At 39.3% G+C, this 144,179-nt stretch overlaps 2 protein-coding genes, 2 long non-coding RNA genes and 2 pseudogenes across 6 annotated transcripts in view; 4 read left to right on the top strand and 2 right to left on the bottom strand.

Annotated features, from left to right (window-relative positions):
* Positions 1-3,137: 3,137 nt before the first annotated feature.
* LOC143680410 (olfactory receptor 10AG1-like) lies at positions 3,138-4,125 on the top strand (annotated as a pseudogene).
* A 24,318-nt stretch (positions 4,126-28,443) lies between these two features.
* LOC143681191 (synaptosomal-associated protein 23-like) lies at positions 28,444-68,392 on the top strand. 2 transcript variants are annotated; one of them, XM_077158007.1, is made up of 6 exons: positions 28,453-28,523; positions 34,676-34,770; positions 50,829-50,946; positions 63,864-64,022; positions 64,976-65,120; positions 66,398-68,390. In XM_077158007.1, exons 3-6 carry the CDS (start codon positions 50,855-50,857, stop codon positions 66,461-66,463), a joined length of 462 nt encoding a protein of 153 aa, XP_077014122.1. In that variant the 5' UTR covers positions 28,453-28,523; positions 34,676-34,770; positions 50,829-50,854; the 3' UTR covers positions 66,464-68,390. The 2 variants fall into 2 exon arrangements, with proteins under 2 accessions (XP_077014121.1, XP_077014122.1); XM_077158006.1 differs by lacking the exon at positions 34,676-34,770 and having other exon boundaries at positions 28,444-28,523; positions 66,398-68,392.
* A 4,923-nt stretch (positions 68,393-73,315) lies between these two features.
* Positions 73,316-78,383, bottom strand: LOC143681192 (leucine-rich repeat-containing protein 57-like; annotated as a pseudogene). The gene is made up of 7 exons (XR_013174453.1): positions 78,276-78,383; positions 78,089-78,197; positions 77,855-77,993; positions 77,019-77,286; positions 75,205-75,215; positions 74,636-74,810; positions 73,316-74,207 (listed from the first exon to the last, which is right to left on the bottom strand). The product of XR_013174453.1 is annotated as a leucine-rich repeat-containing protein 57-like (transcript).
* Positions 78,384-80,708: 2,325 nt separating this feature from the next.
* On the bottom strand, positions 80,709-103,678 carry LOC143681193 (uncharacterized). The gene is made up of 4 exons (XR_013174454.1): positions 103,561-103,678; positions 97,691-97,759; positions 80,924-80,979; positions 80,709-80,841 (listed from the first exon to the last, which is right to left on the bottom strand). It is a non-coding gene; the product is annotated as an uncharacterized LOC143681193 (long non-coding RNA).
* Positions 103,679-119,845: 16,167 nt separating this feature from the next.
* LOC143679190 (large ribosomal subunit protein eL22-like) lies at positions 119,846-124,825 on the top strand. The gene is made up of 3 exons (XM_077155811.1): positions 119,846-119,861; positions 123,691-123,891; positions 124,533-124,825. The coding sequence occupies exons 2-3, from the start codon at positions 123,715-123,717 to the stop codon at positions 124,752-124,754; spliced, it is 399 nt and encodes a 132-aa protein (XP_077011926.1). The 5' UTR covers positions 119,846-119,861; positions 123,691-123,714; the 3' UTR covers positions 124,755-124,825.
* Positions 124,826-143,957: 19,132 nt separating this feature from the next.
* Positions 143,958-144,179, top strand: part of LOC143681190 (uncharacterized) — an 8,867-nt gene continuing 8,645 nt past the window's right edge. The window contains exon 1 of the long non-coding RNA XR_013174452.1: positions 143,958-144,179. This exon is cut by the window's right edge and continues 2,998 nt beyond it. This is a non-coding gene — a long non-coding RNA (uncharacterized LOC143681190).

The following is a 144,179-nucleotide window of genomic DNA, read 5'->3' as shown; positions in this document are numbered from 1 at the left end:
AATAAGCCTGAACTTAGTACCAAATCTACTTTTATATGTAACTGTATTTTTAAGCATTAGCAGAGGACATCCAATTCTAGCAAATGAAAAATCAAATCCTCGAATTTTTAAAATTTCAAACACTGTTTCAGACATTGTTTGTACTTTTCTGAGGTCATTATTAGGAACAGATGAGAACAAAATATAAAACACTTTATAATATAAAGGGCTAGTACGTGAGAGATTGTCATCTTAATTGCTGAAATGTATTGAGTGATTTGACACATTAAACATGTGTTTAAGTGTTTCAAATGTATTAAATCAGTAGATTGTCTCTCATGAAAATCAAATTATATCTAACTAATGAGCATGATAGTGACTAGACATCATTGATAAGGTTGCATATATTACTAGTTTTAAAGAAAGTCCTCACCCATTAAGAATTAAGTTCCATGGCAAACAGATGTGAAAATATTGGAGTAATATTGATGTGTTTTTATTTTTATCTTTAGAAAATTCTTCTAATGAAAAAAGCAAACTTTCTCAGCTTCATTTGCTAATTTCTGAATATTCTTTTCTGCCTTTAAATTCATTTTTTCCAACCTTCTCTGAATATAAGCAGCATATAAATTGTCATAATGTTTTTGTAGCTGATAACATGGTCCTTATTTCAAGGAGAATCATTTTCTTTGAAATTGAAGAAAATCATTATTTCACCAGGGAGACTAGAAAAATAAATATGAAGTATTTGAATGATTTGAATGAATAAAGTTACCAACATTTAACTGAATCATCTAGTTGTTTTCATTCTGAGTTTTATTGAGTAGCTTCTAATGATTTCCAGCACTCAGCAGCTGTTAAGTTACATGACTGTGGAAAATTTGTTTGCTTATTTATCCATTGGAGGGGTGATGTTTAGAAAGGAAACACAATTTAGTTAGGATTAAAATATTTCCAATTTGCACCCATTTTCAAAATGATTGTTTCCTTGCAGAGAGGGAAAAAAATTGAGACAATAAAAGAGGCTAAATTACATACCTGATTGTAAGTTCTGCTGATGATGCCTTGATTTACTAATTGATTTTTATCATTTATTTTCAAATACATTGCCCTCCTTGGAAAGTGGAGAATAATGTTGAGAGGGTATCTAAGGATGGGACAGGAGCTATGGAAACAGCAGGCACAATTAGGAGGATAACAATTTTGACAGCTGTAGTTACATCATCAAAGGTGAGGTACATTATACAAACAAGTCTATAAAAATTTGGAAATTCATTCAACAATAGATTGTATTACATAAGTGACAAAACACATTTATAATTTTGTAGCATTGTGTTCTAAAAAGAATCATGACTTGTATAGTCTAAAACACTTGGAATCATATCGTATCTTTACTGATTATCTACTGAGTTCTGAGTTCTATCTTTGAGTTTATGTACTTACTTTTTAGCATTCCTTACAATCAAATTTTCATTGTAAAAGAGTATAAAATAATGATTGTGGAAGTTTAAATATCTTTGTTTTTTTTTCTTTTTGCATGGACAGACACTGGGAATTGAACCTGGGTCTCCTGCATGGCAGGTGAGAACTCTACCTGCTGAGCCATTGTGGCCTGCCCTTAAATATCTTTGGTACTTCAGTATTTACTCAGAAATATTGTAGATGATAAATGAAATTATTATTGAATTTCATTTTTTTCAGTCACAGAGAATCCTCAGGATGTCCCAGTTTTCTGTAGGCATTGCCCCTGCCCACACGTGTTTACTGTTTTTGCAACCAAGCTCTTAGCCATCATCAACCCTTAATGTCCTTGGCCCAGAATTTTGGGTGTGTCTCCTCTGTGCAGTGAATCTATGCATTTCAAATTAGTTAACACATAATATGATAGTAATCCATCATATCCTGAAAACAATGAGATAATATGCTTCTTTGGCAAAGGTGAATGTAAACAGTATAATTCCTGTACATACACACCACACATAGGCAAAATTAACTCACGCTTTTACTATTAAGGGAGAGAGTCTAAAGTTTGGGTTGAAATTGTTCCTTACGCTTTGAGAACTGTTCCAGAAAAACAAACAATTCAATTCATTTGTAATTTTTCCAAAAAATTGTGAATCAAATTTTATGGAATAAATATAATATCCATCGCATAAAAGTTAAAGAAAATGCTTTAAAAAACTTACACTCTAGATGGAGAAATAAGAATAGTTCAAGTTAAAGATTGATAATCACACCCCAACACAGCCATTTTGTGCACACATTCACAAGTGCTCAAGTTAAATATAGAATGGCAAAGATGAGATCATCAGATAAGTAGTAACTAATGAAGATGTGGATGCATTGGAGAACTCTAGGAGATGAGTTGTAATGGAATGCACTTTTTACATAATAGAAGTGTAATTCAGAATAAAGATTTCACATTCTGATAGAAATTGTTTGTTTCAGTATAGATGCTAAGTGAACCTAATTTTGATCTTTTGAGATTTCTTGGTCAGGATTGTAATCTTAAAAATCCTTTCTCTCCTGCAACAAAATCTGAATAAAATGTGTGACTTATGACTTCACATATCATCCATCCAAATGCAATGTTGTTTAAAAGATTAAATGGCATGCCATATTAATTTATGGTGAGCTCTTCTTTTTTTTATAATAAAATAGGCTAGAGATGCAAGATAATCAGATCTTTAGAGATAGTACATGAAAGCCAACATATTTTACTGCCTATATTTGGATGCTTCATCCATGAAATTATTTTAGATGATTTAGAAAAAATTTACCTGTGCAATAAAATTAATTTTAATTGATAATATCAGAAAACATAATGAAGAGGAGATAGGCATGCCAACTGAAATAATAGATAATTACTGGAACAGAACATAAATTCAAATTTTTAGATTTCAAGTGTTCAGATAGGAAGTGAAATTTAAAATCCCACATTTCATCATCAGAAACAAGGAAATATAACAACTAAAGGTTTTTTAATGGAACAAACATTTTTATTATGGCCATGTAGAGCCATTGGCAGTTATAATGTTTTTTGATAGTGTTGGAAAAAAATGGAAGACATACAATAATAAGATAATGCATGAGAAGACAAGAGCCAAGGAAAGTAAAGTAACTTGTACTTCTGATTAAATCATTCCTACAGATGAAACATGAAAAAAAATGCAGAAGACAATGTTTCCACAATGGAGCAAATTGTACTCCTGGGATTTTCTGAACTTCCAGATCTCCAAGGGTTCTCTTTGGAGTGTTCTCCCTGATTTACATAATTATTTTAGTGGGAAACAGTTTGATCATCATAATAACCAGGCTTGACCCTGCACTACAGGTACCCATGCATTTTTTTCTAGAAAATCTTTCTTCTTTGGAAATCTGTTATGTATCTATCACTCTACCCACAATTCTTGTAAACCTCTGCACTCAGAATAGAAGCATTTCTATATTGAACTGTGCCATTCAGATGTGTTTTCTCCTTATACTTGGAGCCACTGAGTGCTTCCTCCTAGCTGTGATTGGTGGCCTATGACTGTTATTTGGCTATCTGTAACCCTCTGCACTATCCTCTAGTCATCAACCAAAAGATGTGTATCCAGCTGGCAGTTGGTTCCTGGGTCAGTGGAATTCCTGTTCAGATAGGGCAAATATGTCAAATTTTTTCTTTGCATTTCTGTGATTCTAACCAAATTAACCACTTCTTCTGTGACATCCCCCCCCCAATCTCAAGCTGGCCTGTGGGGGTACTTCTGCACATGTGCTATCTGTCTATTTTCTAGCAATGGTGTTTGCTACAGTCCCCTTTATGTGGATAATTGCTTCCTACAGCAAATCATTTCCACCATTCTGAGATTGTCAACAGCCCAAGGTCAGACTAAAGCCTTCTCCCCATGTTCTTCCCACTTGCTAGTTGTTACTTTGTTTTTTGGATCTGCCGCAATCAACTATTTAAGACCTAAATCCAGTCATTCTGCAGGAACTGACACACAGATTTCTGTTTTCTATACCATTGTGACTTCAATGTTTAATCCCATGATATACAGTATTAAAAACAAGGATGTTATAGCAGCACTAAAAAATTATTATTTAAAAAATAGCATTGATAATCATAGTTGTTATTACTTTGTAACACAAAGAAATATTTAAATCTCTACATTACCACTTTGACAAGACAATCACTTCTGCCTTATAATGTACTTTTAGATTTATAGCTTGAAATTTACTGTGCTTTAATATATAATAGGAAAATTAACTTACTTTCAATGTCCCATGTCTAAGAGATAAACTTATTGCATATATAAAATATCAATTCACATCACACATTTAAATTAAAATCTATGATAGTGTCCAAGCTTTTAAGAAATTTGACTTTAATATAATGGCAAATATATAAGGTTAGTTGGCTTAATAACTGCTTAAACCTTCACATTTTATTAACTAGCATTCTTCTCTGATTATACAGCACAGAACGGCCACTAAGTGAATAATGAGCATTTTTGAGTGAATGATTAAGTGGCAGAATGGATAGATATTATCCATTTCAATCAATATCATTATTACCTTCAAACTCCTGCCAAAATCCAGAGATTTGAAAGCATTGTAAGTACTGGAAGCATATTTATTTTACTTATGTAGCCCCTATGTTGAATTACACAAGGTATATTCCCCCAAAAATCTTACTTAGCTTTCTCTTTTGTATGTTCCTGACAGAGCACATGATATAATAAAAAATTCCTACCTGACTCAGTCAATGTATTTTATGCATATTTCTATATTATTCTTAGTTATTGTAGTCTTAAAGTAATATGTTTTGGATTGCTTTGTCTCTTTTATTACTTCACTCCCAAGAGATACATTCACAATCCATTTTGGATTAATGCTGCTGTGTATAAAATATTGTCTCTTTGCTTCCCTTCTAAATGGCCAATTATACATTGTTTCATTTAATAATAGTAACATCTTTGAAATAATGTCACCCTAAAGAAAGTATATTTGAAAACACAGAATAGTTATACATGATACAGTGACAGCAATTAGAAATTGCAAAAGATCATTTCACCAGAAATGGTATGGCAATAGAAACATCATGAATATTGAGATAGAGAGTTCAACCTGAATTATCTGTGTGGGCCTAATCTAATCATAGGTGCCAGTGTCATTAAAGTAGGAAAAGGAAGAGGAAAAGGGAAAATGAGTATGTCAGAAAGGTACCACAACGGAAGAAAAATCAGAAGAGATGAGGCACAGTTCTTTTCCTATATATTTCTGTTTTCAAATCATTGATTCCTGCTTTAATTTTAATTATTTCCTTTCAACTGCTTGTCTCAGATTTACATTGCAATTATTTATCTAATTTCTGAAATTGGAAACCTATATTATTGAATTGAGAAATTCTTTTCAAATATACATATATATGTATCCAAATATACATATATGTATATATATTTCAAATATACATATATATGTATATGTATATATATATTTTATATATATGTCTGTAACAAGATTTTGATTTCTCTCACTCTTTGAAAGAATTGCAAGGGTAAGATTTGTATGGTAGCTTCTTGTTATTATCAGGGAACCATGCTCCAAACTACCTGTTCTGTTACCTCTGAATATGTCTTACATCCTTGAGCCACTCTAGGATTCAAGCTGGCTATTGGAGCTTCTAGACAGTAGGAATAATAAAAGACCTTCACTAAGGTTTTTCTCAACAGAGATAATGGCAAATTCACCTGTATTTGTAAAAATATCTTCAAATATTTTTCCAATTTTCTGATGGATTTCCTTATTTACTTTTGAGAGTTTTTGCAGTTCTAGATATAATCTAGATACTATTCATTCATTGTATATGTGGCTAACAACAGATTTCTCCTAGTTTGTAGCTTGTTTTTCATCCTCTTTCAGAAAGTAAGATATTTAATTTTTATGAGGCCCAACATATAAAAATATTCTTTTAAACTCTTTTCTTTTGTGTTAAATTTAAATATTTTTTCCCTAGTCCTAGACTCTAAATATTTTCCTTTTCTGAAAGTGTCACATTGGAATATTCCATTTAATACTGTGGTACATTTTGAATAAATTTTTGCAGAAGACATGAGATTTTAGTTTATATTGATTTTTCCTATACTTGCCCAACTGCTCCCACACTATTTATGGGAAAAAAACTACCCTTCCACTAACAAATTGATTTTCCAACTTGGTCAAAATAAATTGATTCATTCTTCTGTGGTAAACATGGTCATTTTCCAGAAAAACAATGACAATTTAGGTCACAAACTGTCAATAAAGTTGAATATATGAAATCATACAATGAATCTTCTACCACAATAGAATAAAGCTAGAAATCAATAAAATTGGGGATAATGGAAAATTCTGCAATATCTGCAAATTCATCAACACACTCCTGTAAATTCAATGAGTCAAATAAGAAATCAAAAGGTAAATTAAAAGGTCAGCCACAGTGGATCAGCAGGCAGAGTTCTCACCTGCCATGCCAGAGACCCAGGTTCGATTCCTGGTGCTTGCCCATGCAAAAGAGTAAAAAATGGTAAATTAAAAAATGATGTAAAAGAATATGAAACTGTAACATACTAAAAATTATGGGTACAGCAAGGTAGTACTGAGAGGAAAACCTATAACCTAAATCCTTGCATTACAAAAGAACACATACCTCAAACCGGTGTTGTAACATCACAACCAGTGGATCTAGGAAACTAAAAGCAAAATAAACCCATCAGCAGCAAAAGGAAGGAAATAACAAATATCACAGTAGATACAAATGATGGAATAATTAAAACAATAGAATCAACAAAAGCAAAAGTTGACTGTTTGAAAAAATGAATGAAATAGACAAACATTTAACTAGACACAATGTAAAAATATAAATGGTAGACAGGAAGAACCCTAAGCAGAAATGGAAAGAGGGGCAATAGCTACCAATTCAACATAAATAAAATGAATATAATATGGCTCTCCAGAGAAACAGAACTGTCAATACACACACACATACACATATTTATGCTATAAATAGATAAATAGATGATAAATATAAATTGATGGGTCACGCAAACCACAGGGATGGGCACATCCAAATTCCATATTACACTTCTATCCTTGCTGAAAGCAATTTCTGTTGTTGATTGTAGATGTAATCAACCATATATGCAATCAATTGATTGATTATTTAAATCCATGAAATACCCTGATAGTAACAATCAAGCCAGTGTTTTGTTTAATGAAAGCCAGTCATATTTACCTAGTAAAGTTGACACAGGAACTTAACCATTACAGTCCATCTCTTCTCAAATTTGTACCCATAAATATTTTCTTAAACTGCACTTCATCTCTAAATAAAAAAAATCACAGACATGCATTTGCCTTACATAATTCAACTATCCTTTTTTGCAACTATTAACACACTAACCCTCTCCCCTGAAGAAGGTGCAAATCCTTGGGTAGCATATTCTTAAGCTTAATATTCTGTAGCAAATACTATGACCCAAAATTAATAAAACATGATATATGATAAAGAGTTAAGATAAGGGGGAAAACAAATATATTTGCTTTATGTATCCATATGAACATATAACAAAACACCAAGAAATACCCATAACCATTATATCCCACATTTCTGCAATGAGTGCTCATAGATTGCATTTATAACTACATTCTTCCACTATATATCCCACATTCCCTTTAACCTTAGGAAGAATCACCACTGGCTGTGGTACTTTGCTTGTTGGTGTGACCAAAAACTTCATTCTTGACATTTCTGGGTCATTAGTGGTCCTTCCTGCTTTGGGTTGCTTTAATTTTTTTTTTTTTTCAGGTGCAGCTTCATTCAGTGTTCCAACCTAGTTACATTACACTTAGGTATTATTGTGCTGTCCATTTTTGAGTTTTTGTATCTAGTCCTGTTGCACAGTCTGTATCCCTTCAGCTCCAATTACCCATTATCTTACCCTGTTTCTAACTCCTGCTGGTCTCTGTTACCAATGATATATTCCAAGCTGATTCTCGAATGTAGGTTCACATCAGTGGGACCTTACAGTATTTGTCCTTTAGTTTTGGGCTAGACTCACTCAGCATAATGTTCTCTAGGTCCATCCATGTTATTACATGCTTCATAAGTCTAGTCTGTCTTAAAGCTGCATAATATTCCATCGTAGGTATACGCCACAGTTTGTTTAGCCACTCGTCTGTTGATGAACATTTTGGCTGTTTCCATCTCTTTGCAATTGTAGATAATGCTGCTATAAACACTGGTGTGCAAATGTCCGTCTGTGTCTTTGCCCTTAAGTCCCTTGAGTAGATACCTAACAGTGGTATTGCTGGGTCGTAATCCATTCTGCCATTCTATGTCTTTTGATTGGGAAATTCAGTCCATTAACTTTTAGTATTATTACTGTTTGGATAATATTTTCCTCTACCATTTTGGCTTTTGTATTATATATATCATATCTGATTTTCCTTCTTTCTACACTTTACTCCATACCTCTCTCTTCTGTCTTTTCGTATCTGACTCTAGTGCTCCCTTTAGTATTTCTTGCAGAGCTGGTCTCTTGGTCACAAATTCTCTCAGTGACTTTTTGTCTATAAATGTTTTAATTTCTCCTTCATTTTTGAAGGACAATTTTGCTGGATATAGAAGTCTTGGTTGGCAGTTTTTCTCTTTTAGTAATTTAAATATATCATCCCACTGTCTTCTAGCTTCCATGGTTTCTGCTGAGAAATCTACACATAGTCTTATTGGGTTTCCCTTGTATGTGACAGATTGTTTTTCTCTTGCTGCTTTCAAGATCCTCTCTTTCTCTTTGACCTCTGACATTCTAACTAGTAAGTGTCTTGGAGAACGCCTATTTGGGTCTATTCTCTTTGGGGTGCGCTGCACTTCTTGGATCTGCAAATTTAGGTCTTTCATAAGAGTTGGGAAATTTTCAGTGATAATTTCTTCCATTAGTTTTTCTCCTCCTTTTCCCTTCTCTTCTCCTTCTGGGACACCCACAACACGTATATTTGTGCACTTCATATTGTCATTCAGTTCCCTGATCCCCTGCTCAAGTTTTTCCATTCTTTTCCCTATAGTTTCTGTTTCTTTTTGGAATTCAGATGTTCCATCCTCCAGTTCACTAATTGTAGCTTCTGTCTCTTTAGATCTACCATTGTAGGTATCCATTGTTTTTTCCATTTTTTCTTCTTTGTCCTTCACTCCCATAAGTTCTGTGATTTGTTTTTTCAGATTTTCTATTTCTTCTTTTTGTTCAGCCCATGTCTTCTTCATGTCCTCCCTCAATTTATTGATTTGGTTTTTGAAGAGTTTTTCCATTTCTGTTCGTATATTCAGCATTAGTTGTCTCAGCTCCTGTATCTCATTTGAACTATTGGTTTGTTCCTTTGACTGGGCCATATCTTCAATTTTCCGAGCATCATCCATTATTTTCTGCTGGTGTCTGGGCATTTGATCAGATTTCCCTGGGTGTGGGACCCAGCTGGTTAAAAGCTTTTTCTGTGAAATCTCTGGGCTCTGTTTTTCTTTTCCTGCCCAGTAGGTGGCGCTCGTGGCGCTCATCTGTCTGCACGGCAGTCGGCCCGGGAAACCGCGCGTGGAGGCGGGGGTCGCTGGCCGCCGCAGCTTGGGAGAGTGCCAGTCCTAATTGCCCAGCTGGCCCGAAACGCCAAGCGTGACGGGAGGGCCCCGCTATCCAACATTCCCAGTCAGACCGGGGAGCCACGTGCGTGGAGGGGACCCCAGTCGCCAGCCGCCCCGGCCGGGAAAACGCGCGCCCCTGGGTATCTCACCGCAGCAGATTCTCCCTGCCCGTTCAGCTGTTCCAGAATGGGGTACGCTGTCTTTTTGGTCTCTGTCGTGACTCTGGGAGCTGTTTCGTATTGTTTCTGTTTCTTTAGTTGCTTTTCTGGAGGAGGAACTAAGACCCGCGCGTCTTACTAAGCCGCCATCTTCTCCGGAAGTCCGGGTTGCTTTAATTTTTATTGACGTTAATCAGAGGGCATGGTTGTACTAAGAGACACCCTAGGGGAACTCCTGTATTTCAGGCAAACCCTTCTTTACCCCCATTGTGTAGTAACATTTCTATTTCCGTTTGAGAGTCAGGATCATTAACTTCAGTCAGTAAAGTGATTTTCTTCTTTGTGTGTTGATTCAGAGGCATGAGGAGCCCTAGGTACTACTTGGGTCCCAGTATTAACTTCCAGTTCAATGGAATCACTATTGTTTATTTGGCTCAAAGCATTGTTTCTTTTGGAACTAAGCTATGTAGACTTGCAGAGCTTAAGATTGTTGGGAAAGAAAAACTCTTCTTGTGGGTCACAAGGGAAAATAGTAAATGATGACCCTCCCATTCCCATCCCTCAATTCCTGCACCCATGAATCCTGGCTATTGGAGTATAAGCACTATAAAGTAGATTCAAAATTGCAGCATATTTAGCCTTAGAAATGTCACCCCAGTCCTACAAGATATAGCCACTTAGCTAGTATTATAATTGAATTTTCAAAAGGTCATTCAAACTTTCTTTCATATGAGCAGTTTCAGGGTGATTGGAAATGTGGTAAGACTAGTGAATTTCATGATCATGTGTCCATTCCAAAACTTTGTTTATTGTGTAGTGGGTTCTGTGATCAGAGGGAATTCTGTGTGGATTGCCTGATAAATCCACAAATGGTAGTTTTGGTATTAACATTGTGTGCAGGAAATGCAAATTGGTATCATGAGTATTTGCCTTTTCCTGTAAGAACAAAACCTTGCCCCTTCTATGATGAAAGTTGTTCAATGTAATTAACCTTTCATCAGGCAGCAGGTTGATAAACTTCAAATGGTTTCATATCAGGGACTGAGTGTTCGTCTCTGCTCCTGGCAGATTTGGCACTCAGCAGTGGTTTAACCAGGTTGGCCTTGATGAATGTTGCTGAACCCATGCATTATCTGCCTCCCTGTGGCTGTGGCCTCTTTGGTCATGAGCCCTGTGAGCCATGACGGTACTTATAGTGGTTTCCAATAAGTTTTTCCTATCATAATCACCCTGATTCTACAAGTCCAGACACCAACATTGTGATTTTGTCATTTACTGATTTTTATTGCAATTATGCATTCCCAAACTGGGGAAATGATAAAATGGGTCTTAGTCTCACCAACCTACTGTGAGATAGATATCAGTTAAAGCTTAACTGATCCTCTGACTTCTAGAGGCCCTACTCTATCTGGCGGTCACACAGTAATGCTTGAGGCTCTTGGAATGAATATCATTTCAGAGCCAACATCAAATAATCCCTGAAATGTCAGATCATTTATTTATCCTTGATGCAAAATATCCTTGGTTAAAAACCATAAAACCTTTTGGGGAAACTTGGAGGAAATTTTACAGTATAAATGTGTATCCATGTAACCGGGTCCTTCTCTAAGTGTACTAACATTATACTCAGTTCTGTGTCTCAGGTCTTGGAATTGATTGAAGGCTGTGACTATCCATTTTTGTGATTCATATGTTAGGCTTGAATTAGAATACATTTGCATATATATATATATCCAGTAAAAATTTAGTATTCTGCCCATCTATGTCATCCCATGATCAACTAGTTTACACCATGAGTACCAGCAAGTCAGAATATTCTGATTACTGCTATGGCACTGCTGTTTGTTACAGGAGCCACACCTTCCTTGTTTCTGGTAATTGGTGTGCCACCTAGCTTTTGCCAAGCCAGAGTGTGGTCATCACAAATGTGTTTAAGAATCTAAGATCTGTGGCGGTAGTTCCACAGTAGTGTCAGACCTACAGAGAAAAGTGAACACAAAGTTCTTCAGACATAATGGAGCTGTTGTCACATATTCCTCACACTATACAGGTGAGATTTTTATCCTATATACATTCCTGGGAATTGTGAGTTGTACTTATATGATAAGTACTTATATGATAAATCCATTCTAATATTTCAATATCTCTAAGACTTTGTATCCTCCATATATATTATATTATAGAAGGCTTAGCATTTAAACTTCAGATGTAGGTCATCTTCTGTATATGCATCAGCCAACAGGTCAAAGAAACAGTTAGAGCTTTTTCTAACCAATCTATAACATTAAATCCAGAATCTGAGCTCAGGTGCCTATATAAATAAATTCAGCCACATTCAACTTTAACCTCCTTCCATCATTATACCACAAACTTAATATCCATTTCCACAAATATTCCCCTGATCTATTTCTGTGGAAATTGGAGAAATCATGGAGTGCTTTGGAATGTAGCACACATCCTCATGTTCACACCTGTCTATCCAGGGCCTATTGGAATTTCAGTCTAGTTACAGGCCTGGAAGAAAATAGGGCCAGTTGAAATGTATCATGAGAGGAATTAGTGTCTGTCAAGCCATCTACACAGGATACTCCATTAGAGTTTAACCTGGTGAAATGGGATTAATGTCTTCAGACTCAAATAGGAAAGCTATTTTTTCAGGTGAGGAACTTGCAGGTTTATCAGACATAGCAGTTTAAATCTCTTCAGTTGACAAAAGAAAAGGCACACCATTACAGGTTTATCTGGCAAGAACACTCAGAAAATTCTAGGATTTCAAGCTTCTACTCTCATAATTATCAACCCATATGTCTCCATTCTAATTTTCAGGATTCCAATCCTTCCCAACATATATCCTCAATTTAGAGCAGATACTCTGCAAGGTTGGGAATTCAATTTATATTTTAATTAAGAGTCTCACTTGAACAATGAAATTCTGGGTCTTCTTTTCAGAAAAATCAAGTGGTTCCCTAAAAGAAATAACAATTTATTTCAGGGCACACATAGAAAGTTTTAGGTCTTCACATGGCACTTGAACTGGGAATTGAAACATTTCTCTTATCCATTTACTTAACAGATGAATCCAACATATTTAGAAATGAATAATCAATATCATTACACTTTGTAATTCCACAAAAGGCCTTTAAAAAATCAAATACACTGTCTTTCAGTGGCTTGCCTCTTGCAAGCATTTGAGCATCAATATCAAATGATGGTATTTTGTGTATCTCTATTTCAATTCATTCCATGAAATAACAATATGATCTTGATCATTAGTGATGTAGTCATTAATGCATTTAGATTAGAAAACTGATTCCAAAAATTCTCAGAACCAACCCAAGAAACTCATGTAAGATTGTTTCTCAGGAACCACTCTTGGTGAAAATATAATTAACAGTCTGGGTTCTCTAGAGGAAAGGAACTCACTATAAATATATGTGAATATTAAGAAATTTATTATAGGTATTGCCTCATGAGACTACAATGATTGATAAATCGTTATTCCATAAGGCAGGTTATAAGATAGGAATTCCAGTGAATCTGTAGAATTTCCCAGGAGAAGGTGGCTGGCTTAAGAAATTCTCATTTCTGACAGATGAAATACTCAATCTCTCTTTACAACATCCAATTAATTTAATGAGACTCTCTCATTGCTTAGGGCAATCTGTTTGTTATATATGTAATCATTCATAGATGCAAGCAACTGAATAATTATGTTACATGAAACTCCTTCAGCATAACAATCAGGCAAGTGCTTGCTTTATCAATATTTGGACATCATAACCTAGTGAAAGTGGCATGTGAACTTAATAATAGTAAGAATATTACTAAGACCAAGTGTATGCCTACAAATTAGATAACTTAGATGCAAGGGTCCAATTCCTAGAAACTTATAAACTGCCTACATTGATTCAATAAGAAATTAAAAATCTTACAGCTTTACAACAATTGAAGTGATTGAATCAGTAAGCAAATGTCTCCTACCAAAAAAAAATCCCAGAACCAGATAACCAGATAGACTTCACTAGTGAATATTATTAAATACTAAAAGAAATAATACCAATCTTGCTTAAAACCCTTCAAAAATTGCAAAGAAGGTAAGATTTCTCATTTTTTCTATGTACCACCATCACTCTAATACAAAGCCAAGTAAAGGCATTATAAGAAAAGAAAATTACAGACCAATATCCATTATGAACATACATGCAGATATCACCAACAAAATACTAACAAGCTGAATAGAAGAGTAAATCAAAAGAGTTATGTACCATGATCAATGTAATTTATATCAAGTATGCAAGAATGGTTAATCTTACAAAATAAATTAATGTAATACACCACACCAATAAAATGAAGGAAAAGAAATACATGATCACATTAATTGGTGCAGAGAATACATTTGACAAGCTGCAACACCTCTTATTGGTAAAACCACTTAGAAACCAAGGAATTGAAGGAAACTTCCTCAACATGATAAAGAGTATACATGGAAGGTTCACAGTTCATATCATTGTCAGTGGTGAAAGGCTGAATGTTTTCCCTCTAAGATCAATAACAGTACACATATGTCCACCTACACCACTGTTTTAATGCTGTACTAGAAGGTCTAGACAAAGCATTTAGGCAAGAAAAAAAGGTAAAGCATTCAAATTGGAAAGGAAGAAGCAAAACTATTCTTAGTTATGAACTACATATCATCTTGAAAAAGACAAGGAAAAGTTATTAGTGCAAATAAATATATTCAGAAAATTGATGATATACATAAGAAAGATGCAAAATTCATTAGTGTTTCTACACACTAGTAGTGAATTATCTGAAGGGGAATCATAAATTAATTCCATCTATGATAACAACTAAAATAATGAGATATCTTAGAATACATTTAACCTCAGATGTATTGGACTTATACATGGAAACATACCAGATTTTATTTTAAAATTGATAAAGACCTAAAGACCTAAAAATGGAAGATATCTCATGTTTATGAATTTAAAGACTAAGTATTGTTTTATGTCATTTCTGCCTAATGTGGTTTACATATTCAATGTAATCTAAATGAAAATTCCAAGAGCATACTTTGCAGAAATTGAAAAGTCCATCATCAAATGTAAGAGAACTCCAAAAACCAAAATATGTTGTAAAAGAAGTACACATTTGGAAGAGTCACACTTCTTATTTCATAAATTATTAAATGCTAAAGTGGTCAAAACAAGATAACACTGGACTAGGGAAGACATAGATGATTGGAAGGGATTTGAGAGATCATAGAAATAAACTCCAAGGTCTATGGCAAATTGAATTTTGAGTGGTACATTCACTTAATGGAGGCAGAAATTTCTTCATCAAATGGTGCTGGGAAATCAGGATATCATATTCAAAAGAATGAAGTTGGGCTCCTAGCTCACACCATATACAAAAAATAATTCAAAATCAATTAAAGTCCTAAAAATAAGAACCCAAACTATAAAAGTCTCAAGATACTTTGGGGCCAGCTTGGGAGCCCCTCTTTTCTCAGAAAGTCTCCTTAAATAGTAAAGATTTTATACCTTCATGGGATGTGCATGGCATAATTAATATCACTATCTGATTAAATTTTGGGGAACTAGGAAATCCATCCTGGTTCTGTTGAGTGACCCCAACAGGATGGATAATTTGGAGTGCAGCAAGACAAGAACCCAGAATGTACGGCTGAGAGCCATGGAAAGCATTCCAAGGCCTTGAAACCTGAGAACATTCTTGACTGGATTTCAGATTTGCTAAGGAGCAGTGACTCTTTTGTACCTCTACTTGAATAGGTCATTCTAGAAGACACTTCCTCTTGCTGGATTTGATGAAGAAGCTCATGATTAATTTCTATTATGGGTAACAAAAAGCTTTTTTCAACAAAATATGTTTAGATTTCCTGAAATGTATATCAAGTAGACTGATAAAAATAGATTGTTTTTGTGTACAGAACAAATACATGTGCTTTCCCAAGTGTTTGGTCATAAATCTATCATATTTGTTTTCAGAGAACCAAAGCCAACTTATGCACCATTAAACCAGTCTCATAACCACAAAAGCTACTTACTGAGAAAGGAGTCATTTCCTATATCCTACATGAATAATTTCACCAATAAGCCAAGTTTGTTTCATGCACTCTCATGATTTGGGAGAGATAATAATTGAAGGATGTCAAATGTAACAATTTCTAAAGGAACATTAGTGAATACTTAGCAGTTATTGACAATATGTATGCATTTCTCTCAAATAAGTTATGCATAATTATAAAAGAAATACTGTTAGGGATAATTCATCCAGAAAATCTCAGTTTTAAAAATATTGTAGTAATACTCACTGACACCTAGATGCTTAAAAAGAATGCTTTCAGTGATGATTATTTACAAATAGTTCAAATATTTAAAAATATAACCATTAAAATTAAAATTATTGGAAACCTTATAGAAGTTCAAAATATGTTAACAGTTATTGTTAATACTGGATATTTTTAAATAATTAAATAAATTGGAATTTCACAAAATGCCTTATGAAAATACCTATTTCTTTTCCCTAATTCGTCACTTCAGAGAGTCAACTGATAAATTTAACATTCAGATATATGATCAATTCATTAGAATCTGTGGGCAGAGACCCAACATCTGAGACTTTTTATGAGTCCTTTCTCTTGAGCAATAGTAGCTTTGTCTCTGCAGAAAAATAATTGTAATTTATCCTCACTTCCTGGGATTTTGTACCACTACTAATTGTGATCCTAAAATTTCCCTGACATTTTATCAAAGAGATAGAGGATAAGAAATCATTAAGGCAAGTGGAAGCCAAGCAGTCTGGAAAAGTCTACTTGGTGGGCATTGTGTAGAGACTTAAGTTTTAACATGAGATCTGATGGTATATAGTAAGCATGATATCATTTCCAGGTTTACCTTTGAGTTTTCAAAGAAGATCCTTTAGATAATATTGTTATGCTACATCTACCTCTATGTTTCTTTATGTCAAAAAATGAAAGAGATCAGCTTTGGCTTTTCAGGCAAATGTTTAGGTTTTCTCCTTGTTTAGAAATGACAGACACATAAATTACATTCCAAGATTCTTTGAGTTCTTTGCCTCATTAATTCTTACTGCTGTTTCTTCCAATTATGTACTATTGTATCTTGATCCTTACCAATCCTCATAAAACATTTACTTTGATAGAACTTTCTTAAATCAAACTTTCTACCCTTAATCAATTTTGACCTTGCCTTCCTTGGTCTAAAATACTTCCAAAGTTTTGTGAATTGATGATCTTTATTACAAAAGGAATCAATAAACTCAGCATCATTTTGTCAACTGGTTGTGTTGATTATACTAGAGGGGTCAGCTTTCACATCATATTTTAAAAATATGGGCTAGGTGGAGCAATTCAAAAGAGGGTATAACTATTTACAGATAATAAATATATTACAGATAATAAATATATATTTATATTTATTATATATATAATAAGCTCTGTATATATATAATAAATAAAAATAATATTTATTATTATAAATAATAAAATATATTTATAATAAATACATATATATATTTATTATATATATATATATATACACCAGCTTTGAAGGTATATATATATATACCTTCAGAGCTGAAAATCTGAAGGTATCCCTGGAGGCACTCACCAAGTGCAATTGTGGATAAGAATCTGAGAATACTGGCTTCACCAAAATTTAGGCTGTGACTCAGTACTACACTGCCAAAACCAGAGAAAGGTAGGACCTCAAACAAATCACAGATTTCCTCTGAAAGACATTTTCTAACTTCCAAAGCCCTAGCATGCAATAATCTAATGGCATTAAAAACCCTGGAAAGGCAACATGTAATTGATTCCAATCACCTATGCTAAGGATATAAAAACCTGGTATTGATTTGGATTCTGACAATGAGAGAGGAGTAGAAAACCCTGGAAAGGACAGCTATTTGACACAGAAAATCTATAATTAATTTTCCTTGAGAATAATTGCTGATCTGGGCACATATAGTACCTAAGGACATAGGTATCACCCCAAGGAATGGGCTGGAGCTGGGCACAGGAAAACTAGCACAACTTTTGGTGATTATACAGAACTAGAGCTCTTCCTATTGTCAAGAAAGCAGCCAGGAACATTCTTGTAGGCATCTGCTTAGTGAGAGTAGATACTGACAAACAGTTTTCCCAAGAGGTTGAATCAGTTTTCACTCCCACTAACAATGTGTAGAAAAAAATAAAGCTCAACCTCTACCTCGTGCCATATACAGAAAACCAATTTGAGATACATCGTAGACCTAACTATGAAAATAAAGCAATAGAACTTATAGAAAAAAAAGCATAAGAGGTCTACATGATAGGACAGGAAAGAACTTAAACAGGACACAAAAGGCATTGCCCATAAAGAAAAAAAATTGATAAATTGGACTTCTTTAGATTGAGAACTTTGCTCTTCAAAACATGCTAAGAGAGTGACAAGGCAAGCCCATCTGCAATAGATATATGCACTGCATATATCCAACAAAGGGCTCTTACCCAGACTAAAAAGACTACTAATCACTAAGAAAATGACATGCAATTCAATTTTAAAAAGTGGTTGAAAGGCTCAAAAAGGAACTCCAGGAAAGAGAGTATTCAAGTGACCTATTAACATATGAAAAAAGGGTCCCCATCCCTACATGCCAGAGGGGGTACAAAATAAAACCACGATGATGAGATTCCCACTACATAAAACCACCCAGAGGGCTAATATATATATATATATAATTTATTTATATATTTATATAAATATATATATTTATTTATTTTGCAGGCATGGGCAGGCTCCGGGAATTGAACCCAGATCTCTAGCTTGGCAAGCAAGAATTCTTGCCACTGAGCCACCATTGCACTACCCTAATATATATATATATATATATTTTTAAAGCTGACTTAACCAGGTGTTGGTGAAGATATAGAGCAAGGCCAACTCTCATGCATTGCTTGGGGGAGTGCAAATTGGTACAATAATTTTGGAAACTGTTGGGCTGAACATATATATGCACACCCCAGATCCACACTCTTACTCCTGGGAATATGCCCAATGATGCATACCTATGTGCACCAGAAGACATCTACAGAGCTTGTTGCCACACTATTTGAACAAGTCCCAAACTCAAATGTCCAACAATAGTAAAATAGATTTCAAAAAAGTGCAGCATATCCATACAATGGAATATATTCAGCAACATTGATGAACCTCATGAAACACTGTCATGCAAAAGAAGCAAGACCCAGCAAAGTACACGCTGGACCATTATGTGTATGTAAAATCTGCAACAGGCAAGACTAGTGCAGGATGATAGAGGTCAGGACAAGTGTTGACGACTATGGGGAAGGGGTTGTATGCCTTGACCTGGGCCCGAGCGGTAGTTATCCAGTTGTGCTCACTATGCAGAAACCCTTGGAACTATCTGTTCACATGTGTACTCTTTTGGATGTATGCTGTTATGGGTTGAATTGGGTCCCCAGAAAAGACATGTTCAAGCCCTAACCCCCAATACCCCAGAATGTGATCATATTTGGAATTAGGGTCATTACAGATGGAATTAGTTACATTAAGATGAGGTCATACTGGAGGAGGGTGGACTCCCTAGGGAGGACTGATGTTCTACTAAGAAAGGGAGAGACACACCCAGAGTAGAGAAGACCACATGACGGTGGAGGCAGAGATTGACGCGCTCTTGACTGCAAGCCAAGGAGCTCCAAGTACTGCCGGCAACCATGGGAAGCTAGGAAGCACACAAAGTAAGGGGAGGCAGGGAGGCAGAGGGAGGGGCCAGCCTTGGGAAAGTACCCCTAGGGGTGAGGCCCCAGCACCTGAAGACCCAGCATGTGGAGGGCAAGGCAGCTCTTCCTACATTCCAGACATTGTTCTAAGCACTTTACAGATATCCTTTAATCCTGACAACAGCTCTCTGAGGTGTTCCGCTTTGTAGATGAGGAAACCAAGGTACTGGGTATTTTGCTCAAGGTCATACAACTAAGAGCAGAGCTGCTAGCTTATGAGTCCAGGTAGACTGGCTTTGAGCCCATAGTCCTAACCACCAGACTATGCTGTCTTTCTGTTTACCCACCTGGGGGGCTTTGGAAAATAGAGCTAGAAGCAGCTTCTTGGCAGGTCTGCACCTGGGAGCCCAGGAGATGGAGGGCCCTGCCTGGGAGAAAGGTGATCTAGTCTGTACAAGTACTGGAGACCCTTTAGAAAGACCAGAGGGCCCCTGTGGACAGGTCTCAGTCTCCTCAAAAACATAGGAACAGGAGTGCCAGGCTGCAATGCTCAGCCCCTACACACATCATTCATTCATTTCTTCACTCAACAATCCCTTCCCTGAGCACTTACTGTCTACCAGCCTTGCAGACGCCAGGGGCATATCACTTAGCAGTGGTACTGGTGAGAAGGAGGAAAGCATTAAATATACACATAGGTTAATTACAAATTGTGATAAGAACCCTTAAGGAGAAAAGCAGAAGGACATGAGAACATTTGGCAGTAAGGATGACCTAGTCTTCCCCTGGAATAAGATGCCTTCCACCTGAGGTTTTCAAACAGAGGTCCATAGAACCCTGGGGCTCTATGGGAGTTGTTTCTGGAATTTTCTAAGCCTTTGAGTTAAATTTGATTAAAATATATAGGTATGTATGCATAAACTATGTTTTTTAAAATAGTAACATAAAAGCACACTTTTTCAAATGTTCTATATGCAACATTGGAGATGGCTCGCTCATTCAAGTACTGACAAATAACCTCATTGTTGTTTTCTGTCTGTTTGTTGGTTGGTTTGCTTTTTGATGAGAACCTTGGCATCAAGTTCTCCAGTCATTGCTATGCATTTATTGGAGTTTATTATAAATGTGTCATTAATCAAGGAGGATGCCCAACATTATTCTTATGTCATTTTATTTTTTAAAATTCAGGTGTGCACATGTTGGGCAACATTGGTCAGTGCCACTTATTTTTATGAATCAAGATTTTCCTGCTTCTTGGACTGAATATAAAAGCTCAGAAGTGGACAGCACAATACTACCTAACTGTAATACAATTATGTTAAAACACTGAATGAAGCTGAATGTGAGAATGATAGAGGGAGGAGGGCTGGGGGCATAAATGAAATCAGAAAGAAAGATAGATGATAAGGATTGAGATGGTATAATCTAGGAATGCCTAGAGTGTATAATGATAGTGACCAAATGTACAAATTTTAAAAATGTTTTTGCATGAGGAAGAACAAAGAATGTCATTACTGCAGGATGCTGAAAGTAGATGGTAATTAATACTTTAAAATTTCAATTTATGTGTGAGACTGAAGCAAAAAATGTTTATTTGGTACAAAGTTTATATTTTGACTAGTGCATTTCCTAATATAACTTACATAGATAGCTTGATTGAACACTATAAGTACTTGGAACCTTGGGTAGGACATCAGATTTTGTTGGTTTGTCCAGAGTGATGCCCTGATGAATACCAGAGTGATTTGATCAGTGAGTGGAAAAGTATTTGCAAAGTCCCCCTTGGGGAATGGTGAGAACGAGAAGAAATTCAACTTTCCCAAGTTGAATTCTTGATATTCTCACAAGCAGTGTGTACAACCAAAGCTATAGGCTGAGCCCCCAGTCTTGGGGTTTGTTCATATGAAACTTAACCCCACAAAGGATAGGTCGAGCCTACCTAAAATTAGGCCGAAGAGTCACCCCCAAGAGAACCTCTTTTGTTGCTCAGATGTGGCCTCTCTCTCCAGCCAACACAATAAGCAAACTCGCCACCCTCCCCTGTCTATGTGGGACATGACTCCCAGGGCTGTGGACCTTCCTGGCAACATGGGACAGCAATCCGAGAATGAGCTGAGACTCAGTATCAAGGGATTGAGAAAACCTTCTTGACCAAAAGGGAGAAGAGTGAAATGAGACAAGTGTCAATGGCTGAGAGATTCCAAACAGAGTCCACAGGTTATCCTGGAGGTTATTCTTATGTATTAAATAGATATCAAGTTATTTAAGACATAACGGAGAGTCTGGAGGGAACTGCCTGAAAATGTAGGGCTGTGTTCCAGTAGCCATGTTTCTTGATGATGATTGTATAATGATATAGCTTTCACAACGTGACTGTGTGATTGTGAAAATCTTGTGCCTGATGCTCCTTTTATCTACCTTATCGACAGATGAGTAGAACATATGGAATAAAAATAAATAATAGGGGGAAAAATGTTAAAATAAATTTAGTTTGAAATGCTAGTGATCAATGAAAGGGAGGGGTAAGGAGTATGGTATGTATAAATTTTTTTTCTGTTTTCTTTTTATTTCTTTTTCTGAATAGATGCAAATGTTCCAAGAAATGATCATGATGATGAATATGCAACTGTGATGATATTGTGAATTACTGATTATATATGTAGAACAGAATGATCAAAATGGGAATTTTGCATTTTCCTTGTGTTTTTTGGTATTTAAAAAATTTTCAAAAAAATTAAAATATATATATATTCCTGCTTCTCTGTGGCCAAAACAAAACACAGAGGTGTACTGAATGTGGAGAACAAGGCTAGACTTCAAGAGTCATCCATGTCTCCAGTCATTGTTTTTATTGTCTCTTTATTGTAAGTACATATTTCATAGGTGAACTTGCTCATTATCTGCTCTATATGTATTTTAAATACAGATATTCTGGGAGGAATTCAATTAAAGAAAAAACCAAATTTGAAGATGCCTTTCTTGGAAGTGTTGGAGACCTGAGCCGGTCTCCTGGCTGCTGCTTCCCCAGCCCAATCTCAGATCCCCCAACTCCTGCCCCACACTCCCATGGGCTCTCATTCCCTCATGGCCTCTGCCAGAGCCTTGTGTTTTTTTGGGGGGGGTATGTTGTATGGTAGGGGTCACATTTCATTCTTTTTCCATGTGAGTATCCCGTTATTGCAGCACCATTAGTTGAATTTTTGTTGTTTGTTTGTTTTGCTGGGTTTTGGGAAGTGCATGGGGCAGGATTTGAACCCAGGTCTCCTGCATGGCAGGTGAGAATTCTACCACTGAAGTAGGGGGCCTAGAATGTTTGACAGACAACCCAGCCCTCCTGGGGACAGCATGGCCTGAACAGAACTGGGGCTGAGGCAGGTCTCCAAACCAGGCGGAAAAGGCACCAAGGCCCAGGGGTCTTGGCAGCAAACCCAGCACACTCACCCTTCTTGGTGGCTTCGAAGCTGTCATGGAAGTGAATTCTCTGAATGTCATAAATTAAGGTTGTGTTGGGCAGAAGAGTCCTGTTCCGGTTGGTGATGTTGGCAGAAAATCGAAAGGCATGTTCCTCGGCGCTCATGATCTGTACATTGGGGCCGTCCACGTACTCGAAGATTCCACCTGCCAGAGAAGGTGTAATTGTGGGGGGGAGGGGAGGGAGAGCTCCAACAAAGATACTTGGCTCACAAGGTTTTTTGGGCAAGATTCCCCCCACCCCAATGTTCAATAACACCCTTGATGATTTCCATGCACAGATATTGTGCTGAAACATAGGAAATAAGAAAATTCTCCTAGCTCATTTCACTCAACTAGCAAATTCCTGATCACAGAGCCTGAGAGAGATGTTTTCCCCAAAACAAAATTACTAACTTATTAATATAGCTGTGAAAATTCTTGATAGAGTGCTGACAAATAGAATCTAGCAGAATATCACAAGGATAACATACCATGACCACACAGCATTCTATTCCAGGAATGTAAGGGTAGTTCAATACAAAAAAATCTATCACTATCATTCTGTCAATAGTTCACAGGAGAGAAAACATAAGACCAACTCACAAAATGCAAAAAGGCATTTGATAAAATCCAATATCTGCTGCTATTATGAATGCTTAACAAAGTAATAACAGAAAAGATGCTTCCTCGAAGCATGTTTGGCTCAGTTTCTAATATCACACTCTTGGGCAAACACCAGAGGCATTCCCACTAAAGAATGCAAATCGAGAAGGGTAAAGATTCACACTCACACCATTAACCACTGAAATAAGAAAGAAAAAGAATTGAGAGTCATGACAATTGGAAAGACAAAATTCTTATTTGCAAATCATATAAATACTTCCTTATGATCCCTTAAGAAAGTCCTCTAAACATGAAAACTGGTGAGAGCTAGTGGGAACGAGTCAAACTAAATGACCAGTTAACATGAATTGATATTTCTTTATATCATGCATACAATGTTTCTTTAGATCAGCAACAACCAGCAAGAAAACTTAATGGCAAAAGGAACCCCCTTTCATGATCAGCAAAAAAAAAAAATGTTAAATAACTAACAATGAACACAATAAGTAACGTGCACTTCCAGTGATTAAAAAAATGTCAAAAGGGGAAATGCCTTTAGTGAGAGACATCACAGTGAACTAAAATAAAATGGTGTGGCAGTTCCTAGATTGTGAGGTTCGAGGGTAGGGTGTCAATTTTTTCCAAATTAATTTTTCAGCTGAATGCAATTCTGATCAGAGTCACAGAGGGATTTTTCTTTTATTTGACAAAATGTCTTTAAAATGTTTCTGGAAGACTAAACAAGAGATAACAGTCAAGACATGCTTTTAAAAGAATGATTAGAGGTGATTAGTACTGCCAGATTTTAAAATACATCATAAAGCTGAAATAATTAAATGTTGTAATGATGTTTGAAAACACAGACAGATCAATGGAACAAGATAAAAGGCTCTCAGAAAGAGACTCAAGAAGAGATAAGTATTTAATACATGATAAAGGTGGATATTTCCATGCAACTGGTTAGACATAAATTTATTCCTCAATTTTGCTGAGTCAATTATCCAATGGGGGGATGAATTTAAGTTAGATTTCCCTCTTAATTCATATATCAAAATAAATTCTAGATGGATGAAAGATTAAATATCATGAAAAGTAAGAGGAGGAAGGAAAACCCTATGAAAGTGCCCAAAGAGAAAATATAGGTGAATAGTATGCCATATTTGGGCTGTGGAGGCTTTTCTAAGTATTTCAATAGAGACAGAAACCATAAGAGAAAGATTGATTAACCTCATAGAAATAAAATAAAACTTCTATGTCATAACTACCACAAACAAAATTAAATTGCAGACAACAAGCTTAGGAAAAAATATTGGTAAAATACAGGGCGGTATAAACGTTGACATTCTTATTTCCAAAAATGCACTTAAAACCGAACAAGAACAAAGATAAATACACCATCAGAAAAACATGCAAAAGGCAAGTTTGGATGTTTCACACAAGAAACAAATAATACAAATGAGCTAGTAACATATGCAGAAATGTCTAACCTCACTAAAAAGCAAATAAATGCAACTTAAACCAACAGTGAGATACCATTATTTTTGCCCACCCAACTGGCAAATATATAAAATAAATCATAACACCCAGCTTTGGAGAGGGTGTTCACAAACAGATACTTGCTTAACTGTTGGTGGAAGAGAAATTGGTGCAACCAAGCTCTCATGATGGCAATTAGAAATGTATCAAGAGCTTTAAAACTGCTCATGTCTTTTAGTCAATACTTAGGTTTTCTAGAAATTGAATCCATCAGCAACAATGGGTACACATCATATGCTGCAATCACGTTATTTATAAAAGGGTGGGGATGGGTGACTAGTGAGACCTTAAATGTCCATCAGAAGGAAAACTGGCAGCTGCTAAAGAAGACGTCGTAGGAGGGAATTTAATGACGGGGGAAATATTTGTGATAAATTTTTAAGTGAAAAATGAAGCCTACAAAGCAGGAGGCGCAGTTTGACCCTACCCTAGACAAGGATGAAGAGGGCATGGAATTTATATGCATTGATATAAGAATAGAAGGATACATTTCAAAGCAACGCAAGTGAATAATCCTAGGTGGTGGACTGTGAGTCATTTCTATATGGTTCTTCATGTTTTTCTATATTTCCCAAATTTTCTAAATAAGGTTCTACTCTTTTTTTTTTCACATGGGCAGGCATTGGGAATCGAACCCAGGTCTCCGGCATGGCAGGCAAGAACTCTGCTTGCTGAGCCACCGTGGCCCGCCTGCCTCTATTCTTTTTTAAAAAGCCAGTTTACTGAGTATTATTTAGATGCCAGGAAATTCACCATTTTTAAGTTGGGCAACAACTTTTAGTAAATTTGCTGAGTTGAGTGACCATCGTCACAGGTCAACTTTTGAACATGTCCATCACCCAATCAGATCCCACATGTCTGCTTACGATTATTCACCATTTTCACCTCCTGGTTCCAGGCAACCACTGATTTCCTTCATGTCTCTAGGGGTTTGACTTTTCTGAAATGTCATAAAAAAAGGAATCATGCAACTGTGCTCTTCTGCGTTTGGCTTCTTTCAGGTCATATAATGTTCTGAGGTTTATCCATGTTGTAACATGTATCTGTAGACCACTTCTTTTTATTGTTGAATTGTATTACTTTGTATGGGTGCACCACATATTATTTATCCAGGCTGGTGATGAGTATTGGGGTTGTTTTAATCTTTTTGAAATTAAAAAGAAATACTGAATTTTTTTAAAGCAACAAATAAATCTGCCCCTCCCCAGTGTGAGACAGAAGGCTTACAATTGCACAGCATTAGTGTGTTTGCACACCAGGCTGAGTGCACGTGCGTGAACAGGCTGAGCATATGCAGGAAAACAAGATGGGAAGAACGCACGGCAAAACTTGAGTGGTTGTCTCTGAGTGGTAGGATTACGGGAGACTTCGATTTCCTCCTTTTTGCTTTTCTGTATTTTCAAAACATTCCGCAGTGAACATGTGCTATATTTCTAATCAGAAACTCATGGGATTGTGTGTATGTGTTTAAAGGAAAATAAATGATCAAAATGCAAAATGACCCAGTAATTCCATTCTAGGATTATAAATTTAGAAAAAAAAAAGGAAGTATATAAAGACACATGTACAAGGATATTCGTTTCATAATATTGGGGAAAAAATAGAAACAACCTAATATCCCAAAGCGAGTTATGCTATATATTAAAACTCACCCACATGGTGGCACAAACTGCAAGCTTTGACAATCAAGGTACAGGATGACATGCTACGGTGTCCCGGGATTTGCATGGAAATCATGCGGGAGGGGCGGGGATATGGAGAAGATGGAGAAAGATAGGTCCTGGGGTGATGTTTTCTGGGGCCCGGTAATGGAAACATGGCTGGGTCATTATACTGTTCTTTTCTACATGTGTATTATTATTATTCTCCATAATAAAATATTCTTGAGTATATGGTATAACTAAAACTAATAGATCATAGATTGCCAGCAGAAAAGAGGTATTATTGATACAATATGCATATGCTTATTATTGTTCCCTTAAAAACTCAAGAGAATCGGGTGACAACCTAGGATAAACTAAACCAAGAACTCATTGAGGGGCCAGCATAAAACAGAAAGACATATGGCCTTCCTCCACAGCAGCAATAAAGACTTAAGAATTTTAATGAGGAAAAAAGAAGAGACCTTGTCACAAAAGCAACAAAAAAAAATTAAAAACTTTACAATAAATGTGCAATTCCTCTACCAAGAAAACTACAAAACTTTACTAGGGGACAAAAAAGAAGACTTGAATAAATGGAGAGACATAACTTTCTCTTGGAAGGGAAGGCTCAAAACTGTAAAGATGTCAGTTCTCCTCAAATTAATTTAGAAATTTAATGCAATTCCAATTAAAATCAAAAAGGACATACCAGAAGGACATACACCAAAATGTTAACAGAGATTCTCTCTGCAAAGTAAAAAGATAATGGACTGCTTTGGCTTAGCGATTTTCTATTTTCCAAGTTCTGTGCAATGAGCAAGAGATGGTAATAAGAAAAAGTTAAAAAAAAAAAGCTCTTAAAGAACACTTAATGATGTAGGAAATGCTCAGTCTCCCCTCTTCAGAAAAAGGCCACAGAACAGTCTTATAGTATGATACCAAGTTATCAAACCAACAAAATTCCACCTATTTATATTTACAGAAACCAGACCGGAAGGATTTGTACTAAATGTTAGCAGTGAATATCTTTGGATGGAGGGGGTTTGGGGATGATTTTTATCTTGTTCTTTGTGTTTTCCTGATTTATCCAAATTCTTTACCATAGATATGTATAATTTTCTAATTCTAAAATGTTGAAATTTAAGATCTATATTTGAATATATATATATTCAGGCACCATCCATGACCTAGTGCAAACCCTGGCTCTACCAACTGCAGGAAGTCACTCCATCTCTCTGGGACTCAGTTTCTCCATCTCCATGAAATGGGGTACATCCTTCAAAGGGATGATTGTTGGAAGGAAGAAATAGAAGTGTGGCTGAATGATTGACACATGGTGCTTTCTTAATAAGTGGTAGTTAATAGAGGAAAAGGAACACGATATCATACAGAAAACCAAAATGACTTTTGAGCATCCACATTTTAGGGCAGAGGTCGAGAAACATTTTCTACAAAGTACCAGATAGTATTTTTGACTTTTCAGGCCAGAGAGTCTCTGCTGCCAACTCTTCTACTTTTGTGGCATGAGATCAGCCAGTCAATATGTAAATGAATGGGCACAGCTGTGGTCCAATGAAACTTTATTTACACAACAGGGGTGATAGTTTGCTGAGCCCTGCTCTAGGGAAAGGGCAGCCTTTATCTCAGAGGTGGGTGATTCTTTCCCTAAGAAAAGCACTGGAGGGCTTGGATGGGAGAAAATACTATAACAACTAAATGGCTGTGCAAAAGAGGTAAAGAGGGGATGCTGAATGTTTGACTGGGGAGAATGGGAGCAGAAGGGTAAAGGGTCTAGTGGAAGGAGAAGCGATAGGAAGTGAGCCCAGAAAGGAGGAGGAGGAGGAGGAGACTAATCGAGGTCCCCAAGTTGGGCAAGGTCAGCAAGGTGGTGGCCAGGGAATGGTAACACAGCAGTGCCTGATCATTAGTTTTAAGTTGAGCCTGTGCAGTGCTGCACTCTTCTTTCCTTACAGGAGGCTAATGGCTTAGCAAGGTCTGCTGCCCAAAAATGACAGCAGCTGGTGCTTCTATGAGGGAGTACAGGAAAGTGGACAGTGTTCAGCACAGGAGGAATCAGGGCAGAAAGGGGACAGGAGGTGGGGTGAAGAGAAGCAGCAAGAGGAAGTTGAAGCAACTAGGAGAAATGGAAGCCCTAGAACATACTCAGAGATACTGGGGGATAGGCTGTCACCCCAAACATAGCACAAGGGTGGGAGTCATTCTACTTGAACATGTAAGGGCAAGGGGACACAAAAGTTGTGTGTGTCCTGGGACACGGAGGCAGCAGATATTTAGGTTCTGCACTGAGGTTAAGAGAGTGGGTTCTGGGCACAGGCAGACCTGAGTTTGAATATCAGTTCCACCACTTACTGACTCTGCAGCTTTGATCAACTCACATGACCCCTGTTTGCCTTAGTTTCCAGAATGATAAATAGGCATAATAATATCTGCGCTTATCAGCTTGGGTACTATTGACATCTGGGGCCAAATAATTCTTTGTTGGAGGGGGATGTCTAGGGCATGGTACGATGTCAGCAGCATCTCCGGCCTCCACCCACTAGATGCCAGTAGCACTCCTCATCCAGCTGTCACAACCCACACTGTCTCCATGCATTGCCAAATGTCCGCTGGGGGGTAAAATTGCTCCCAGTTTAGAACCACTAAAATGAGATGGCACAGGCAGAAAATCATACCATGCCAGACACATGGTAAGCATTCAATTATTATCATGTTTAATTTTTTTAAATTTCTGTTTATTTTTAATTTTTATTCTCACAATTAGACTAAGAGGTGAGGAGGATGCATGGGTTGCTTCTAATTGAGAGATGTTGGTTGGTCAGCATCAGGGTGACCTGGGGAAATTTGGCTCTTCTGCCCTAATCTTTTTGGAACTTTTCTTTTCTGAAAGACAAATGACTCACTGTGGTAGAGAAATAGCTGCCCATCAAGTCTGTGCCCCCACCTCTCACTCCATAACACAAAGTTTTTACTGGAAAGATGTTTCCCAGCCCTCCCTGCACCTCTTTTGAGCCAACCGACTGGTTCTTGACAATGAATTGTGAGTGGAAGTGCTGTGCATATTGCTTCTGGGCCAAGGCATGTAAGAAGTGAGTCATCCCTGTCTGTGCTGCTTGCTGGGTACAGAATGCTAGGAGGGTGTAGAGGTAGGCAAAGCCACACGACGGGGGGTGCCTGGGTCCCTGCCTGCCTACCAGGAACATCTGCATTGCACTCTGTGATAAGCAAGGAATGGATTCCATTATGTTAGGCCACCGAAATTTTGGATTCTATTTGTTAGAGCAGTCAGCATTACCCTAATTTATTATCCCTTCCCTTTCTGTCTCTCCCTCCTCTCCCATAGGTGGCAGCCCCTTCTTCCTTCTTCTTTTCTGCCAAACTCTGCTCTCAAGAGAAGAGCCTGAAATGTTCTGTCACCCACAAAGTGTTTACAGGGAATGAGGCAAAGCCTTAACTAAAATGAATACCTCCCAAGTAGCAGAAGCACAGGCCTCAGCAAAAGGATTCTGGGTTCTTGGGGCAACTGAGGATTCTGAGGTTACATCACACCATGGTCAAAGCCCTCAAGAAGTTTTGTCACCTTATGCTCTACAGAGGGCCAGGTTGAAAAAGAAGAGTCCCACCTGACAGGAGATGAGTGGTCTAGGAGGAAGCAGTGGGTTGAACCCAAGGAGAAAGAACTTAGAGCTTTTCTCCAGATCCTGCATCTTGTTTGCAGGGCTCAAGTGCTCTGGGGGTATCAGGGACCATTCTTGCCTGTTCAAGCTGCTGCTACTTTCGTTGGAGGTTATGATCACCTTATGCTTTCCAGTGACCCTCAAGGTTTATTTAGGGGGATGTGGGAGACTGAGCTACTAGGAAAGGGAATCAGCACCATCCAGTGCCACTCAGTGTGAAGGGCTGTGAGGCCACAATCAGACAGTGGTCTGCCCTCACATGGAGCAAAGGAGACTAATAGCTACCCCCCAAGAGCTGTGTGCCCTCTCTTCCAGTTATTGTTACCTGAACATATAGCTTCACAGAATAAAGATGACATTTTCCAGCCTCCCTTGCAGCTAGGTCTAACTAAATTTTGGCTTTGAGATATGAACAAAGTCTTGTTTAGCAGCTACTGTGAAGCTTTCTTAGCAGACAGCTGGCCTGTACTCTTTGCCCTTTTCTTCTTCTTCCCTTCCTCTATCCTGCTTCCTGGAATGAGGATGCAATAGCTGGAGCTTTGGTGGCCACATTGGACTATGAGGACATGGGATATAACCTGAAAATATCAAAGCAGTTAGCTTGAGGGCTTCAAGGACCAGAACCTCCATATCAGCTCTGCACTTCTTGCCTCCTAACTCTAATTTTATGTCAGAGAGAACTAAACTTTTAATCTATTTAAGCTACTCTTTTGGGGGAATTTGCTACTCATATTGAACATAATCCTAACTAACAGTCATGTGTAGGTGCCACATACCTTCTACACAGCTTTTCCCAGAGAAGAGGCCATTCCTAGTAGTTCTGTCCCTGGTCCTGGCTCATGAAACCCAGCGTACTCTGATCCTCTCCTGTAGACCGTGGGTCAGAAGCACAGATGGAGAATTACCCTTCACAGTCTCCACTGGGATGCTAGGTAGAGGGGCTGCCCAAAACCATTTCTTGAATGATTAGCCCCAGAAGGAGGGGGCACCAGATGTGAAATGTGCCTCCAAAGCTTAATTCTTGAGCTTTGGTAGAGTCTTAAGATTGCTGAGGCCTCTGCAGCCCTGGGCTCTTGGTTCTATGTCTAGTCATTTGCAACCATCAGAGGAATGCTGGTGATACTGGAGTACAGGCTTTTGGGGCATCCATCTTCCTAGAATATACTCTTGTGTAATAGACACGGCAGGAGTGGTGGCATAGTGGGAAAAGCTGACTTCCTGCCTCATAGCTCAATGCAAGAAGACAGAGTTTCCTTGGGATCCTCCTGGACAAAAGGAGGAGGCCATGGAAAACATAACTTATCTGGAGGCAGACAGACTGCATCTCTTGGGTCATAGGGTCATTTTGTTGGAAAGAAATTTCAGGACATCTATCAAACTATTAGGGCATACTGCTCTGCCTCCCTAGCAGGTGCAGGAGAATGGTGTTTCCATCTCTTTAATTCACTGTAGTTGGAAGTTAAAAGGTCTGGCACTCCCTCCTGTGCTCTAATCAATAGAACTGACCAGAAAGCCATCAGCCAAATGGACCTCAAAGTATCATCTTCCTTATTGCTGGGCATCATCTTCCAACACAGGACTCTCTAGTTCCAACTGCATTGGAGAGAGTGAGGTGGTACCTGGGCATGAATGGGTCTCCTCCCTGCCCCCAGTCTAGTCTTTTGGAGCCATTTGCTTCCTGGGTCTGTGGAAGAGCTGTGACAATTCAGCATGAAGCCACTTACCTGACAGGCTTCCCCTCCCAACCTTGCAGGGGGGTGTGGGGGTTGACCAGGTAAGCTTATAGTATGGAGGTGGGAGGCATGAGGACCATGTTACCTGGTCCCACAGGTGCAGGAGCATGATGCTGGGCTCCCCATGCTCAGAGCCCTTTTTTACCACATCTGCACCTACTAGGACAGTGGGTACTGGATTCCAGTCCATGAGGAAGGGATGCATGCACAGCAGAGAGAGGGAAGAAAGGGAAATCTCCTACTTCAAAGAGACATGGAAAGAGGAGACTCAGAAATGTCCACCCCCATAACATGTAAAAGTAAACCTGGGCAAGCAGTGGGTACAGCAGGCGCTGCTGGTGCCTCATCAGATGCCCTTTATCAGGTCCACACACTCTGTCACATATTTTTTTTAGAGAATTGTCCTCAGATGGAGAGAGCAGCTTTGCCCAAGTGGTTATGCCACCCACACTGTTTTGGGGGTAGCTTGCAGCTAATGACTGACTAGTACTGTGGTTCAAGAAGGGAACCCCCTTGCCTTAAGGTAGGAACAACTCCCTGTGTTCCAGAGGCCCCTCCCTGCCCTCCACCATGCATCAGGCAAAGGAACAGCTTTGCCCAACCCTGGAACCTTCCCTAGCCCACTTTGCTCATGTCTCTGCAGGATATTTCTGAAGAGCACTCTGCCCCTCATTAAACCCCAAGAACCCAAATCCTTGCTTCAGTCTCTGCATCTAGGGAACCTAACCTAAGAGGGGTGACATTACTCAGGGGAGGGGCTGTCAATTCTATTTACATTGTAGTACTTTTGGAGGGGGGGAAGGAGATACTGATCCACATCAGCTGATGAATTATTCCCTCTAGACTCCTACTTCCTGGTCTTCTTGCCCCTTTTTCCTATCCTGTAGGCAGCATCTACAGAGCTGAGAGCTCTGATTCAGGCATGGGCTGAATGGGGCTCTAATCAAACTCTGCTTCCTGGAAGAAAGGCTGCTTGGGGTCTGAGCTTCTGGAGCCAGCTCCCCACTCTGCTAGGAGGCAGTTCCCCCTTTCCCTAACTGGCTCCCTCTTCATTTTCTCCCTTCCCATACATTCCTCATGATCATTATTTAAAGAGGCTAATAAGTAGGTTGGCACCATTGATTAATGCATAATCTTAATCATGATTGTGTAGTGTAATTGGCATTAATTTGAAGAGCCAGTTCATTATGAAAATAATTGTCACTGCTTTCAACTTTAATAAAATGGAGCAGAGATGCCAGGGCTGCCGAAGAAATGGGTGGTGGTGGTGGTGGTGGTGTGTGCACGTATGTGTGCATGCACACACGGGTGTGTGATGGGTCCCAGAGAATGTGAGCATGGATGTAGCAGGGATGTGGCTGGAACACTGTCTTCAAACAAAACCTTGTGTGGAAGCCAATGGGTAAAACAAATAACAATAGTAGTAATAATCATAGCAGCAGTTGATTAGGAGTCAGGGACGATGCTGAATTCTTTCCCTCCATTTCATTTAATACTCACAAAAACCCCATTCCCTATCATTACCCCATTTTAGACAAGAGAAAACTGAGTCTGGAAAGGTCAAGGATGTTGCTGAAACTACTAAATGGCGAATTCTTTTCTGCAACCAGAGCCAGTGACGTGTAGGACTGGCTAGTAACAGCTTGCAAGAGATAACTGTTAAATTTTTAGGAATTTTGAAAGCCAATTATTAAACTGTTGGCAGCTTGAAATTGGCCATAGTGGGAGTATTTACACAACAGGAACCAGCAAATGCTACGTATTAGAATTGCTTTTTTTTTCTTTGAGAACTGCTTTACCAGCTCCCCACTGCCCAAGTCTGTCTCCATCCTCTGGGCACCACTTCTCCATGCCACAGCCCCTGCCACAGCTCCACAACCCCCCAGAACTCCACAAAGCACAGAATGAAAGTAACTTGTCAACTTTAACTCATCATCTATAGATGGTGAAACAGAGCCAAGCAGAGGGGAGAACTATGGGTCAACTGGAGCCCACTCCTGCTTGCTCCATCCACTATGATATGCTTGCTATGTTGCTAGAAACATTTTAAATATTCTAAGCACAAATGCCCAGATTTTTGAGACTGCTTTTCGTACCTCTGGAAGTGTGCCCAATGGTGGCATCCCTCTGCTTCCTAGGTGGGGATGCTCAAACTGAGACTCTAAAAAGTTCCCTGCACTAGGTTTGCCTTCCCGAAACCTATACTTCCTGGAGGGTTCTTAGGTCAGATAAATCCTGAAACCCAGAGGGATCAGCCTCTCCAAGATTATCAGTTAATTATACCCCCTTATCGTTTAGTGTCAACACCCCTTCTCAACATGAAAAAATCAGAACTGGCATTGCTCAAAGATCCCTATAGACTAGGTAAAGGAATAAAGAAGAAGGAGGTATAACAGAGAAAATAGGATTTTCCAAATGAGTATGACTGCCAAATCATTATATTTATATTCCTTCTAGCTTCCAGTGTTTTGGAGCAGCTAAAAGAAAAAATCTGAGATGGTGGAATGGTAGCCCATGACAAAACTCTGGGATCTGTTCCGTAATTTATTGAAGTAAGCTTTGAAAATTGTTTTTTTCTTTCTTTGTTTTGTATATATGTTGCATTTTACAATTAAAAAAATGTTAAAAAGAAAAAAAATCAGGGGGAAGAAATTCAAATCAGGGGGAAGGACTGCTGCCCTGCCATGCCTCATCAACAATGGCAAGGGTCTTGGAGGTGGCTCCCCCCACCCCACAGGTTCCCACTGAGCCCTAGAGACCCCCCAAGACACAGGATTTCAATAGGGCAGATGGGGGCAGAGGGCTGTGTTCCTTAAGCCACTGACCTAACCGCTGTCCAAGGATGGTCTGAGTCTGTTGAGATTTTCCTTTCTCTTGAACATCTTTACTCTCTTGTACTTGGTCCTTGCAAGACCAGACCGGCCAGCCCAGACCTGGATGCAGGGAGCATGGCAGCTCAGGCAGGGCCTGCAGTGTGCTGCTGTCCACCCTGCAGCCTGGTCCCCCGAGGCACTCATGTTCCCAGCAGGAGGCCCCAGCATAGTCTGTCTTCCAGGACCTGAGCCATCTGCTCCTTTTTTCTAGTCTGCTTTGTTCTTTTTCTGAAGTTTCCAATGTGTTGTGGAGATTAATTGAGATGCTAATGAGTGAGATTGAGGCTAACAGCCTCTTCCTGGGCCCCACCTCCTTATCTGTTCTGATCAGGGCTCTCTCTTCTCCCTGCCAGGGCCCCTAAGGCTCTGCACAGTCCGTGGGTGGGAAGAGCCAGGGCTCTGCTCTCTTGCACCTTAGCTAGCCCTCCAGGGGTCCAGGTGGAGCCCTTGAGCTTGTGTCTCGGCTTTCTCTGTGCCCCCATCTCAGCAGGAAGAGGAGTCAGGGCTCCGGGAGAGAAGCTGGCTGGCTTTTCCTGCTGGACACAGTATATGTGAAGGGTAAGCAATGCCTGGCAGAAAAGGCTCAGGGATGGTCTTCTGAGGTTCTGGGCAAGGAAGCAGGGACAAAGAGCATGTGTGTCTCCCTCTCATTCATTCATGCACCCACACATTCTACAAGCAGTTACCATCTATAACTACAAACAAAGTACCATGCCGGGCACTGGATGAGTCAGACACAAAGCCCAGCTCTTCAGGAACTCACATCCAGGGATGAGAGATGAAAGGAGGGACACAAATAACACTCTCCATGGGATAAGGACAGGAAGATGACTGGGGAGATTCAGGAGAGAGCATGATGGAGGGCTTCATGGAGGAGGCAATACTTGATTCGCTGAGCTGTAAGCAGGGCCACAGCAGCCAGTGGCAGGGACCTGGCCTTGGGTGGATCATCACGGTGACAAAGGCTTGTGTTGCAGAGGGCCACTGGGGATGGGGATGAAGGGAGGGGACTGGGTAGAAGGGGAGCTGCAGAGCTGGTTTTCCAGAGTCAATGACAAGATGAGGAAGGGGTGTGGGGACTGGGAAACAGCAGCATCAAGGTGACCCCAAAGTCTAAGGGAGGGTGGAGGTCTGACTAAGCAAATGGAGTGTGGGGCCAGGCTGCCTGGGTGTGAATTCTGACTCCACCACTCCCTACTTGGGCAAAGCCCCTAACTGCTCTGTGGCTCAGTTTCTCATCTGAAAATAGGGATACTAATAGTACTCACAACATAGGGATATTTTGAGGGTTAAATGGCATAAATCATCTCAACAGATTCCTTGGCGTATTGCTAGCCCTCGATAACTAAAGTTATTGCTTCCCACCCATGGGAGTTGGGGGCGGAGTGTCTTTAACTGGGACAGGGGCATCCAGAGAAGGAGCGAATTTGAGGAGAGGCTGTGCGCTCCCAGGCACCTCCCTGGGGAAGGGCTCCTGATTGTGTTCTGGGGTCTGGTGGCAGTTGATTTAATTGATCTAGTGATATGCCGGGTTTTGTCTGTTCAACTCAGGGACATGTGAGCCAAATATGGCAGAATCGACTGTGTTGGGAGGATAGCTGGAGGCTCTCTCACTGTCCAGAGACCCTGATGAGGGATGGGCTGTCATTAGGCAGGATGAGCAAAAGCTGGGCTGCGGGTGGGGACGGTGAAGGAAGCTGCAGAGGGGAGGGGGCGAGTGGGCATCCTTGCCGGAGGAGTGAAGGCATGGAAGCCTGGAATCAGCACAGAGGTCTCTCCAAGCAGCCCACCCTCACACGCGCCCACCCATGAGCAGCAGGAAAGCTAAGCCCCTTCACCTACATACTGGGGTGAATGGTGTCCCTCCAAATTCATGCCAACTTGGAGCCTCAGAATATGCCCTTATTTAGAAATAAGATCTTAGCCAACATAACTAGTTAAAATGAGGTCATATAAGATTAGGATGGGCTCTAAATCCAATGACTAGTGTCCTTATAAGAAGAGAGGACACAGAGACACATAGACGAGAAGGCCAAGTACACAGAGAGGCAGAAATATCCTGCCAAGGAGAGCTGGAAACCACCAGAAGCAAGGAAGGACTCTCCCTTAGAGCCTTCATTCAGAGAGAGTGCAGCTATGCTAACCCCTTGACTTTAGCCTTCTGGTCTCCAAAACTGTGAGAGAACAGATCTGCTGGTTTAGCCTATCCACTTGCTGGTCCTTCATTAATGGCAGCCCTAGCAAGCCTTCTAAGCCCTTCCCAGCTCAACCTGACCTCTCTCTCCAGCCTTAATTCCTCTCTACAACCCAAACTCCATCCACATTGCATTTCTCACTATTCCCTTCATGCCTCTCTGTCCCTCCACTCTTGCAGTTCCTCTGCCTGGCTTGCCTTTCCTTCTTTATGTGAAAAACTCCTATTCATTCTTCAAAACCCAGCTTAATTGTTTCTATCTTGAGACTTCCATAGCAGACAAAGTCCTTAGCCCCTTAGCCCCTTAGCCTAGCCCAGAGGCACCCTGCTGTCCTTTCCTCTATACATCTTTAACTTGCTGTGTCTCTGCCTGAAGACCCTCTTTGGCTGATGGAGCAGGTTTAACCAGCATTGGGACAGGCCACATGAGACCAGGGAGTTAACAGTGCAGGAGCAGCTTCAAACAAGGAGGGATGGGAGCTGGGGGATAAATGCTCCAGCTTCTTTGCCCCTCAGAGGCACAATTTCCAGGCATGTCCCATGTCATCTCAAAGGACCCCAGCAGGACTGAACTCCAGTTACCCACGGTGAAACCCACCCCCCACCATTGCCATACCTTTTGTTGGCTTTCTTCTCTTCCCTCCATCCTCACTGTGCTTCTTGGTTCACCTCCCAAATAAATGGCTGGCACCCTAACGCTTGTTATTGGCCTGCTTCTGGGAGTCCCTGACAAAAGCATCCTCCCTGGGCTCCAAGTCCTTCCTCCTCTGCTGTCTGACACGTGGTGTGATGCATCCTCAGTGGCACTGCTAAGCAGGCTGCAGGGTGATGGACCGTGTGTCCCCTCACTCCCCCAGAGGCTGCGGTCTCCTGAGGGGGGGGAGGTTCACCTTAGACATCTTGGCATTTCTTTCTCTCCCCCAGTACCTAACACACTATCTAATGCAGATGGAATGTCAAGATATATTTGTTAAATAAATGCATATACACATGCATATGCTTGCAAGTGAGTGTGCATCCATGCACACATTTGTTTTAAGAAGCTAATTCCAGTTCAGAACTTTGCTATTTAAGTAACAATGCAGAAGCCCTATGCATATCCTTCAGACCATCTTCAAAGAACATGCACCTGCTGAATTTTCATAGCCCTCGCTTGCACTAATTGGCTGTTCTTAGACAAGGAAACTGAGGCTGAAGCCCCCTCAGTTAGCACCCTTCCAGATCCATTGCACGGATAGCTAGACCACTGTCTGCCTGATGGTGTGGGCTGGGCAGCTGTAGAGAGAGGACCTGTATGGTTCTCCCCTGGCTATGGACAGATCTTAACATCAGCCCTAACTGGAGACCATCTCCCGACCCTGGGGTGTCTGCTCCACAGTGGTGCCAGCAGCAGAAAGACAGCCCGGCCCTCACCAGTCCCTCTGTCCCAGCCTGTCTGCCCAGGGACCTTCCCTGAGAGCACCAGGGGCCTGATCTGAGGCCACTCTGGAAATGAGAGTGGGCAGAGGCAAGCATTCAGGAGAGCAGAACCTGGGAACATTAGTGGAGGAGAAGGGAGCCCACTCTGCATTATTGCTCCCATCCTTGTCTGTTTTAAATATCAATTGCTATGCAGGTTAAACACTTATTCAGATGCCTCTTAGCTTAAAAGCAAGCTAATTGATCTCTGGAGATTGTGAGTGAATAGTGAAGGAACTGCACTAATTATAGAATCAACTTCCACTTCTCTATTTTGTTTTGTTTCTTCCTCTCTGACAATACTGCTTGAGTGTCAGGAAGAGACCTGACAGAGCAAAAACACATATTTTTATTAGGTGGCAACAACAAAAGTTTCCCCACATGTTCCGAATGTGCCCTGTGACTGTCTGTCCTGCTCTCTGAGGGGGATCGCTCTGATATACTTCTTCCAAAGAGGAATTGCTAAAGGCAAGCTTTTTAAAGAACCTTTCACTGTGGGCTTAAAATCCACCAAAGCTGTCTGCTCTCAGCCCACCCACCCAGCAGGCCCTACACGTGCACAGAAGCTAACACACCTGCCCCAAAGTGGCTCCAGGTCTGCTCCCTGCTCACCTACTCTGACCTCCTCTGGGGTCTCAACCTCTGACTTGGCTTCTGAAAGGACCCTTGGCCCTGGCCCCCTGCTGTTAGATGGACCAGCCCAGCTTTGGCCTTTGCATTCCTCTGTCTTTGTTCACCAAGAAGCTCCCCCCCACCCCCACAGCCCCATGCTGGCAGGACCCCTCTGCCTGGGTTTTCCCCTCTAGTCATAGTAGCATGGAGCCATACCCTCCGCTCACTCTCTCTTGGGGAGATATGTCACTTCACTTTCCTCTATCATCTCTGTCCAGCTTCTGTCTCCATCTATGATCTTGCCTGGGGTAGAACAGCCCCTCTGGCTTGATTGCAGGGAAAATTATATTATTGCCCTATCAGTGATATGGGAAAAATGCATCAGTGTGCAGGGCAGCTGAAGTCTCCCTATAAGTTTGGGAAACCAGAAGTTAACCAGGGTTGATCAAGGGCCTTATTTTATCCTGCTGGACTTCTCTGAACATTTACCCTTCTTGTAGGCATGGTGAGCCTCCTGGAGGTGGGGAGAGTAAGCACCATTCACGAACTTATGCAACAGCCATGGAAACCTTTTCTGGCCAAGCATCTCACTGGAAACATACTTTGGGAGTCACTAAGTTATAACAATTTGGGAAAATTCCTTTCTTTGTGAGACCAGAGGGCCCGGGCAAGACCTTCCATTTCTCAGTCTGGCCCTCATACCCAGTCCCCAGCTCTGCGCATTCGAGGTACCTGATAAAGGATGAAGGAAGTTCAGTTGGCAAAAGCATTCAATCTACAGAACCCCCAGGAGCCGAGTGTGACAGATTTTGCTTTTCACTGGATTGATTCCTGGGCATCAGTGACAGGCTGTTTTAACAGAGCCTTAGAGGTGTGATTACTTTGCTAAGCTCTCATTACTGTGTGTGTGTGAAAGCACCTGGGCAGGTGTGGGCACACATCTCACCATGGGTGGGGACACAGCAGGGAGGGAAATACGGGGATCCAACTCATCAGCCCCGCTGTTTCTTGCCTCTCTCCCCAAGGCGCTTGGTTGAAATAAGAGATTCTGACTTAATTACGATCATTAGCAAATGAGGCTGCTTGCATCTTCACAAGCTCGAGGCTCAGACAAAGGAATTGGAGTCACCGGGTCCTTCAAGGAATTGGATGTTGACGCTTATAGCCTCAGCCCTTCCTTCCCTCAACAAACTCGCAGGGGGCACCCTGTAGAAGCCAAGAGTTTAAAGCAAGACCTACAGAATTTGTTGCAAGCTGCTGGCCTCGGGATGGCAGCGGTAAACTGTGGAGATTGTTATGTAGAGCAGTCTGGGAGGAAGAGAATGTTTACCCAAAACAGTTATGTTAAGTATGAAGAACACTGTGAGATAAGAATCTTGCTCCCTCAGGAAATGCCTGCATATCTATTGACATCCTGTGGTATATATCAAGGATCTGGTTGAGAATAAAGTTGTCTGAAGTCTGTCTGAAGTTAACTCAAGCTTCAGACCCCCTGAGCCCATCTGTGTCTTTCTTTCTTTCTTCCTTTCTTTTTTTCTCATCATTCCTTAATATCCTTCGAGCTCCGTTTCAATAGGAAGCAACAGCACCCACCATGTGTTGGGCCCTGGGCTTACAGCAGAGAATCAGTGGTGGAGAACCCTGCCCCTGGGACAGCTGTTTACTTCCCCAAAGCTTTTAATGAAGACTGAAATCATCTCAGATATCTATGTGTCATCCAGTTGGTTGTCTTCTGCCCTCACCACTAAGACATAAGCTATTTGAACATAGGGATCTGTTGTCTATTGGGCACCATCTTATTCCCAGAGCCTGGCACATCATAGACTCTCCATGAATTCTCAAATATAAATGAGTGTGTAGGAAACAATCAAAGGCAAACAAGCATGAAATGGCCAAAGAACTAGACTCTGGGGAGGTGAAAAATGGACAACTGTCTTTAATCAGAGCTGCTGCCTTGGAGTATTGGGAAGGGGACAGCACAAGAAACAAGAAATTCATGCAGGACTTTTAAATGGCAAAAGACTCCTTATAGGAGCACCCAGATCAGAAGGTTGATCTTTTCTTGTCAAAAGCTAGAAAAATTCATAAATCCCCTCTGGTCACAGCCACTCAGAAAGCCAAGGAAGTTTATAACAGGAAAGACAGCAGGTGCATTTCCAGAACTGGAGAAGAATTGCAGTCCGAAAATGCACATGTGCTATCAGCAGCAATGGAGAAAAGTAGAGTGAATTTTTAAAAATACAAGTTTAAAGACACTGTCCCCTAAACTCTGAACTTTGAACAAATGCAAAGGCAGAATTTTCTGAAGAACCATCTAGTGGTTTAGCGAGGGGACCAAAAGCAGTTCAAGAGTCCTAAGAACAGTGATAAGACAAGCTAGCATCTATTGGACCTGGATTCCAAGCCTTATCTGCAACTCATCTCATTTAATTCTCATAATAACACTCCAAGGTGAATTCTACAATCCCTTTAGTTTTACTGAGGAGGAAATCAAAGTTCAGATAAGTTGGTGGTTTGTCCAAGATCACTCAGCATCTGTGGATCCACGCCATGGTCTGTCCAGCTCAGGAGCCTGAGATGGTGAACAGCCACATGGGGCGATTGTAAGAATTCGAGAGTTTTGCCATGCAAAGGAGGACTCCAAGAGACATTCCTCATGTAACACACAAGGGGTTTATTTACCACACATGCGTGGGGCTCACTGAACACGCAGGAACAGAGAGCCCCTAGCCTGGGTTTGGGGAAGCTTTTTAAGGGGGAGGAGGAGGGGGGTGGGGGGTTGAGCATGGGTCACAGGTGTTGCTTCATGCAAGAAGCAGGTAACGATCATTTTCACAACAAGCATTTCTGGTGCAAGGAGTCATGGGGGTTGGGAGAGGCAGATAACCACCCCGGAAGGTCCAGAGTTGTTTTCTTAGCCTGATGGGGCCCATAACTCTTTCCTTTACAATCCTTAACTCACACCAAATGCATAGTAGTGAATATAAAATGACACAAATCCTTTTGCTAGATATTTCTATCATTCAGAAGCTAAAATACATGTAAATAGCTAAATTAGGCAAGAAAAGTTAGCTACTGCTAAGTTTAATAAAATCCTTCTTTACATAAGAAAAGCTAGCTACTGTTAAGCTTTATAAAATCCTTCTTTACCTAAGAAAAGTTAGCTACTGTTAAGCTTTATAAAATCCTTCTTTACATAAGAAAAGTTAGCTACTGTTAAGCTTTATAAAATCCTTCTTTACCTAAGAAAAGTTAGCTACTGTTAAGCTTTATAAAATCCTTCTTTACATTCCCCACTCCTTTTTGTACATATCTCTAATCTTAGAGATTTTCTGGGTTATTTAATCTGAGTACTGTTGTCTGATGAGCATTAATTTGACATTTCCAATCTGCCTTTGTAAAAACTGTATAATTCTATTTAGAATATGTGGTCCTATAGTTATTATTAAAAGTAACACAATTAAAGGCCCAGCGAGAGCAGATAATAGCGTTGTCAACCAGGGGGACTTAGTAAACCAAGATTCAAACCACACCTGTTGCGCCTCTCATTCTTTTTGTCTTTCACGAAGGCGCTCTCTGAGTTTTGTCATGGACTCTTTAACAACACCAGAGTGATCTGCATAGAAACAGCACTGTTCTTTTAAAGCTGCACATAGTCCCCCCTCTTTAAGGAAAAGTAAGTCAAGTCCTCACCTATTTTGCAGAACTACTTCTGAAAGGGAGGTTAGAGAGTTATGAAGGGCTGAGACAGATCTTTCTATTTTGTTTAAGTCTTGATCTATCGCGGCCTGTAATTGACTGGTTTGTTGATTGCTATGTACAATGGCAGCAGTCCCTGTGTCTATACCGGCAACGGCGGTTACCCCCATAAGAACTGCCAGGGTTATTGAGATTGGTTCCCTTCTGTATCTGGTTAGGCTTAATAGTGTAGTTTCTAATTCTGTCCCTGAATGATAGAGAATTCGGGGGTATATAAAAACCAACACACAATAGTTGACAGAGTTGTTAAAAACCTTTGTAGATACACAAGGGGTAATTCCAGTGTTACATGCCCACTTTAAACCTGGGGGAGGTTGAAGGAATTTATCATTATCTTGGGTTTGATTAATGGTGGCACATAAGATTTTAACGTGGGGAGGAGGGTTACCTATACAAGTTCCTTGTCCTGTAACCTCAGACAGGGTGAGTTTATGGTCGCTGTCCCAGTTGCAAGACGTGCCATTAGGGAGGATGGTATATGACTTATTTATAGCTATTCCTTCATAATAGGGCAGCGAAGCCGACAGGCAAAGCCAGCATGACTGGGTGAGATTAGCTCGGGAGTGATTGAGGGCAGAAAAGGCTCCTAGAATTAGGTTGTATAATCGGTCACCAGGAGTCTCTGGATTGTAGGGAGAAGTACTACTGGGAGTCGGAAGGGGGGAAGAAGTGGGAATTAGGGAGCTATTGCTAGGCCTTCCTGGGGCCTAGGCTTTGCACGAGGCCCTGGGTTTTTCATAGTCAGAACAGGGATGGGGCCTACCCTGATAGCTTTTTGGGGAATTTCTTCCTTTTTAATTAGTATTAGCCTCCCCCTGTCTGTGCCAGTTTCGTATAATCTGGCTCCCCAGGTTTTTCCAGTTATCCAACTATTATCTGAGGGGTTAGTGATATTAAGCCAAATTTTAGCGCAAGGGTTTTGTGAGAAATCTGTTGTAGGCCTACCGCCGGTCATGAGTGTTCCATGGTGGGCCCCGGGCCATCCATCAGACCCACAGCTTCCAGGATTAGAACAGGTTTTCTGGTACCCTATTTTGAGGAAGGGGTCGCCTAAGGTTGTCCATTTTGAAGCTAAAGTCTCACAGCCCCAGTAGGCACAATAATAGTGTCCTGGGCTGTTACAGTAACTTTTTCCCTGGTTGGATGCGGGACATAGGTAGATGGGGGTCAGGTCGCAACAGGGCTCGTTCCCCAGAGTGGTAAGATTACAAGGGGTCACTAGAAAAGAAGGCTCCCCTGCTCCCTCCCAAGTTTTTATAGTCTTCCCATCATCCCTTCTGGTTATTGTCCATTTCCAAGGCTTATGCGGGTTGGAATTGGGTTCCCCTAGGGGAAGGAGGAGAAGGAGTAGTAACCCTACGAACTCGCAGCTTGAGAGGATTGTCAGTCCTTTCCAGTTTCCACTGGGACTCAGAGGGCGAAGGCGCAGGTTTGAGATGAGACGCATGGATCCAGGATGCGATGCCGTCGACCTTGACTGTGGTGGGGGTGGTCAAGAGTACCTGATACGGTCCTTTCCAGCGAGGTTCAAGAGTCTGTACCTGGTGGTGGCAGACATAGACGAAGTCTCCCACCTGATATTGATGTGGAGTTCTGTTGTCTCCTGGCTGGTAGGAGGTGGAGAGCTGCCGCCACAGGAACCGCTGGGTTTTTTCCAAGGCTCGCAGCCTGTCAAGCAAGGGGGTATGGAGGGAATTATTAATCTCTAGAATGGAGGACATGTATTTGACTGGAGGTGGTGCTCCATACAAGATTTCATAAGGGGTTAGATTACACATGAGAGCAGAAGGGGTATTTCGGGCCCTGAACAGGGCATAAGGCAGGAGCATGGTCGAATCCTTCAAGCCAGTCTCTATAGCTAATTTGGTTAGGGTCTCTTTAATTGTCCTGTTCATTCTTTCTACCTGTCCTGAACTTTGGGGTCTGTATGCGCAATGCAATTTCCAATCAATCCCCAATATCCTGGCCACACCCTGACTTACCTGGGCTACAAATGTGGGTCCATTATCTGACCCTATTACCTTTGGTAGACCGAACCAGGGAAAAATTCCTTCCATAATCTTCTTGACTACGACCTGGGCCGTTTCTCTCTTAGTTGGGTAGGCTTCAACCCATCCTGAAAAGGTGTCTATAAAAACTAGTAAGTATTTAAGTCCATATTTTGCAGGTTTAATTTCAGTAAAGTCAACTTCCCAGAACTGCCCAGGTTGAGTTCCCCTTAGTCTTTTTCTGTTAGGAGCTTTGGTGGGGTAGGCGTTCACAATTTGACACACCTGACATTCTCTAGCTACGCGATCTGACAGTTCTCTTCTTTTTGAGGCTGCCAGAGTGTACAATTCCCTCTGGTCTTGCAGGAGCTGCTGTAGTTTCCCTGTCCCCAGGTGAGTGAGCTGGTGGACCTGCTGTATGTAAGCTAGGGCTTCCGATTCTCCTTGGGGTGTAACCTCAGATAGTGTTTCAGGGGGTTGCTGGTTTTCTTTGGTTATTAGGACCAAGTTTACAGGGTCCCTTAATGCTGCCGCTTTTGCTTCTTCATATGCTCGCTTATTACCCATGGTTATTGGGTCCGAGCCTTTTTGGTGGCTAGCACAGTGGACAATGGCTAGTTCTTTGGGAAACATGACTGCTGCCAGGAGTTTAAGAATTTCCTCTTTGTGTTTGATTTCTTTACCAGCTGAGGTTAATAACCCTCTTTGTTGGTAAATTGCCCCATGTACGTGGGCAGTAGCAAAGGCATAACAGCTATCTGTATAGACAGTCGCTCGTTTTTCTTTTGCTAATTCTAGAGCTTTTGTGAGGGCAATTAGTTCAGCTTTTTGGGCAGATGTTCCCTCCGGGAGGCTAGAAGACCAAATAATTTTTGTCCCACTGACTACCCCTGCTCCCGCTCGCCTCTTACCGTGTTGGAGAAAACTGCTTCCTTCTGAAAACCAGGTTACCTCCGAGTTAGGTAATGGTTGGTCTTTTAAGTCTCTGCAGATTCCGGTCTCTTCAGCTAATATCTCTTGGCAAGTGTGCAGCACAGGTCCCGTGGTCTCGTCCGGGAGCAGGGTAGCTGGGTTGAAAGCTGACGGGGCCCTGAAAGTCACCCTGTCTTTGTCTAGGAGGATGCTCTGATAGTGGGTAATTCTGGCATTTGACATCCATCTATCTGAAGGCTGGCAGATTATGCTCTCCAGGGCGTGAGGAGCTATTATGGTCAGCTTCTGACCTAGAGTGAGTTTGTCTGCATCTTTTGCCAGGAGGGCAGCTGCCGCGATGGCCTTGAGACAGCGTGGCCATCCGCTGGCAACTGAGTCTAATCGTTTGGACAGATAGGCCACCGGTTTCTTCCAGGGGCCTAAAGCCTGTGTTAGGACCCCTCTAGCCATGCCTCTCCTTTCCTCTATGTAGAGCGTGAAAGGTTTATTCACGTCTGGGAGGGTTAAAACTGGAGCTGACAGGAGCGCTTTCTTAATGCTGTTGAAGGCCTCCTGCTGTTCTATTCCCCACTGGAAATCAGCGCTCCCTTTGAGCAAGGGGAATAATGGGGCAGCAAGGGCTGCAAACCCTGGGATCCACAGCCGGCAGAATCCCGCTGTCCCTAAGAACTCTCGTAGCTGCTTTCAGGTCGTGTGCGGGGGATATCTGTGTTACAGTTTTCTTTCTAGCCTCGGTGAGCCATCGCTTTCCATTCTTAAGAGTATATCCTAGGAAGATTACTTCCCTTTTACAGATTTGGGCCTTTTTGGCTGAGGCTCAGTACCCCAGTGTGGCTAGCTCACTTAACAGTTTTCGGGTTCCATACTCACAGTCCTCCTTAGTGTCTGCTGCCAACAGTAAGTCGTCCACATATTGTAGCAAGGTGACTCTGGGATGCTGAATTCTGAAGGAGCTTAAGTCTTTATGAAGAGCTTCATCAAAAATGGTGGGGGAGTTTTTGAACCCCTGGGGCAAGCGTGTCCAAGTCAGTTGGTTCGAGGATCCCGTCTCTAGATCGATCCACTCGAAAGCGAACAAGGGTTGACTGTCCTTATGCAAGGGCAGGCAGAAGAAAGCATCTTTTAGATCAAGCGCAGTATACCAAGTCTTTTCAGGAAGGAGAGTGCTGAGTAGGTTATAGGGATTTGGCACCGTAGGATGTATATCCTGCACTCTGCTATTTACTTCCCGTAAGTCTTGCACCAGTCTATAGTCTCTAGTCCCTGGCTTTTTGACTGGCAATAAGGGAGTGTTCCAGGCTGATTGACAGGGCTTAAGTACTCCCAAGCCAAGGAATTTCTCTATATGGGGCTTGATTCCTTCCCGGGCTTCCTTGCTTAAGTAGTATTGTTTTACCCGAATTGGAGAGCTGGTGGCCTTTAGGGTCACTACTACTGGGGGCTGATTGACTGCCAACCCTAATCCGGCAACTTCTGCCCAGGAATTAGGGAATTCTTCAAGCCAGGCCTGAGGAATAGAACTGTAGAGCTGTTCTGGTTTTACATACAGCTGATATTCTTCTTCGACTGGCAAGGTGAGGGCAGTTATTACAGGTTGGCTTACTGGCGGGTTTAAAAATTCCACCTTTGGCCCCTTAGGATTGAAGGTGATTCTCGCCCTTAGTTTAGTTAACAAGTCTCTTCCCATAAGCGGGGCAGGGCACTCAGGGATAACTAGGAAGGAGTGTTGAACCTTCCCCTTCCCCAGGTCCATGGTTCTTTTGGTAGTCCAGGCGCGGTAGCGACTGCCATTTGCTCCCCGCACTAAGGACCTTTTTGTAGAGAGCGGGCCTATAGGTTCTTGGAGGGCCGACACTACTGCTCCTGTGTTGACTTCAAAATTAATTGGTACCCCCTCCACATTAAATTTTACCCTGAGCTCAGGGAGGGGTGCCGAGCCCTGACTCCCCTAGTCTTCACTTTCTAGAGCCAACATGGCCGGTTGTTGCCAATTTGGGGGCCTAGTACCCCTCCGTTTTTTCGGACAGTTTTTGGCCCAGTGCCCAGTTTCTTTGCAGTAGGCGCGTTGGTCTGGACTAAGAGGGGTATGATAACGCCGGCCCGAGGGATTTTCTCCAGCTCGTCCTCTACCTTCAGTGTTTCTTTCAACTACTGTTGCCAGGATCTTTGTTAATTCTTTCGTTCTCCTTTTCTCTCTTACCAACTCTTTTTCCTCTCTCTCTCTCTCTCTCTCCTTTGTTCTTTTTCCTCCTCTGTTTCTCTCTTATAAAACACTTTTTCAGCTTCTTTGACTAAATCTCGCAAGGCTAGTTCCTGCAGCCCCTCTAAGTGCTGCAGCTTGCGTCTAATATCTGGAGCTGATTGGCCGATAAAGGCCATGGCCACTGAGGCTCTTTGATCCTCTGATTGAGGGTCAAAGGGAGTATACCTACGGTATGCTTCCATTAGTTTTTCTAAAAAGACTGAGGGCGATTCGTCCACTCCCTGAATAACCCCTCTTATCTTGGCCAAATTGGTGGGCCGGTGTGCGGCTGCTCAGAGACCCACTACTACAGTCTGGCGATAGATGGACAGATGCTCCCTACCTTCAGGGGTGTTCGGGTCCCAATTAGGGTGGTGCAGCGGGAACCAATCATCAATGACATGCTGGAGTTGGGTGGGTCTCCCGTCTTGTCCAGGAACTTGCTTCCTGGCTTCCAGTAGGATCCGATCTCGCTCCTCCATGGTGAAGAGAGTCCCCAGGAGTTGTTGACAATCATCCCAAGTGGGCTGGTGAGAGAACATAAGGGACTCCACCAATCCAGTCAGCCTAGTGGGAGCCTCGGAAAAAGGAGGGTTATTATTTTTCCAGTTATATAAGTCAGAGGAGGAAAAGGGCCAGTATTGTAGAGCGGGCATTTCTCCCCCATGTCCATCATCCACTGGAGGCCCGTACGGTCTGAGGGGGAGAGTGACTGCCACATCAGATGGGCTTAGTGCTCATCTGCTTCTTGTACTATGTGCCGGTCCTGCTTCATCTGGGATCGTCTGTTGGTGAACCTGCGGAGAGGAAATGGAAGAGGGCAGAGAGAGAGAAATAGAGAAGGGAGAAGGTGAGCTAAGAGAAGGGGGGTCCTGTACCAGAGCTGAAGGGTAGGGAGGAGGAGAAGAAGGACCTGCGTCGAAGAGGAGTAGATCCAAGTGGGATTCTGGTAGGACTGCAGGAGGCAAAGAAGGATAGAGTTTCGGAGCTTGAGAAGGACCCGGCACCTTGATTGGGAGTACAGAGGGAGAGTCATGTTGACCAAGAGGAGTAAGAAACGGCTTTACCCATGGAGGTGGGTTTTCACACAGGTCCTGCCACACCATGATGTAGGGCTGCTGGTCCAAGTGGCCATACGGGTCAGGGCGGAAGATGACTGACTTGACGGCCCGAATCAAGGGTAGATGAAAAGCTCCTTCACGAGGCCATTCCACATTAAAGGAGGGCCACTCGGCCGAGCAGAAGGTCTGCCATTTGCCTTTCTTTACAATAAGAGATAGATTCTTACCTCTTTCCCTGACCTCCGACCAGTGTCTTAAGGTCAGAGAAAGTGGAGTCGACATTCCCTGACCCATCTTCTGTAAAACAAAAACAATTCCCAACACACAAATACAGACAGACACACACAGAGCCGGCACACCACGTTTACACGGTTTCAGAGACACAACTTCGACTGGCCTGATGACTGTGATCGAGTCTCCCCCCGTCAGAAGGGAAACAGAATCAGAGTCGGCCCTGTAGGAAGCCTCCAGGCATCCCTGGAGGCCCCCCAATCCCGAGGCGTCCCTCAGGAGAGTGACCTGCAACCCCTGGACACGTCTGTCGGTTGCGGTCAGGGAGTGCTCACGCGACTCTCCGACAGTCACTGCCAGTCTGACAGATTAAGCGATCGCACCTCAGACAAAAAGGCCTTACTTACCCCGAGAGAGAGGGCTGTTGGAGCCTTCCCTTATGAAGAGCCAATTTCAGTGGGACCTCCAAATGTAAGAATTTGAGAGTTTTGCCACTCAAAGGAGGACTCCAAGAGACGTTCTCTCATGCAACATGCAAGGGGTTTATTTACCACACATGTGTGGGGCTCACTGAACACGCAGGAACAGAGAGCCCCTAGCCTGGGTTTGGGGAAGCTTTTTAAGGGGGAGGGGGGGCTGGGGGTCGAGCATGGGTCACAGGTGTTGCTTCATGCAAGAAGCAGATAGTGATCATTTTCACAACAAGCATTTCTGGTGCAAGGAGTCATGGGGGTTGCGAGAGGCAGATAACCACCCCGGAAGGTCCAGAGTTGTTTTTCTTAGCCTGATGGGGCCCATAACTCTTTCCTTTACAATCCTTAACTCACACCAAATGCATAGCAGTGAATCTAAAATGGCACAAATGCTTTTGCTAGATATTTCTATCATTCAGAAGCTAAAATACATGTAAATAGCTAAATTAGGCAAGAAAAGTTAGCTAATGCTAAGTTTTATAAAATCCTTCTTTACATAAGAAAAGTTAGCTACTGTTAAGTTTTATAAAATCCTTCTTTACATAAGAAAAGTTAGCTACTGTTAAGCTTTATAAAATCCTTCTTTACATAAGAAAAGTTAGCTACTGTTAAGCTTTATAAAATCCTTCTTTACAGGACAGCATGTAATATATTCTGGTGCTGATATATTCTCTATAGTAGGTCATTGGTAAATTCTAGGTTGAACTTTGCTGCTCCATAATAATGTCATTTTATGGTTGACACCATGAATATAACACAAATATAACATCCACGCCTTATTTGTAGAACAATTAAACCACATTGAAGAAGGTATGGACCAAATAAATAAAGACATGAGAGAAGCAGAAAAGACTTTAACGGAACTCAACAAATGCTGTGGACTTTGTGTCTGCCCATGTAATAGGTAAGTTGACAAATCAAGACCTTTTTAAAATTAATTTAAAGTGAAAGCATCTCCTCTCTCCCCCACCCTTAAATAAAGTCAGAAGTGTGATTGGGCCTAAATAAGGAACTTTGTTAAGTAGACTTAAGCTACTTCTCCTTTAGACACACTGAGCTTTTCATGTGTAAATAGGCACGTCCACTGTAAACCATGGCTGAAATTTGACAAATACTTGGGTGAAGTCCCAATTTCATTTTCTAATAATAATATATGAAAAGATTGGAAAATATACATCTGGGTGACAGGCAGAATGGAGTTACTGTCTTTTCCTTCCAGTGAGGAATATTAACAAAATATATATTCTGTACTATGCATATGCAGGATCACCAGAGAGTAACAGAATTGGACTCTGTCTTCAAAAGGCTTCCTGTGTAGTTGGATATATGAGAAAGAATAGCAAAGAATAAAAGATGGTATGTAATCTAGTACTAAATCATTGATAGTGACTAAGCCTGAGGGTACAGAACTAACAAAAGCTTGGGTTGGAGAATATCTAAAAGAAGAGCTAGAACTTGAGTTGGGCTTCTTTGAATGATTAAAAGGATTGAGAGAACATGAAGAACATAGGGCATTTCCTATGGAAGATCAGCATAAACAAAGATTAAGAAGGAGTGTGATATAACTGAACTGCATAATTTATATAGAATGAGAAGTGGAAAATAAGATATAGGTAGGTGTATTAGTTAGGGTTCTCTAGAGAAACAGAATCAACAGGGAACACTTGCAAATATAAAATTTATGAAAGTGTCTCACGTGACCGTAGGAATGCAGAGTCCAAAATCCACAGGGCAGGCTGCAAAGCCGATGACTCCAATGGATGGCCTGGATGAACTCCACAGAGAGGCTCACCAGCCAAAGCAGGAATGCAACCTGTCTCCTCTGAGTCCTCCTTAAAAGGCTTCCCATGATTGCATTTAGCATCACTAATTGCAGAAGACACTCCCCTTTGGCTGATTACAAATGGAATCAGCTGTGGATGTAGCTGACGTGATCATGACCTAATCCTATGAAATGTCCTCATTGCAACAGACAGGACAGCGCTTGCCCAATCAGATGAACAGGTACCACAACTTGGCCAAGTTGACACCTGTCCCTAACCATGACAGTCCACCCCTTGTCAACTTGGCACACACACACACACACACATATATATATATCACCTTAGACCATACTTAATTTCCAAATGAAAACAAATAAGCACACATTTTTTCTTTTACCTGACAATACTCAACTGTCCTGCATATAACTGGAAACACATTAAATCTCTCCAGAATAGCGTGCAAATCCTTGGGCAACATTCATTCTTAAACTTGATATCTTACAACTTAAATGGTATAACACAAACAAAACAGAATTACAGTCCTCGTTTCTGTAACTGATCACGTGGTCGAAGTTCATATTTATCACTGCCTTCTTCCACCACCCATTCCATGTTTCCTTTCCCCTCAGCAAGCACTTCAGCTGGCCGTGGTTCTTTGCCTGGTGGGATGACCCAAACCTTCATTCCTGAAGTCTCAGAGCCATTAGTGGTCCTGCCTGGATTGTGTTGTTGCAGTTTCCATTGATTTTAATCACAGGGCATGGTAGTACTAATAGACGCCCCAGGGGATCTCCTATATTCCAAGAAAACTCTTCTTTACCTCCATTATGTAGTTGCAGTCCTACTTCCTTCTGATAGTCAGGGTCAGTTACCCCAGACAATAATGTAATCCCCTTCTTGGTGTGTTGATCCAGAGGCATAAGTAGCCCAAAGTGGCCAGGTGGCAATCTTAACTTCCAGTTCAGTGGTATCACTGTTGTTTCTCCTGGAGAAAGCACACCCTGTTTTGGAACTAAAACCTGTAGACCAGCAGAACTCAGGGTAGCAGGGACAGGAAGCAAAAATTTTCCTAGTGGATCACTAGGAGTAATAGTGAGTGGTACCACACCCATTTCCACCCCTTGGTTCCTGGACCCATGGATCCTGGCTATGGGAGAAACAGCACCATACAGCGGACGCTGATTCAGAGCATACACAGCTTCCTGGAGAACATTACCCCAGCCTTTCAAGTTTTTGCCACCGTAATTGAGTTTTCAAAAGGCCATTCCACCGTTCTATCAATCCAGCTGCTTCTGGATGATGGGGAACATGGAAAGACCAGAGAATTCCATGAGCATATGCCCATTCCCGCACTTCATTTGCTGTGAAGTGTGTTCCTTGATCCGAAGCAATGCTATGTGGAATACCATGATGATGGATAAGGCATTCTGTAAGCCCATGGATAGTAGTTTTGGCAGAAGCATTGCGTGCAGGGAAAGCAAACCCATATCCAGAGTATGTGTCTATTCCAGTTAGAACAAATCGCTGCCCTTCCATGAAGGGAGTGGTCCAATGTAATCAACCTGCCACCATGTAGCTGGCTGGTAACCTCGGGGAATGGTGCCATATTGGGGGCTGAGTATGGGTCTCTGCTGCTGGCAGATTGGGCACTCAGCAGTGGCTGTAGCCAGGTCAGCCTTGATGAGTGGAAGCCCATGTTGCTGAGCCCATGCATAACCTCCATCCCTACCACCATGACCACTTTGTTCATGAGCCCATTGGGCAATAACAGGAGTTGCTGGGGAAAGAGGCTGACTGGTATCCATAGAACGGGTCATCTTATCCACTTGATTATTAAAATCTTACTCTACTGAAGTCACCCTCTGGTGTGCATTCACATGGGACACAAATATCTTCATGTTTTTAGCCCACTCAGAAAGGCCTATCTACATACTTCTTCCCCAGACCTCTTTGCCACCAATTTTCCAATTATGGTCTTTCCAAGTCCCTGACCATCCAGCCAAACCATTAGCAACAGCCCATGAGTCAGTATACAAACGCACCTCTGGCCAGTTTTCCTTCCAAGCAAAATGAACAACCAGGTGCACTGCTCAAAGTTCTGCCCACTGGGAGGATTTCCCCTCACCACTGTCCTTCAAGGACACCCCAGAAAGGGGTTGTAATGCTGCAGCTGTCCACTTTTGGGTGGTACCTGCATATCGTGCTGAACCATCTGTAAACCAGGCCTGAGTCTTCTCTTCCTCAGTCAATTCACTGTAAGGAACTCCCCAAGAGGCCATAGCTCTGGTCTGGGAAAGAGAAGGTAATGTGGCAGCAGGAGTGGAAACCATGGGCATTTGTGTCACTTCTTCATGTAACTTGCTTGTGCCTTCAGGACCTGCTCTGGCTCTATCTCGTATATACCATTTCCACTTTACAATAGAGTGCTGCTGTGCATGCCCAACTTTATGGCTTGGTGGGCCAGACAACACCCAACTCATGATAGGCAACTCAGGTCTCATGGTAAATTGGTGGCCCATGGTTAAGCGTTCAGTCTCCACTAAAGCCCAGTAGCAGGCCCAAAGCTGTTTCTCAACAGGAGAATAGTTATCTGCAGCAGATGTTAAGGCTTTGCTCCAAAATCCTAAGGGTCTGCATTGTGATTCTCCTATAGGGGCCTGCCAAAGGCTCCAGACAGCATCTCTATTTGCCACTGACACTTCCAGCACCATTGGATCTGCTGGATCATATGGCCCAAGTGGCAGAGCAGCTTGCACAACAGTCTGGACCTGTCGCAGAGCCTCCTCTTGTTCAGGTCCCCACTCAAAATTAGCAGCTTTTCTGGTCACTCGATAAATGGGCCGGAGTAGCACACCCAAATGAGGAATATGTTGTCGCCAAAATCCAAAAAGACCAACTAGGCGTTCTGCCTCTTTTTTGGATGTGGGAGGGGCCAGATGCAGCAATTTATCCTTCACTTTAGAAGGACTATCTCGACATGCCCCACACCACTGGACACCTAGAAATTTTACTGAGGTGGAAGTCCCCTGTATTTTTGTTGGATTTATCTCCCATCCTCTGACACGCAAATGCCTTACCAGTAAATCTAGAGTAGTTGCTACTTCTTCCTCACTAGGTCCAATAAACATGATATCATCAATATAATGGACCAGTGTGATGTCTTGTGGGAGGGAGAAACGATCAAGGTCTCTGCGAACAACATTATGACATAGGGCTGGAGAGTTGATATACCCCTGAGGTAGGACAGTGAAAGTACATTGCTGACCTTGCCAGCTGAAAGCAAACTGTTTCTGGTGGTCCTTACTAATAGCTATTGAGAAAAAAGCATTTGCCAGATCAATAGCTGCATACCAGGTACCAGGGGATGTATTGATTTGCTCAAGAAATGATACTACATCTGGAACAGCAGCTGCAATTGGAGTTACCACCTGGTTGAGTTTACGATAATCCACTGTCATTCCCCAAGACCCATCTGTTTTCTGCACAGGCCAAATAGGAGAGTTGAACGGGGATGTGGTGGGAATCACCACCCCTACATCTTTCAAGTCCTTAAGAGTGGCAGTAATCTCTGCAATCCCTCCAGGAATATGGTATTGCTTTTGGTATACTATTTTGCTTGGTAGGGGAAGTTCTAGTGGCTCCCACTTGGCCTTTCCCACCATAATAGCCCTCACTGCACAAGTTAGAGAACTAACGTGGGGATTCTGCCAGTTGCTCAGTATGCCTATGCCAATTATACATTCCGGAACTGGGGAAATAAGTACAGGATGGGTCTGGGGGCCCACTGGACCCACTGTGAGACGGACCTGAGCTAAAACTCCATTGATCACCTGGCCTCCATAAGCCCCCACTCTGACTGGTGGTCCAGAGTGACGTTTTGGGTCCCCTGGAATTAATGTCACTTCTGAATCAGTGTCTAATAATCCCCGAAATATCTGATCATTTCCTTTTCCCCAATGCAAAGTTACCCTGGTAAAAGGCCGTCGGTCTCCTTGGGGAAGACTTAGAGGAAGGTCAACAGCATAAATTTGTGGCAGTGTAACTGGTTTCTTCCCCATAGAGACCTGGCCTCCCCTTCATTCAAGGAGCTCAGGGTCTGTAAACTGTTTCAAATCTGGAAATTGATTAAGGGGCCGTGACTCTGTGTTTTTGTAATTCAGGTTAGACTTCTGTTCCCTTGACCTAGAACTCTTTTGTTTATACAGCTGCAACAAGAATTTAGTAGACTGCCCTTCTATTGTATTTCTAGGCACCCCATGATTTACTAGCCAATGCCACAAATCTCTGCGTGTCAATAATTTTGATGTCTCCTTTGAGTTTGTTGTCTATTATAATACCCGCGTCTACCCTGTCTTCGGTGATTAAGTGCTGCCACCTGGCTTCTGCCAACTCGGGATCCTGTCATCCCCATTGTGTTTAAGGTTTCCAGCTCAGTGACAGCAGTTCCTACAGTAATATCTGACCTACAGAGAAGTGCAACCACAGAGCTCTTGAGGGATGATGGTGCTAGTCTCACAAACTTATTTCTCACTGTTCTGGTAAAAGGTGCATCCTCTGGACATTCCTGGGGTATAAGAGCAGGCTTTGCATGATAAATCCACTCTAACATCCCAATCTCTCTAAGCCTCTGGATCCCCTCATCTACATTATACCAGGACAGTTCTGGCATTTCAACCTCAGGTAATGTTGGCCACCTTTTGATCCATGTTTCAACCAACCACCCAAACAAGCTGTTAACACCTTTTCTAACTGCTCTAGCTATAACATTGAATGTAGAATCTCTGCTTAGTGGGCCCATATCAATAAATTCAGCCTGATCCAGCCTTATATTCCTCCCACCATTATCCGACACTCTTAAAATCCATTGCCACACATATTCCCCTGATTTCTGTCTATATAAATTGGAAAACTCACACAGTTCTTTTGGGGTATAACGTACCTCCTCATGTGTGATAATTTGTACCTCACCTTTAGGGGCCTGTTGGGACTTTAGTCTAGTTATAGGTGTAGAAGAAATGAGGTCATCTGATTGGGCAAGTGCTGTCCTGTCTGTTGCAATGAGGACATTTCATAGGATTAGGTCATGATCACGTCAGCTACATCCACAGCTGATTCCATTTGTGATCAGCCAAAGGGGAGTGTCTTCTGCAATTAGTGATGCTAAATCCAATCATGGGAAGCCTTTTAAGGAGGACTCAGAGGAGACAGGTTGCATTCCTGCTTTGGCTGGTGAGCCTCTCCTGTGGAGTTCATCCAGGCCTTCCATTGGAGTCATCAGCTTTGCAGCCTGCCCTGTGGATTTTGGACTCTGCATTCCTACGGTCACGTGAGACACTTTCATAAATTTTATATTTGCAAGTGTTCCCTGTTGATTCTGTTTCTCTAGAGAACCCTAACTAATATATCTTGGTACCAGGAGTGGGGTGCTGCTGCAGTTTGCAAATACCAGATATGTTGGAACAGTTTTTGGATGGCTAAAGGGAAGACTTTGGAGGCACCGTGGAGAGAATGATGGAGAAGTCCTGGAGGGCTTGCAGAGACTGTTGGTGTAGATGAAACCACCGCCAATCTTGACAAAGGAGGACACAAAAGGGAGAGATTGGAGTTTGCAGAGTGAGTACCATGGAAGTTCGGGTCTGAAGCCAAGAAACCTCGGCAAGGAGAGTGGACCCACCCATATACATGGAGAGGGTGAGTTTACCCTGAAGGGCGAGGATGAGTCCCCCTCTCATTGCAGTGGAAGAGTTGTGCAGCCTTGGGCCTTGGAAAAGGCATAGCACGCTCCTTGGGGGACTGGGGGAACCTGGCTGCCACCATGTGGAGGTGTTGAGCGTGTTCCCCAGAAATGGCAGAGAGCCCAGGGGTGGCCCTGATGCCTGGAGAGAGTGGAGCCCAGAGGTGGTCTCCTTGATGTTCCCCAAGGTTGATTTGGAAAGAGGCCGGCCACTGCATAGGCCCTTGGAAGGGGTGGGACTGCCACTTTCTACAGCTGAAGGATGAATGACTTTCAGACTGTGAAATCCCACGGCGCTTGCCCTGCAGGTTTTACATCTGTGTTTCTTCCAATTTCTCCCTATGGGAATGAAAATTTGTATCCTTTGACTATCCTCCTTTGCACATTGGCACCGGACTTATTTTGAGATTCACAGGTCCACAGCTAGAAGAGAATATTTTGCACCTGTTTAAGGTGATGTGAGTAGCTGCCAAGTTGACAAGGGGTGGACATGTGGTAGTTAGATTCAGTTGTCAACTTGGCCAGGTGAAAGCACCTAGTTCTGTTGCTGTGGACATGAGCCAATGGTAGGTGAATCTCATCTGTTGCTAATTACATCCACAGTCGGCTAGGAGGCATGTCTGCTGCAATGAGTGACGTTTAACTTAATTGGCTTGTGCTTAAATGAGAGAACGCAATGCAGCACAGTCTAAGCAGCTTGGCATTCCTCATCTCAGCACTTGCAGCTCAGCCCAGGCAGGCCCTTGGCGATGGAGAAAGAAATCACCCCGGGGAAAGTTGTTGGAACCCAGGGGCCTGGAGAGAAGACCAGCAGAGACCATCTTGTGCCTTCCACGTAAGAAAGAACCTCAGTGGAAAGTTAGCTGCCTTTCCTCTGAAGAACCAACAAAATAAATCCCCTTTTATTAAAAGCCAATCCGTCTCTGGTATGTTGCATTCCGGCAGCTAGCAAACTAGAACAGTAGGTGATAGACGACTTTCAATGCCAAACTAAGGAGTTGATGGATTGGAGTGGAGTATATAATTGCACAACAGGAGCTAATTAAGAACCTTTTGTAATCTACATTGTGAGGTAGGATTTTATCAGTGAGAGTGGAGAAAAAAGAGTAAGTCAAAGAGAATTCATGTAAAATCAACTGACTGAATATCAGACACAAAGAAGGAAGAATCAACAAATACTGAAGATGTTGCATTCTCTAATACTAGAAGATGAAGGGTATCCCAGTAACAAAAATAGTAGGGTTGAAAAGGAAGGGGAAGGTAAGATTTGAAGAGCGAAAATAATTGGATTGGTAAAGAGGGTTACTTTAAATATAGCATATTATGTAGTATATTCTACAAACTATTTGTGAATAGTGTGTGAGATTATGCTTGACACAAATGAATTCATTCTAGTTGGTGACTCCATTGTGACTATTTAAATTCTCTACTTCTCTATGGGTGACCCAGACTTGAAGATGTTGAAAAATATTATATATGTTCATATTACCATGAGGTTTGGACTAAGGCATACAAAGATTTACAGACTGTTAGAGCAGTCCCCTGGTTCCTGTTGACCTATTAATATGTTTGTGGACTATCTGAAAATCCATATTTCAATAACTATAACTTGTCAGTCTGGCTCTAGGAGATTAATTATAGAGGTTATAAATGGTACAGATTACTAGATTCAAATTTTTAGCTATGTTTTGGAAACTTGTTGTACCTTTCTCCTCTGTTCATGTTTCTTAGAAGAGAAAGAGAAAGTAGATGAATTTCCTTGAAATCAGATCTAGGAGAAGAACAAGAAGGAAGATAGAATCAGGGAAGCTGCTATAATAAAACAATTCTCTGATGAGAGTAGAGTAATATCCCTGGTTAAGTTGTCTGATTTTAATTGCCTTCCTCCATCTCACTCTTCTTTATACTGTAAAGACCTTGGTCTCTATAATACATCTTTCCTCAGTTCTTCCTCTTATCAATGCTGCCAGTAGGTTGATCTTTCTAATATCGTCTGCTAATCTGTGTTTCAGTTAGACTGTTCACATAAATAGCCATAACATGAGTTTCTCAATGGCAGACCTAGAGTCAATTCTCTTTGATAAGGCTAATACTAGTAGCAACAATTCAACTCAGTTCAGAAATCTAAAAAGCTCATCTCTGAAATCCAAAGGTTTTGCATTTTTTTACTCCATAATTTGTTACCACAGTACATTAGGCTGCAAATTGTGACTTGAACTGTAGCTATTTATGATCTTTACCACACTTAGTGTGTAAGTATTAAGTTGTTCCACTGAAGTATTTTTTAGTGTTTTTGATGTTTTGTTCCAAGGGTTTTTTTTTTTTTTTTGGATGAGGTTTGCTGGCCTGTATAATAATTTAAGCTCTTATAATCTAAGCACTCTAAATTTAGCCCTCACAATAACCTTAATATATGATATTCTCTTATTATCACCATTTTACATATAGAGAAACGAGACACAGGGAGGCTACATAGCAAGTGAGAAAGCTGAGATTAAAAAACAGGCAGATTGCCTCCAGAGCCCCTGCTTTTAGTAATATACTTCATTAATATGCTACATTGCTGACTTTGGCAAGGAGAGAATGTACCCTTTTGTTATTATATTATTGCTGTTTAGAAAATGTTTTGATTAGATTTGTTCTTTGAGATTTCTTTTGTTCAGTAAAATTAAAGAACCTGGTTAGCAGATCTTTTTTTTAATGAGACATGGAAATAGCTTTACTTAACATAACCCTGTATAGAAGGAAACTTTATTTCTGAAGGACTACTGAAATTTACTAAGAGACTACTGAGATTAAACTTTAAAATTGTAAATAAATGTCATTTTGTTAGCTGCTATTTGAATTCTCAAAGCAAGATAACATATCCTTTAACAAAAAATCCTACATCTTTGACAGTAAAATTTGATAAGCTATAATTTTAATTAATAAGAGTTTTAAATGAGACAGGTTTAAAATGGGAAAGTCTTAAAATTAGTAAACAGCCTGAAGCCTCAGTTTAACCATTCTTAGACAAGGTTTTCCTCTGACTTAACTTGCCTCTCTTCAGACTATGCTTATAACATGTAACACTGCTACATAGTTTGAAGGCAAATTTGTATTTCTGAAACACTAGAGAAGCTCAAAACAGTTACTATGGGGTTTTTATTATTCCAGTCTCATGAGATACTGAAGTATAAAAATTCAGCTCTGAAGGTTTGAAATAAATATAAATTATATTTCAGCCAACATTTGAATGCTCCATCCTACTTACAGGGCATACGAAGATGAATAAGACATAGCTCTGGCCCTGTTGTATTTATCATTGCTTTTTTTTTTTCTTTTTTGCTTCATGATATCTGATTCACAGTAGGGGCTTAGAAGCTTGTTGGGTGGTAGGAGAGTTAGACATGTAAACAGATATTTTTAAAATCATAAGGCAGATAAAATGCATAATAGAAGAAATTAAGAGAAATCTTTAATTACCAAAGTAGAAGTAACTGGCTAGGAAATGAAGAAGCTTTACTACCTCTCCATTAGTATTTACATTCCCTTCATATTAATTTAGAAAGAGTATTATAACACTATCATTCTTAGGAAAAATGAAATGTGCCCTGATTTGAAAACTTGTTGTTTTTTCTCCTTCAATATAGAATCTCAGAAATGTGATTGCTTCTGTGAAACCAGGAAAAAATTTAAATGTATTATGTTTTAAAAACTCTAAAACCTGCTTCTTTCCTGTTTTACTGGCATTTACTATTTTCTGCATTTCATTCTCTCACCTAATCTTTTCCTTTCTAACCTGCTTACTAAAAATGAAGATTTAACATCAGAAGCCGGGCTCAAAGGGGAACATTAAGATGCAGTCTTGTGGCGCAGTTTGGGCTGTTAAGCAGCTATATAAAGGTGATGCTTCAAATGGTATTTCTATGCATGTGCATGAATTTTGTGGATGGTGGAGATTGTCTTAACTGTGCTGTGGTGTGTAATGTAAAGTGAATTTGTTCTTGATGATTGATATATGCCAAAAAATGAACTTAACTAAAGAATCTTAACATATAATATCACCCATTGTCTAATGGCCCTGGTAACTAAGCTTTTACTAAATACCATTTCAGATTTCCAAAATAAAAACATCCCTTCAGTTCCCTAAGAAGTTTTTAGTAGGTTGATCTTCCTAGAGTGTTGCTGTAGTCTAGTCCTGATCAAAAGTAAAGGAAATCTGGCTAACTGAATCTCTCTTCACAGGACTTACTTTCATTTCAGCAAACTGTCTTCTATTAAGTTTCTCTACTCTATTCCAACTCCAGAGTCAGGATTTCCTCGATTAAAATGTTGCTTCTAGTGATTTGAATTCATATAACTTAGTCTACTACCGATCTAGGAATTAAATGCCTGGCATGTCACCTTAAATCCCATTTCAACAAGGTGGAATATAATTCAAAATATTACCCTATCTGATATCTTGTTTTTTTAAATAAGGGTTCCCCTCTCTATGTATGTTACAATTTGTTTCAAAATTCCTACTATGTCATGTGTTACCATTAATTTCATTTCAGATTTACATGGAGCTAGCTAATCTTTGAGGTGTATGTTAGAATTATGAGGCATATAATTGAATATTAGAAAATTGTCTTTGATTTCTACCCTTTGTTTCCTGCCTCACTTTTTCTTCTTTCCTATAGACTGACCTTCCAGAACACCCACACAGGAACACACACATGCACATGTACGCACATTACAATTGGTATTTGTTTTGATTGATATTTTTTCTCTTCGAAGAAAGAATAATAGTTGATACTTGGCTTGCTTCTTATTGTTTTTATTCAATTATTATTAATCTTGACAATCAGAATTGGAAAAAAATTGTTAAAAGTTTTTGTGTTCATATCTTGGTCCTTGTTTTTTTCTACTGTTGTAATAGCAGCTTCATAACAAATTGATTCTGGTATGTTTCAAATTCTTATTCCACACATTTTATTTTTGAATGAGAGACATTTATAGAAAAAAGAGAAGGCAGTGCAATAAAAAGAATATTTGGTTACAGATTATTAGATTTCTCAAGAATGAAAGAGATAAATCAACTTTCTATAAGGAGTTCTTAATCTCATCAAAATCAGAAGGATGATTTCTTCTCAGAAGGGTGGTAAATTTTATTATGCACAAAGTTCTGTCTCAGATCAAAACCGTCTCTTTCTCACTGTAGACTGAAACAGCCTGAGGTTAGATGTGGCTATATTCTTATAGTACAACTGTATCCAACTAGATCTCAAAGTTAGTGAGTGTTAATGGGCCAAGCATACTAGTAAACATACCAGTAGGTGATTACTGCATTAACAAGGCATGAGCTGTTAACTGAAGGATCAGCTTGAAGTTGAAGTCAGTGAATCAGAGCATTTATATGATGTTTTATATTCATTATTGAAAGAACTGTTTTATGCTGTGAGATATTAAATATTGTTATTATGCTAATATACATATAATGAAAAGAATGCTCAGAGTTTGATGTTTACTTAAGGTTCTGCAGCCACTGAGGAATAGGTCTAGGATTGGGATTTAGGTCATTTTATACCAATCATGTGTCCTTTTTTTTTTTAATCTCAGTGTCTCCCTTTGCTTCCTCCAGATTAACAGTTCTTAGCCTATAGAAATACTAAGTTAAACTACTGCCAGAGTAGCCTGAAATATTCTTTCTACAGCTGGCTGGAAGTTTCCAAACTGTCCAGTTTGGAAGTAATTACCCTCGATATCTGGGCCTTTTTTTTTTTTTTTTTTTTGCATGGTCAGGCTCTAAGAATCAAACCCAGGTCTCTGGCATGGTAGGCAAAAATTCTGCCACTGAGCCACCGTTGCACTGCCCCCCTATTTTTTTTTTCTTATTTCACAGTTTTAGTTGATCCTTTGTTTCCCACACTTTAACCCACTCAGTCTTCTTTCTCTTCCTTCCCTTATCAACCACTGAGTTACCTCCAAGGATCCTCTTACAGCATTCCAGAAAACATTTCCTAGAGGATTTTTTGTCTAATGTCCATTAACCTCTTTTCTGGAGAGTATCAGAGGCTAAAAGAACCTGGAGAATCAATAATTGTGGTTTTCTGCTTTACAGCTTGGTGAAGATTTGATAAAACGTGTATTTGAGCCTTTAAAAAAATGTTCAGTGGGTTTATGTAATTTATCTTTCTCCTATATCTTATTGCCATCGGTAATAATATAGAAATCTAGATCTAACTGTATGCAGTTTTTCTGCTAAGGGTACTAGAGTCATCTTCAAGGTATAAGCACTAATAATTACAACTATCCCTTCCTTTTCGCTATTTCCTTACACTCCTGTCTCATCTCATGTAGGACAAAGAACTTTGAGTCAGGTAAGGCCTATAAGGCAACATGGGGCGATAGTGGAGACAACTCATCTAGCAATGTAATATCTAAGCAGCCAGGCCGGGTGACAAATGGCCAACCTCAGCAAGCAGCCACAGGAGCAGCCATGGGTGGATACATTAAACGGTATACTAGCTTTTCCTGATATATATATTTTTCTAAATAAATGCCTCACTCAGAAGGCTGGGTCCACACATGAACTTTTAACTCTTTAAGTAGAAATAACATTTCTTTCATTAAAAAAATATGTTTTAAAATCTGTCTTGTGACAGAATGTTGATAATTGTTGTTACCCGTGGATAATAGGATTAATGTTTCTTTATACATTTATTAGTGCTTTCTAAATTACTAAAGTAAGCATGTTTTACCTTGGTAAACAGTAAAAATATATTTAAAATGTATCATCTAGCGCAGGGATCGGCTCACTTTTTCTATAAAGGACCAGGTGGGAAATATTTCAGACTTTGCACATCATATAATCTGTCCTAACTACTCAACTCTTGTAAGGCAAAAGCAGCCATAGATAAAATGTAAATGATGAGTGTGCTGTGCTCTGATAAAACTTGATTTACAAAAATGGTAGCAGGTCAGATTTGGCCCTCAGGCCTTAGTTTTCCAACCCCCGTTTTTAGAATAGAGGTTCTCAAATATAAGTGTGCATCAAAATCACCTGGAGGGCTTATTTTTAAAAAACACAAATTGCTGCACTCCACCTCCAGCTACTGATTCAGTAATCTGGAGTAAAGCATGAGAATTAGCATATCTGACAAGTTCCCAGGTGATTCTTGGAACCACACTTTTAAAACCACTGTTCTAAAATGGTTTTTTAACCTCCTTTTTACCTATCTTTAAGACATTGTGTTCTCCTTGGTAAATTTTTCCATTTTTACTATAGAATGTTCCCAACAATAGTAACCTACATTCCATTGGTCTTAACACTTAACATAAAATATAATTGATGTTGAAAAGTGCTGAGAGCATTTGAAAATCTGGTTACTTACTTTTGTAAAAACTAAATCCAGACTTAGTCCTTTTATAACTCATCAAAAAGTACTGAATTAACTATCTTTTTTTAATAGTGTAACTAATGATGCCAGGGAAGATGAAATGGAGGAGAACCTGACTCAGGTGGGCAGTATCCTGGGAAATCTAAAAGCTATGGCCTTGGATATGGGCAATGAAATTGAGGCTCAAAATCAACAAATACATCGGATCACAGAAAAGGTAAAAGCTTCTTATTGCCTTGCCACAAGGGAATAAGATATCCAATATAAAGTTTTAGTAATGGGCATCTGTGCTAGATACTTTGGGGTGAAACAATAGAAAGATAAAATTCTGTCCTCAAAGGTTTGGTGAGGTGGCAAATCTAACATTGAAAACAATAATCAAGGCCTTCCATCTCTTGCTCAGTTGGTTCATTTTAAAACCACAACTGTGGAATAAAGTAATTTTGCTTAAACCTTCACACATAAAGCTTAGAATCTACTCTGACCTTGGAGTGCACTATCTCTTATTTTCCCAGAACACAGCAAGTTAGCTTTTTGATTTTTATTTTGTTAATACCAAATTAGGGGCAGGCCACAGTGGCTCAGCAAGGCAGAGTTCTCGCTTGCCATGCCAGAGACCCGGGTTCTATTCCCGGTGCCTGCCCATGCAGAAAAAAAAAAAATTAGGTTTCAGAATCCTCATTTCATGAAAGTTAATATGTAAAAATCAGTTATGCAGTTATACAGAGTGGTTCTTATGGTGTCGACATACAAAATAGAGTCCTGAGTAAGGGAAAAGTATAATACCTATTTTTTTTTATTTCACATAATAAAAAAGAGACTTAAAATGAAATTGTTTTTAGTATTTGGGTATGTCACTTCTGAAAGGTATTCTTTATTGCTATTTCATTAAAATCTCAGTGTACTTTAAAGGAGGGGGTGAGTTTTTGAGTTTTGTTCTCTGTTGAATCACTTTCAATAAATTTCATTGAGCAAACTGTGGTTCATAAGCTGTTTTCAATGCTGTAACCTGGGTCTAGGCTACTTACGGCCCATCATTTTAATTCAGATATTGGTATAAGTGTTACCACATTTGTTCCAGAGATCTCTGGGAAAGTTAGATCTTGTATAGTTCCAGATAACATTCTATGATTTAGTTTTAGAGGACTTCCACAAGGTCCAGATCTGTAGCAGAGAAAAACATTATTATATTTCATTGGGTCTGAAATGCCATAGATAATAAGAAGCATCCCAATTTTGGAGATGTTAATCTATGAAAAAATATGTTTTAGGATTGGTGAAATACTGTCAAGTTCCTCTGTTGTGCCTTTCTCATATTTATACACCAACGCTTTTCAAAATGAATTTCATATTGCCACATTTTGCCCAAGATGAGTTTTGTAATGTAACTTTTGAATTTTCTCAGTGTGTCATTACTCCAAGGGTATAAAATATATCTTTTATCACAGTGACTAACCTTGTGAATTAATGCTGATGTCTTTTCCTTTTTTTCAGGCTGACACCAACAAAGATCGTATTGATGTTGCCAATGCCAGAGCAAAGAAACTCATTGACAGCTAAAGCTACTGCTGTTCTTCTTTATCATTTATTCATTTCCCTAGCTCCTCCTTCAAAGTTACTACCTTTTTAGAGTTTGAGATTTTTGTCCCACACTCTTATAATCAGGAGATAATGTGGAAGAAGGGCCAAAACAGCCCCCCTACTTTTTTAGTTTCTCTTTTTCTCTTGAGTAGACTGTACTGCTTCCTTCTGGTATGTTCTTTCTCAGTTCAACTTCTTAGATTGATTTTCATACATACCCATAGTGTTGTTTTCCATTCTAATTTACTTTAGAAGGCTGTCTTGCTTTCAGGATTTGGAAGAATTGCCAAAAGCAGTCATTAAGTAGGAAGTTAGTTTTTTTGGTGGGGGCTGGGGGGCATTGGAGACAGAGGCAGGCAGAGCTAAGGGGCTGTTACCTCAATAAAAACCTGCAGGCCTGGAAGCAAAAGTTGCAGAGTCACAGGAAATGTTTAAGTGCATTTAATTTTTAATTTAAGTTGCAGTTATTCCCAATTTAGGCTCATGTTTGGTTTTGGAAATTTTATATGCATTATTTTTGTTGTACATCACAATTTTGCAATGTCTGCTCCAAAATGAGGAAAAGAATGAGTTTTCTTGAAGTGAGCTTAATTTCTGAACTCTTAAGTGATTAATGTATATACCCAGATTCTTTGATCCCATTTCATATTGTATACAGAAACACTTTGTATAAATGAATGGCTTTTTATTTTCACATTATTAGTAGTATCATGTTCCCATTACAAGTCTACAACCTCATAAATTTGTCATTAGTCTTGAAGAAAAACATGTAAATATATAGGTGTAACATGAGAGATTCTTTCTTGAGTAGATCTTAAAAATTTTTGGAGAAGTTTGACAAATTTTATCAAGTGAATTCAGATTTACCTCAGTGTTTCTAAATAAAGAATTATGTTTAGATAGGAAAAAAGAAACTTAATTTTATCTCAGGTAGAAAAATAGATTGCTTTAAACTTTACATATCTTTAGGTTTGTTTTTTTAAAGCTAGACTTTATTGTTTAACTAAAAGTGATTTGAAAAAGAATGCCTTTGGTTTAATTATTGATGATTGCACTGTCATTCTCTTAGCTTTATATATAGAATTATGTCCCAATCACATTTATTTAGATCCTGAACAATGTTATGGGAATCTGATCAGTATTTGTCGCCTTAATTTAGAAATCAACATCTGCACATTTCATAGCTATTTGTGTGAACTGGTTTGACCAATAACCATTGCTTGATCCTTACAATTAAATTTTGTAATTAACCAATGAAATTATTCTTTGAAATAATTAACATATTCCTGTGACTATTATTTTGGGGGCAACAATTTTATCAGCCCTTGTTTAACAACTTGAATAATGCCTGGCAAATTGAATAAAGTGAAAGTCTGTAAGTCAAGAAGCATTCCAGTAGAAAGAGCTACATTTAACACATTTCCAATTTTTATTGAAATTGACAGATTTTCTTTTTGATTTCTCATGAGGCTTGTTAAAACCATAAGTAGTCCTTTATTCACTTGGTCTTAAATACCCTAGAGACTGAAAGGAACATGTTTATAAGTGAGAATTATAACCCTCTTCCTGGAGGAGAAATAGTTAACATGGGAACTTTCAAAGACTGAAGAGGAAAGTACTTTTTAAAGTGAGACTCAGGTTCTCTGTGATAGAAATGCTCCATGCCAGAACAAGTAGTTTCATCCTTAGGATTAAAAGGCTAACTTAATTTTTTTCTTTTGCTTATGTGTGTCTAATTTTCTTAACCTATTACAAGTATTTTCTGAGTATCCTATCTGGAATAGTAGGCACACATTCAAAGACTTGGTCAGGTTCTGAAATTCAAATTCTTTCAGGGGTCAGGCAGGTGATGGTAAATGTGTAAAGTAAGAAGGTGTATAACAATGGGAATTATGCTATACCAAATCCCTTTTCTGAAACATTAAAAAAAATTTTTAATACTTACCTGGCTGAAGGAAATATTCCTGAGGATATCAGTATTCTGCCCCCACAATTAATTTATTGGTTAGAAGCTTTAAAGTACCCAGTCATCTAGATATACTTCAGCTCTACCACTTGCTGGTTAATAGTAAACCCATTTCTGTGCCCCACTTTCTTGTCTGTAAAGTAGAGATTAATAATCTCTGCCTCATAGAGATTTTGCAAATACTCAATATGGGAACACATATTAAAGCAATTAAAACACAGCCTGGCAAACATAAGAGCTTAATGAATAATAGCTACTGTTCTCTCTAGAATGAAGACTTTTTTTTTAAACTTTTTTTATTAATTAAAAAAAATTAACAAACAAAACATTTAGATATCATTCCATAGAATGAAGACTTTTTGGTTCAAGGTTCCCTCTGTGATTTTGATGGAAGATAACACAGCCTCTCTTCCCAAAGAAATTAGGCCTGCAAACGTGAATCATGCACAAATGACAATCATGTAAACCCAGCCATGGATACCAAAGTTACAAACTTTTCCAAAGTTTCTGCTACTGGGAAAGAAGAGGGGTAAGGATATTAAAAAGGCCCTTATAAAAAGTGGGTGTATTAGGCCAATAGTGCCCTAGGAATAGAAGCTGTTGATTTAAAACCTTTCTGATTTCTTCTATGACATTATCTGGAAGCTTGTTTGCAATACTTTTAAATGATCGTAACTCAGGTAGTTAAGAATACAAGCTCTGGAGTCAGACCATCTGGGTTCAGATTTTTGTTCAGTCATTTACTAGCTGAGCATAATACTGACTTTTCTGAGCTAGTTTCTTTGTTTCTCCAATGGTGGGGGGTCTAGTGGGGGTGAAATACCTACTTAACAGAGTGGTTGGATTATATAACAAAGTACACTTAAATTGGTATTTAGGACTTAGTAATGATCATTAAGTGAAATATTAACTTTTATTGTTATTGTTATTTTGAAATAGCTAGTTGGTATAAAGTATCTTAAAGTCTAATTCATTCTTTTTGGCTTAATATTTAGAACATCTTCCTTTCTGCCAAGTGTTACAATCATCAGAATCGCAGGATAAGATCTAATTGTGAATGAAGAAGTATAAAGGCCAGAGAAATTATAGTAATTAAAAGCTAGGAATCTATTCTCCTAGTTATAACTTACATTGGATCATTCCAGAACATTGCTGGTGTTGATTACTTTTTCTGAGACATGTTCCAGGGCTGTTTAAATGTTCTGTTTAGGGTGTATATAGGAGTGGATCCAGACAGCTTGAGTATGTGACTAAAAGATATACAAAGATATCCTTGTGTATCTTTGCTGATAACCTACCTCCTTTCTTTAAAGAAAGTAATCATTCAGCTTAATCCTCCTAATTTTTTTGTATTGTGAAAAATAACATATACACAAAAAAAGCAATGAATTTCCAAGTATATTTTAACAAGTAATTATACAACAGATTTTAAAGTTTGGTATGGGTTATGGTTCCACGAGTTTTCATTTTTTTCTTTTAGCTGCTCCAAGATACTGGAGACCAAAAGAAATATCAATATATTAACTCAGCAGTCACATTCATTTGTTAAATCCTATCTTCTCTACTATATTCTTTTTGTGTGTGAAAAATAACATATATACAAAAAAGCAATAAATTTCAAAGTACATTGTAGCAATTAGTTGTAGAACAGATTTCAGAGTTGGGTACGGGTTACAGTTCCAAAATTTTAGGTTTTTATTTGTAGCTGCCCCAAGGTTCTGGAGACTAAAAGAAATATCAATAAAATAACTGATTTAGGACTCATACTCATTTGTTAAACCTGAACAACTCTCTGTATAATTCTATCATCACCTTTTTTAAAAATTTTTTTATTGATACAACAATGTACAAGCACATATATTCTTAACATACAAACATTCCATACATGGTGTACAATCAGTGGCTTACAATATCATCATATAGCTGTGTATTCATCACCATCCACCATCACCTTTGATCTTTCTCTCATTCTTTAGGGGGATTTGGGCTCTGCCCATTCTAAATTTTTCTCATTGGAAGGGGCTGTCAATAATATGGAATAGGGGGATGAAAGTAGTTGATATTCTGGAAAAGCTGGCTCCTCTGTATTTCATGGCTTATCTGGTCTAGGGACCCATCTGAAGGTTGTAGGTTTCTGGAAAGTTACCCTATTACATGGAACCTTTGTAGAATCTTATATAATGTCCTAGGTATTCTTTAGGATTGGCAGGAATGGTTTTGGTTGGTGTTTGGCAAGTTATACAGTAACAATATCTAACTGAAGCTTGTGTAAGAGTGACCTCCAGTGTAGCCTCTCAACTCGATTTGAACTCTCAGCCAGTGATTCCTTATTGGTTACACTTCTTTTCCCCCTTTTGGTCAGGATGGCATTGTTGATCCCATGGTGTCAGGGCCAGGCTCATCCCTGGGAGTCATCTCCCAGGCTGCCAGAGACTTTCATCCCTGGATATCATGTCCCACATATGGGGGGAGTGCAGTGGTTTCACTTGCAGAGCTGGGCTTAGAGAATGAGGCCACATCTGAGCAACAAAAGAGGTCCTCTGGAGGTGACTCTTAGGCATACCTATAGGTAGGCTAAGCTTCTTTACTCTATATATAAGCTTTACAATTAATCCTCTAATTTTAATATCCTTGTTAATGGTATAGAAAAATTACAAATCAAGTCAGTCATTCCAGGTTTGGCTCTAATTAATAGATGTTTACAAATAAATGGTTATTGCAAGCTGTCATTCATAGCTGTTTGGAGCCACTCAGAAACCTATGATTAAGAAATTATACAGTATTCCCCTCCCCTACTGTATTTTTTTTTTAACAGTGATCCCCTTTCAGGGTCCAGTCTTATAATAATAATCTTTATTCCTATATTGGTCCTATTTTTTTTCACATTTTAATTTATCCTTTGTTTTTATACTCAAACTCTAGATCTTTCCATGTCACACGTGGATTATGAATCTCCCCTTAAACTCCTGCTTCCTAGCCATTCTATGTTCAATTGCAATTGGTTTCTTTAAATTGTTTTCTTTAGGTCATTCTTTACTAAAATTTTAGGTTGCCCCAATTACATTACTAATTAGATTCGTATTTCTGAGATTATCAGGTTACTTTACTTCTGGTCATTTGTTTATCATTCTTTTTTATGTAGTGTGTACCCTAAACCTTCTGTTTATTTCTGTACAACTTGCTAAATTTACTTTCATGTCTCATAGATATAAAAAATGGTACCATTTATTTACTGCCTGCTCTGTGCTAGGCACTCTGCTTAGTGCTTTTATGAACCTTGTCACCACATCCTTATAACATACCTGAGAGGTATAAGAGGTATCCCCCATATTATAGCTGAGAGAAAATAATATAAATTAATAAAGCTATTAAATTTATAGTTGATAAAACTTTGAATACAAACCTAGATCTTTGACCCCAGGAGCCATGATCTTACTCAGTGTACTAAACTGACTTCTAAATCAAACTCTGAAGAATTTAGGAAACTTAGGGCTTGTGGCCAAAGTAGAATCTAGGTCTCTAAATGATGATGATAATTATGAAGATGATGGTGATGTTAGCTCATATTTAGGTCTAAATATTTGTGCATTATAACTTTAGGCTTATTATTTTACATAGCCTCTGCCCTTAAGGGCTCTGTCTAGCAAAACACAGATAAAGAATGTGAAAACTGCTACAGTAACAGTTGGGGGAAGCAATTAATTTGGCTTAGACATAGGGACATGGATGCAGAGGAGGAGCATGTTAGTGAGAGAGAACATTCCTAAGTGAACAAGGTAAAAGTAGTTAAAGGAGAGAGACAATTGAGTGAAAAAAGTATACCTGGAAATAAGGCTGGGTCCAAGTTTGACAGGTAATAGTCACTGATTATCATAGGGGTCGGGGTAGATTTTTAAAATTTCAGTGAATAAATGTCTGAGGACATTTAAAGTGTTAAGTGTGTAAGTTCTGGTTTATTATGCAAAGTACTGATGAAATATTTAGAGCAATTTTAATTGTTCAGTGGACTGATGAGATTAATAAATTAAGCATTAAAGTTTATAGTAAACAAAACTACTCAACTGATACCAATAAACTAGCATCCTTTTTTTTTTTTTTTTAAAGGAAAGACAGAGAGAAGGAAGGAAGGATAGAAGGAAGGAAGGAAGGAAGAAAGGGAAACATTTTTAAACATTTTCTTGTTTTATTGTATTCTGTTTCTCCGTTTTTGTTACATGGGCTGGGGCCGGGAATCGAACCGAGGTCCTCCGGCATAGCAGGCAAGCACTTTGCCCGCTGAGCCACCGCGGCCCGCCCAAACTAGCATCCTTTATCCCTCCCTAGTCTGAGAATCAGAAATAATATATAGGAAAAAAATGCCTATATATTTTTTATATACATTATGATATATATATGTATTATATATATAAAATATAAAAATATTAAAAAACATATTTTTACTCTACATTATGGTTAGAGAGACCTCCTCACATAGATTAAATAAAAGGCTCTAGTGCTTATTCAACCTAATGGTTCAACCAGGTTTGTAAAATGAGAATTACAGTTAATTATGGCTCCATGGCTAGAATAAAACTTCAGGAAATAACAAAACTGATAGCTTTCAAAACGGTTGTCAGTGATGATCTGATGATCTGAAATCATCTATCATTGTACCTTCAAATTCTCTTAATAAGCATGGTTCATGTACTGCAGAATGTTTATCATCGGTCACATGAAAGCTTTTCACCATACAACTTGATCAAAGAGCATGAAATTTTCTTCCTTATCAGTTTATTTTCAAACTTAAAAGATCAAAGAACTACTTACAGGATAAAGTTCTCCTGTCTTCTTCCTTTTAAATGATTAACCTCATTTCCAGCCAAAAGTTCATTAAAAATTCTTTATTTAGTATATTCTCTTAGCCAGAGAAAAAGCTTGATAAACATAAGTTGTTTTAAAATATTGTAGCAATGGTTTCTTGGTAGATAATCTAATCAGTAGCATTATAAATATAAAATGGGAAAAGGGTTACCAGAAATAAGACATTATTTGTAACAAAGCTTCAGGAAAATCTTGATTATTAAAATTCCTTTTATCTTACAAGTGTTGCATATACAGTTTTACTCTTCAGAGACTTCTACCAGTAAGCTCCTGCAATAATTGCTACTGCAGCCCTAGTGTTGTTTTGGTGCTTCTCTCACAAAGCACAGTTTTAATCAAGACACAGTCATATACATCCAATTGAATTGATGGACTGGAATAAAATAAATCCTTAGATTAACCATAGCAGCCTCTCACAAAGTTTGAATTTCATAAAAAATAAAAATATGAAGTATAAACACAGAGGTGGAATGGCAGTTGACTTTATGGATGTACACACATTGAAACTAAACAAATTGAAAGCTGTAGTGGAACTATTTTTAACAGGCAACAATCCCTCACAATATAAAGAACAACTAACTGGTTTCTTAAAGCCAAACTAATGATGGTTTTAAAGATCAACATTGTCCAGTGCTCTCTCCATGGCTCAAAATGGAGGACTCTTCCTATACCTTTTCTTTTAGCTTATTTGAGGTGAGCCCTGAAAAGGAAAAAGATCATTGAGTGAAATATCTCCTGGAGTATAGCCTCCTTATTTCCAATATCCTTGACAATGACAGGAACCTTTGATTTCACCACATTCCAACAGAGGATCCAAGTTGGTGTCTTATAAGGCTCCCATACTCCTGGAGAACATCATGCAAACTTCTTCTTGGTGGCTGTAAACCTCTCCATGTACTAAAATCATGAAAGAAGAACACATATATATGGTATTTTGGCATTGGCAAAAATAAGTCAAATAGTTGTTACTTAGTTGTTATATGATTTTTTTTTCATTGTGGTTTTTATTGGATATAGCCATTTCCTACAAAATCCTATTCTTGGTTTCCTATTTCTTACAGAAACTTAAAATTGAAAATATATGGTTTTTGTTTGCTTTTTTTTAATAGGAAACCTATAAAAAGACAAAGATGCTTTACAATAAGCCCTCAAGGAAAAAAGTCATCTTGTTCAGTACCCTCACATTCAGCTGATTCTTAGAACCAACTTCCAAAATAGGAAAGTACAAATCCAGTTGACTTTAGCCATGAACATTCATGTGGATTATTTCACCATTCTTTTCTCTGGGGCAGTGATTGGAAATACTGACATGCACTAATACATACCTTATCATAGCCTTCCAGTTCTCGAAGGTTCTTTATCTCAAAAAGATTGCCTTCCATAGCAAGCAGACAGATCTGGGAATCACTGAGGATACTCCGTGGAAACATACTGAGCTCAAGACAGTTTTCTTCCAGGCGAAGAACTTTTAGGTGAGGACAACAAGATATCTTCACTGATCTGAGATATCTGTTGAACGAAGAAAGAATAGAAAAAAATATAAACACAATAAAGGCTACTTTTTACTGAATTTTAAAAGCACAACAACCCTTACTTGACTCACTATTTGTCCTAGTTCTCATTTTCTTTTACCGCCTCCATTTTCTCACTACCCACTCACTCCAGAAGTCTCTGGTTATCAGACTTCTGTCACTACTCCTCCACTAAAACTACTTTTTTGAAGGTCACCAAAGCTTTGGAACAAAGTTTTCTAAGAATAAAAACAAGTTTGTTTTTTTTTAATTACCTGTAATCCCAGTACCTAAAAATAACTACCATAAACATTTTAACACATTTACTGCCAATCATTTATGTGTAAATACACGCTGACTGGCCACTTTACTGCTAATTCTGCATTTGACTGTACTATCCCTTCCTTGAAACTTCCTATTCTTGTGCCTAAGTACTTGGCTTTTTTCCTACCTTTCGAATTATTCATGTTTGCTTTTTTTTGGCTTCCTTTCTTGCTCCTATGGGCATTTTTCAAGCAGCAGTCCCTCATACTTCATATCTGATCTTTGCAAGCTTTCTCAAAGAAAAGCTCATTTTTTAAAAGCTGTCACTTCTGTTATGATCACAAAATCTGTATCTACATGTCTGCTCACTGCTATTTCACTCCTGTCTCCCATCTTTCAGTAAAACATTTCTTTTTGATAACTCACCACAATCAATGTGTCCATTCTCAACAGCACAGCCGTTCTTTTAGGCTCTCAAGCTCAATATCAAGCAGTCTTCTTTGACTCATTAACCTTTTTTGCCCTCTAAATGCTGCAAATCACTCTTCTATTGACTATTTAGCATCATCTCAGTCTAGGGTCAGTGGTTTTCAAAGTGTTGTCCCATGCCAGTACCTGGGAAATTGTTACAAAGGCAAATTCCCAGATCCAAAGCCATACCTACTGAATCAGAAATTATGAAGGTGGGGGCCTAGCAATCTGTTTTAACAAGTCCTTCTGGTTATTCTAAAGTCAGAACTATTGACTAAAGGCATCAACAGAGCCAAATGTGGAAATGCTCAATAATTACGCATTAACTGACTGGCATTTTTCCCTGCAAAAAGCTGAAGAACATACAATAATGTTCACTTTGATTTAGAAAAAAGGTGGATCTCCTCAAAGACTGAATTTCATCATAATATAAGGTCACTTGTTTTCAGGAATGAAAGTTGGCATGCTTCCCTTTTCTCAAACTAGAATCATATAAAGACTAACATTTCATGGAAACTAACATTACTTACAGAAAAATCTGTACATGCATTTTATAGAAACATTACTTAGAAAAATCTGTACATGGCACGGTTTGGGCATGCAAAAATGCCTAATACACTGCTTTAGAGTTTATAACATGCCTCCATCTAAAGTAGACGTGAACATAAAACTGAAAAGCTATAATCGCCATTTTCTAAAGTTTCCCATAATGTACTCACAGTCATCTCATTCAATCTAGAAGTGTTGTCCAATAAAACTTTTTGCAATGACACAAATGTTCTGTATCTGTGCTCTACAACACAGTAGCCACTAGCCACATGTGACAGAGCCCTTGAAATACATGGCTAGTGCAATCAAGGAACTGAATTTTTTTATTTTATTTAATTTTAATTACATTCAATTTCAATAGCTCACATGTAGCTAGTGGCTACTATATTGGACTGTACAGATCTAGAAATAAAACTCTAGAAAAATAAAAGGCCACTAAGTCTCGCTGTGCTTCATGTTTTATCATTCATACTTTATTCCTAGACCAAGATTTTTAACAAAAGCAGGATACTCACTTGATAAAGAGAGCAAAGAAAATAACTGAATTACCTCTGATGTCTGTGAATGTAAGTCTCTTTCCATTCTTTATCTTCCTGACATAAACTCCTTGCTAAATTACTAGGGGCATATTTGAGGAAGATCTAAAGAACTCTTCAAGATTTGTGAGATAGTAGCTTTAACTGTTACAGTCATCTCATTTGTTATCCCACCCTCCAAAAAATACCTACAAAACACATACCCAGTGTCCCAACTAACTCCATGGCACTTTGTACTTTGACATTAGTCTAGCCCATAGAGTACTCACTAGCCTTTGACACCTACCTCTCCATGATTACAGTTTAGGGAATGAGGGCTTATTCAGGAAACCATAAACCCACACATATGCTTTATATAAAAATCTTAAGCTCTAGACCTGGTTCTGATTGAGGTTGAGTTCGATGACCTGCAGGTCTCCCACTATGTCAGGTATACTCCAAATCTGGTTCTTGGAGAGATCCACAACATCCAGGTGCCGTAGAATACAAAGTTGGGGTGGTAGTGCCCGGAGCTGGTTCCCAGAGAGGCTCAGGGTCTTCAGGGCAGAGAGTTGCCCAAAGGTAGATGGCAACTCCAGTAGGTGATTGTGTTTAGGCTTAGCATATCTAGTTTTTTCAGATTGCATAATTCATCAGGCAGAGCAGCTGGCAAAGAAAATTTTTAAAACACCTGAATTGGACACAGCTGAAAAGCAACTTGATGAAGTTTCTAAAGACTGTGGTAACCTGATTCATCTCTTGGAAATATATGCAGAATTCCTACATGTTGTGCCATTTATAAGTATTGCATTTTACCAATGTAGTCTTCAGAAGGTGAGCGTGTCATCAAAATGCAGGACAGCATTATGTATATAATGGGCTCCTGTGCAAAGGAGCGGGGGTTGGCACAATTTGACAGCAATTTTGTGGGATTCAGAAGGTCCTCCCCTTCCCATTCCACCCCCCTCCCAAATTAGATGGCTCTGTTGTCATTACATCTCAGAGAAAATTCTTGCCTTTCAAATCCAACTTGACCCAGAACCAATCATTATGCCACCCGAGGAGACTGTGTCTGAAATTACAAGAGGGAGAAAGCTTCAAGGACTTCCACATTCTCCTGTGTCTTGAACTCTCTGAACGGTCTCATAACAACAACAAAATCAGCTTGTAAGAGAAAACCACCCTTCTTAACAGCTGATCACTAGCAAAAGCTTCCCAGGTGCAGAAGCCATACTCAGTTTGTTGTTGTTCAGGGAGAGGCTCTTCAGCAGAGTGAACTTTCCTATCAGCATAGGCGGTAGGCTCTCGATCTTGTTGTTGGACAAGTCGATGGTCCTGAGATTGATCGTCAGCTTCTGCAACTCTGAAGGGAACTGAAGAAGGGTTCCCAATGTGAACCGATTAACTTCATCGCCCCCCAACGTCTCTCACCCTGTAAGTTCCCTGGTCGGATCCCTCACAGTCTCACCTCGGTCAGCCCACGGTCCTTGAGCTGAAAGACACCCGTTTTCTGCGCGGTTTCTACATGAGCGCGAAGGGCACTGTTTCCCATCCTAGCGCCGCGGCGGCTCAGGTCCCTGCGGGAAGGAAGCCCAGCTGTCACCACCTGCTTCAGCATCCGGCCACCCCATCGGCCTCCCGGATGGGTCTCATACCCCAGATGCCACCCCCGCTGATGTCTGGATCTTGGGGCCAGCCCAAAAGTGGCAAGGAAAGGAAGGACAGACAGCCCGGTCACCAGGCCCTGTTGTTTTTGCAGCTCTTCCGAGGCCAGGCGCCGCTGGGAGGCTAAGAGGATCAGGGAGTCCTGGACTCTCCTTACTTCCCTTCAGTTCACAAACAGCTCGGCAGAAGACGCGTACCCGCGCTGGCCAGGGATGCGCTCCCCGAGCTTCCGCCCGGGAGAAAACGCCCTGTGATGTCATCGGGCAGCGCCGCGCATTCGCCTTGCGTATTGCTCGCTCTCGGCGCCACCAAGAGAAATCCGTTGGTGCCATGGCTTCCGCGAACCCTTGGGACCCCGCATCGGCGCCAAACGCTGCCGGACTACTGCTGGGCCGTTTCCTAGCTTCGGGTCTGGTTACTCAGGTGCGTGCGGGCAGCGATGACGTTACCAAGGGGTTGCCCACGGTGGTGATAGAAGACGGCTAGGAAGTTGTGATGCTGTCTGCCGGAGGGGGTGTGAGGGATGCAGGCTGGAGGCGGTATTATAGTTGAGGATTGACCCCTTCCAGGCAACTGCTGTGACCGTGGTGCGACTTTTTTCGAACGCGACTCTCTGGAGTAGATGGTGTTTCGAAGAGCCGGTGTTTCAAATAACCGCAGGCCAGTTATCCCTGCCCAGTTTGTGGGAGATAAAAGAGACAACTATTTCCCCGCCTTTTTTTCACGATACCACATCTAGATTGCAGTGGGCGACGGGATTGGGAAGTACAGGTAGATAGTTTAAAGAGGCTTTCCCAAACAACTCTCTTTGTGGAAAGTATTGAAGCGTGTTTGGGGCGGGAGGCACAGCGCACAGGAGAGCGTCGGAGGAAGGAAACATCTTTTAAAGACAAAAAAAAAAAGTATTGGCAAAAAGGACTTGAAAGACCTTGGAAAGTGAATGGAAGAAGGGATTACATTTGAGGTGGAGAAGAGAAAGACTAGTCCAAGGAGAGGCAGTTTTAATTTGTTCAGGAAGAGCATGCTCACAGTCCGAAGGGAAAAAGCCAGTAGAGGGAGAAATTGAAGATGTGAGGAAATAATGGAATACAAGTGGTAGACGTGACAAAAGGGAATGGGGACAATGAGATTAAGGGCACCGAGAATGAGTGAAAGAAGGGGGAAAATTTTTGAGATAAAGAGGAAGTTGAGGAATTCCACTAAAGTGGAATCTGAGAAAAGTTAAAAGTTAAAATCATCTGCAGATATTAGCAGTACCAGCATGATGGAAAATATACATTTGTTTATACTTAGAAGAACTGTTATTTGGGGTGTTGGCTTTTTGAAAGGCAGTATTCCTAGTGTCTCTCAACACTAATTAGACAGTAAAATCTGGCACTCCTAACTCCTTATGATCCTCTTGGAATTTTACTGAACAGCAAGACCCAATGAGGAAGCTATTTACAGATTTTGTAGTTGATCCTACTTTATGCAAACTTTACATATGAAAACCTATTTTTTTATTAGAGGAATTTAGCATCTATTCTTTGAAAATGATTTGTTACATGATCCCTATAAACTGTTCATCACTTTAGTGAATATCATCCCACATGCATTAAAAATGAAGAGTATGTTTCAGTGGTAGAATGCTCACCTTTCATGCGGGAGACCGGGGTTCCATTCCTGGACCATGCATTCAAAAAAAAAGTAGGAGAATAATGCCTAAGATTGAATTTCATACAACTTTACAGAAAATATAGCTTATCTGGGCTTTGTTCTGATTTGATCTCTTATCCATTAGAGAGTGATTGGAGGAGAAAAAAAAGTAGGGCTAATTTTCCATAGAATAATGGGGTATTTTCTTTGGTTTGTGACCCTTAGTGACCTTAATATCCTAGATATTTTTCCAGCAAGCCTGAGTGAATCATGAATTCTGATCAAGCCTCCCACTAGTGGTAATTCATAAGATGAATATCTGAACCTACGGAAGACTCAGGAAATTCTCAATCTATGTCCTGTCATTCTCTGTGCCAGCTCCCCAACTTCAGAGCCTCTGCTGCTAGCTTCTCTGATAAACTGCCTCCCTTTTAAAGTCCCTCAGCTAGAATTCAGTATGAAGAAAGGATGTCCATAGATTGCAAGTTTATATGCAGATGCACACACACACACACACACAAACATACAGTGTTACCAGAATTTTTATATTAAACATTAAGGTTCTGAATTTCAGCTTCTTACTGTGCATAGCGACAGAGTAAGCAGAATCCTTTTTCTCAGGATCCTTTCATTAGCAGTTGCCCCAGTGGCATGTAAAATATTTAATAGATAATGACAATAGCCAAAGATAAAATCTTTTCTGTTTTCCCTAATTTCACCTTTTTTTTAAGGTGTAGGACTACTCACAAACTTCAAATACATAGAATTTTTATTTACTAGTTGCTCTTTATTTTTTTTTCAAAATTTTACAAAATTTTAATTTTGGTTGCACTTTCTGTCCTCTTCCCTTTTTGACTCAGCTTGTTGAACATTCTTTTCCCTCTGGTTTCTCTTGCATATTCTTGGCTAAGCTCCATTACCCTGTTGTTGAACCCAACAGTTTACAAGTTTACCAAATATACCAGTAAGATTAGAGTAAACATATGGAGGCTTAAAGACATACCAGAGAGTGGGTGGGTTACACTGTGAGATGGGAGATGTTTTGCTGTCATTTACTTTCTATGGAAGACAGAGCAAAAAGAAAAGCAAAAGAGTCAGGCTGATATTATAAAAAAGCAATGAAGTAGATATATTCTTATTTCTGTCCTGACACATGTTAGCTGTGACAAAGTTGTACTAATACTTAACCTCCCTGGTCCTCAGTTTTGCCAGCAGTAAGTAAAATATTTCATGTTATCTACCTCAGTGAATGACATAACTGTTCACCCAATCACCTAAAGCAGAATCCTTGGAGTCAATGTTGACTCAACTTTATCCCTTACTCCCCATATCAACTAGGACTTGTCAATTCCATCTTCACAGGGACTCATATTTCTACCTTCCTTTTCTCCATCTCTCCCCCCAACTTTTTACTTTGAAATATTTTCAAACTTAGAGGGCAATTAAAAATATAATGCAGATGGAATCCAAGATGGCGTCTTAGTAAGGTACATGCGTCTTAGTTCCTCCGACTCCAAATCAACTAATAGGTGAACAGAAACAGTACAGAACAGCTCCCGGGGCTACAGCAGGGAATGGACACACAGCGTAACCCAGTCTGGGCTGGTTAGTCTGACTGCGAAACTTGGCTGCGGTGAGTGAGATCCCCGAGTGGCGGGCGATTTCCTGAGCAGCCGCAGCAGCGGCGGTCCGAGCTAATCCCTCCCTCCTTCCCGGGCTGGCTGAGGGACGCGGAGAGACAAGCTTCCCAGCCAAGGCGGCCGGCGCCACACTTTTGCGGGCAGCTTCGAGTCTCGGCTTCGAGTCCGCGACTACGAGTCTCGCATCAGAGGGCTATCCAAAGTCTGGGCTGGCAAGTCTGACTGCGAGACTTGGCTGCGGCGAGACCCCCGAGCGGCCGCAGCTGCGGCGGTCCGAGCTAATCCCTCCCTCCTTCCCAGGCCGGCTGGGAGATGCGGAGAGACAAGCTTCCCAGCCAAGGTGGCCGGCGCCACACTTTTGCGGGCAGCTTCGAGTCTCGGCTTCGAGTCCGCGACTACGAGTCTCGCATCAGAGGGCTATCCAAAATCTGGGCTGGCAAGTCTGACTGCGAGACTTGGCTGCGGCGAGACCCCCGAGCGGCCGCAGCTGCGGCGGTCCGAGCTAATCCCTCCCTCCTTCCCGGGCCGGCTGGGAGATGCGGAGAGACAAGATTCCCAGCCAAGGCGGCCGGCGCCACACTTTTGCGGGCGGCTTTGAGTCTCGGCTTCGAGTCCGCGGCTACGAATCTCAGATCAGAGGGCTATCCAAAGTCTGGGCTGGCTAGTCTGACTGCGAAACTCGGCTGCGGTGAGACCCCCGAGCGGCGCGTGATTTCCCGATCAGCGGCAGCTGCGGTGGTCCGAGCTACTCCCTCCCTCCTTTCCGGGCCGGCTGAGGGTATTGGAGAAGCAAGTTTCCCAAGCCGAGGCAGGCGGCACCCCTCTTTTGCGGGCGGCTTCGAGTCTCTGCTTCAAGTCTGCGGATACGAGTTTCGGATAGGAGGGCTATCCAAGCCGCGGTAGCCCCCCCCCCACGGGAGGCTTCCTGGTCCGGTGGGGAATCCCCCAGGCCCGCTGCGGCCCGCAACCAGCCACAGGGTCCCCTCAAGCCGCGGCAGCTGACGCCTCCACCACGCGCGGCCCCTGAACCAACGGAGAGAATTGGATCCGAAATCCCCAGGCCATGGAGATCGGTGACTGGGGGAGACCCATTCCAAACACTTGAGACAAACGTGCGCCACGTGCGCCACATACTGGGCAAGATAAGAAAAACAGATCCCAGAGATTTCACAGAAAAATCTTACAACCTTGCTGGGTCCAACACCAAGAGAAATCTAAATAAATGCCCAGACGCCAGCAGCAGAAGATAACTGTCCACGCTCAAAAGATTGAGAATATGGCTCAGTCAAAGGAACAAACCAATAGCTCAAATGAGACACAAGAGTTGAGACAACTAATGCTGAATATACGAACAGAAATGGAAAACCTCTTCAAAAATGAAATCGATAAAATGAGGGAGGACATGAAGAGGACATGGGCTGAACATAAAGAAGAAATAGAAAAACTGAAAAAACAAATCGCAGAACTTATGGAAGTGAAGGATAAAGTAGCAAACATAGAAAAAATAATGGATAGCTACAATGATAGATTTAAAGAGACAGAAGATAGAATTAGTGATTTGGAGGATGGAACATCTGAATTCCAAAAAGAAACAGAAACTATAGGGAAAAGAATGGAAAAATTTGAACAGGGTATCAGGGAACTCAAGGATAATATGAACCGCACGAATATACGTGTTGTGGGTGTCCCAGAAGGAGAAGAGAAGGGAAAAGGAGGAGAAAAACTAATGGAAGAAATTATCACTGAAAATTTCCCAACTCTTATGAAAGACCTAAAATTACAGATCCAAGAAGTGCAGCGCACCCCAAAGAGATTAGACCCAAATAGGCGTTCTCCAAGACACTTACTAGTTAGAATGTCAGAGGTCAAAGAGAAAGAGAAGATCTTGAAAGCAGCAAGAGAAAAACAATCCATTACATACAAGGGAAACCCAATAAGACTATGTGCAGATTTCTCAGCAGAAACCATGGAAGCTAGAAGACAGTGGGATGATATATTTAAAATACTAAAAGAGAAAAACTGCCAACCAAGACTCCTATATCCAGCAAAATTATCCTTCAAAAATGAGGGAGAAATTAAAACATTCTCAGACAAAAAGTCACTGAAAGAATTTGTGACCAAGAGACCAGCTCTCCAAGAAATACTAAAGGGAGCACTAGAGTCAGAACCGAAAAAACAGAAGAGAGAGATATGGAAAAGAGTGTAGAAAGAAGGAAAATCAGATATGATATATATAATACAAAAGGCAAAATGTTAGAGGAAAATATTATCCAAACAGTAATAACACTAAATGTCAATGGACTGAATTCCCCAATGAAAAGACATAGATTGGCAGAATGGATTAAAAAACAGGATCCTTCTATATGCTGTCTACAGGAAACACATCTTAGACCCAAAGATAAACATAGGTTGAAAGTGAAAGGTTGGGAAAAGATATTTCATGCAAATAACAACCAGAAAAGAGCAGGAGTGGCTATACTAATATCCAACAAATTAGACTTCAAATGTAAAACAGTTAAAAGAGACAAAGAAGGACACTATATACTAATAAAAGGAACAATTAAACAAGAAGACATAACAATCATAAATATTTACGCACCGAATCAGAATGCCCCAAAATACGTGAGGAATATACTGCAAACACTGAAAAGGGAAATAGACTCATATACCATAATAGTTGGAGACTTCAACTCACCACTCTCATCAATGGACAGAACATCTAGACAGAGGATCAACAAAGAAATAGAGAATCTGAATATTACTATAAATGAACTAGACTTAATAGACATTTATAGGACATTACATCCCACAACAGCAGGATACACCTTTTTCTCAAGTGCTCATGGATCATTCTCAAAGATAGACCATATGCTGGGTCACAAAGCAAGTCTTAACAAATTTAAAAAGATTGAAATCTTACACAACACTTTCTCGGACCATAAAGGAATGATGTTGGAAATCAATAATAGGCAGAGTGCCAGAAAATTCACAAATACGTGGAGGCTCAACAACACACTCCTAAACAACGACTGGGTCAAAGAAGAAATTGCTAGAGAAATTAGCAAATACCTCGAGGCGAATGAAAATGAAAACACAACATATCAAAACTTATGGGACGCAGCAAAGGCAGTGCTAAGAGGGAAATTTATTGCTCTAAATGCCTATATCAGAAAAGAAGAAAAGGCAAAAATTCAGGAATTAACTATCCATTTGGAAGAACTGGAGAAAGAACAGCAAGCTAACCCCAAAGCAAGCAAAAGGAAAGAAATAACAAAGATTAGAGCAGAAATAAATGAAATTGAAAACATGAAAACAATAGAGAAAATCAATAAGGCCAGAAGTTGGTTCTATGAGAAAATCAATAAGATTGATGGGCCCTTAGCAAGATTGACAAAAAGAAGGAGAGAGAGGATGCAAATAAATAAGATCAGAAATGGAAGAGGAGACATAACTACTGACCTCACAGAAATAAAGGAGGTAATAACAGGATACTATGAACAACTTTACGCTAATAAATACAACAATTTAGAGGAAATGGACGGGTTCCTGGAAAGACATGAACAACCAACTTTGACTCAAGAAGAGATAGATGATCTCAACAAACCAATCACAAGTAAAGAAATCGAAGCAGTCATTCAAAAGCTTCCTAAAAAGAAAAGTCCAGGACCAGACGGCTTCACATGTGAATTCTATCAAACATTCCAGAAAGAATTAGTACCAACTCTCCTCAAACTCTTCAAAAAAATCGAAGTGGAGGGAAAACTACCTAACTCATTCTATGAAGCCAACATTACCCTCATACCAAAACCAGGCAAAGATATTACAAGAAAAGAAAACTACAGGCCGATCTCTCTAATGAATATTGATGCAAAATCCTCAATAAAATTCTAGCAAATCGTATGCAACAACACATTAAAAGAATTATTCATCATGACCAAGTAGGATTCATCCCAGGTATGCAAGGATGGTTCAACATAAGAAAATCAATTAATGTAATACACCATATCAACAAATTAAAGCAGAAAAATCACATGATCATCTCAATTGATGCAGAGAAGGCATTTGACAAGATTCAACATCCTTTCCTGTTGAAAACACTTCAAAGGATAGGAATACAAGGGAACTTCCTTAAAATGATAGAGGGAATATATGAAAAACCCACAGCTAATATCATCCTTAATGGGGAAAAATTGAAAACGTTCCCCCTAAGATCAGGAACAAGACAAGGATGTCCACTATCACCACTATTATTCAACATTGTGTTGGAGGTTCTAGCCAGAGCAATTAGACAAGAAAAAGAAATACAAGGCATCAAAATTGGAAAGGAAGAAGTAAAACTATCACTGTTTGCAGACGATATGATACTATACGTCAAAAACCCGGAAAAATCCACAACAAAACTACTAGAGCTAATAAATGAGTACAGCAAAGTAGCAGGTTACAAGATCAACATTCAAAAATCTGTAGCATTTCTATACACTAGCAATGAACAAGCGGAGGGGGAAATCAAGAAACGAATCCCATTTACAATTGCAACTAAAAGAATAAAATACCTAGGAATAAATTTAACTAAAGAGACAAAAAACCTATATAAAGAAAACTACAAAAAACTGCTAAAAGAAATCACAGAAGACCTAAACAGATGGAAGGGCATACCGTGTTCATGGATTGGAAGACTAAATATAGTTAAGATGTCAATCCTACCTAAATTGATTTACAGATTCAATGCAATACCAATCAAAATCCCAACAACGTATTTTTCAGAAATAGAAAAACCAATAAGCAAATTTATCTGGAAGGGCAGGTTGCCCCGAATTGCTAAAAACATCTTGAGGAAAAAAAACGAAGCTGGAGGTCTTGCACTGCCTGACTTTAAGGCATATTATGAAGCCACAGTGGTCAAAACAGCATGGTATTGGCATAAAGATAGATATATCGACCAATGGAATCGAATAGAGTGCTCAGATATAGACCCTCTCATCTATGGACATTTGATCTTTGATAAGGCAGTCAAGCCAACTCACCTGGGACAGAACAGTCTCTTCAATAAATGGTGCCTAGAGAACTGGATATCCATATGCAAAAGAATGAAAGAAGACCCATATCTCACACCTTACACAAAAGTTAACTCAAAATGGATCAAAGATCTAAACATTAGGTCTAAGACCATAGAACAGTTAGAGGAAAATGTAGGGAGATATCTTATGAATCTTACAATTGGAGGCGGTTTTATGGACCTTACACCTAAAGCAAGAGCACTGAAGAAGGAAATAAATAAATGGGAACTCCTCAAAATTAAACACTTTTGTGCATCAAAGAACTTCATCAAGAAAGTAGAAAAACAGCCTACACAATGGGAATCAATATTTGGAAACGACATATCAGATAAAGGTCTAATATCCAGAATTTATAATGAGATTGTTCAACTCAACAACAAAAAGATAGCCAACCCAATTACAAAATGGGAAAAAGACTTGAATAGACACCTCTCAGAGGAGGAAATACAAATGGCCAAAAGACACATGAAGAGATGCTCAATGTCCCTGGCCATTAGAGAAATGCAAATCAAAACCACAATGAGATATCATCTCACACCCACCAGAATGGCCATTATCAACAAAACAGAAAATGACAAGTGCTGGAGAGGATGCGGTGAAAGAGGCACACTTATCCACTGTTGGTGGGAATGCCAAATGGTGCAACCACTGTGGAAAGCAGTTTGGCGGTTCCTCAAAAAGCTGAATATAGAATTGCCATACGACCCAGCAATACCATTGCTGGGAATCTACTCAAAGGAATTAAGGGCAAAAACTCAAACAGACATTTGCACACCAATGTTTATAGCAGCGTTATTTACAATTGCAAAGAGATGGAAACAGCCAAAATGTCCATCAACAGAAGAGTGGCTAAACAAACTGTGGTATATACATACGATGGAATATTATGCAGCTTTAAGGCAGGATAAACTTATGAAGCATGTAATAACATGGATGGACCTAGAGAACATTATGCTGAGTGAGTCTAGCCAAAAACTAAAAGACAAATACTGTATGGTCCCAATGATGTGAATCGACACTCGAGAATAAACTTGGAATATGTCATTGGTAACAGAGTTCAGCAGGAGTTAGAAACAGGGTAAGATAATGGGTAATTGGAGCTAATGGAATACAGACTGTGCAATAGGACTAGATACAAAATCTCAAAAATGGACAGCACAATAATACCTAATTGTAAAGTAATTATGTTAAAATACTGAACGAAGCTGCATCCAAGCAATAGGTTCTTGTTTTGTTTTGTTTTGTTTGTTTTGTTCTTATTATTATTACTTTTATTTTTTTTCTCTATATTAACATTCTATATTTTTTTCTGTTATACTGCTAGTTCTTCTAAACCAATGCAAATGTACTAAGAAACGATGATCATGCATCTATGTGATGATGTTAAGAATTACTGATTGCATATGTAGAATGGTATGATGTCTAAAAAACAAAAAATGGTCAGCACAATACTGCCTAACTGTAATGTAATTATGTTGGAACACTGAATGAAGCTGCATCTGATCTATAGTTTTTTTTTTGTTTTTTTTTCTTTCTCATATATTTTTGTACTTTTTATTTTTATTTGTGTTTTCTCTGTGTTATCACTTTATTTCTTTTTCTGTTGTCGTGCTATTTCTTTCTCTAAATCGATGCATATGTACTGAGAAATGATGACCATACACCTATGTGATGATATTAAGAATTACTGATTGCATATGTAGAATGGATTGATTTCTAATGTTGTGTTAGTTAATTTTTTTGAATTAATAAAAAAATCAAAAAAAAAAAAGAAATGCAATTATCCCAGAAAAAAATATATATATAATGCAAACTCTGTACAGAGAATCCAGCATACTCCTACCTGCCCCAATATATTGAGATCCACCAATGTAACATTTTGCCACATTAGCCGTGGCAAACAGCTAATTTTGCCACAGTCCATTTTCTGAACACCAGAGTAGGTTGTATGCATCATACTCCATGAACGCTTAATACTGTTGTGTACATTTTCGAAGAACAAGGATATTTACTATTAACCACCTTAAGTGCAGTTAATCAAATTTAAGAAATTTAGCATTGTTATAAAGCTTACAGTCTGTATTCCAATTTTTCCATATATCCCAATAATGTCCCTTTGAGCCTTTTCTCTTCCCTTTAGGATCCTGTCATGGTTAGGGACAGGTGTCAACTTGGCCAAGTTATGGTACCTGTTCATCTGATTCGGCAAGCGCTGGCCTGTCTGTTGCAATGAGGACATTTCATAGGATTAGGTCATGATCACGTCAGCTACATCCACAGCTGATTCCATTTGTGATCAGCCAAAGGGGAGTGTCTTCTGCAATTAGTGATGCTAAAAGCAATCTTGGGAAGCCTTTTAAGGAGGACTCAGAGGAGACAGGTTGCATTCCTGCTTCGGCTGGTGAGCCTCTCCTGTGAAGTTCATCCAGGCCATCCATTGGAGTCATCAGCTTCGCAGCCTGCCCTGTGGATTTTGGACTCTGCATTCCTACGGTCATGTGAGACACTTTCATAAATTTTATATTTGCAAGTGTTCCCTGTTCATTCTGTTTCTCTAGAGAACCCTAACTAATACATCTTGGTACCGGGAGTGGTTCTTAAGGAACAGAATCTTAAAAATGGGTTTTTATGAATGGTTTTCTACTCTGACTGGGCTCAGAGACACTAAGGACTCTGATTCCCGTAATCAGAGTGACACTCCCAATCCATGGACTGAGTTGGCAAAGGAGATAGTCAAAATATCATCATTCGATTCTCCTAATGCTTCGCTTGTACGAAGCCAGACTCTGGGGGATCATGTTTTTGACACCTTTACAGAGTTTTGTAGAAATAAGAGTTATAGAGATGTTGGTTGGTTGTTGTTAGATACACTGTCTACATTAAAGGATGAAAGGGATGGGCTTAAGGCTTCAAACAAGAAGCTTAAGTGCCGTCTGAAAGATGTAGAGGTTTCTATGAGTATCCTGAAGGAAAATTTTATTTCCTGTAGCTGTAGACTTGAGATCTCTGAAAATCAGAATCAGAATCTTATTGTTAGAGTAGCAACTTTACAACGTAAACTGAAATCTCAGTCTTGCATGGTGTCTGCCGTTAAAGTGAGGGCATTGATTGGAAAGGAGTGGGACCCTGAAAAATGGTATGGTGACATATGGATTGATAATGATGTTGGGGGTGAGGTTGAAACCCTAGACCATGCTGAGCCTTCTTTAGATAACCCTGTAATAGTCTGCCCTGAGGACATAGCCGCCCCACCTCCAGCCTGCCTTGAGGAATTGGCCACCCAACCTCCTCCTGAAGGGATTAGCCCTAGAGTTATTAATCCTGTTTCACCAGATGAAACTGCAAATGAAAGCCCTGAAGCAAATGGCTTGGAAGATATCTCTAATTCTTTTCATGACCCACCCCACCACCCCTCATTTCTTCTAGACCTATAACTAGACTAAAGTCCCAACAGGCCCCTAAAGGTGAGGTACAAAGTATCACACATGAGGAGGTACATTATACTCCAAAAGAACTGTGTGAGTTTTCCAATTTATGTAGACAGAAATCAGGGAAATATGTGTGGCAATGGATTTTAAGAGCGTGGGATAACGGTGGGAGGAATATAAGGCTGGATCAGGCTGAATTTATTGATATGGGCCCACTAAGTAGAGATTCTGCCTTCAGTGTTATAGCTCGAACAGTTAGAAAAAGGTGTTAACAGCTTGTTTGGGTGGTTGGTTGAAACATGGATCAAAAGGTGGCCAACATTACCTGAGGTTGAAATGCCAGAACTGCCCTGGTATAATATAGATGAGGGGATCCAGAGGCTTTGAGAGATTGGGATGTTAGAGTGGATTTATCATGCAAAGCCTGCTCTTACACCCCAGGAATGTCCAGAGGATGCACCTTTTACCAGAACAGTGAGAAATAAGTTTCTGAGACTAGCACCATCATCCCTCAAGAGCTCTGTGGTTGCACTTCTCTGTAGGTCAGATATTACTGTAGGAACTGCTGTCACTGAGCTGGAATCCTTAAACACAATAGAGATGACAGGATCCTGATTTGGCAGAAGCCAGGTGGCAGTACTTAATCACCAAATACAGGGTAGACGCAGTTATTATCATAGACAACAAACTCAAAGGAGGCATCAAAATTATATGACACGCAGAGATTTGTGGCATTGGCTAATAAATCATGGGGTGCCATGATTTATCGAGTGACCAGAAAAGCTGCTAATTTTGAGTGGGGACCTGAACAAGAGGAGGCTCTGCAACAGGTCCAGGCTGCTGTGCAAGCTGCTCTGACACTTGGGCCGTATGATCCAGCAGATCCAATGGTGCTGGAAGTGTCAGTGGCAAATAGAGATGCTGTCTGGAGCCTTTGGCAGGCCCCTATAGGAGAATCACAATGCAGACCCTTAGGATTTTGAAGCAAAGCCTTACCATCTGCTGCAGATAACTACTCTCCTTTTGAGAAACAGCTTTTGGCCTGCTACTGGGCCTTAGTAGAGACTGAACGCTTAACCTTGGGCCACCAAGTTACCATGAGACCTGAGTTGCCTATCGTGAGCTGGGTGTTGTCTGACCCACCAAGCCATAAAGTTGGGCATGCACAGCAGCACTCTATTGTAAAGTGGAAATGGTATATACGAGATAGAGCCAGAGCAGGTCCTGAAGGCACAAGTAAGTTACATGAAGAAGTGGCACAAATGCCCATGGTTTCCACTCCTGCTGCTACATTACCTTCTCTTTCCCAGACCAGAGCTATGGCCTCTTGGGGAGTTCCTTACAGTGAATTGACTGAGGAAGAGATAACTCGCGTCTTGTTTACAGATGGTTCAGCACGATATGCAGGTACCACCCGAAGGTGGACATCTGCAACATTACAACCTCTTTCTGGGGTGTCCTTGAAGGACAGTGGTGAGGGGAAATCCTCCCAGTGGGCAGAACTTCGAGCAGTGCACCTGGTTGTTCATTTTGCATGGAAGGAAAACTGGCCAGAGGTGCGTTTGTATACTGACTCATGGGCTGTTGCTAATGGTTGGGCTGGATGGTCAGGGACTTGGAAAGACCATAATTGGAAAATTGGTGACAAAGAGGTCTGGGGAATAAGTATGTGGATAGACCTTTCTGAGTGGGCTGAAAACATGAAGATATTTGAGTCCCATATGAATGCACACCAGAGGGTGACTTCAGCAGAGGAAGATTTTAATAATCAAGTGGATAAGATGACCCATTCTATGGATACCAGTTAGCCTCTTTCCCCAGCAACTCCTGTTATTGCCCAATGGGCTCATGAACAAAGTGGTCATGGTGGTAGCGATGGAGGTTATGTATGGGCTCAGCAACATGGACTTCCACTCACCAAGGCTGACCTGGCTACAGCCACTGCTGAGTGCCCAATCTGCCAGCAGCAGAGACCCACACTCAGCCCCCGATATGGCACCATTCCCCGAGGTGACCAGCCAGCTACATGGTGGCAGGTTGATTACATTGGACCACTCCCTTTGTGGAAGGGGCAGCAATTTGTTCTAACTGGAATAGACACATACTCTGGATATGGGTTTGTTTTCCCTGCATGCAATGCTTCTGCCCAAACTACCATCCATGGACTTACAGAATGCCTTATCCATCATCATGGTATTCCACATAGCATTGCTTCGGATCAAGAAACACACTTCACAGCAAATGAAGTGCGGGAATAGGCACATGCTCATGGAATTCTCTGGTCTTACCATGTTCCCCATCAACCAGAAGCAGCTGGATTGATAGAACGGTGGAATGGCCTTTGAAAACTCAATTACGGTGCCAACTAGGTGGCAAACACTTGAAAGGCTGGGGTAATGTTTCCAGGAAGCTGTGTATGCTCTGAATTAGCGTCCGCTATATGGTTCTGTTTATCCCATAGTCAGGATCCATGGGTCCAGGAACCAAGGGGTCGAAATGGGTGTGGTGCCATTCACTATTACCCCTAGTGATCCACTAGGAAAATTTTTGCCTCCTGTCCCTGCTACCCTGAGTTCTGCTGGTCTACAGGTTTTAGTTCCAAAACAGGGTGTGCTTTCTCCAGGAGATACAACAGTGATACCACTGAACTGAAAGTTAAGATTGCAACCTGGTCACTTTGGGCTACTTATGCCTCTGGATCAACACACCAACAAGGGGATTACATTATTGTCTGGGGTAATTGACCCTGACTATCAGAAGGAAGTAGGACTGCAACTACATAATGGAGGGAAAGAAGAGTTTTCTTGGAATATAGGAGACCCCCTGGGGCGTCTATTAGTACTACCATGCCCTGTAATTAAAATCAATGGAAAACTGCAACAACACAATCCAGGCAGGACCACTAATGACTCTGAGACTTCAGGAATGAAGGTTTGGGTCACCCCACCAGGCAAAGAACCACGGCCAGCTGAAGTGCTTGCTGAGGGGAAAGGGAACATGGAATGGGTAGTGGAAGAAGGTAGTGATAAATATGAACTTCGACTACATGATCAGTTACAGAAACGAGGACTGTAATGCTGTTTTGTTCGTGTTATACTATTTAAGTTGTAAGATATCAAGTTTAAGAATGAATGTTGCCCAAGGATTTGCACCCTATTCTTGAGAGATTCAATGTGTTTCCAGTTATATACAGGACAGTTGAGTATTGTCAGGTAAAAGAAAAAATGTGTGCTTATTTGTTTTCATTTGGAAATTAAGTATGGTCTAAGGTGACATATATATATATATATATATATATATATATATGTGCCAAGTTGACAAGGGGTGGACTGTCATGGTTAGGGACAGGTGTCAACTTGGCCAAGTTGTGGTGCCTGTTCATCTGATTGGGCAAGCGCTGGGCTGTCTGTTGCAATGAGGACATTTCATAGGATTAGGTCATGATCACGTCAGATACATCCACAACTGATTCCATTTGTAATCAGCCAAGGGGGAGTGTCTTCTGCAATTAGTGATGCTAAATGCAATCATGGGAAGCCTTTTAAGGAGGACTCAGAGGAGACAGGTTTCATTCCTGCTTTGGCTGGTGAGCCTCTCCTGTGGAGTTCATCCAGGCCATCCATCGGAGTCATTGGCTTCGCAGCCTGCCCTGTGGATTTTGGACTCTGCATTCCTATGGTCACGTGAGACACTTTCATAAATTTTTTATTTGCAAGTATTCCCTGTCGATTCTGTTTCTCTGGAGAACCCTAACTAATACAGGGAGATTGGTGTTTATTTTTCAATTTACACATATTTCACATTTACTTTATGTTTGTCCAGTCAATACTAGCTTGTTAGAATCCCAGTCTCTTGAGTGATTTATAATTTACTTAGGCACATGACATTTTTAACATGAATCAAAACTTCAGAGAATTAGAAATTACAATTCACATACACAACTTCTGTCAATTCTGTCATAGTCAAAACATTGCCAGCTGCTTCTGAGATGATATCAAGTGGCAATTAAAATAGCACCAGTAATACTGAGCTATGCTTAGGTACACAGAATATTTTATCTGGTTAAAGCATGAACTATATTTAGGTGATTAAGATTTATGTCTCATATGAAAAGAACAGGTGCTCTGAAGTTTTATTCTTTGGTGCCATCCTATCTATTTGTTCATGATGTTGGACAAGATGGGGCTCACATGGGCCATATGCCTGCCTTGTCCAATGTTAGTCTTCTCAACAGTGGTCTCTAAGTGTCTACAGCAGACTGCTTGTTTATAGAATTCTAACAGGTGTTCTGTGAAAAATGGATTCTATGGTCAAAGATTTGGGGGCATTAAATTAGTCAAAGTTGCACATTTTTCTCTAGTATGGAAAGAACTGTCAGACTAATATATACTTATGTTTTATGGATCTTATATAGGAAATTCATCACTTCCCCTGAATTATCTATCTACAGAATATGTGCTAGAATAACTACTAGGCAGATAAAATGCATGTTTGGGACACCAGCAAAATCAAGAAGAAAAAAAGGTTTAATTAATATTTAATATTTTTTAAAGGATAAAAGAAGTAACTTCCAGAAAAAAAAATTGTTTTGGACTTGTCACATTTATTCCACAGTATGATATGCTTATTTTGGTATGCAGGGTGGGTGTAAATATGAAGTGTTTTAGTGCTTAGTGCCTTGGTTGGTACTGATCCAGAATACTTTTCTCAAGGATCATCTACTGGGGTAAATGTTAAACTTCTAGAATTGTTATTTTAAATCCCATTTACAACGTTTTTCTTCTGCTCATCTTAGGATAATATAACACTTTCCCTGCTTGGGACCTTCTGACACTAATAGTTTCCTCGTGATAACTTTGAGTCTGATGTGACTGCCTCAGTTTTCTCAGTGGTTAAAGAAGGATTCAACCATCTTCTCAGAATATATCAGTCCAAAGGGCAATTCAGGACACAGTATGATACTGAAGAGGTTGCCTGCATTGATCAATTCGAGGCAATGAGGCAAGGTGACCAGGGTTCTATTTGAGGCAAGGATTCATGCTAGGCATTAGCACCAAACCAAGCCAAGAAAAGCAAAGCAGGTGATTTATTTTTAGCAAACTCTAGTTCAGTGTCCTTTATTCATACCCCAATCTTGCTCTTTGGAATTCTCATGCATCTCTTATTCAGACCCTTCTTACTGTAAGAAATTTATCTCCCTGATTAGTTGGTGGTGTTTCTCTGCTCCCTCTTCAAATACTCAACTAAATTACAGTATATAATTTTTCAAAGATTTTATCACATAAGAAAAAAAGTCTTGAGGTGAGACAATATCATATATATATACATATTTTTTAATTTGCAATGTGGAATATATAAAGGAGAATCATAATTGAGTTAACAAAATGGATAAAGTTAACACTTAAATTCCTCCAGAGATTCATGTCAAAGGTAAGCAAAGCAACATTCCCTAAAGAATCCACAAAAAGCTCAAATCCTAGAGGCAACATCTACAATTTCAGTGAAATATAAAAATGCTACTTCTATGCTGCTTTTTCTTTTCCTCCTTTTGTGATATTATTGTTACATATATTACATCTATAAATGCTACAAACCCAAGAAAGCAATAAGTTATAACAACATCAAAACATGAAGCAAAAATTGATAAAAATGAAAGAGGAAATAGACCATTGAACACTAATCACTGGGCATATCAATATCCCACTTTCAATCATGGAAAGAATAACTAAGAAGGATATCAAGAAGGAAATAGAAGACTTCCACAGCATGGTAAGTCAATAAGACTAACCCAACAACATCAGAATATACATTCTTCTCAAGTTCACATGAAACATGCTCCCAGATATACTTCTATATGCTAGTTCACAAAACAAACCTCAATAATTTAAAAGGATTGAAATAATACAAGGTATGTTCTCAAATTACAATGGAATGATGTTAGAAATAACTAACAGAAAGAAATTTGGGACACTTTAAAATATGTAGAAAGCAAACAACATGGTCCTAAATAACCATGTGTCAAAGAACAAATTAAAAGAGAAATTACAGAATGCTTTGAAATGAAGGAAAATGAAGATACAACATACCAAAATTGATGGGATGCAGTAAAACACTGCTTTGGGTGAAATTTATAGCTGAAAATGCCTGTTTACAAAAGAAAAAATCTCTCAAATCAACAACTTATCCTTCCAACTTAAGACAATAGAAAAAGTAGGGGGTGAGGGTAGTTCAGTGGTAGAATTCTCACCTGCCATGCAGGGAACCCGGGTTCAATTCCCAGCCCATGTACTTCCCAAGCAAACAAAGAAACCAACAAAAACAAACAAAGAAGCAAAATTCAACAAAAGCATACCAAAAAAAGACAATGAAAAAAGGAGACAAAACTAGACCAAATGTGAACAGAAGAAAAATAGAGAAAATCGATGTAATTAAATGTTTGTTTTTTGAAAAGACCAAAAAAATTGACAAATTTTTACCTAGACTGACCAAGTCAAAAAGAGAGAAGACTGAAATTACTAGACTTAGAAATACAAAAGCAGGTACTATTAAAAATCTTGCAATAATAAAAATTATTATGAAGGAATGCTTTGAACAGTTGTGTACCAAAAATGAAATGGAAAAATTCCTAGAAAGATACAAACTTGTGAGGGTGACTCAAAAAGAAATGGTCAATTGGAATAGGCCTATAACAAATAAAGATATCAAATTAGTAATTTAAAAACTACCCACAAAGAAAAGCCCAGGCCCAGATGTATTTACTAGTTAATGCAACCAAACTCTTAAAGATTTAATGCCAATTCTTCACAAACGCTTGCACAAAGGTGAAGAGAAAGGAATACATCCCACCCCATTCTATGAGGCCAGTATTACCTTAATACCCAAAACAGACAGACATCACAAGAAAATAAAGCTCCAGACTGATATCCCTCATGAATATAGACACAGAAATCTTCAACAAAATACTAGCAAACTGAACACAGCAACATATAAAAAGAATTATACACCATGACCAATTGAGATTTATCCCAAGAATGCAAGATTGACTTAACATCTGAAAATCAATTAAAGTAATATATCATATCAAGAGAATAAAAACCCGAACTCATGTGATTATCTCAATAGATGCAGAAAGAAATATTTAACAAAATCCAACACCCTTTCATGATAGAAATACTGAAGAAAAAAGAAATAGAAGGGAGCTTCCACAATCTTGTAAAAGGTTTCTATGAAATACCCACATAGCTAACATCATGCATAATGGCAGAAGCCTGGATCTGTTACCCCTAAAATGACTCACAAAGCAAGGTTGTTCACTCTTACCAATTCTATCCAAATTTGTACTGTAGATTCTAGCCAGGGCTAAACTATAAAGCTCTGGAGTGAGGGATAGGACAATAGTGCACTTTTCTCCAACTGACACCCTTGCTTTGGAGCTGGGTGAGTGGTGAACAGGGGACAGTAGCCTCAGGTCTTCTCAGCTTGCCTCTCTCCACAAGGAAACTCCACCTTATAAACTAGAGCAAAGGTGATCAAGACCTTTGTATCCTCAGCAGCTTCACACTGAGAGTAGAGCCTCCATCCTACAAGTGGGACTGGGAAGAACTAGGAAGCCTCCATCTCTTAACCACACTCACCCAGTACTTACCCCAAGAAACAGGCCAATGAAAAGTACTGAAGTCCTTTCCTCCTGGGAAGATCAACTTTTCACTGGTACCTGGGGAGGGGAGAGGGAGTCCTATGTGTTTGGTTGCACCAGTCAAGTGTGGGCTTTTTATCATGCTGAACTGGAAGGGACAAGGGAGAAATTGGGTTTTGATTCATATCCTATAAACTCTCACTGTTCTGACCAACTTTTAGTTTAGTTTAGTTTTTTCTTTTTCATAAATGTTTCATTTGCTGCAGGTCCTTAGGACCATTTCCAAGGACTTTAAATAGTTGTTGTTTTTGAAAAATAATTTTCACGTTTCTCACTGGTAAGTCTCCCAGAGTTCCAAATGCTATCATGCTGGAAGTAGGTCTCCTCTAACCAGCTTCTTTTTTAAAGAACATAAACATTTATTTAACATGATAAAAAAAATGAGATGTGAACATTTGCGTTTAAACAATAGTAAGTAGCCTTTAATCTAACCAGCTTTTGATTTTATCCAAGAGACTCCAGTTCTCTTACACTCAGCCATTTTTTTCTTTAAAATGAAAATGATACTACCTAATTATGAAATTTGTTAGTATTAAATAAAATATGCATATGCATTATCTGATATGATATTTCTCACATAGAAGGTATTTTTATAAAGAGGAATTATTATTGTCCTTAATCAAAGTGACCATATTTCCTATACTCATTAATCTACTCAATAAATATTCTCTCTCTCTCTATATATATATATATATATATATTATGTTTCTAAATGTGATTTTTTGAAATGTATTCACATATTATATAATCATCCAAAGTATACAATCAGTGGTTCACAGTGTCATCATACAATTGTGTATTCATCTTCACAATCGATCTTTGAACATTTTCATTATCCAAAAACAATAAAAATAAAATGAAAAACAACTCCCAAATATCCCATACCCTGTACCCCTATTATTTATTTATTTGTTTGTTTGTTCATTTTATTTATTTTTGTCCTTAGTTTCTTACTCACGTGTCCATACACTGGTAAAAGGGAGTGTCAGTCACAAGGTTTTTATAATCACATGGTCACACTGTAAAACTCATATGGTTGTACAATCATCTTCAAGAATCAAGGCTACTGTTCTAGTTTGCTAGTTGCTGGAATGCAATATACCAGAAACGGAATGGCTTTTAACAAGGGGAATTTAATAAGTTGCAAGTTTACAGTTCTAAGGCCGAGAAAATGTCCCAATTAAAACAAGTCTATAGAAATGTCCAATCAAAGGCATCCAGGGAAAAGATACCTTGGTTCAAGAAGGCCGATGAAGTTCAGGGTCTCTCTCTCTCTCTCAAGTGAGACGGCACATGGCGAACACAGTCAGGGCTTCTCTCTCAGCTGGAAGGGCACATGGCAAATATGGCATCATCTGCTAGCTTTCTCTCCTGGCTTCCTATTTCATGAAGCTCCCCGGGAGGCGTCTTCCTTCTCCAAAGGTCACTGGCTGGTGGACTCTCTACTTTGTAGTGTTGCTCTCTCTGAATTGCCTAGAATGCTTTGGAGAGACTGTTGGGAGAAATGTGGACTCTAAAGATACCTTTGATGAGGCCTTAGAAAGATATGAGGCACGTGTTATTGAAAACTGGAAGGAAGGTGATCCTTGTTTTAAAATGGCAGATAATCTGGCAAAGTTGACTAATGGTATTGGCTGGAAGGCAGATTTTAAAAGCCATGAACTTGGATATTTAGCAGAAGAGATCTCCAAATTAAATGTTGAAAGTGCAGTCTGGTTTCTCCTTGCAGCTTATAGTGAAATGCGACAGGAAAGAGATAAGCTGAAAACTGAACTCTTGAGTAAAAAGAAACCAGAAATTGAGGTCCCGGAAAATTCTGGGCCTACAGAAAGGGAGACTACAGAGTATAGTGTGGATTTCACCAAATGTGGAACTAGCGAGCCATTTCAGAGAAAGTCAGGATCGGACATGGAGTTATCCAGGAAAGATTTGTGGAAACTCCTTATGTCTGATGGGCATGATCCAAGGCTACTGCATAGAAAGCCAGTAAGAGTGCTGTGGGACCTGTATAAACAGAGCCGCTGCCAGTCTGGACTGAGGGGTTCAGAGAAGGGACATAATGGAGGAAAAATAACTTTAGAGGCAAAACCATGGAGGCTGAGGTATGAAGTCAAGAAACCTTGGGCCAGGAGAGTGGACCCACCCAAGCCCGTGGAGAGGGTGAGTTTGCCCCAAAGGCAGAGAATGGGCCTTCCACGTCGTTGCAGTGGGAGAGTCATGCTGCCTCAGGTCTTGGAGAGAGTGAAGCACGTTCCTTGGGGTTTGGGGGGAGCCTGGCTGCCACCACATGGAGGGGTTGAGCGTGTGCCCCGGAGATGGCAGAGAGCCCGGGTGCGGCCCCAATGCTTGGAGAGGGTGGAGCCGAGAAAAAGGTGGTCTCCCCAATATCCCCCAAGGTTGCATTCAGAGAGAGGCAGGCGTAGGCATTTGGAAAGGGTGGGACTGCCACTTTCTAAAGCCCTGAGGATAAATGAGTCTCGGACTTTGAAATCTAATGGACTTTGTCCTGCGGGTTTTCAAAATTGTATGGGTCCAGTGACCCCTGTGTTTCTTCCTCCCTATGGAAATGTGTACATGTATCCTATGAATGTTCCTCCTTTATATGTTGGCAGCAAATAACTTGTTATGAGTTTTCAAAGGTCCAGAGTAAATGGAAAGAATTTTGCCTTAGGACAGACCATGCCTGTAACTGATTTGATGAGATTTTATACTGTCTCTAATTTGATACTTTGTTTGTATTGCTACTGAAAGGTTTAAGGATATCTGATATTGTTATGAAATTAATGTATTTTGTATATGGGAAAAACATGTCTTTTTAGGGGCCAGAGGGTGGAATGTGCTGGTTTGAAAGGATATATGCCCCCTAAGAAAAGTCATGTTTTGATATAAATCCCATTTCTTAAAGGTAGAATAATCTCTATTCAATACTGTATGTTTGAAACTGTAATGAGATCATCTCCCTGTCTGATGTGATTTAGTTAAGAATGGTTGTTAAACTGGATTATGGGATGACATGCCTCCACCCATTTGAGTGGGTTTTGATTAGTTTCTGAAGTCCTATAAAAAAGGAAACATTTTGGAGAATGAGAGACTCAGAGAGAGCAGAGAATGCTGCAGCACCACGAAGCAGAGAGTCCACCAGCCAGCGACCTTTGGAGATGAAGAAGGAAAACGCCTCCCGGGGAGCTTCATGAAACAGGAAGCCAGGAGACAAAGCTAGCAGATGATACCGTATTCGCCATGTGCCTGTCCAGCCGAGAGAGGAGCCCTGACTGCGTTCGCCATGTGCCTTTCCAGATGAGAGAGAAACCCTGAACTTCATCGGCCTTCTTGAACCAAGGTATCTTTCCCCGGATGCCTTTGATTGGACATTTCTATAGACTTGTTTTAATTGGGACATTTTCTCGGCCTTAGATCTGTAAACTAGCAACTCATTAAATTCCCCTTGTTAAAAGCCATTCCGTTTCTGGTATACTGCATTCCAGCAGCTAGCAAACTAGAACAGCTACTGGATTAGTTCAACTGTTTCAGGTATTTCCTTCTAGTTATTCTAATACACTAAAAACTGAAAAGAGATGTCTATATAATGCATAAGAATAACCTCCAAGATGACCTCTCATCTCTATTTGAAATACCTCAGTGCTGAAACTTTATTTTGCTTCATTTCTCTTCTCCCTTTTGGTCAAGAAGTCTTTTTCAATCTCATGATTCCAGGGCCAGGCTCATCCCTGCCACTTATGTCTATGTTGCCAGGGAGATTTACACCCCTGAGATTCAAGTCCCACAACTAATGAATTGTCTCAGAGAGGCTACATCTAAGCAACAAAAGTGGTTTTCTGGGGGTGATTCTTAGGCATAATTATAAGTAGGCTTAGCTTCTCCTTTGCAGGAATCAGTTTCATAAGGGTAAGCCCCAAGATGGAAGGTTCACAGTGACTAAGAGATTTCAAACACAGTCAAGAGTTTATCCTGGAGATTATTTTATGCATTATATAGATATACTTTTTTAGTTGAGTGTGTAGTGGGACGGCTGGGGGGAAGTATCTGAAACTGTTAAGCTGTGTTCCAGTAACCTTGATTCTTGAAGACTATTGTATAAAGGTATGACTTTTACAATGTGAATGTGATTGTGAAAACCTTGTGTTTGATCCAGAGTATGGACAGATGAGTAAAAAATATGGATAAGAGTAAATAATAAGGATGAGAAGGGATAAAATAAATTGGGTGGGTAGATGGAAAGACTAGTGGTCAATGAGAGGGAGGGGTGAGGGCTATGTGATGTATGAGTTTTTTCCTTTTTCTTTTTCATGAGTGATGCAAATGTTCTAAAAAAAATGACAATTGTGATGAATATACACCCATGTGATGATATTGTGAACCACTGATTGTACACCATGTACAAGTCTTTAAAAAGACTTAAAAAATGGGAAGCATGACAAGCTTATTGTAGAAGTTCTTTAAAATGGCTATACATTTTCCAGTGTTATCTTTTGTTAAATATCATTCTAAAACCCTTTGCATTATTTTGCAACTTAATTATGAAACTTAAAGATATTGATCATAATACTTTACAAATGTACCTTATTATGGGTAAAAGAATATTGTCCAAACTTTATAGTGCCCTCCTATTAATGAAGTTTACTTATAGTTGATTTCTATTTTCAAGACTCTAAACCATTTTGGAAAATGAGCATTTGTCATCATTTGATGATATTTTTTAAAACATTAAAAGTGGTAGGCTATCAAGTGAAAAAGTAAACCAAATTGTATCTTGTCTTTGAAATAAAATTACATATATGCATAGAAAAGAAATAGGGGAGAAATTTAATCAGAAATAATATCAGAATTTTAATAGTGGTTATCTCTTATTGTTGTAAACATTTTTGTATTTTCCAAATTCTTTATAATCATCTCAAATTTGTATCTGAAAGTATTTCCTTTAAAGAAAAAATGTGCCAGGACTCCAGCCTAAACCCAAAGCAACTTTGTAAAGGTTTATCAACTAACAAGACCATAGTTTTAGTGATTGGGATGAGACAGATGATGTTTCATAATTGAAATTCAAAAATAAATCACCCCTGAAGATAAGATATATTTGAGTGCTATCAAAAGATGGAATTAAAGATGATTTGTGTTTTTTTCAGTTAAATCAAATAAAGGCAAACACACTTTTAAAAGTTAATTTGTGAAACAAAGTTGACTTGTGAAATAGAAAGAAATTTAAGAAAGAATTAGAAGGGCATAAAGGACAAAAATAATTAAAATGTGAGAAGTAAATTTGAAAGAAAATAGGAATGTCAGGAAATTTTGGTCTGTCACAGGCTGTGTGGTCCATTATTTGGCTGTGCATTCTTAAACAGGTCATATAACATCTCTGTGTCTCAGTTTCTTTATGCATAAAATCAGAGGGTTAACTAAAAGAATGATCATTTTTAGTGCTAAGGTTTTATGAATCTAGACTCTCAAAGGAAAAGTTTGGATTCCTGAAATCAACATACAAATGGGTCTATTAAAAAAAAGATCGAGGGCTGTGCCTATTAAATTGGTAGTCCCTAATGCTTCCAAAAATATCAGGTCTTCCCCAAGTGGAGAAGTTTAATATTTTCACATTTTTGAGAGGGGTAATATTGATAAAAATTCATTACTAGTGAAATGAAAAATAAGCAGGTGAGGGAGACCATGTTGAATAACCTCATCTGCCTCAATAAAGGGGAAGACACCATCAGTGACTAAGTGGGCAAAGGGAAAGGGGACTTGAGTCATGGACATCCACCTCATGAGAGAGCTCTAGGAAACAAATGGAGACAATTAAGACTTACCGAGAATCAGAAGGTATGGCCATGGTTAGATAACCCAGAGGTTTCTTAGAACCTCGCTGAATCTTCCCTACTTTCTGTAATAGAACCCAGCAGAGAAAGTTACTCAAAGTCAACCTCAGAATTGTCAGAGAGAGTGACGTCAAAAAGAGAGTGAGCCACTCTCTTGGGCAGGGATGGAACTCCATTAAGAGGGAGTTCCAAAGAGAGTTTTGTTTATTTGCTTTCTTAGGCAAATTTAGTTGTATGTTAGCTATAAGGGAAATCATATTAATAACTTACTCTGGCCAATAATTGGTGTATATTGTAATCTTTGAAGTTATGCTAGTGTCTAATTTAATTAAGAAAAATAAGCAACTTTATTAATTGTGACTCCAATTATAATTCATAAAGGATAAGGATGCTGTGGTAGTTAGGAGCTGGTAGGTTCCCCAGAAAAGGACATGTGTTTTTTAATCCATTCCTGTGGATGCAAACCTTTTGGTGGTGGGTGGAACACTTTGGTTATTTCAATTGAGATGTGATCTGTCCTATTCATGGTGGGTGTAATCCTTTTACTGGAGTCCTTTATGAGAGGATAAAGGAGAGAAAAAGATAAGAGAGCTCAGGTAGAAATACCCAGAGAAGCTAAGAGAAGACCCACAGAAGTACAGAGAGGAGGCCTCTGGATACAGAAGATGAAAGCTATGAAATCCAAGAGTGAAGAACGAGAAGATGCCAGACATGTGCCTTCCCAAGTAACAGAGGAACCCTGGGTGCCAGCAGCCTTGTTACAGAGATGGTATCTTCCTCTTGATGCATTTGTTTGGGTATTTTTCATGGCCTTAGAACTGTAAATTTGTAAGCTAATAAATCCCCATTGTAAAAGCTAAACCATTTTTGATATATTGTATGCTGGAAGCTTAGCAAACTGAAACAGACACCTGGGATAAAATCTACCCCATGCCTTAACTATATAAAAAAAGAATATTTGACACCAGCATATTATGGAACGTCTTTCATCAACAGTCACCCCTAAGTGGCAATAATGGAGGCAAAGTGGTGAATATAAATGGATTATAGTCTTTATAATAATTGTAACTTGATCTCATAAATTAATCACCAGATTGCTTTTGCTTGTTTGGAGCATTAACCAGGGTTTGGCATTCAATATTGAGATCTAAAAAACAGGGTAAAGCTAAAAGTTTGGATATTTCCATCAAAAGGGACTTTGACTCATCTTCCAATTAGTTACTGACTTCTCCAGTAAGCCTTCTTTGATTTCCCATAATCAGCTAAGTGTCTTTCTACTGGGTTTCAATACTTCACCATGCCTACCTCTATGTTAATTGTATTTTTAAAATACATTACCAAATTGCCAGTTGTTTTTCTGTCTGTTACTGTCTTTGGTGATCTTCTATTTGACTTTTTCCAATTCCTTCTATCTTTCAAAAGATGTCATTACCGAGCCTTTTTAAAGTATGAGATTGACTGTTTGCATCCAGAATAGGGAGCTGTTATGAAAACTCGATATTATTCTCTTCTATACATTAATATAGGGAATTATTTAAATATGTTCAAAAAAGGTCAGATGAGGGAAAGCTAATATTCTCTTGACCTACTGATACCATTTGAGGGACTTGGTAGAGGCAGTAGTAGAAAGTGGAGGCATTCCAATTCTGGATCTCAATTCTCATACCAACGTTCACCAACTCAGATGGGCTGAGTGCCTAAGGTCTTATATGTTTGCATTACAGAGAATGCTCTTGAGATTTTCTAGACTAGGTTTGCAAACTTGGGTCATTTCATCCCAGTTCCCAGGTGAGGAACTGAAAGCATGTACTCTAACTGCTCACACACAGTGGTTAACATTGGTGCCCAACACAGGTCACCATGGCAAGACAGAGGAGGTGGTCTCTTCCAACTTCTCTGTTCTCCGTTTTTATTAAAACAAATAACACTGCCTGGCCCACCCTTTACCTACTTCCTTTATGAGGAAAAAAATGCCCTGAAACTTAACAAGCCCAGAAGTATCTTTAGGTAGCTATTAAAATTTTCTGGACACATTAATGATCATGCAGTACTTCCAGTTGTGTTGAAAGCAGCATAATGTACTGGATTTTACTTAGTGATCAGTTTCCTTGGATGTAGGTGAAACACCTTCCAGGTAAAGCGTTATTAAATTAAGTTAAGCAAAGTGGCTGTTGACCATGGTTTAGGAACTCTTCCTTAGCCATAGACAGGAGAATCGTAGAGCATTTAAAGTTCCAGGTGCTCTCATCACCTGGTCCAACAGACTTCAAATCTGATAGGTAGAATGATGTGTGAGACTACCACATCAGGCCTGGGGTCCATGACTTCAAGATAAGTGAAAACTCCTGGAATTGTGGGTGTCACAGAATAATTATGTGAGATTTGCTTTCATTTGTGATGGAATAGGACAGCAGGTTTCTGGGTTGGGCAACGTCATTGGAGCTGAGTTGGGATTGGAGGAGGGTTTTGGCCCTTGGTTTAAGCAAACTAAATGACAAACCTAAGACTTCATGAACTAATTTTGGAAAGCAGAAGCAATTTAAAATTGCCAGGTCTATTAGTGTGAGATAAATGTTATATAATCTAATCTAAAGATTTATGGTGCATATCTATGTTTTTATCTGCCTAGGGGCATATCTCCTCTTTCTGAGAGGAAACAAGCCATAGTGTGGGCACGTGATGCAAATTGGGTCAAACGTTTCTCTTCACCACTAGTCACCAGTGCAAGCAGGACCACTGCTAATGTGTATGGTACATTTGTGTGAGTATGAAGATGTCACTTCCTAAGAAAAACTGATTCCACTTTTAGAAATTGATCATACATACAGATTTTGGAAGAACAATTCATTTAACTACAACCTACTAAAAAATCATGGTAATAAATATACAAATCTATGATAAGAATGACACAACTATAACAGCCCTGTTCTCTATAAGCTTATTCTAATCATAGCTATTGATTAGTATTAGTACATGACCTAAACAGGACAAGTCAAGGCTTGATGTGATGAGCCCTTTCTTTTTCAGGTGGAGAGTTATGAGGATGTGAGCTTGAATCTACCAGTGGATAAGATTCAACTTTCCTGTGAAACTGGTCTAAGAGAAAGAAGTTAATCCACAAAAGGGTAGTGGGTTGCCAGGTACAAAAATAAATCATTCCAATTGTACTGGTTTGAAGCTGCCATGTACTCTAGAAAATTCATGTTCTTCTAATCCAGTCTTGTAGGGGCAGGCTTATTGTTGGACGGGACCTTTTGATTTGGTTGTTTCCCTGGAGACGTGACCTCATCCATTCAAGATAGGTCATAATCCGCTTACTGGAGTCCTTTAAGAGAGAGACATTTTGGAGAAAGCACAGATTCTTGGAGACAGAAAATGCCCTAGGAGATGCTAAGCTAAGAGATGAAATCCAGAGTTTGCCCCAGAGAAGCTAAGGGAGGACCCACAGATGCTTAGAGAGAGGAGAACCCTGGAAACACTAAAGAAGTACCACAGAACACAGAAAGTCACTGGAATCAAAAGTAAGTACAGGGAGCAAGGATCAGCAGATGCTATGTGCCTTCCCAGGTGACAGAGGTGTTCCAGATGCCGATGACCTTTCTTCAGAGTTCAGGTATCACCCAGTTGATGTCTTAATTTGGATATTTTCATGGCCTTAAAACTGTAAATTTGTAACCTAATGAATTTCCTCTGTAAAAGTCAATCCATTTTTTATATATTGCATCCCAGCTGCTTTAGCAAACTGAAACACCAATAGTCTTTGATTTCCTGGTTCCAATCCTACCTGAAGATAACTCTTTATCTTTCCATGGTTTGGCTGTCAGCTAATTCCTCTTGTTGAGTTGAGCAAATGTTGCATTTCTACCACATGGACAGATTATTGTGGCAGTCAAGCAAATTAACAGACTAGAAGTAAGAAAGAGGGCAAAGATAAATCCTCTGAGGTAATCCTGCTTTATATGAGTCATGTGGGAAATTGTCTAATCTCTCCTGGTGCAGGACTGGGACTCCGACTTTCCAAACCTAGGGATACCCCTATTCTATACCATAGATTCTTGCCCAGTGAAGCTCCTTAAAAATATATATCAAATTGAATTAACTTCAAAACATGTAGAGGTAGACAACATTTCATCTATTCCTTTGCTCTTAATTTGTCAAATATTTATTGAGCAATTACAATGTGCTTAGACTCAGTCCTAAGTACTTAGGATACTACAGTGAGTATTTGCATTTAAATTTCCAGATAACATGTAGTTCTTTTCCTTTTTTACCAATGCATATCTATAGGATTTATTATGGCAAATTAGAGCAAAAGTAATTGATACATATAAAAGAGACATTGTCTAGACAAATGGACATGACTCAACATGTGTGCACTAACATGGAGTTCCAGCTCTCAATCATTAATTAGCTGTGCCTTTTCACCTCTCTAGGCCTTAGTTTTCTCATCTATAAAATACAATGACATAACTAGATGATGTTTAAGGCTTATTCCAGCTCTTGACTCTGCGATTTGAGACCATGATTCAACAAAATCCGTATCTGCTTGCTACTTAGAGGAACACTTTGAAATAATTCTAACTAAACTGGGATACAACTTAAGGTTTTTTTTTTAATCTCCAAAACCATTGGTTTCCAAAGTGTGGTTCCTGACCAGCAGCCCTAGCATCATCTAAAGATTTGCTAAATTTGTAAGTTGTGAGCTCCACCCCAGACCTGTACCAAATCAGACCTCTGTTGAGGGGCACAACCATCTGTGCTTTAACAGACTCTGATGCTCACTAGAGTTTGAGAATCACTGCCTATATATAGAGATAGAATAAATTTAATAGTCAATACATATGAAATTTTTTTTTAGTTTTTCTCATCTTCATTTCCCTAGCAAACGTCTCTCTTAGACTTTCTCCATCACTCCTCAGTGGAAAACGTTTGGATCAGAATAAAGGTTTTCTTTATTTCACATTTACAGATAGCTCCAATGACTTTACCAGTTATACAAACAAGAGCAAATTCCAGCAAAAAGAAAGAAAGAAAGGAAAACAAAACTTTCCTTTAAGAGTGATATATTACATGCATCATTTCTTTGAGAATCAATAAGGATTATAATGATAGTGTGTCAATGACAGCTGCTACCATCAAAATTAGACAAAATATTTTGGGAAGATTTTTGCACCCTCTGAATTAAGAACTATGTTAATGTCACAGGGTTTGCTAATGCAGGTTAATTATCAGAGACCGACTGCTGTGGAATAAACACACACACACACACACACACACACACGTACATATAGACAATTGGCCAAAGTATCTGGTAAGAGTTTGTAACTGAAGAAACAACAAACAATAGATGATCTCCTATAATCATCCAACCTTGCCTGTTATAAAACTCAGAAAATGCTGGATAAAGAGAAAGCAAGAATATAATCCTGGGTATACAATCACTTCTATAAATAAGTAAGACCCTCTTTCTCTATTTGGACATCTGTAATCCTAGCCATGTTTATAAGTAATGTGGTTAGGTTGTATACTTATTTGTAGCTGTCACTAATGTATAAACAAATGTAAAGGTAGATTCATCAGGAGTTTTATTAGGTGTCACTTTTGCTTTTGGTCCCTGTAATTTGGCTCTAAAATATCATATAATATTCATCACTGAGAGAGTTCATGATGAGCCAAACGAATGAATGATTTTTCCAAGAAGGTATAAAAAATTTTAAAAGGAGCACAGAAAATTGATTTAAACTCATGCATCCTTTTCATTCTGCCTCCTTCCTCTCAGCATTTTTAACTCACTTATTTCTATTTTTTTCTTTGGGATATTTTACCAGTGCTTGCTTTAGGTGATCCTTAGCAGCAGGAGGACAGGTGGACTGCTGGACGATTATCAGCATTCTCAGTTTAAGACTGGAAGCCAATTTTGACATTCCCCCCTTGAGTTAACTGCAACTTGAATATAGATATAGATTGGTGATACCTATTACTTAATAAATTGTGCTGGAGGTGTGTGTGATGTTTTCAGAGTAATAGTTATATCTGATATTGAGCCAGAACACCAATTCTGGAGCAGATATGGATATAAGAGGGGAAACAGTTGGGTTTTTTTGTTGTTGGCTTGTTTTAAAAAACATTAGTGAAGGAAATTCAGAGTGGCATGGAAATATTCTTATACTGCGGGAGGGTTATTTTGTCAGGTCAGGGGGAAAGCACCACTTCCTTTCCTCTTCCCCAATATTCCATGCCTAAAATCACTAGACTTTGAATTTTAGGGACTTCCCTATTGACTCATCCACCATTGAAATCCAAAAATTCATATCGAGGAAGCACCACCTCCTCTATTTTCTCACATTAGGTTTTGCCATTTCAGGCCATTAATCTTTCTTCAGATAGAGTGTTGTTAAACATCAGTGAAGTTCAGTGAAGGAGTTCATAAACCTGATTTAATTACTTTTACTGCTACATCTTTATAAAATAAAGACAAATCTGAAAAGATAGGTGAAGGAGAAAACAACATCTTTTCTACCTTCCTCAGAGAATTCAAGAATATTATTCACTTAACATTTCTAAATATCTTTTCTCTTTCTTCCTAATTATCTCTCTGCAAACTGGTTCTTTAATTCTTTTCTTATTCAAATTATTTTCCAGCAACTTCTGTTTTCTACACTTCTTGTTTGTTCCTCTGATTTTTTCCGTGCTATTATATCTTTTAACCAATCTCTGTGTATTTCTTCTTTTACTTCCTCCATGTTCCAAATGTGACTTCCAATGAGTTGTTTCCAAAAGATGAATTTTGAGAGTGAACAGATTGTTTACTAGGGACTTGAGGAACTGGAATCAAGCAATAGTAGGACCAGGAGAGCTGCCAAGATTTTCCATCATGTATACAGCATGTTGGAGTTACCTGTGCTATAAGAAGCAGGAAAGGGAGAGCCCTGCTATGGCATGGTGGACACGGGTAGCCTATTAACAGGATGAACTGGGGTAGTGTGCACTGAAGAAAATGAAGCCTGCCAGGTCAGTAGTTAATAGCCCGTGGGTTTGCTACTAAGGAAATTAAAACTTGAGCTAAGAGCCTGGTAACCACCCACTGAGAAAGAAACTCAAGGTTTCCTTTAACTCCCCCGACCAGGACTTTTGATGGGACAGTTAGAAAATTATTTCCTATTTGTTTTGGTGGCAAGAACTTGAAGTGGAAGCAGAAAACTGATGGAAAAGAAATTGGGGGTATACTCTCACTCAACTCTCTCAGAATCAGACCCAGACAGGCTATTTACTCCATAACACTAAAACACCTATCAGTATAGGCTATGAAAAGAGGAAGGACACTTAAAAAAAAAAAAAAGCTGGCCTAGATAAGAAGTATAGCCAAGATGACTCAGTGTCCTGGGGGTGGAGTGGGGGGGACTTTTGGTGTAAAGATTTAAAATTAATAAATATGCTATTCGTTTTGTGGAATCAGCAGTTTTAGACTGACTTTTTGAAGAAGACTGGTTGAATTTCATGATTCCAAGGGTGGGGAGGGTGAGGGGTCGCTATTACGCACCCATTCTCTCTCTCTCTCTCTTTTTTTTCCTGAAGAAATAAGAACACGGCTGTTAAACTCGTGTTAATGTTTGGAATGAACTGGAGACCTTTTGGGACATCATTCAGTCCTGGGTACTCATTTAGGGTTGGATTACTGACCCCCCAAATCAACTGCCGATCCTCTCGCTCTTATTTATAAATATAAATCGATCAGAGAGGCTGGTGGAGACCCAGGTCTCCCGGCAGCTAGTGATGCCGAAAGAACCCTGGCTAGATGCGGGCGGCAGCGCAGCAGGCTGGGCTGGTGGGGGAGCGCCTCGTTACCAGGAGGAGGGGTGGGGCGGGACACCAACTCGCCTCCCAGCACCCTGACACTGAGGCAGTGCGGGGGAGAGACCCCAGAGGGATGCGCGGCCGCCGCTGACGGCCCTCCGGGCTGCAGCCCAGCGCCGCGCTCTGGGTGAACGAGCAGCCAGAGCACCACCGCTGCCCGGGGAGCGCCCAAGATGTGGGGGGACCGGGACGGCAGCGGTCGCAGCAGCCTGCCCTGACTTGCCTCCACTGCCCCCAAAGAATGTCAGCCAAGTCCAAAGGGAACACTTCCTCGTCCTTTCCAGCCGAGGGGCCGCCGGCAGTCTCCAAAACCAAGGTGAAGAAACAGATAAGGATCATCGTGGAGGATCTGGAATTAGTCCCAGGCGACCTGAAGTACGTGGCCAAGGAACTTAAGGAGGTACAGAGGCGCGGGGGCGGGGGTGGGTGGGTGGGGGTGTGGAGAGGGAGCTCGGCGCCCTTGGCTTCCCTCGGGGGCGGGGGTGTGTGTCTCGGGTCCTGTTTTCTCTGGGCACCGCCGGATTTCTCAACTCCTGGGAAACTACGGAAAGACGCCTGCAGACGGGCTTTCTCTGCTCCTGCGACTCCCGAAAAAAGTTCTTGCACTTTCTTTTTTTCTAATCAAGAAGAGATCAACTAGTGTTTTAAGCGATGGACCTGGGATGGCGGGGGCGGTGACACGTGCGCGTCTATCCGTGTGTTTGTGCGAAGGAGTGGGGGGAGCATGTAAGGAACGGGGGAGTAGGGTTTTGAACCGGGGGTGTGTCGGCAGAGGCAGAAATGAGGAGCCGGACCGGAGTGTGCGCGTCGCTGTTCTCCTGCCCCCTGCTCTCCACCCCACCCCACCCCCACCCCCCACAGAGCACCTCGGCAAGTCCGCTTCTCGCTGGCAGCCGCCGCAAGCCCGAACTGCAGGGGGGCCGGGTTCCGGGCCACAGGCCAGGCCGGGGAGGACTTCCTGGGGGTGGGGTGGGGAGTGGGGGGACTCAGTTCCGGCTCTGCTCATTGCCTGCCGAGCCCCGCTGAGAGGAAGGCGACCAAGGCTGCGGGCAGGAGAGCCCAGAGCCTCGGGATCTGGAGCGGGTCCGGGACTTTTCTCACTTTTGCAGTTCCTGAAGCATCCCCAGGTCCCCTGCACACGTGGCTCGCGGCAACTCCGGGCCTTCTCGTCACCCTACCTTCCTCCCTTTCTTCCATCCTGTCGCCGCTTGGTTCAGGCGCCTCTGTGTGTGTGTGTGTGTGTGTGTGTGTGTGTGTGTGTGTGTGTGTGAGAGAGAGAGAGAGAGAGAGAGAGAGAGAGAGAGAGAGAGACAGAGACAGAGACAGAGACACAGAGAGAGAGAGAAGCGAGCGCATCGGAGTCTTGCTACTTGCTCCCTGGCTTTTTGGAACTGGGAATGTTTGGGTTCTCCCCGCCACCACCTCCCACCCCCACCGCCCCCCCCCCCCCCACCCCGCCGTCCCACGCCGCTCCCTTCTTCTCTCCGCGAGTTGTCAGGGAAAGAGGCAGTGTCAGTGGTGTCAGGCTGAAGCTGCGCGACTCAGGCGGCTCCGGGCGGGGGCGGGGGCGGGGTCCCGGCTGGGTGGGGTGGGGTCCAAGCGAGCGGACTGGCAGCTGGTGGCGCCACGGAGCCGGTGGCAGAGCCCCGGGAGCGCTGTTCTCGGTGCAGGAGGCTGCACCCGCAGTTGCCCGCCGGCTAAGAATGTAATTTCTAAGGTGGTGGCGGCCGCGGCGAGAAGGGAAGGGGAGGGGCATAGTCTAAATTCAACATTGTCATCCTATTTCTGATGCCAAGGAGTAGGAGATTGAAGACTGGTTGACAGGTTTCCACAGATTAATACCTGTTCTATCCAATTTCCAATGCACATTTTAGGAAAGACTATTCCCATCCCCCATTACCTTAATGAACTGAACTCTGCATTTATTTCCTAAAATGCAAGTCTGTTCAAAAGACTCAATTCATTGGAACGGTTCCCTTTACCAATGACAATTCTTGTAGATTGCTCCGCAGGCAGAACATAATTAATACTACTAAGGTCCAGAGAGTGGTAGCTATATAGATGGAGAGATAAAACTTGTCCTGTTTGCAGGACTTCTCTAGGATTCTTATCACACAACTGGGCTGACAGATGGAGAGAATGGAGAGATTATGTTTTGAAATTCAGGTCTAAAGGTGCATTTCGTTTGCGTGTGTGTGTGTGTGTGTGTGTGTGTGTGTGTGTGTGTTTTATTTGATATCTTTGGCAGGCTGTATTTTCATCTGAACCATTATGACATTTTAAAAAATGAACAAATTTGAGCGTGTTCATTTTGGCAGAATTGTGTTTCTTTGTGGTAAGAGATGTGGGAAATCTACAGCAGAATAGTTGTGTATTTACTGTCTTCAGGAGGTTGAGATTAAGAGGATAATATTTGAAATTCTGCATCCATGGGCACATACTTCCTTATGTGATGATGTGCCCTTCTGCTTCTTGTTTTGGCAGAATAAATTACAAGGAATCTTATGTGGAGCTTGTGCTGCTTTGCTTCATCATTCTATCAACATTTGGAGACCAGGTAGATATACAGTTAAATGTCTAACCTCCTTTTAGCAAGTCTTGGTTGGAATCCCAAAAATGTAAATCAGGGATTCTATAGATCTCTCTCTTTCCATTTGGTCCTCTTCTTTATTTACGTAAGGATTTTAAAGGGGAATAAGTCAAGTAGTTTATAAAAGGAATAGAAAAAGCACAGAAAATGTAATGTGCAATGAAGTAGATAAACAAACAAACAAAAACCCTGTCTTCAGGTAAACACTGTCTAGACCTAAAATTTTGACTTGATGCTTTGGAAGCTTTGCTTGGCTATCAGCACCTATTTGTGTAATAAACTTACTGTGAGAGTAAAATACATGATGTGATATGATGATTAATTACTTTCATGTGGGTTTCAAACTGGGTTAGCATATGAAACTCAACTATGTCTGAATCTTAAAACATTGACCATTTATATAATATGAATGAGAGTATTTGAGAACAAACTATTTAAGGGGTTTCTTTCACCTATAACATTTTGCAGTTATCCAGCATTCATTTATTTTTTTTTAAGAGAATGTCACACATATGACTGTCTTTGATGTAGTTTTGAATGAAAGAGTAATAGAAGATGTAAGTTGCAAAGCTTGTTGGGGCCTATGTAACTATGACTTGTGAATATCAATGTTGCTATTAATTCATCAGTTGTCACATGCAATATCCTGGCAGTTTATAATTGGTATATAATGAATATAAACTGATACATTAGAATTATAATTCCATTATTGGAAATATCATGCTTTTAGACCATACTATGTTTTGCTATAGATTAGAACAGAATTTATTAACTTGAAACAGAAATAAAATTTTAAAAAGTGATTATGACCAAATCACTATGTCAGTAACCATGTGGTATTTGATTTTATTTTCTGCTTCTTCATTTTTAACTAAACCACAGTATTTCTTTTTCAATATTGTCATTTATCTTTATGTAAACTGTGTGACAAGAATATTGGTTTTTCATTTGAGGTTATTCTGAAACTGATTTTCTTTGTGGAAGTTTTCTGGACTTTAGTCATCTGAAAATTCAGGTAGGAGGGTAGATTCTGGTATAATAGGAGAAGCCTGAGGTACTTTAATAATCAGTAACAAAATCCCCATCTGTTCAGCAAGAAGTTGGCATTATGGCTGTCTTTTATGATTAGTTATCTAGATTCATGTGTCAGTGTAAGTGTGGAAGGCAGCTGTGTCAGCATCTCTCATAAGAGACTGAAAGGACTGGGGTGACTGAAGATCTCTATTCAGAGTTACATAGGAAGAAGATCAGCAGGACTTCTAGAAACTCTCAGGACTGTTGTATTCTACTGTTAGAAAGCAGGAGAATTGGAATAACTTGATATTTCAGAAATAATGTGCAATGGAAAACCCTTAAATATAATTCAGCATATTATGTCAGCACCTGGTATGTGTCATAAACTGTACCATCCTTTTATTGCTATCAAAATGGAGAAGTCATAGTCTCTGGTCTCAGTGAGCTCAAAAAGTTAAGAGATGTTTAGTTGAGCCCCTCTTTCAACACTAATGACTTCAAAAAGACATCACTGCTGTTAGTAGCCACTCTCATTGTGAGCTAAACAGCCTTGGGGAAAGAAAATGGGTATATGCTAATTTATAACCCAGTACTTACTATACAGTGTGTTACACCTTGGGTGAAGTGAGGTAGAGTTTAAAAAGAACATAAGATGTGAATTTGAAGAAATTTACAGTTTATTCAGATAGTCATGATTAATGTAAATGGATAAATGATGTATACATCAGACCACATATCCAAATATTAGAACTAAATATGGGAGATTTCCAGGAAGAGAAAATCATTCGGGACAATGGAAAGTCAGAAAGGAAGATTTTGAATCTCTCCTTCAATTGTGAATCAGATGTGAAAAGGCAGATAGGAAAAAGCATTAACAGGAAATAGCAATGAGATATAAATTTACACCATGTTGCTTTTTTTCACATACCCCCAAAAAAGAAAGAAAGAAAAAATAGTGGTGAAACTCTAGACTTTTAAGGATAAAGTTAACCATAACTGGTATAGCAGATGTGGAGTGATCCTTTTCACTAGAAGTATAGAAAAAAGAGCTATTGCCTTTTAAAAATGGTTTTCAAATAATCTCACATATTTAAATAGTAATATATTGTTTTTTTTTTCAATGAGAACTGTTTTGCACCAAGTGTTGGTGTTAATATGGGACCACAGCTCTTGTTGATTAGAGAGAGAATGAAATTTGTAATGAGCTTCGTTTTATTTGGAAACAAAATTCATTGTTGCTTTAGCTGTATTTTCTTTTCGTTTAGATTGATTGATTTTAACATTGATCTTCTTTCATAGTGTTTCATTTTATGATTTTAAGTAATAAGAATATTACATGTGTTGAATGCCTTTAAGGAGAGAATGTTTTTATGAGACTTTTTAAAAGTAGACATGACACTCAACCAATTAAAATGAGTTTTTCTGTCAATATCCAGAAATCACTCAGTGATTGGTTTCCATGTGTGGGAAGGCATGTCAGCATTGTGACTGTGGATTGGAAAACACCCATTTTTAAAATATATAAAGCCACGTATTCTAATAGATTAAGCTTCAGTATTTTGAATTTGAAAAACCATAGGAAATGGTTTTATTTGTGGCTGACTAAAACAGAATTAACACTTATTTGCAAAATAATTTTGGTTTTAAATATCTTTCTCCTTTTAAATGGCTTATCCACTTGAAGTTCTGTAGTTTACTGCTTTGGGAAATTTGCTGAATATATTTTTGGTTAATGAGTCCCTTGCATATAAAACTCTTTAACTGGGAAAAATTATATAGAATAATCTCTGGAGTATTTTCAAAGATCCAAAGTGATAAGTGAATGGCATTTAACAGTTCAATTGTACCAATGACTGTACTTTTACCACTGTATATGACAATCTGCATCCCCAAACTGGGGAACATTTACCAAATGTTAAAATGCTTTTTGATTTTTCTTTTCTTAAGCATAATGGCTTAGCATATTACTGAAAGAGAAGAATGACTCTGAAAAAAATAGAGAGAGTCAGCAACCATTCCTCACTGTCTTTTTATTTCCAATGCATTAAACCATTCAAGACTCAGAAAATTAGCTGATAAGGGATTCCAGCAGCCTTAAAATAATAGACAGTTTGCTTCAGGCAACATTGGGGTAATAGATAATAAAACTAATGTCATAAGTTTCTTTGTTCCCTGAATTATGTTTTTCCACCTCTGTTGCTTTGAGGATCTTAGATGATTAAATCAAAATATAGGAATGGAGATAGAAATGCAAGTTTGAGTAAAGCATATTTTTGCAAACAAATTCATCTACAGAACCTTCTATAGATACTATGAAATCTATGAAAAATTCCAAAAGCAGTTTTTGAGAATTAGTTTTTGGGAATTCAAAGTTATGTGATCTAGTAGGTTGCTGAAACAATTTCTGATTTGAATGTGCATAACTGACATCAAACTACAAATAAAAGAATAAACCACAAGGAGTAGTATTTTTTTTGAGACAAGTCTCCCTTTTCTGGTTCAGACCTTATACAGTATATGGATATTATAGAAAGTTTGGAACAAAGGAGAAAATAAAAATGATCCTTAATACCATGCAGAATAAGTGTTGAATATTTTGCTGCATTTCTTTCCATTTATTTCCTGTGGATGTTTAACATAGATGAAATCATATGAAATTATACTCAATTAATATATAATTAACTTGAATAATATCATATCATAACCATTACATGGATCTGTTATAAGTTTATTTTACACTTCTCTTAAGGTTGGACACTCTATTTTTATTTCCAAATTTTTGTAGTTATTAAACATTGCTTTAAAAGCAGCTTTGGCAATAAAAATAGCTAACACAGATAGGTTTTACTCTGTGCCAGGTGTTCTTCTAAGTGCACTTATTTATGTTAAATCTTCTACTCCTCAGAACAAGCATATGATAAAGATGCTATTGTTACCCCATCCTACAGATGAGAAAACAGACAGTGCTAGAGCCCAGACATTCCAACTGGCTAAGCTCTATAGTTAAAAAAAAATTAAGTAATTTAGACCTTGCAAATTGAATCTTGCAAATGCATAGGTACTGCTATGAATTCCCTTTACCTGATTTAATCCTCAACAAAAATGTTAATGTTGCATAACTTTTATATGATGATTTAGAAAAAAAGGGAACAACTAATATGGGTGCTTGCTCATATCTAGCATTATATGCACTTATTTCAAATGAATAACATGGGATACTTTTATTCCCTTTGATTGTTATCAAAGTGCCTTAGAAAGGAAACATTATCCTGAGGTTTTTGAGATGTTTGGGATTTGACAGTTGTTTCATTCTCTGCTATGACTGATGAATAGAGAAGCTTGTTGAATTTTTTTACCAAGTCCAAAATTAGTTAACTGGATAATGATGTCACATTTATTTTATAATTAGATTTCTTATGTTAACTTCAGTGCTGTTGGAAGTAACTCCACCCACCCCCACCCCTGCATGTAAGAGGTACAAAAAATGGCCTTATTCTAAAATCTCATTTTTAAAAAAATTTCAGGCTAATAGGAATAGAAGTGTTTTCATTATAATGAAAATTAGTTCATTAGGGAGGGGCACTCTAAATTAAGATTGCCCAAGGTGGCATGTCAACTCTGGACAGATACTGCATTACATGGCAAAAGCTGTTTGTCTCTTGGAGAGGAGGGGAGGACATGAGGATCCCAAAAGAATTAGGCACCTAAGTTCCACTTTCAAGTAAGAAAATATTAATATTTTGGAGTCAAAACTTTTATTTATGATCTTTGTTTTCCACCTTCTGCTTTGCATATGCTACTTTAGTTTGGTGTTTGAGATACATGTTTACTTGTAGAATAACTTAAGTATATTACATGACATATCCATGTACATTGATTCAGTTATTCAAGTATTTGGCATGCTGTGAATGGATTTTCAACTGCAGATATAGGAAAAATAAAGTTTATGATTTTTAACAGTTTCTTTTTTATTATGACATAAAAGCACACAGAGGTATGTTGGTATATATTTGTCACTTTAATCATATCAAATCTTATCATGAAATACAAACTGCATGTTTATGTGTTAGAAAAATACCAGGTTAAAAAATATTGGTCAAATTAATTATCTTCTAACAGTAATGTTTCTTAATTGTTTTCCATGACATAGACCTCTTCAAGAATATGACAAAAAACATGAACATTTCTCCTGGAACAAATGTTCATACAAATGCATGTTTTTACACATCTTCAGATCGTCTTAAAGGGGTGGGAATGGAGTCAGGCCCAGTAAACATGTGATTGGTTTTTAAAGAAAAATTTGAGCTAGTTATTTGAGATCCAGCTCTGTCATTTTCAGAATCAATATTCCTGGCTATTCAAAAAGGGAAAAAAAAGTATATATGTCAATGACTGGAATCTAATTATATTTATTCCAGAGAACAAATGGATCATTTATCAACAATTTATATCTCTTAGAAGGGCTCTCAAATTAGAAAAAATTATAGTTGCAATTCATTCTTCAACAAAAACTGTAGAAGTCTTGTTTGTGCCTAAAGTTTAGCTGTCCCGTTTGTTGTTTCTCAGGATATGTGCCACAGTAGTTATTACACAGGACAAACTATTTCCCAAGTTGTTGTAAAGTAAGCATGTTCTTTCTTCTTAAAACTGATCCCAGGACAACATTTAACTTTGCCTACTTCCATTGTTTTTCTGACCTCTTCAGTGTCTTCAATGCATGAATTTACTTTTAAAAGAGTTCTTGATATGTGTAAGACACGCTGCTGAAGTCTGTAAAGGATGCAGAGTAAATAGACTTAAGGAATTGTCCTTGAAGAACTTTACTTTTCTCCAGGTGGGTGAACTTCTGTACTAGGGTGCAAGAAGCAACTTTAATGTGAGGTAGAGTTTTTTTTCTCTCTATTATCGTTTTAATTCTTATTCTGTTGTCTTTTTATTTCTTTTTCTAAATCGATGCAAATGTACTAAGAAATGATGAATATGCAACTATGTGATGATATTAAGAATTACTGATTGTACATGTAGAATGGAATGATTTCTAAATGTTTTGTTAATTTTTTAATTAATAAAAAAATAAATGAATAATAGAGGGGAAAAAAAAGAAGCAACTTTAAAGCAATAAAGAATGTGTAAAGGGCCATAAAAAATTACACAGAGAATTCAAATTTGGAAGAAGCATTAATCTCACTTTCCATTTTAATTGATTTCTCTTTGAATTAATGTATTTTAAATATGGCTTAATGAGATGTGTAGTAACTCCTGTGATAATACATCATAAATTGAGGATGTGAGAGCAAGCCTTTCAAACTCAAACACGTTGCTTTGCATTCTACATTAGAACATTATTCTTAAGGATATGTTAATATATTCTAAAATTCCACACATATTACTAACCAGAAGTTGCTTTTATGAAATGATCCTTTCTCGATGAGGAGCTTAGTTCCAGTGAAGTGGGAATACTTTTGAAACAATCAACAAGTAAGTTATTGTTCTTTTTTAAATCTGTTAAAATAAGCCATTAATGTTTTACATACATTGCAACAATTAAGCTTTCATAGGCTTATGATTTCTACATTTCAATTTAACATAAATAAAATATCTGAAATATTATAATAATTATGGCAAAGATAACTATTTTCCTTTTCCTTTTGATGATAACAGTATAGGACAACCATTGTGAATTACAAATAACTGCGTTATTTTGAAGCCCAAATGTCGGAGATAAATTTATGCTTCTTTAATTATATGCAGAGTAAAGTATAAGTTTTATTATTGCTTTATTGCATGGAGCAATGTCTTTGATAAAAGTTTGGAATTATTATTTTTATTTATTTATTTATTTATTTATTTATTTTTTTTTTTTTAAAGGAAAGACAGAGAGAAGGAAGGAAGGATAGAAGGAAGGAAGGAAGGAAGAAAGGGAAACATCTTTAAACATTTTCTTGTTTTATTGTATTTTGTTTCTTTGTTTTTTTGTTACATGGGCTGGGGCCGGGAATCGAACCGAGGTCCTCCGGCATAGCAGGCAAGCACTTTGCCCGCTGAGCCACCGCGGCCCGCCTATTTATTTATTTTTAAAAGGGTAAATTTTGAGGCTCTGTTTCACAATAATGTGACACAGTATAGAAGGCTAAGATCTCAGACTCTAAAGCCAAGCTGCTTTGGTTCAAATTCCAGCTCTGCCACTGACTAGCTCTGAGATAAATGGGAACATTATCTAATCTCTCTCTTCCTTAATTTTCTCTTTGAAGTTGCAATGATGATATAGGGAGGTTGGTTATAAAGATTAAATGAATTAATATATATGAAATATTTAGAACAATCCCCATGCACAGAGTGAGTGCTGTGTATGTATTGTCATTACTGTTATTATCATATGAATTTTGCTGAACCCCTTTATTTGTTTACTCAACAAACACTTATTTAGCACCTATTGTATGCCAGGCTCTGTTTTAGTGGTGAAAAAAATGGACAAAATTCCTTCATGGAGCTTGCATTCTAAGTGGAGAAGGGGAAGACAGGCCAACATTATAAAAAATAAACAAATTATATCAAATAATTCAAAGCAACACATGCCATGAAATAATAGATTATAAAAGGATCAGCAGTGTTAGAGGTGAGGTGCCATTTTAAATAGACTGATCCAGAATAAGCTTTCCTGAGAAAGAGACATGGCGGCCTGGAAAAGCTTGAAGGAGAAGGAACAAGCTTCATGAATATGTAGGGGAACCATCTCCATGCAGAGGGAAGAGCTAGTCCAAGTACCCTATGATGGACAAGTGTCCCAGGTATTTACAGAAGGACAAAGAGGTCAATGTGGCAGGGGTGGAGTGAACAGAATAAAAGATGCTGGAGTCACAGAAATACATTTAAGGAGTTTGACTCTTATTCAAGGCAAAATGGGGACTTTGGAGGGTTTTGAGCAGAAGAGTGACTAGATCTGATCTACTTCCATCTCTTCCTCTTCTCCTTTAATCTCTAGCTTAGGGTTTCTCAGCCTCTATGCTATTGGTATTTTGGGTGTGAGAATTCCTTGTTATAGGGGACTTTGCTGAGCATTTTAAGATATTTAGCTATGTCCTTGTCCTCTACCCACTAAATGTCAGTGGCAATCAAAAATGTCATTGTGACCCCCAAATATGTTTCCAGAAATTGCCATATATCCCCTGGGGAACAAAATTAGCCTGGTTGAGAACTACTGCTTTAGTACTTCCCTCTTATTCCATATTATATAATATTGCTTTCTTTACCCATCTTTTTATTTCCATGTGTTTTTATGCTGTATTTATTCATCAAGCATCAGAAGTTTATTTTTCCTTCATTTTTTTTTTCTGTTTTATTCTCTATCTTGTTTTTGCAAACCATTATCTGTTTTTTTCTTACTTTTACTCGATTCTCTTTCCTTTTACTCAAGCTACTTTTAAAATGCATGTTCCCTCTTCCACCCATCACTTCCACAGTATCATTTTCCATCTATCACAATGAAATAAAAATTAAACTGAAGACTTGTTAGGAATCTGAGTGCAGATGTACTATAGGATTTGGGAAAAAGAAAGGAAACTCAGAAAGAAACAGTAGGAGTCCCAGAGGCTGAGGTGCTTGGCTTTTGCCCATTTTATTTCCCACATGAGGTCAGTGACATCCTTGGCTACAATGACCATCTTTGTCTCAACCATCAATCTTTCTTATGCTTCTCCTGCCTCTTCCATTTCTGAAGAGATAGGAGGGGGGTGAATGTTGCCACCACTCTATGGTATGGCACAAGTAATAGAAGAAAAACATCTGGTGATGGTGATGATGATGGTCATCATGATTAATATCTGTCTGCTGAGTGCTCATGATGTACCGGAACAATGTTCTGGGGCAACTCATTTAATCCTCACCCTCTCCGCTTGAGGTTATTGTGAGTATCCTACAGACAAAGGATTTAAATCAGAGAAATTAATGGCTATAGAGAGCTAGTGATGGAACTGGAGGTTTCTCCCCTTAAACCATTCCCAATAAAGAGCTTCCCCATTCTGAGCAGCAATATTCTTGCCTTCCCATTTTCCATTCTTTTCACTTTAAAATAATCTCTTCTCTTCCTCCACCTCTACCTCCTCTACTTCTGCAATTTTCTCCATTCTTCTTCCTCTTCATTTTCATCTCTTCCTCTTTTATCTCCTTTTTTTGCTTCCTCTCCTCATCAGCTTCTTGGACATACTACCACATCTTATTTCCTGACTCAGGGCTTTTATTTGAATGCAATCTTTATGCAGGGCACTCTGCTAGGCTATGCAGATGCAATAGTGGGAAACACATATGTGGTCTTCAGCCTCCAGGAACTTACATCCTAGCGGGGAGAGTTCTATTGAATTTATATTCAAATAATCATAGAACTAATATTTATTAAGAAGTGTTAGGGGCTAAACTTAAACAAAAATAATTTTAGGGAACCTTTGCCACTAGTAACTTTTAATATTTATTTCCATATATAAACTACACCATATCTCTTGATGTGGGAACATCCTTGTGGAAATAAACCTTACATAAATTTCTTCTGTAATTTCTAAGTTTAGACTAATTGTATCTTATAATAATGGAAGTTTTGCAGAAGAAATATTTGATAAATTATCATGACTCTGTAATTCTTTACCATACCTTACTTTAAGAAGTTCTTTCAGCTTTTTTCTGCCTCCGCTGCTGCCATGGCGCCCGTGAAAAAGCTTGTAGCGAAGGGGGGCAAAAAAAAGAAGCCGGCTCTGAAGTTCACCCTCGACTACACCCACCCCGTAGAAGATGGAATCATGGATGCTGCCAATTTTGAGCAGTTTCTTCAAGAAAGAATCAAAGTTAATGGAAAAGTTGGTAATCTCGGTGGAGGGGTTGTATGTTGCCTCCTGGCCAGAGGGACATCTGTACCTGGGAATAAAGTAATTCCCCTATTTCCCCTATCAGTGAGAAGTTGCAGGCATTTATGAGGTTAATGTTGGGCAAGCTCTTTTACAAGCTCTGTTAAAAGCTCTTTTACAAGCTCTGTTACAAGCTCTTTTACAAGCTCTGTTGAGCAAGCAGCTAACAGATGTCCCAGTTGATTTGCAATCATTTACCCTCCGGCCGAGGGAGTGGAATTTCCTGGATCATTGCATGCAGAAGTTTCTGAAAACAATACCCCCTGTAAAGGGGGGTAGAGAAAAAGCGGGTATGACCTGGGGGAAATGACCCACTAGAGATAGTACTACAAGGTTCCCGCCGGGACCTTCCCGCGTGAACTCCCCACCAATTATGTAACCAGCCCTTCCCGCCGGCGCGAACTCCCTCCTATAAGGGAAGTTCTGAGGATATAAGAGGGAGGCAAGAAAACATAAGACTACGACTACTAAGATGGGGAACTACTAAGAAAGAAATAATAAAGAGAGCTCACTCCCAAGAAGCAGGGGGCCTGAGTGATGGAACCATACTTGTCTCCTGAGTGCTGATTTCTTAAGTTAACCTCGACTTCCCTCTCCCAACTCAGCTTCAAGAGCCGGACGTGGCAGTCGTAACCATTGAAAGGAGCAAAAGCAAGATTACTGTAACCTCAGAGGTGCCTTTTTCCAAAAGGTATTTGAAATATCTCACCAAAAAATATTTGAAGAAGAATAATCTACGTGATTGGTTGCGCGTAGTTGCTAACAGCAAGGAAAGCTATGAATTACACTACTTCCAGATCAACCAGGATGAAGAGGAGGAGGAAGATGAGGATTGAAACTCGCTTTTCCTGGAATGTTTTATATAAATCCTTGAATAAAGCTTGGGAACCAAAAAAAAAAAAAAGAAGTTCTTTCACATCCATTTTCTATTGATTTTTAGAGTCATCCACTGCATATTGATAGTGAAAAAAAGATTAGAACTCAAATTAGGAAACCTGATTTTTGAGCTTGCCTCTGCAACCATCCAGTTAATAATCTTGACTAAATCTTATTAGCTTTCTAGGATTACACAGTTCAGAGAATGGGCAAGACTACTGATCTCAGAATCCTGAAATAAGACTGCTTTCTTTATAGATGGTGCAGAAATTTTGAGTGGTTAGTCAAAGGCAAATTTGACTAGGCAATAAACCTAAAAATATATTCCAGGTTATCTGACCATAGTTTCAGTACTATTTCCACAATACCCAGAAATCATGGAGAATGAAGAAAATTCTACATTAATTGTTGTTATATCATGTTATCTGTTTTAGCAAAAAATGAACTATCATAGGAGCTACATACAGAGATTAATATTATTGTAAATTCTAGATAGACTTATTATTGAACAATGAGCTGTGGATATTAAAAATTGCTTTGATAAGCAGTTTAGATCAGATTACACTTATTAAATTTTGGTAGGATTAATAAACATCCAGTTAATGACTACTTCCTCCATACCATAACTTGATTTAAGTAAGACATTTGCTAGAATGTCGTGTGATATCTTATTTACCCAGGAGGATTATCCTCAAATTCAGTGATGAAGAGTTGCTTCAAGTTACTGCCCAGGGTGTATGAACACATAATCATTTGAGATAAAAAGGAATGCAGACCTGAGTACAGGCAGCTTCTTAGTTTTGTTGTGAGGAACTTTCCTTGTCTTCTGCTTAATCACTTGATTTCTTGACTTTCAAGGGGAGTATCATGCTCCATGGGGTTCACAATGCATTTGCAAGGTCACTGGAATCTTTTTCCACTGTATTCCTTCAGGAAGGTTTTAAGACAATACTCATGATAACTGCTGAATTCCTTTCCAAAAACTCAAAGTCTCATTAGGTTTTGAGGTACTCAGTAGTCATTACTCATATTTACAGGCATAACCATTATCTATTATTTCTGCAGTGCTTCTAATTAGTGTGTTTCATTTTTCTCAACTCTTTACACCACAATGACACTATAAGTAGAGATAATAATTACCAACAAAACAATCATGCTCAGGTAATTTTAATTAATAATTCTTTCATTAAAGGAAATAACATATAAAATAATTCCTAGCACATACAATAGGAATTCAGTTGTTTGTTGTCAATTTCATCCAGCAATCAGGATCTTCTCAAATAAACTTCCAATGACCTCTTTGGTTTATTTTGACTTCTTTCAACCCCTCTTCCTTATATTGATTAAATCAATACAAGTAATAGTAACTAAATTTTCAGATGATAGAAAAGTTAAAAGGTAATAGCAAACATATTGCACTTTAGAATCAAGTTTTCAAATGATGCTGTCTTGAACCATGGGCAGAAATTATGAACAAATCTAACAGAGAAGAATTTCAAGTATTGAACTAATATTTTAAAAATTATGTTGTATAATTATAGAATGGGAAATCTTTTCTTAAACAAAATTGGGTATGAAGGAATTTGATTGCTTCATTAATACTCAATGAAGATGTGAGCCAATGAAATAGAAGTGCAGAAATTGAGGGGTAGGAAGAAAGGTGATAATAAAATTCATATTGCAACTTGGTTCAGTTTGAAAGGTAATTCTTTCTATTTCCCACCTGGGGGCAAGACTGGGAGGGTAGAGATAAGAGAACAAGCATTTATGAATAATTTCAGAGATTCCATATCATAAACTTCACATCAGCCAAGATTCTAAACTTCACAGATCACCTAAGTCAGATATCATTTTAATATAATGGTAATCTGAAGCATTGTGGGTTAAATTGAGAAAATAAAGAAGGAACATATTATAACACCTATGACAACTTTGTGAAGAGTTCATTAAGAATGCAAAACAACACAAGAAAGATAGCTAAGCACAGCAGAAGTAGATATAGCATATTTTTCTTTAATTCCAGTTCCCACTAAGGTGCTTGTTGTGGCAGTGACATTCCACATAATTGGAATCCTGCTGGAATTGAAGATGAAGTCAAATTCTTGCTGAGTTACTACCTTTTTATTATGCAGGTTTATATTTCTATTTGGGGTGAATTTATGCTAATTCATATGAATTCTTTCAGAAGCTGGCCCAATATAAGAAAATAAATACAGCACATTAATAAAAAGGAAAAAACCCACATGACCTTCTGATTGATGCAGAAAAGACCTTTGACAAAATCCAGCATCTTGATAAAAACATTTGAAAATTAGCAAAAGAAAGAAAAATCCTCAATATGATAAAGGGGATATATGAAAAACCCACCACTGACATCACACTCAATGGTGAAAGACTGAACGTTTTCTCACTGAGATCTGGAACAAAGCAAGGATGCCTACTGTCACCTCTGTTCTTCAGCTTTGTACAGGATGTTGTGGCCAGAGCAGATAGGCAGCAAAGACATAAAAGTCTCCAAAATGGAAAGAAAAAGTAAAACTTTCCTTATTTTCAGATGACATGATCATATATACAGAAAATCCTTAAAAATCCACAGCAAAGCTACCAAAGCTAATACCTGAATTGAACAAAATGATGGGTACAAGATATCTATTGTCTCTTTACATTAGTAATGAACAATCTATAGAGGAAATCAAGGAAACAATTCATTTACAATAGTAACTGTGCTGGTTTGAAGTTGTAGTTTCCCCAGAAAAGCCATGTTCTTTAAACCTGATTCAATATTGTTGGGTGGGATCTTTTTGATCAAGTTTTTCCATGGAGACGTGATGACCCAATTATGGGTAGGATATTTTAATTAAGTGGTTTCCATGGAGAAGTGTCTTCACCCATTCAAGGTGGGGTCACTTACCGGAGTCCTTTAAGAAGGAACCATTCTGGAAAAAGTTCAGAGCTGACAGAGCCAACATAGGACCCAGACATTTGGAAGTGCAGAAAGGAAAGTCCCTTGGGAAGCTGTTTGAAACAAAAAGCCGAAGGACCAGAAGAAGCCAGTCATGTGCCTTTCCAGATTGGCCCTCCTTGAGTGAAGGTATCTTTCTCTGTGTGCCTTAGTTTTGAAATTTTTACAGCCTTTTAGCTGTAAGCTTGCAACTTAATAAATTCCCTTTATAAAAGCCATTTCAGGTATATTGTATTCTGGCACCATTAACAAGCCAATACTGTAACTTAAAGAATCAAATATTTAGTAATAAATCTAACCAAGGATATAAAGGATGTACACATTGAAAACTAAAAATCATTGCTAAAAGAAATTCAAAAAGACCACAATAAAAGGAGGAATATTATGAATTCATGGATTGACAGACTAAATATCATTATGTTGTCAATTCTTCCTATAATGATTTACAGATTAAATACAATCTCAATCAAAATGCCAGTGGTCTACTTTGCATAAATGGAAAAGCAAATTATCTAATTTATTTGGAAGAATAAGGGACCATGAATAGCCAAAATCATCTTTAAAAAACCCCACAAATTTGGAGGACTCACACTTTCTAATTTTTAGGTTTATTACACAGCTACAGTAATCAAAGCAATATGGTACTCATGCAAGGAAAGTCATGTAAATCACTGGAATCAAATTCAGAGTTCAGACTTGCATCAATGGCTAACTGATTTCTGACAAGGGTGCCTCATTCACTGAGTGGGGAAAGAATAGTCCCTTCAACAAATGATCCTGGGGAAATTGGATCTCCATTTGCAAGAGAATTAAGATGGACCTCATGGCATATGTGAGAATTTACTCAAAATGAGTCAAAGATCTAAATATCAGAACCAAAACATAAAACTCCTAGTGGCAAAAACATAAAAGTACAGCTTTAGGACCTCATGTTAGACAATGGTCTCTTAGACTCCACTCCAAAAATTTTGAGCAACCAAAGAGAAATACACAAATGGAGTTCATAAAAAGTAAAAACATGTTTGCACCAAAGGTCTTTATCATGAAAGTAAAGATGACAACTTATAGATAGACCAAAAGATTTAGAAGCCACATATCAAAAAGGTTTCATATCCCAGAATACATAAAGAAATACCTCAATTCAAAAGCAAAAACATAAACAACCCAACTGAAAAATGAGCAAAAGGCTTGAATAGATATTCCTTCAAAGAGGATATGCAAATGTCCAATAGCACAAGAAAAGATATTCAACATCATTAGCTGTTAGAAAAATGCAAACCAAAACCATGAAGAGACACTATTTCACAGTGACTAGACTGGATAATTTAGTCATTATGTAACCAGTGTTGGAAAGGTTGTTGTAAAATAGTAATACTTGTTCATTTTTCATGGACGTGTAAAATGGTGCAGCTGCTGTGGAAAAGAGTTTGGTGGTTCCACATAAAGTTAATTATAGAATTACCATATGGCCCAACAATCCCACATCTAGGTATATACCAATAGAAATGAAAGCAGGGATTCAAACAGATATTTGCACATTTGTGTCTATAATGGCAATATTTATAACATCTAAAAGATAAATGCAACCCAAGTGCCTATCACCTGATGAATGGATAAACAAAGTGTTGTGTGTATATGTATATATATATATATATATACATATACACATGTATATATATATATATACAATGAAATATCATTCAGCTGTTAAAAGGATTGACGTTCTGACTAGGGATGTGACAACATGGATGAAACTTGGAGACACCATGTTGAATGAATAAGCTGGACATCAAAGGACAGATATTGTATGATCAGTGATATGAAATAATTAGAATATGCAAATTCATAAAGTCAGATTCCAAATACAGGTTACCAGGGGATGGATGGAATAGAAAATTGACAGTTAATGCTTCATTGGAACAGAGTTTCTGGGTTATGGAAACATTTTTGTGACAGATAGTGAGGACGGTAGCACACACAGTGAATGTAATTTACACCACTACATTATATATTTGAAGGTGGCTAAAGGTGGAAATTTTAGGTTGTATATATGTTAGAAGAATAAAAACTTAAAGAACAAAACAAAGCAAATGATCATACTGAACAACACAAATGGTGAACCCTAATGTAATTATAGTGGATTATAGTTAATTGTGTAATTATAATAATATTGTTTCATAGGTTGTAACAAAGGTAGCACAGTCATGTGAGTAGTGTATAATGGAGGTGGGGTGAGGAGAAGCACACATAGGAACTCTGTATGTTCTACATGATTTTCCCATAAAACTAAAACTTTTCTAATAAAAAGTGAAAAGAAGAATCAATTTTAAAAATACTGTTTTGACTGGTGGTAGACTGAGTTATATATGCCAGAAAAAAATACATTCTTCATCTTAATCCATGTAAATAGGAACTCATGAAGGTGTTACTTCAGTGAGGGTGTGCCCATCTGAATCCAGATGAGTCATCATCCTATTTCTGGTGGCCTTATGAGGTAAAACACACCAGGGGGAGCCCTTAGCTGAAAGTCAGCAGGAACTCAGAAAAAAAGAGAATATTGCCATATAATGGAATGCCCAAAGAATCCAAATATTGCCCACCAGCCAGAATGCTACTGATCCCAGAGGGAAGCAAGACTTCTAGCCTCTGAATAATAAATTGATTGCCTAATAAATTCCTAATGTTAAGTCAGCCCATTGTATGGTATTTGTTTTAGAAACCTGGTAAATTAAGACAAGACCTATCTATAAAATGGGCAACTTCTTCATTCTTTCAAAATTTAGAATCAATCCTTTAGATAGCCATATAAAGTTGTATTTGTTTGAGTGTCTCATTCCCTTCTTTTTATTCTTTGAAGGGAAGTGAGGATTTAGTTTACAAAATACAGTCCTGATTATTGCCACATTTTGTTGTCCCACCAAAGAAAACTGACTTTTAAAAATAATGACTTCTTGTTTCCATGAATAGGAATTATATATCAGCCAGGTCATATGCTTTGAATATTTTAACCAAGTTTTTTACCAATATTATCATGAGATTCAGAGTATTCTGAAGTAGAAAGTTCAGTTTAAATGTCTTATAAAACTGTTTCTTAATTCCCATTTTTATCCCCATCCTATGCTGAAAGATATGTTTTGAATCCAGAGAGAAACTTCAGTAAACAGCACAGCTACTCTCCCATTAACAGTAAAAGCTTTCAGTAATTGCTATACCAGAACTAATTTCATTCTTTTGTTTTTCATCATGTTATACAAATGGATATTATTAACCAAGTCTATCAAATCATTGTTTATCTGGAGCTCTGTGACCACTGTAACTTGTGCAGTTACTTTCCGAGTAAAGTCTTGCTCATACCAAACAGGAGCCCATGAAGGCTCTCATGTTGATAATTTCTCTGATCAAAAGCCCCTAGTTCAGGATCATCATATCTGTGCTTTCTAGTGCACATCTCTGGGGTTGACTTGATTTGTTTCAGGGATTAAATAGCTCAGGAGCTATTTCCCAAGAAAAACCCTGGTATAGCCTGTATATATTCATAAATACTGTCATCGATTAAGGCAGGAGACCAAGACAGGCTCTTCAATTTTCAGTACAATTCATCTTTGCCACACTTGTACAGTGTACCACTAACATATATTCTGAATGCTTTTGTGCAATTTAGTAGAAAGAGAAAAAGGAACCCCCTCTGGGTGGATAAATTGCAAAACCCCTCCTCCTCCCAGCTGAGCAGCCAGTTGCACCTTTGGAAACTAGAAGGCTGGATGGATTTCAACACTTACTCGCCCTTGAACATGTAACCCTATTCAGGGCACACACTTTAAAATCTATGATTCAGTTCTGCCTATATCTCTGCTCTTTTCCATGAATAGCATTAAACAGATCACTTTCCAGCTCTGAATTGTCTACTGACAGCTCCTGGAGAGAGCTAGCCCCCCCCCCAGCTGCTACATGAAGAAAGATCTTCTAGAATATGTTTGTTTTTTAATTTTTTTAACTTTTTATTTTGTAATACTTAAAGGACAGTTACAAAAATAATACCAAATCTCATATAGAAAACTCCACCATACCCTCATCCATCCCCATCCAGATCCACCAATTTTAACATTTTGCCACATTTGCTGTATCATTCGATCTATCTATCCATCTGTCTGTCAGTCTATCAATCAATCCATTTCCTGAACACCTGAGTGTAGATTGTGTTCCTTGAACACTTAATACTGCCATGTGTATTTCCCAAGAACAAAGATATTCTTTACATAACCACCATAAGAATGGTTATCAAGTCCCAGAAATTTAACATTGATCTAAAGCTACAGTCTATATTCTAATTTTTCATATGTCCCAATAATGTCTCTTTGAGCTTTTTTCCTCTTCCTTTACTAGTTGCCAACCAGGATAACGTACTGCATTTAATTGTCATTTTCTCCTTAGTTGCTATTTCTTTTTTTTAATTGTGGGAGTAAATATACAACATAAACTTTCCCATCACCACTACTCCAAAGCTTAGTATTCAATAGGATTCATAGCCTGCACAAAATATTGTAGGACTCTCACCCCCTTTATGAAAACTTTCCCATCTTTCCAAACAGAAACCCTACACCCATTAAATAATTCACCATTTCCCCACCCTCCACTCCTGGCAACCTGTACTTTATTTTTTGGTCTCTATGTGAGTGCATAGTCTCCAATATTTTCTTTGTACTTTTCATGGGCTTAAATTTAACATCCTAAATTATAAATATCTCATTTTCTTTGATATCAATTTGACTCCAATAGTATACACAAACCATGTTCCTATAATCTGCCACCCCCACTTTTCTGTACTTATTGATACAAATTACATGTTTGTAAGTTATGAATCCAAAAGCACTGATTTATCACCATGTTTTATGTATTTGTCTTTTAGATCATGTAGAATGTAAAAAGTGGAGTTACGAACAAAAAATACAATAGTACTTGCATTTATATTTCCCCACTTTGTTACCCTTATCAGAAATCTTATTTCATTGTGTGGCTTCAATTGTTTTTTTTCTTTCAATCTAAACTCTTTTTAGCATTTCTTATAAGGCCAATCTAGTGGTGACAAATTCTCTTCACTTTTGTTTATCTAGGAATGTCTTAATCTCTCCCTCATTTATAAAGTAAGTACAGTTTTATCAGATATAGAACTATTGGTTGGCAATATGTTTAAATATGTTGCTACTTTAAATATGTTATCCCACTGACTTCTTCTCTTCATGGTTTATGGTGAGAAGTCATTACTTAATCTTATAAAGCCTCCTTTGTAGGTGGCACATTGCTTACCTCCTGTGGCTTTCAGAATTTTCTCTTCATCATTGTCATTTGACAGTTTAATTCTAATATACAGTGCTGTAGGTCTGTAGGTGTATCCTGTTTGGAGTTTGTTGAGTGTCTCGGGTGTGTATATTCATGGCTTTCATTAATTTTGGGAAGTTTTCAGCCAATATTTCTTTGATTATTCTCTCTGCCCCTTTGTTTCCTGTCCTTCTGGGACTCTCACAATATGGATATTGATATGTTTGAGGGTATCCCTCTGGTTCCTCAGGCTCTGTTCACATGTATTTTAGCAATGTTATTTAGTTTTCTGTGTACAAGTCCTTTACATCCCTAATTAAGTTCATTCCTAAGTACTTGATTCTTTTAGTTGCTATTTTGAATGGAATTCTTTCTTTGACTCCTCAGCTAGGTCATTGCTTATGTATAGAAACATTACTGATTTTTGCACATTAATTTTGCATCCCACCACTTTCCTGAATTTGTTTATTAGCTCAACTAACTTTGCTGCAGATTTCTTAGGAGCTTTCAAGTGTAGTATCATATCATCTGCAAATAATGAAAGTTTTACTTCTTCCTTTCCAATTTGGATGCTTTTGATATCTTTGTCTTGCCTGATTGCTGTAGTTAGACCTTCTAGCATAATGTTGAATAATAGTGGTGACAGGGGGCATCCTTATGTTGTACCTGATCTTAGGGGGAAAGCTTTCTGTCTCTCTCCATTGAGTACAATGCTGGTTATCGGTTTTTCATGTATTTCCTTTATCATAGTGAGGCAGTTACCATTGATTCCTATCTTTTGGAGTGTTTTTATCAGAAAAGGGTGTTAAAGTGTGTGGAATGCTTTTTCAGCATCTGTGGTAGTTAGATTCAGGTATCAACTTGACTAGGTAAAGGCTACTCCTATTGCTGTGGACATGAGCCAGTGGCATGTGAACCTCATCTGTTACTGATTACATTGGCAGTTGGCTAGGAGGTGTGCCTGCTACAATGAATGATGCTTGATTTAATTGGCTGGTGCTTAAATGAGAGAGCTCAATGTAGCACAGCCAAAAGCAGCTCAGCATACTTCATCTCAGTACTTGCAGCTCACCCCAGGCCTTTGGAGATGCAGAAAGGAATCACCCTGGGGAAAGTTGTTGGAACCCAGAGGCCTGGACAAAAGGCCAGCAGAAATTGCCCTTTGCCTTCCCACATAAGAAAGAACCTCAGCTGAAAGTTAGCTGCCTTTCCTCTGAAGAACTATACACTAACTAAATAAATCCCCTTTTATTGAAAACCAATCCATCTCTGGTGTGTTGCATTCCAGCAGCTACCAAACTAAAAAGCATCAATTAAGATAATCATGTAATTTTTCCCTATTTGTTAATGTACTATACTATGTTAATTGATTTTCATGTGTTAAACCATCCTTGCATTCCTGGTATAAACCCCACTTGGTCATAGTGTATAATTCTTTTAGTGTGTTGTTGGATTCGATTTACTAATATTTTATTGAGAATTTTTGCACTTATGTTCATTAGGGAGATTGGCCTGTAATTTTCCTTTCTTACAGCATCTTTACCTGGTTTTTGTATTAAAATGATGTTAGCTTCATAAACTGAGTCAGCTAGAGTTCTTTTTTCCTCAATTTTTTGTAAAAGCTTGAGCAGGTTTGGTGTTAGTTGTTTTTGGAATGTTTCTTAAAATTCCCCTGTGAAGCCATCTGGCCCTGGGCTTTTCTTTGTAGGAAGATTTTTGATGACTAATTGAATCTCTTTACTTGTGAATGGTTTGTTGAGATCTTATATTTCTTCCTGAGTCAGTGTAGTTTGTTTGTGAGCTTCCAGGAATTTGTTCACTTCACCTAACTTGTCTAGTTTATTGGTGTATAATTGTTCATAGTATCCTCTTGTGATTTCTTTTATTTCTTCATGCTTGTGGTTATACACCCCTTCTCATTTCTGATTTTATTTATTTGCATCTTCTCTCTCTTTTTTCTTTGTCAGTCTTGCTAGTGGTCCATTAATTTATTGATTTTTTTAACAACCCAACTTTTGGTTTTATTGATTCTGTCTATTGTTCTTTTGTTCTCCTACTCATTTATCTCTGCTTTAATCCTTGTTATTTCTCTTCTTCTATTTGCTTTGAGGTTAGTTTGCTGTTCTTTCTCAAGTTCCTCTAGGTATGCTGTTAAGTCCTCAATTTTTGCTCTTTCTTGTTTTTCAGTATAGCATTTAGGACAATAAATTTCCCTCTCAGCACAGCCTTTGCTGCATCCCATAATTTATGATAAGGTGTATTCTCATTTTCGTTCATCCATAGATAGCTACTGATTTTTCTAGCCATTTCTTCTTTGACCCACTAGTTGTTTGAATGTGTTATTTAATCTTCATATATTTGTGAGCGTTCTCTTTCTTTAGTGGTTATTGAGATCCAACTTCATCCCATTGTGATCAGAGAAAGTGTTTGGAATAACTTCAATGTTTTTAAATTTATACATATACTATTTTGTGTCCCAGCATATGATCTATCCTGAGATATCCTGGAGAATGTTCCATGAGCACTAGAGAAGAATGTATATCCTTGTGCTTTGGGGTGCAATGACCTATATATGTGTGATAGGTCTAATTCATTTATCAAGTCCTTTAACTTCTCTATTTCTTTGATGATCTTCTGTCTTGCTGTTCTATCTATAGAGAAGAGTGGTGTGTTGCAGTCTCCTGCTATTATTGTTGAAGCATCTATCACTCCCTTCAGTCTTGCCAATGTCTGTCACATGTACATTGGAGCTCCTTGATTGGGAGAATAAACATTTATGATTGTTATATCTTTTGGGGAAATTGACCCTTTAATTAGTATATAGTATCCTTCCTTGTCTCTTAGGATGTTTTTACATTTAAAGTCTGTTTTGTTCAATATTAGTATAGCTACTTCTGCTTTCTTTTGGTTACAACTTGTGTAGAAAATCTTTTTCCATCCTTTCACTTTCAATCTATTTGTATCCTTGTGTCTAAGATGAGTCTCTTGTAAGCAGAATATAGCTGGATTATGCTTCTTAATTCCTTCTGCCAATCTGTGTCTTTTAATTGGTAAGTTTAGTCCATTAACATTCAAAGTTATTACTGAAAAGGTGTTTCTTGAATCCACCATCTCATCTTTTTAGTTTTATTTGTCAGATGTATATATTTTTTTCCCTCTTTCTCTCTGTATTCTTTTAATTACCCTTAGTGATGTGCTTCAATTCTGTGCCCTCCTCCAGACCTCCCCATCCTGTCTCTTTTTTTCAGGTGACAGAACTCCTTTTAGTATTTCTTGTAGGGCCAGATTCTTTCAGGGCTTCTTTGTTTGCAAAAACTTTAATCTCCCCCTCAGTTTTGAAGGACAATTTGGCTGGATACAGAATTCTTGGCTGGAAGTCTTTCTCTTTCAAGATTTTGAATATATCATACCACTCCCTTCTCACCTCCATGGTGCTAGTTGAGTAGTCTGAACTCAGACTCATTTGGGTTCCCTTGTATGTAGTAGATTGTTTTCCTTTTGCTATTTTCTGCCACTCTTCAACATTTGACAGACTGATTAGTATGTGTCTTGGGGAAGGCCTATGTGGATTTATTCTGTTTGGAGTTTGTTGGGCTTCTTTGACTTGTATATTTATGTCCTTTATAAGCACAGTGAAATTTCCTCCTTTATATCCTCAAATGCTCTTCCTAGCCTTTTACTCCTCTCTTCTCCTTCTTGGACACCAAAATGATTCTTGTATTTGTGTGCTTTGTTTTGCCTATCATTTCTCTGAGTTCCAATGAAAACTTTTTCATCTTTTTTGCCATTTGATGTTTTGAGTCTTTGAAGTCAGTTATCCTGTCCTCTATATCACTTAGTCTTTCTTCTGTCTCTTCAAATTTGGTGTTGTGTGCATATAATATGTTTTTTGTTTGGTCAACAGAGTATTTAATCTGTGATATCCACTTTTTTCTATTTATTCTTTCAAATTCCTCTTTATGCTCTTTTACTGTCTTCTTGATCTCTTATGTCACTTGCTATCCCACTTATTTTATTAAGCAGAGTTGTATGAACATCTTTGATTGGTTGTCCAAAATCTGTGTCTCCTCTGGTGTTTTAATTTGGTCATTAGGCAGGGCTTTATCGTCTGCATTGTGATATACTTAGTGATACATTATATAAATATCTTGATTGATTTACTTTGGGATTTGATTTCTTTCAGTAGTCTAAGGTCTTGTGTTTATGGGATGGTTGTACAGCAGGGAGCAGGGTATGGGGTGGGGCACTGAATGTGGTGATTTGTTTCAGGGCAGGTGTGGGCACAGGTTGGGGATGTTATGCTGATGCTTGTGGATATGGGTGCCCAGTGGCCAGGGAGGATCTAGCTGTGTGTGTGCACTGGTCTGGGGGGCATTTTCTTGGTGTGCACTGGTCTAAGGCATAGGCACCTTTGTGCACATCCACAGAGCTGTGACATCAGGTCAGCATTATGCCTTCGTGGATTCGAGGCAGATATGACCCAGCTATGCAGGTCAGCACTTTATCAGAGCTGGGAAATGTGGCTGAGGGTCATGCACATCTGTGGGTCTAGGACTGCTGTAAATTGTGGTTCCCAGAGCTAAAAGGCATGACTGGGAACCCATGCACATGCTCAGTTCTAAGACTTCTGTAATCTGAGGTTCCCAGAGCTGAATGACGTGACTGGGGACCCATGCATATGTGTGGGTTTAAGAGTGCTGTAAACTGATACACAGAGCTCGGGGGGGATGGGGGATGAGTGGGGCTGTGTGACACTATGTGCAGGGGGGTAGCCTGGGTATGGAGGTTAGTGCCTGCAGCCTTTATGTATTGGCAGCAGCCTGCAGGCAATGGGGAGGTGGAGGTGGTGCTCAGGAGGTATGCAGGAGAGGTGGGTTGATTGCAGTTGTGGTGGGGGTGTGGGGCAGGCACATTCACTGGGGGCTGGTGGGGTGGGGGTGCCTGGAGCACAAGGAGTGGGAGTGAGTGATTGGGGTTCTTGTGCATGGGTTGTGGGGTGAGTTGCCAGTCACAGTATTATGCTGATGATGAGAATAGCATGCCCAAGGAGTGCAGCCTGGCTTACTTCCTAGTCCCCAGCTCCTGTCCATGAACTCCTGCAGGCTCTGCACCTCCATGCCAGGTTCCAGCTTTCTGCCTCTCAGTTCCTCTTCTCTGCAGCCAGGGTCACCTCATGTGGTGCAGAAGGCTCTCCCTGGTCAGCCATACTCCTGAATCACCACCTCATTCACCCTCATATCCCTTCTCTAACTTTTCCATGGAGCAGGGCTAATCTCAGGCTACTCTGTTTGGTCATCATCCCATAAGTCCCTATAGGGAATTTTCAATTTCTGTTACTGTCTTCATTTCTGCTTGGTTCCTTTTCCAGCTCTCTTTTGATAATCTTTTTATGTTCATCCAACATTTTCCTGATATTGTTTAGTTTTTTGTCCATGTTTTCTTTTGGCTTTTTGAACATATTAAAGATGATTTTTAAAATAACTTTGTCTTGAATGTCCCAGGTCTGGTACTCTTCATTGATGGCTTCTCCTTTGTCTGGGCCATCACCTCCTGTTTCTTTGAATGTTTTGTTACCTTTTATTGAAACCTAGATGTTTGAATATTTTAATGTGTTGTTGCTTGAATTTAGACTCTGAGGCATCTGCTATTTAAACTTGAATCCAACTAGTGTTATGGCAGAGTTCTCCTTGAATACCAGGACCTAGGAAAAAGGAAAAAAAAGAAGGGGAGGGGAAGGAAGAAGAGGAGGAGTAAAAGAGGAAACCTTTTCCAGTTTTGCAGATTGATCTATGCAGGTGCTCTCCAGGGATTATCTCTACAATGAATTTAGAGGATAACTCAGGCCAACACATAAGGCACCCTGATCCTTTTTTGTCTCTGTGTCTTAATTTAGGCATGGACACATGACCCCAGTTTACATGGACACCAATGTACCTTCTTCTCTAGGAAGCAGTTTCCTCATGGTCCTGCACACTGCACTGTACATCTTATAGCCAGAAATCCTTTAGCCCAGGCAGTAGAACTTGACCGCTTTCTTGCTGCATTCTGTAGGAGAGTTTGGTGATCTTCCTTCTATGTAATACAACTTCTGAGATGGCAGGTTTCTCAGGCCACTTCCAGACACATTGGACTAGACATACATGTTCCCATATGTGAATAAGTGTACCCTGCTCCCTCCAGAATAAAGACCAGGGATCCACACACTGAGCGTGGACTGGCTCTGCATTTAACTAGTGAAGAGTGGAGGATAGCCAGCCACAGATCCAGGAATTCCTATCACTTCTATGTAGACCTAAGGGTTGGTTGTATGCAAAACATTGTGAAACTAGTCCTGTGAAGTAACTTTATTAATCCTAAAGTGTTTTTCATATCTTAGTAGTTATTTTCTAAAACCCAAACCTGTAAAATATTCAATTTCATTGTTTTGAGTTTTGGACTTTTTATAAGTGCAATTAACTTTATAATTGCATCACCTATGGATTTCTTTCACATTATTTTGACAATTCAGTTTATTCTGAATAATTTCTCTCTGAAGTTTCACAGGACTGATTGAGACTATTCTTACAGGTCTCTTAGTGTATTCTGTGTTCAAATGTTTAAACCATTGCATGGTTGACTTAAGTATCTGACTCTCCTCCTGCCCATTCCAGTGAATGTTTCCAAAAGAAACACTTTAATGCCATGTACTTCTGTATCTTGTTGAGCTTTACATAGTTTATTTCTTTTTGTTTTCATCAAGAGTCTAGAATTTGTTGGCTCCACCATTATTTGACTAATATCTTTTGTAGGCTGTTCTATTGGCCGACAGATGTGGTTTTGATCACTGATTTCAGAGTATGGTTTTATCTGTGTATAAAAAAGAAAATGAGAAAATGAAGCAATCATCTTTTATTTTAAAATTGATTAATTTTTAAATAGCTTATAGATGTGCATGCTATAAAATTTCAAAGTTTCAAAAGGGCAGATGCACTACAGTAAACTCTCTTCTATGTCTGTCTGTAAGCAACTCACCCTTCCTCCTAGGAAACAGTAACTGTTAGCAGTTTATTGGATAACTTCTCAAACATATTCTGGAAACAATTTTCTATGAATTCAATCAGAAAGCTCTTTTACCTAACCCAGTCACATCATACTTTTCTTAGGTTTCACTATAGTATTTGACATATTGCTCTTAAATTGGGAAAAATGGTAATTTTGTTATGGATCTCACAAAGTTATATCAATTGCTTTTCCTTTCTGTTCCTAAGGCATACTCAGCTCCTGCTCAGTTTCTAAGTACACAACTTTCTGGTTGTTTGAGTTTGGTTTTTCATGCTTATCAGATCAGTTTGTGCTGTACTTTTATTTTTATCATGTCTTTTAAATTGGTGTAGAAGAATAAATCCAGTGTCCTAAACCTCATATCTCATGTATGCCATTTAAGCCTGAAATGGTTCTCCCATGTGTACCAAATTGACAATTTTGGCCCTTAACTTAAAAATACATACTAAGACTGTTTTGCAGGCTTTCTGTGCAATTCCTTTTTTCTGAATCACAATCTGCTTGCCTAAGACTTTGACAACCTGCTTAACTCTCATGGACTGAGAGAATGGGCCTGGCCTTGGTTCTCCTATTGACTTTGCTGCCACTGGGCTTTACTTATAACATTCAGCCTATTAATTTGGGACACCTACTTAGAATAGACAGACTCCATTGAGCCCAGTAGCATGTTTTCATTAAGACAACTTTCTACTTTCTAAGGGCCAGCCCTGTGTGATAGATCTGTTATTTTGGACCAGGCTCCATCTTATCCAGGTTTACTCCTCTCTCCACTGCAGTCTAGCATGTCTTTTGCATGAGGCTGCAGAACAGATGACAGCTGTAGTAGCTTTATATGGTTGCTAGCTCATTCCTAACATGATATGACAAAAGCTTTGATTTTAATTAAAAGAAGGTACTGCAATCCTGCATTGGATCTGTGGTCATTGATGTGTTATCAGTACCTGTAGGACAAGGGAAGCTTTATGCTGTGATGTAATTGCTTCTGCGCTTATCAGTCATGTCCTTATTAAAAGAGGGACCCAGAAGGGGCCAAGCAGTGTGAGACAGTAGCAAGGATCACAAATGCCCATACCTGGACCCTAATCTGATTTTTGAAAAAATATAGGTTTCCAGGCCCCACCCTGGGAAACACTTGATCAATAGAACTGGGATACTGCCCAAAGATTCCATGCTTTTCAGAAATTCTCTAGGCAGTAAGATTGTACAGATAGTGGGGAATTAGTGAACTTTCTGTCACCGGTTATGGTCAGAAATATGGGTTATTTATGGGAAAGGTCTTTTCTTGAAAGAAACCAAAATAAAATCATATATGAAGTAAAAAATAACTTTTTAATGTTTGATGCAAAAAAGAATATAAAGGACCAACTCTTCTCCCATAATTGCTTAGTGCTTTCTACCACCTGATCACAGGAACCCACTCCAAATAGAAAATAATGTTCAATATTAAATAAATGTTGACCTATTGTCTATGTTGGGTGGAAATACATATATGTTATAAGTTTTTAAATTTGCAATGAACAGAGTTACCAAAAACTGAAAATTGCACATTCTTCAGTAATCATAGATTACACAAAAACATGCAAAAATGAGATTGTGGTGTAGTATGGCACACAAGATTGCACCTTAATTGTCCATTGCAATAGGTTAGCATGTCAGAAACATCTGAGTGAAGTTTTGTGAAATGAATTTAGCTGGTTTTAGGGAAACTGTGAGGTATTTTTGGAATGCTGTCATTATTGGTTCCTGGCAAACACAACAATGCAATCAACACCACCTCTGCGAGCTTTGACACTTGGTCCTTTTTCTGGTACCTTGACTTGTGAATATTTTATTTATCACTCTGAATGATATGAGATCACTTCACTCATTTATATATATATATATTACATGGGCAGGCACCAGGAATCAAACCTGGGTCTCTGGCATGGCAGGCAAGAACTCTGCCCTTGAGCCATCATCATTCTGCCATCATTTCATTAATGTTTTGATGGCTCCATCCTCTACATCCTTCTCACTACTCTCACACTTTTGAGGGGGTGTTGCTTTCCATTCTGTTTATAAATGTTTATAAAAATTTTGCCGGATGTGCTAAATTTTTCTGTTGCATCCTCATAAAACACTTTTTATCAATTGCTTATCCTTCTTAAGTGTTATGGCACTTTATTTTTTTTAATGTATTCACTAATAAGCATGCAAATTTTATACCTGTAAAAACTCATACAAGAATGGTGCACAGACTGTGAGAGCATCCACTGTGATATTTTGGGAGAGTCCCTTGCTAATCAAGGGTTAAGAAAACTTCATTGCTTCAGTTTTAACAGTGATAGTGTTTTGGACTGTCCCTTCAACACAGAATTTTGTATCTTGGAAAATGAAATACTGGAGTCAGAATTTTACTACACACAGAGAAAACATGGATGCTTTAGAAAATGTGCACATTTAATATGGATTCACTTTCTTGGAAGAGACTATGAAATAAAATCTGTAGTCCCCAAATTTTGAAAGCTTTTGAGTAGGGCAAGGGGAAAAATGGACATTGAAAATGTTCATTGGAAGAGAGGATTATAAAAGACCATAAAAGAGACGGGAAAAAGATGGAACATTATCCCACAAAGAAGTAACAGACAAGTGCTATGATGTCCTTTGACTCCTAAAGTGCATGGGGAAGGGTTCATAAATGAGACATAATAAAGCATGGCTTTGAGGAGTAAGGTAGAGGCTGCTAGAAGAAGGTAGAAGATAATGAATGCCAGGGGAGTGGTTGGATTCAAGGAAGGTGACTGGGAAGTGTCAACTGATAAAGGGTTAATGTAAAGAGTAATTGGAAGTAAAATTTGGTGAATATTATGACTTCTGTGAGACCAGTAACAAAAACTCCAACCTTGATTCAAGAAAAAATGGTGACAGTTGTTGGATAATTGTAGCTTAAAATTCCATAATAAGATTCAGTTCAGGAATGGCTTATCAGGTCATGAAGAGGTGAAGAGGACCTGTTTTTTTCCTGTGATTATTTCTTAACTCTGTGTCCTCAGGGTTTGCTCTGTTCTCATAACACAGGTTTTATATCTTCCACCACCAAATCCAAGGAATGAGGTCATCTTTTTGGTAAATTCCATAGACGAGAAATAAAAGTCTTCCTCTGAGAAGCTCTGGCAAACATCTCTAGATGCCTTACCTGGCACTCCCTGAACCAATCACCATGGTTAGAGAGGAAGGGTTTTATTGAATGTTATGCCAAACACTTCCATCCCTAGAGTTGATGTTTTGCTACATTCCCATGAACAAGAGAAAGAAGTGAATTTATTAAGGGGAAATCAGGTTATTATTGATAGAAGACAGGGAGAAAGAGGCTGAAGAGGCAACCACAATAGATAGATATACTGTGGCAGATGTACTGTGTAGGGTTTGAGGAAGCTGAGATGATTTTCAATAGAAAGAGTACCTAATGCAGAGAGTAATGAAAAAGTATAATATTCAAATGCCCCATAACATAAAATTTCTATCTCTAGGTACATTATGAAGGGAGACTTTTGTACCTGTACAGTATAAAGCATGCACAATAGTGTTCTTAGTGGAGCTATTCATAATAACAAATATGAAAACCATCAAAATGCCACTTAAGACAAGAATGGATGAGTAATTTGTGGTATATACACAAAATAATACAAAATGAATAAACTGTGGCAGCATGCAAGGATATAGACGTCTTAGCAAAAATAAGTAGATTTTAAAGATAATATGAATGCAATAAAATTAAATAAAAGGGGAAGAGAAAATATACAAACAAGTCAGTAATTTAGATGCCAATATTATATGATTTGGGAATAAATGAAGCAGTGTGAAATGATAGAATGTGCTGAGGGGGGATGACTATTATTTTAAATATGAGCATCATCAAAATCTTTACAAAAGGTGACATTAAAGCAGACAAAGGATGGAAGTGACGGAGTGAGCCATGTGGCTGATGAGGGAAAGAAGTCTGTTCTGAGAACAGAGAAGTGGTTGATGCAAATCCCCATGTGGAGTGTGCTTGGTCTCTTCCACGAACTTCAGTGAAACTGGTGTG

The sequence above is a fragment of the Tamandua tetradactyla genome, chromosome 4, assembly GCF_023851605.1.
Source record: "Tamandua tetradactyla isolate mTamTet1 chromosome 4, mTamTet1.pri, whole genome shotgun sequence".
Taxonomy (NCBI): domain Eukaryota; kingdom Metazoa; phylum Chordata; class Mammalia; order Pilosa; family Myrmecophagidae; genus Tamandua; species Tamandua tetradactyla.
This window is presented reverse-complemented; position numbering and strand designations above follow the sequence as displayed.

Bases quoted from the DNA above. Each gene is read 5' to 3' on its own strand.
- LOC143681191 (XM_077158006.1), top strand. From the start codon at position 28,481: ATGGGAGAAAATACTATAACAACTAAATGGCTGTGCAAAAGAG. The intron at 28,524-50,828 runs GTAAAGAGGGGA...CCTTATTTGTAG, and splicing joins TAAATGGCTGTGCAAAAGAG to AACAATTAAACCACATTGAA. The intron at 64,023-64,975 runs GTATACTAGCTT...TTTTTTTAATAG, and splicing joins ATGGGTGGATACATTAAACG to TGTAACTAATGATGCCAGGG.
- LOC143679190 (XM_077155811.1), top strand. From the start codon at position 123,715: ATGGCGCCCGTGAAAAAGCTTGTAGCGAAGGGGGGCAAAAAAAAGAAG. The intron at 123,892-124,532 runs GTTGTATGTTGC...CAGCTTCAAGAG, and splicing joins TTGGTAATCTCGGTGGAGGG to CCGGACGTGGCAGTCGTAAC.